This window comes from Anarhichas minor, unplaced genomic scaffold (genome assembly GCF_050575085.1).
Source record: "Anarhichas minor isolate MPS153535 unplaced genomic scaffold, ASM5057508v1 ptg000002l, whole genome shotgun sequence".
NCBI lineage: Eukaryota > Metazoa > Chordata > Actinopteri > Perciformes > Anarhichadidae > Anarhichas > Anarhichas minor.
In genome coordinates, this window is record NW_027466448.1 from 9,487,408 (window position 1) to 9,631,586 (window position 144,179).

General features: G+C 41.3%; 7 protein-coding genes and 1 long non-coding RNA gene across 9 annotated transcripts; 4 read left to right on the forward strand and 4 right to left on the reverse strand.

Annotated features, from left to right (window-relative positions):
- The first annotated feature begins 11,398 nt into the window (after window positions 1–11,398).
- Window positions 11,399–12,515, forward strand: rnf208 (ring finger protein 208). Its single transcript, XM_076104350.1, has one exon. It carries the CDS (start codon window positions 11,399–11,401, stop codon window positions 12,173–12,175), a length of 777 nt encoding a protein of 258 aa, XP_075960465.1. The 3' UTR covers window positions 12,176–12,515.
- Window positions 12,516–19,477: 6,962 nt separating this feature from the next.
- Window positions 19,478–22,360, forward strand: cimip2b (ciliary microtubule inner protein 2B). Its single transcript, XM_076105313.1, has 6 exons — window positions 19,478–19,542; window positions 19,946–20,151; window positions 20,748–20,902; window positions 21,212–21,338; window positions 22,020–22,232; window positions 22,353–22,360. The coding sequence occupies exons 1-6, from the start codon at window positions 19,478–19,480 to the stop codon at window positions 22,358–22,360; spliced, it is 774 nt and encodes a 257-aa protein (XP_075961428.1).
- Window positions 22,361–24,164: 1,804 nt separating this feature from the next.
- Window positions 24,165–31,177, reverse strand: LOC142964210 (AP-4 complex accessory subunit RUSC2). The gene is made up of 9 exons (XM_076104469.1): window positions 29,776–31,177; window positions 29,188–29,467; window positions 28,067–29,080; window positions 26,905–26,981; window positions 26,582–26,756; window positions 26,361–26,466; window positions 26,207–26,253; window positions 24,934–25,597; window positions 24,165–24,777 (listed from the first exon to the last, which is right to left on the reverse strand). The coding sequence occupies exons 1-9, from the start codon at window positions 31,117–31,119 to the stop codon at window positions 24,666–24,668; spliced, it is 3,819 nt and encodes a 1,272-aa protein (XP_075960584.1). The 5' UTR covers window positions 31,120–31,177; the 3' UTR covers window positions 24,165–24,665.
- A 5,840-nt stretch (window positions 31,178–37,017) lies between these two features.
- On the reverse strand, window positions 37,018–37,820 carry LOC142964291 (liver-expressed antimicrobial peptide 2). The gene is made up of 3 exons (XM_076104590.1): window positions 37,755–37,820; window positions 37,444–37,583; window positions 37,018–37,051 (listed from the first exon to the last, which is right to left on the reverse strand). The coding sequence occupies exons 1-3, from the start codon at window positions 37,818–37,820 to the stop codon at window positions 37,018–37,020; spliced, it is 240 nt and encodes a 79-aa protein (XP_075960705.1).
- Window positions 37,821–39,176: 1,356 nt separating this feature from the next.
- scarb2c (scavenger receptor class B, member 2c) lies at window positions 39,177–48,711 on the reverse strand. Its single transcript, XM_076089612.1, has 12 exons — window positions 48,410–48,711; window positions 47,792–47,949; window positions 46,680–46,824; window positions 45,789–45,980; window positions 45,557–45,648; window positions 44,887–45,006; window positions 43,556–43,734; window positions 43,267–43,385; window positions 41,837–41,910; window positions 41,315–41,366; window positions 41,029–41,181; window positions 39,177–40,487 (listed from the first exon to the last, which is right to left on the reverse strand). The coding sequence occupies exons 1-12, from the start codon at window positions 48,530–48,532 to the stop codon at window positions 40,449–40,451; spliced, it is 1,446 nt and encodes a 481-aa protein (XP_075945727.1). The 5' UTR covers window positions 48,533–48,711; the 3' UTR covers window positions 39,177–40,448.
- Window positions 48,712–50,082: 1,371 nt separating this feature from the next.
- On the forward strand, window positions 50,083–84,955 carry rai14 (retinoic acid induced 14). Of its 2 annotated transcripts, XM_076089633.1 has the most exons (21): window positions 50,083–50,322; window positions 51,793–51,874; window positions 67,826–67,956; window positions 69,389–69,477; window positions 69,728–69,792; window positions 70,204–70,261; window positions 71,053–71,123; window positions 74,890–74,996; window positions 75,560–75,744; window positions 76,225–76,250; window positions 76,659–76,745; window positions 77,602–77,691; window positions 78,250–78,384; window positions 78,883–78,984; window positions 79,747–80,451; window positions 80,776–81,248; window positions 81,607–81,775; window positions 81,869–82,036; window positions 82,253–82,423; window positions 82,557–82,622; window positions 82,979–84,955. In XM_076089633.1, the coding sequence occupies exons 2-21, from the start codon at window positions 51,839–51,841 to the stop codon at window positions 83,063–83,065; spliced, it is 3,021 nt and encodes a 1,006-aa protein (XP_075945748.1). In that variant the 5' UTR covers window positions 50,083–50,322; window positions 51,793–51,838; the 3' UTR covers window positions 83,066–84,955. The 2 variants fall into 2 exon arrangements, with proteins under 2 accessions (XP_075945748.1, XP_075945756.1); XM_076089641.1 differs by lacking the exon at window positions 76,659–76,745.
- On the reverse strand, window positions 57,004–62,621 carry LOC142947791 (uncharacterized). Its single transcript, XR_012953426.1, has 2 exons — window positions 62,436–62,621; window positions 57,004–59,052 (listed from the first exon to the last, which is right to left on the reverse strand). It is a non-coding gene; the product is annotated as an uncharacterized LOC142947791 (long non-coding RNA).
- Window positions 84,956–113,746: 28,791 nt separating the features above from the next.
- Window positions 113,747–128,243, forward strand: fgf10a (fibroblast growth factor 10a). The gene is made up of 3 exons (XM_076104708.1): window positions 113,747–114,194; window positions 126,065–126,168; window positions 128,043–128,243. The coding sequence occupies exons 1-3, from the start codon at window positions 113,747–113,749 to the stop codon at window positions 128,241–128,243; spliced, it is 753 nt and encodes a 250-aa protein (XP_075960823.1).
- Window positions 128,244–144,179: the final 15,936 nt, after the last annotated feature.

The following is a 144,179-nucleotide window of genomic DNA, read 5'->3' on the forward strand; positions in this document are numbered from 1 at the left end:
TTTGATATCTGATAACAGCCCTTGTTCACATGAACTTAATTGATATAATAATCAGACTGCTTTTAGCTATCGCAATAATGTGTTTAAAATGTGATAATAATGGCCATAGTGTCAACTCAACTAGTATTTACTCTTACTCAAAACTGGAAAAATAAATGCTCCTTTATCGTCTCCTGGATTTTGTAGTTTACATGTAATTGACAAGAAAGTGAATTGACCTAAGTTCATTTGTATGTGTTTTTGAGATTACATGTTAAAGAAAAATGCCTCTTTAACCCGTAATACATAACAGATGCGGGTTTGGACAAGATTGAGAATTTGTAAAAATTCCCGGTAATTACTGTTTTTGCTACCTCGGTCTACATAACCCTTTTCCCCCTCATTGTATGTGCTCAAAGTCCACAAGTGCTGCCCCTTCTTCAACACCAAGAATCTCACTGTGTGTTGTTTTTAGGTGTTAATGAATAAAAACATCTCAGGGAAGTAGGTTTGTGAATTACACAGAATACAGTTTGACTCTCTTTGCTTCCCTCTGGTGGTTCACTGCTGAACTTGTAAGACACTGGCTTTCTGTATATTTTATTGCACATTCAATTTCTGGTGAAATCTGCTCTTACCGAGGTCAATTTAGTCTTTTACGTACTTGGTAAAGAAATGCCGAAACCAGACATGACCACTTTTGAATGTACTGTAAGTCATTCCCATTGTGACACACTGGTTATCTGGCTCTTATCACTAACTGTGGTTAATGTGCACTAATGTAGGCCTTGAATATGTGCACCACTGTTGAATGATTTATGATTTATGCCTTGGATTAGCTTTTACCCCTGCCTAATTTTCCAGAAGCCACATATGACTTTGTATGTGTTTGAATCACATGCCTGGCAGTGATTATGCTGGTGTGGTGACTAAGTGCAACGAGCCAGTCAAAGGTCAACATAGAGACTTCTCTGGTTGGAGTGTTTGTGCTAGTAGCCAAACCCCATCTGCTGGCCGTCGCTATGTTTTGAATTATTGTAAAACTTCAAACAAAGATTAAGTCAATTATAATAGCTAGCAGAAGGGCCTAAATAAAATGAACCTGTTGACATTTTAAAATGATAATTAAGTCATCTTAGACATTTTTCGATGAAGAAATACATATTTCTTTATGCCTTTTATGGGTTCCACTTGACCCAGTCTGAGAAAGAGGTTAAGCTGTCTCACTCCAGAGGGGCCTAAGTTGCCATTTCAGGTGACAATTCTCAAAATGTAACATCGTTCAAAATATGGCCCCCAAAGCATTTCAGAATGTCCTCCTGTGGTAATGTAAAGCATTGATATCCTTGATATTTGTTGTTCAGTCCTGCCCTGAGTTAAGTCTATCTCATCACAGTGCCATGTTTATATCCAAATAATTATAAAGACGACTCCACAAACTACATGTGATCCAAACTATTACCAAACAGGGTCTGTATCACATGTGAAAAAAACAATAAGCTTCGCAAAGGTCATATTTAGGGATTAGTGTGTTAGATTCCATGAAACCATGTAAAGAAATGTATGATATTGTGTTAACCGTGAACAGTGAGTTAATGAGCGTGAAATAGTGAAATAATAATTGTTCTATCTGAATACAAACACTTTAAAGAAATAATCACAATTGTGGTTACAACACATGCAACATTTGAATCTCTAAAAAAAGTAAAACACAAGGACACAGAGCAAGATAAACTGGCTTGAACAAAGTGGCCTCCTTGTGGCACAAGAGCCTCATTACAAAGGACAATTTACTGCACAGCTCCATGCCGGACACCGAGTTAAACCCTTCCACTGTAGAAGCTATTAAAGCTGTGCCTAGTCGAGCTTTAAAGTAACTTATCAGCAAGCAAGCAATTTTCAGGTCCAATTGTCCAGAAATAATATTCTAGCTATATATCTGTGTTAACGTCATGCTCCCAAAACTCATATGCAGTAGTGTTTTGCAAATACAGTATCTAATTTATGCATTTGGAAATGAATGTGCACAATTAAGATTACATTAAAACTTCTCACTGCACACAGTAAATATAGAAGTAAATGTGCATGTCGTTCTATTTGCAAAAAACAAAACATACAGAATGACAGGCAGGTATTTAATTGTGGAACATGTGATAGTCGTACTCTATAACAGCAACATATAAAATGTACAGCTCAAATAAGTGCAGCCAAAAAACGATTCCACCCGAAATAAATACCAGACATACCTAAAATAATCCATTTTCTTTGATGACAGAAAGTGATTTATTTTCCTCTTTAGCCCGTCCCTCCGCTGACAACTGGCTCACAAGTGAAGTAGAAATAAGGCCTTGTTGATATGAACACATCCTGGGCTCAGTGTCTCATTGTCCCTGCAGCTATGTCTTCAGTTACAGAACTGCATGTCACCTCTTACGACAGCGGTGGGAAAATTCTTCAAGGAGAAAATAAATCACACTCAAAAGACCTTGACTTCGCCGTAAAACCTTAGTTCATGGCCAATTGAGTCCCCCACAAACACATTTTTGTGATGTTTTGGTGCACTGATATTTACAAAATGTAATGATAACAGCTTTCTTGGTTTAGTCGTACACAACAATTTTCCCTGCGGCAAATCCTTTTCATATATCTTACACTGTGAAACATGTGTCAGCCATGACTTTAAGTTTAGTGGTAGAAAAATGTCTTGGTTTTGGAGTTTTCTTTTATTTACTGTTGCTTCACCATTTTGGGTTATTTCACATGGGAGACTTTCTGTATTTGTGTTCTTCTGACTGGTTGTTGGGACCCATGATGTCACATATTATGTAGTTCAGAGCACCAAGCAAGCTCACAGCTGTGGAGTTGTTTGTTCTGAGGAAGCAGATTAGCTGCCTTTATAATTGTAATGAATGCTAGCTTCACCTTGATGCTTTATTCATTCATTACACAAATTAGAAATCAAATTACTCTTATAACTAAAAAAGCAGGCCTAATTAATACTTTACCAATTACTCAACTGCACAGTAGTATTACTCGTTACTTTGTACACAGGTGGACGTTGAGGTTCAACAAGCAGCAAGCCTCATTGGAGGTGTAAACTGACCAGCAACGGCTAACTTACTTTAGCCTTTGCTGGAACAACAGGATTATGAACACACAGCCAGTTGCCTAAAAGGCTGCGGTATTAAAATAAAAAGAGAGAGATAGAGTATGAGAAAACTGCACGCCAAATGTTTGAGGAACTTGTATTGCATCAATGATGTGTTGAGCAAATACTCTGAATCTTCCTGAAACTTCTAAGAAGAGCAAGTTTACACAGCGCTGGCTGCTAAAAGCCCTTCAAACACAAGCTATTTGCTGTTCAGATTATCTCTCATTGCATTATGCTTCCCATGTTATATAAGCACAACCCTCTTACCTTAATTGGAAAATCGCGTCATGTTTTTTTTTTCCACTTTGATCTGAGGATTATTTATTGGTCAGCATGAAGCATGAAGACTCGAGCAGATACAACATTTATAATATAAAATCCTCGTTATGCAACATCACTGACTGAGCAGATCTGTGTTGGGGGCTTTTAAGAATTATTTTTGAATTTATAGAAACTCAACCGTGTCACATTTAGCAGTCACATCTTTTTTTTTTGGGATTCAAAGTGTCAAGGAAGAATGAGTACACATGACACCCCTCTGTTTGGTTATTAACATTTATGCTTTGAGGCCGTGTTTGTGGGTTTCTGTAAACATGAGTGAGCTGCATGAGCTCAGTGTTGAATATGATGGATCTGTTTTTCCAAAAATCATCCAGTCAGCAGCCTGAAGAAAATTCATTTGTGAGTGAATTAATGCTCTTTTTTGTCAGATTTGCTGCACTCCTTTCGATGAGATCTATTTGCACCAGCGTCCTGTACTTCCTGTTTGCCTGGCTGTCGACTAAACCATATGTGAGTGTGTTTTAATGTTGTACATTAGGTATGATTCATCACTAAGGTGCAGGGTTTATACACAAACACTGCACACAAACATGCTCTTATCTCAGATGGCGGTGTGCATGCTTGTGTATAAATGAGCATGTGTGTTTTATGTGTGTGTGTGTGCATATTTGTGTTTTGATGTGGGGGGTGGGGGAGGGGATTAGCGTCTCTAACGTTTCTCATTGGCTGAAATATTTTCTCTGGCAACTAGAAAAACGTGATCCTGGCTGCAGAGGCACTGCAGTGTGTGCTGCAGAAGCGGGAGAGCAAACGAGAGAGAAAGAGAGGGAGTGTGTGTGTGAGGAGAGAGAGAGAGAGAGAGAGAGAGAGAGAGAGAGAGAGAAAGAGAGAGAGGTGGGGGTGGGCAGGCAAAACAAGCCACATGCATAAGGAGGGAGCCAGAGGCACAGAGAGGGAGTGTGTGTGAGTGTGCATGTATGTGTGAAAACACTGCGCATGTGTGACTGTGAGGCGCACTGACTGGAGGAGGAGAAGAAAAGGAGTAATGAACGGCAGCTGAGCCGAGAGGAGAGATAACAGCGGAGGAGAGGGAAGGAGCGAGACGAGAGGTTTACCTGAAGACCAGAAGAAAGAGACGGGCAGAGAGACAGGAAGGAAGAGAAGAGGGACGTGCATGCAGAGAAAAAGCGGCGCAGAAGCTCAGGTCGCTGCCCAGAATAAGCTGAATACATTTGGGCTTGGGGGAGAGGGATGGAGAAAGAGAGACCGGAGGGAGACGCTCAGCCACAGCTCGGCGGAAAAGAATCACGGGTGGGAGAGTGAAGGACAAAGGTACCACGGAGGAGAGGAGAAGGGGAACGAGGGATGCGGAGCTCAACGACACCAAGCCTGGACATAACGCATCCACCTTGTAACAGCTTCCTCCATCTTACATCCCCTCCATGTTTGCCTCCCTCCACTGCTGCCGCTCGTTGTTCATCCTTCTAGAATCGTATGGACAGGAGAGAGAGCATCCTTCCCCCTGGTGAGACATCCCACTGAACAAAAAGACTGAGCGGTTTATCTTCTCAATACAACATCAACAACATCGACAGCAAGAACTGGAACAGGAATCGAGGAGGCAAGGAAAGGACTGGAACAAGACAAGTGCGTATACAGGTGAGGATGAGAGATGGCTTTGCATCTGTTTCACAGAGAAGATACAGAGGTTTTCCTCCGTGTTCATCTTCATACTCCGCATCTGTTTCACATCTGTGAGGTGTGGCTCCTCTGTGTGGCTTTCACACTAATGTTCTTTTTCTTTCCGGCTGTCTTTTGTGCATGACAGAGGTGCTCTGTGCCTTTTGTTACGTTAAGCATGGGCTTTGCATGGTGGTTGCATCATTTTGCAGACACACACATGGCTGCATGAACGGAGGGGAACCTGCTCACCGACTTATCTGCACGGAGCACAAACAGTGGTTAGATGTGTGAGTTTGGGTGTAGATGGTGTCTTCAGGGGTCACGTCTCCAGCTGGTTATGACATTTGACAGACCTCTGCACAGACAGAGAGTAGGGGCCGGAGGAAGGGGTGGGTGGGGGTGAAAGGGACGGGGCAGGAACTGCCTGTTCTGTAGCTGTCAGCAGCACTAAGGTATCTCCATATTGGCAATACATTGGCGCTGCAGTGAGAGTGCTGGGTACACCATGCTGCGATTGCATAACTGCTGCTCCCGAACACACCCCTCCCACATGCTAAAGCCGCTCCATCTCACACGGTCCAAACATTTTGGCCACCTCGCCTCTGTCACACAGTCCCTTCCTGAGCCTGAGCTCACGCGGCACCAAACAATGCCGTCCACCTTTAAACCGGCGCTGAGACAGCCTCCTTAAGAGAAACATCAATCGCCTTAATCAATCAAGCCACTGTTGTTATTGAAGAGCTGGACATTCGCTGAACCTTTCCCCCCATAACTCCTCTATGGAGTCTGTGTCAGGCAGAGCGATGAGTGTTATTGCCTTTTAGTTTTCTGCCTGTGTGCAGCTCTGCCATGTTGCCGTGGGAGAAACATAGACGGGAACGAAGAGCACTTGACTGTAATGAATTGCGAGGCAAAATGGCCGATGTCTGCCATGAATGACAGCGAGCTGAGTTATTAAAAACAACACCTCCCCACACACTCACTAAGCACTTTCTGCCACACTGCCATCATACAGCAGCCTATGGCATAATTGCATGTAATCACAGCTCCATGGATTGACCGTAAATATTATGAATAGAGCCAAACATCATGTCCTGATCTGTTTTTAAATATTGGCATTTGAATTATAATTGATATCAACCTACTGTATGTTATATGTGAAGGGAATCGATTGCTTTATTCAGAGAACGATTGTAAGCAAAAGCCTATTGAGAAAAGCAAGCAAGACACTGAGATGCATCTGTCATCTGCAGTACAACTCTTAAATACTCATGTAAACAATGTACTTTTAAAATTGTAAAACATGCCACAGAAGCAAATCTTCCTGTGCTTGAATCGGTCCCAGTATTTCACTGAATCCCTGTCGGCGCTACGGTTTCCTGAGAGGATCTGCAGCCACCAAAACATACAGTAAATCTGGGGATTTGTCCTCACATCACATTAAGGTCATAGCACATTATGTAATCAAAATACAAGCATAATATCCCACGCAGGTCAGAGTAGAGATGCGCAGCGATGCTTTTTTACCAGCCGAGGCATGAACGTGGATGCACATCTCAACATAGCTGGCATACCCGACGTAGTGCCGGTATGTGGTGTACGGGCACAGAGACCCACACCGTCTGTTCTGTTCTGTCCGGGCCAACACACTGCTCACATGATAAGACAGATGGGTGGATGGATGGGAGAGATGGATCATAGGCTGTATAGAGATGGGTGGATAGAGACAGATTTTCATTGAGAGAAAAGAGAAAGAGAGAGAGAGATACATGCTGATGGGCAGGGTCTGCATGACTCATTCAGAACATGGTGCCCTTCTGGCATTCTCCGATCTGCACAGGAAGAATTTATCCAGTGTGATCATGAGGACCTGAGCGTGTGTGTGTGTGTGTGTGTGTGTGTGTGTGTGTGTGTGTGAGGGAGACCAAGCAGCACAGCGGGAGTGGGAGAGGATAGGAATTTTCTTGGCGTGTGGCGCCATGTGTGTTTTTTCTCCCTCTTCAGGTGTCTGTGTCAGCTTAATCAGTAGCATGACTGATAGTGGGCACATCCAGAAATATGCCTTTTAGAGGCTTTTATCGGTTTGTTATCTGTCAGCTTGTGTGTCCAGTGGAATGTATAAGGGTGGTGCCGAGTACGATGATGGGGAGTCGTCCAAGGGTGAGACTTTCAATGTGTGTGTGTGTGTGTGTGTGTGACTCTATAACTGTCTATGCTGCTCTGTGTGTGTTTAATGCTGTGAGGAATTTGCTGCGAGACGAACTCCTCTGACATCTCTGTGGTCAGCTCTTCTCTTCCTCCTCTTGCTTGTGATGACGAGGTCAAATGCCTGCCATGATTTCATTAGTGTAATAATTCCTCTGCAGGGAGAGGATCCAGAGCTATGTATGCACACACATACACACACACGCACGCACGCAAACACTCAATGTCAAGACTGTGGGAGAGCTGAAGCACTCTGTTAATATGGTGACTGGGTAGGAGATGAGCTCCTTACATAACCGGAGAGAGGGCTCCGTCGATTAGGAAGAGGCTGCGCCAAAGCTGGGCCATCAGCGGGCAGGCGGCTTCAGTTATCGGCCCTTTTCATAGCACTGTCACCAAATTAGAGGGTAATTTTAGCTGCTTCGTCTCCCCCAGGCTCAAAGGCTCCGCGTGCAGCCTGGATGCTTTACCAACTCGACCCCTGCCCACCGCGAGGCAGACATATACTCTCACGAGCTGTTTATATCCACACAGTGTGTCTAAACGTATAATATGTTGTCAGAAGTGGAGATGATTAGTTGAATTTCAAACAATAGCCTAACGGATTTTAGAGGCCAATATTGGCTGATTGTGGGTTTCTAAACATAGAATGAACAGACTTTTGGATCCCTTTTTCAGTAGTCTGCAGTAGATGCAAGGGCAAAACTATATCTAAACTACATGCATATTACATACATTATATCTAAGTTGTTTTTTGGCATTTCTGCAGTCATATGGGCAGATTTATAGGTATAGCTGTAATTTAAACCATCAGGTGATATAGCCAAATTCAATCCAGGCCTAAATTCCCACTATTGCAGTTATATAACGTGTATATAATGCATAAAGCTGTGGAACATCCATGTGATATAGTATAGTATCATGTAGTATCATTTAAAATAGTTTGATGCTGATATTAAAATGTTACATTTTTGATATGTTACTAACAAAATAAAATGTTTTTCTACATAAAACTTTTTTTAACAAAAGTCCAAAATGTCATGTTAACTGTTGTCAAGCAGAACTTTGCACAAATTAAACAATCCAAAAGAGGCAAAATAATTATTCAAACCAGTCTGTATCCGATCATAGAATAGGTAAACATGACTAAGAATCTGATCAGGAATCAATGGCAACATCTGTACACATTGTGTCACAGACAATTTCATATCAATAATCAAACATTGATCATAACATTGTGTTGTCTTTTCATTCAATTTTATGTTCATTACCTTTTTTTGAACAAATTTTCTTTGATAATGTTATCAATATCTAATCTTATCTATAATCAATACCTGCATTTGTAAGGCCATCATATACACATTCTTGATGATTGTTTCTCTTATAAAAACCACCAAACATTGCCCCTGAAATATATCACTATCTTTGTGTGTGAATGAATACTTTGTGTGAAAGAGGATGAAAAAGAAACAGAGGCTATTTTGGGAGAAGTGTTGAAACACATTTGGTGAGACTGTCGGTGTTTCAGTCTAACAGCTCTGTGTGTTTGAGTGTGAGCTGTACAAATCTGTCAACAGATTCATTGAGAGAGGACAAAGGGGAGAATCAAATGTCTGCCTGCTTGCCCAGTATGGCTCGCTGCATCGCGTGGAGGTAATGGGCTCAAGCACTTCCGCCTGTTAGGTACATCTCTCTTCTTCAGTGTGAATCTTCAGCAGGGGGTTGGGGGCAGGAAACCACTGAGAAGTGCATAGATAAACAAACCATAAATAGAAACCTGGACCAGCACTGAGCTCCCTCTCCTCCCTTTTCTTTCTCTCTCTTTCTCTCTCTTTTTTCTTCTTCGCCATGTAGGTCACCTCCTCTGCAAAGCTTTTTTATTCTCTCTAATGAATCATCAGCCAGTGAAAAGAATGAATGTGTCATCCTCCCGCCTCTCCTGACTGGCAGCTATTGTTTTGGTCAAGCTGAAAAGCTTCATGCATACTCTTGTTCTTTTTCTTAAACCCACACACAGTATGACACAAAAACCCCTCCGTGCAGAGTATAACCTGTTCCCACGCGGTCCAGCTGACGCAACTCACAAGATGTGACAGTGCTGACAGGAAGCAGGAAGCATGACAAGAGCAGGGCCGCAACATGTGTCACAAGCGCCGTCTGACCGGACAGTGTGGCAGGCTTCGGCTTTAAATTACCTGTCAGTTGCATTTACGTTTTGTGTCCGCAGCATTGTTTACCTGCTATTACTGCTGTAAACACGTTTTTGTATATGTTTTAAATGTGACTTCTTTGTGGGAATGGAGGAGGGGCACTTGTACTAATGGGCTCAGTATTTCTAAAATCCTGCTTGATGCACAGACTTTAGTGTACAATATGTCCTTTCTACAATGTTGTCAGACACTTATAATAACAATCGGAGGCTGTCGGTAGCAAAAACTTTTAGAGGACGTAAATTGATGGTGCAGAATTTCAAAGAAAATTGTTGTCCCGATTAGTCGCTTGGACACAAAAACATGGGGTGAAAAAGGTTGAGGTTGAAAAATACTAAATGACCCTAAATGACCCTTTAAAATGCTCAGTAGCTGTGCTGTGCGTGTCGTTCTAAAGCCTAAGCACTCATACCACATCAACATAATCCTCCGACTTTGTAGCACATTGTGTGTAGTCAAAACAGAGGCGTACGTACTGGTACATTTGGCATCATGATAATTATCTCTTAAGTAATACACCTGGGCCGAGGCCAACATGCAAAGTTGACAGCCTCCGTCATCCGATAAACACAAAGAAACTGATCTTGATACAGCTACAGTGGATTCTTTCCAAGTTAAAAACAATTCCCAACACGGAAAGATCTCACAGCTATGATCTTTCCCACAAACAATGAAAATAGCGTACACCTACAGACCTTTCTCAGAATAATAGAACTTGTTTTATATATTTATGAAAAGCTGACCCATCCCCCTACATATCTCATTAATATTCCATGTTACATGTCATTCAAATTCACTAAATCTTGCAATGTTTTTATCAGAGCAGAAATTCATGTATTTTTATAAATCTCTTCTGTTTTCACAGGTAGATGGACCAAAGGAAACGTTACGAGTCACTGAAAAAAAGTGGAGACAAGCACAGAGGCATCCCTCAGACTGTTATCACTTCTTCTGCTCAGCTGGGAGGACTGTCTGAACGTTAAACCCTTCACTCCCACCTCTGAGGAATTCAGGAGCCTTGGAGCTTGAAGGAGTCATTCCATCAGCTTTCCAGAGCATTATGGGACACCCCTGTTTGTTATCGATAAGCCACTGAGAGGGTCACACAGGGTCACCTGACCAAACAGGACCAAGAGCAGAGAGAAAGACTGGAGGTTGTTCTTTCTTTCTCACGCACTCGAGTCGATGTGTAACACCTCCGCAGCCAAAAAAACAGGAAGTTAAGCTAAGCGAGAACCATGTGTAAAGGCTAGTTTGAGAAGACAAGAGTTTCCTTGGCAGGCCACAGGATATATTTTAAGACAATACCTTTTGGACCTTTCTGAACTGCCTGAACTCAATCCACCCCCCCCCTCATAGTGTGAATGCAGAAATCCATCAACCTGTACTGTATGTATATATGTGAGCATCTGTGTGCATATGAGATTATTTATCGGTGTCATCCCTGAGTGAGAACATATCTTTGTGCTAAAGTACTAACTGTCCTTGTATGTGAATATACGTTTCTGCAAATAGCCATCAGAGACAGCACAGGAACATCAGCAGCAACAACAAAAAACTACCTTTAAGTAGTCAGCACTGGTCAGACACTGTAAGCTGGACTGTTAAATCATCCATACATATCAACAGAATAAGAGCTGCAGAGTGCGGTGCTCTGGCTGAGCTCTTCCATCTGTCTTCCCTTCACAAAGATACAGGCTGACAGTAGCGCCCGCCAGGGGGGATCTCTGAGGGAAACATGGAGGCAACCATCCGTCCCCATGTCCCCTCGAATGGCTGACTCCAGAGAAAGAGCCTAATCTTTTTCCCCTTGCCCAGAACCAGGCAGGGGTGTCCAGCGCTGATTGGAGCCACAGCCCCTCTCTCTTCCACCTCCAGAAACGTGCGAATGTCCTGCCTCAGGCGCCAGCCTGTCACCATCCCCATGGACACCGTCAAGATCATCCAGTCGGAGAAGTTCCCCCGAGAGTGCCCTGTTCCCGTCACCCAGCCTCGCTATGCCCCGCCCCCCAGAGTGGCATGGGACGGCGGAGGTGAAGGCGAAATCATCGTCAACCAGGCCTGCAGCGACCTGACCCTGGACATTACAGGGTCTCCCCGGCAGATGGTTTCCCCCTCGGCCCCCGTGACGCGCCGGGAGCAGAGCTTCCTGGCGCAGCGCAAAACCAGTGTCAACGAAATCTGCTACCACCAGTTCCACTACAAGATGGAAGACGTCATAGTCAACCAGTACGTGCTGCGCTCCTCCTCCACCACCTCCTCCACCTCCTCCTCCTCCTCCTCGGGACCCGTCATGCCCTGCGAGCCCCTGGACTGCCCCACCTGCGGTCACACCTACAACTTTGCAGGCAAGCGGCCGCGCATCCTCTCCTGCCTGCACTCGGTGTGTGAGGAGTGCCTGCAGATCCTCTACGAGTCCTGTCCCAAGTACAAGTTCATCTCGTGTCCCACGTGCAGGCGCGAGACAGTGCTGTTCACTGACTATGGCCTGGCTGCTCTGGCCATCAACACCAGCATCCTGAGCCGCTTGCCCTCTGACCCCAACGGGCCCGTGCAGTGGGGCGGGGACGCCGACCGCAGCTGCTACCAGACTGTGCGCCAATACTGCCAGTCGGCCTGCACCTGCCAGATCGCCAACCCCTTGTCCTCCTGTGGCATCATGTAGACAAGGGGGGACAATGCAGGCACGACTGCACCCGACCCCCCCCTCCCCCCCACCACCACTCTTTTCGTCTATAAGCTCTACCCTTTCTGCCAACCCCCTCTCTCACACACACATACAGTAAATAAATCCCTCCACAGATGTTATCTCTATATATTTACTAGCACAGATGGATGCTATGTGGGACTAATGGATGCCGATGGTTCAATAAATAGTAAATAAATGTATTTTATGTATGGACTGGAATCCTATTCACCCTCTCTCGTTTGGTTGGACGTGTTTGTCATTGACATCTCTTTACATGGGAATGCCAGGGGAGGTCTATCCCCCCCAACCTAGGTGAATAAAGATATAATAAATGATAAAAGTAACTCTGTGTGGCCTGCACTTGTGATCTGTCAAGCTACAGAAAGGATTTGAATGCAGAATTGTGGCTTTCCTTTCCTTTTTTTTGCCTTAAATCAAGGGATAGTTAATGGATTGTGGTATTCTAATAGGTTTTCTGCATGGTTTAAGGGGATTTAAATAGTTTTTTAAAAGCTCCTTAAAATGTCCTAACAAACATGAAGGCCATCCCTTAATTTACATCCTATGTTTTGCAATTAATATGAAAATTCAGAAATGGTTTTGTTATTTCAAAAATTGAAGCTTATTTTCTACAAAGTCAGGGATTTCTTTTATGGTATTTGGTATTTTACCGCTCACAAAACCTTTTTGTAAGGGTTCCTCAGGTAGATTTACAAGTATATCACTAAAGTGATTATATTTGGGTTTTGAACTGTTGGTCTGACAAAACAAGCTAATTGCAGACTTCACCATGGCCTCTGGAAGCTTGTGACAGGCATTTTTTTTTTTTACATTTCCCAGACCAAATAATGAATAATCTGTTCATAGAAAGCCTATGTGGTGCAGTCATATCCGATTGTTCTTTCATACTGTCCTGTATGTAGACACACAGCATTTGATGGATATGAGGCATGTTTCTTTTATGTTGCAGAAGTAAAAATGAATGCATAACAGCTTCAAAGAGAAATATTCACATTAATGATTTTATACTGTACAGTGCATACCAATATTCTTCACCAATTTGCAGCTTATTACAGACACAAGTTTGATGTTTGCAAAAAAAGAAGCTTTGACTAAATTCATTCCCACTCTCAGTTTAATATGAAAACATTATTTCAGTATAAAAAATAAAGGCAAGTATACAGCAGACAATAAATAAACATGGCAGATTGCTTCATCTCATGGGCTGCATAGGAAGTCAGTTTGAAAGCAGTTACAGTGCTCAGTCCTTTAAAGAGAAGCTTCCTCCTCTTCAGAACTGAAACCAAAAATGTCCAAAAATCATGACGGAGACACTGTGGTCCATTTACTCAAGCGGAGTTTTCTTCCTCCTGAACATCTGGCTCAGCCGTCGTCGGGGCGAGTTTCTCTCAGATGAATGCGTCTTTTGGCTGTGCAGATAAAAAATTCATTAAACAGAGCTAAAGCAAGCCAGCATGTAGGCTAAGTTTCATGGAAAAGGGACAAAATGTTCAGGAGGAACAGAAGCACAGACTGAAAATGAACTCCAACCAAAAGCCTCTGCATCGACTGTGCATTAGCTCTGGACCACTGCGTCAGTGTGGCCTGCTGCCATGTTGGAGCAGCACAAACATTTCCTCAAAGCATCATGCATCATATGAGATTAATGATACTGCCCCCTTACAGGTTACAGTTGTAAATGCAATTGCTCACCCATTTGTATCTCTCACTGCATACTCCGCTTTTGTCGAAGACCCAAATTTCATTCTCCAGTTCCTTTTTTTATTCGTCTCTTCTTTATCAGAACCCTGAAAATACACAAAATATATTTGTGGACAGAAATAAGAGAATATTATTGGGGGAAAAAAATAACATATTTCTTAAAAAACTCACCATAACACAATGCAAATGACATGATGTATTCACTCTTTAGCCGTGTTTATTTACGTACAAATTACATGTTGTATTTAACTGTATTTTACCTGATTTTCATGGTCTTCCTCATCCTTCTCCGGCAGGTCATGTGTACTCAGATGCTGCCCTCTGTAGTCTGCATTTAATTTTTATGCACCAATGAGACACACACACACACACACACACACACACACACACACACACACAATAACATAGCTGCGATACACACAGGACTCGCAAAATATCTCCTTATTAGAATACATTGAATGTACAAAATCACAGAAGGTGAAAATGGAAAGCAGTAGGTGGACTTTGACTCACTTATGTGCAGTGTTGAAATATTTGTGTCAGAAGCAGATCTCTGCCGAAAATGTCTGTAAGGATAATCTCTCCGCGGTTGGGGTTCACTGGGCTCTGCACTTTCTGTATTTTCAAGACTCTCACAAAAAGAGACATCCTCCTCAGCAGCTTTCGAGTCAGTCTGACAAGTGTTGAGAGTCTGAAAGAGTCAAGTGATGTGGCACACATTGTTATCATGGTTTAATTCATATGGACCCAAGGCTGCAGGAGGACATCTTGTCATAACCAGCTTGACAAGCTCATGTCAGGTTTGTGACAACTTCTTAATTGCTGTGCGAAGATGTGCTACAATGATTGTCTTCACCTGGTTCACCTCTATGTTTTGATGTTCCCGCAGGGCGTCCGTCTCCATCTGTAGCGCTCGGCTGTGCATCTGTTGTCTGGCAACTTCTTCTAACATTTGGCACACCTGCTCCAAGTAGCAGAGCCCAGGACTCAGTCGTGTCCCCTCCTGCTCACCAAGGTCCTGCACAGATCATTACGCAAGAAAAGCTTTACCTTGTAGGATACAACGACATTACAATACAAGTTTAGTCGGCATAAAGGTTTTCCAGACTACCAGACGGATTGACATGAACTTTTGTACATATATTCATGGTGCCCAGACGATGAATTCTTATGACTTTGCTGATCCCCTGACTTTTACTCCAGCGCCATCAGCAGGTCAATATTTGTGGTTTTGAGTGAAATTTCTCAACAACTATTGGCTGGATTGACGTGAAATGTGATACAAACGTTCATCCCTCCCCCAAGGATGAATTGCAATAATTTGGGTGATTGTGCTTTGTGCAAATTAGTAAATGTTAGCATGGTGATGATCAACATGGTAAACACTGCGATCATGTCAGCATGCTGAAGATAGCATTTAGCTAACAGCACCGATATACAGTTGACTCTTTGTCTTAATGAATAGAATTAGGTCTGGAATTCAATGAATCTGTTCATTATTTTTTTTATTAATTGTTCTTTCTACAAATGTCAGAAAATTACGAAAAGATATCCATCACTGTCCAAGTTTTTAAATTGAATGTACTGTCAAAAGTATTACATTTATAAATACAACCAATTAATATAAGCACTATCTAGAGTAGAGAAGAAAATATAGAACAGTAACGGAGATAAGACATATTTCTAGATCATTTTATAATATAACATAATTTAATTAAAAAATATATCCCAACAATAGATATTGTATGAGAATTTAGTATTTAATATCAGGATATGAACTTAAGACATGTAATTAAGTTTTTCTCTTTCACAAACATTGGAAATCTTCGGCCTGTTAAGTCAGAACATCCATCTTCGTCTGACTCACTGATTGCTTCTCATTTTCGATTGCATGAACTATTTCAACAGAACAATGAAAGTGTAATTATATTTAATTACAAAAGTAGCTGGGCAATTATGTCCGCATTATACAACTTCTCAGTGTCATCAAAGCTTTTTACCGCTGGCGCTCACGCAAGGACACAAACACACACACACCCAGAGACTAAAAGAACATTGAGGACCTAATTAGATACAAATGGTACAATTAATCCTGTTGTTTCAACACCTCTGTGTGCAGTCAACATGAATGGATTCAAGCACTGAGCTCACTAACTCATAGCAAATGTAAATAGGAACATATCCAATGTTCTTTGCATTTCTTCCATTATCCAGTTATCAACGTGTCTGCCATGTTCAACAAAAAACTCCACAGACTGCTGAGCTTCCTCTGCACGACTCCGTCCATTCCTCCCGTGCCTGTGGGGTAAAGGCACCTGGGCAGACTGGTTTGTGATCCTCAAACCGCAGACGGATATGTGACAGGTTGCGAGCATGAAAGAGAGTCTGTGTGAGTAATGACATGCCTGTCCTACTTTAAATTTGAGAGCAGCTTGGTGAATTTAAATTAGACACAGTGTTGCACTTCTGCGACTTCCTTTCAGGTTTTTCTTTCATATTTGCATACCTGTGCAGTTCAAGACGATACATGTTACTGTGAAACTTGTGTAATCCCGAAACTACTCTTCTGTTTTTTTTTTTAAAAGAAAAAAATTGGAACACAGTTTAGTTTGCGACATGAACATTATCTCACCTCTGCTCTTGTCTGAGCTGGCTGCTTGTCACAACTCGTGGACATTGGCCGGCTCCACATTACCGACATCTGCCTCGGGTGCACCGATGGCTCGACTGTCTTCTTTAAGGCGACACTCTGTGACCTTTGACCTCTCACGAACGCTGATGCGTGCTGTTTGGGTTCAAAAGATGATCGAGGATGTCGCCTGAGCATCTCATCCACCGTAAGGGGCTCTCGGTTGTTCTTTAGATGCTTCGAGTCAGTCTTCTGTAATGCTCGCTCCACTTTTAAGTGCAAGGCTGCGGAGCCCACCTGAGCTTTGCTGGGAAGGAAGTGCGGAGAGGAAGAAGAGGAAGGCTCGGGAGAAGAGAGGACGGGAGACTGTGATGTTGAGGCAGGAGTGAGTCCGTCGCCTTCTCTTTCTGGTGGAAATATGTCTATTTCTGCGATACCTGTTGAGACAGAGGAGGGTGTAGCAGGGAAGGACATAACAGAGCTGGCTGTCTCCACTCCAGAGTCCACTGATTCTGAGCGCAGATTTGTCCCGGCGTCAGAGGAAGGTGTAGGAAGGTCTTCATCATTATTTCCAAGCCATGCTGTGTCCGAAATCTGGCCTTCTTCAGCTACCCAAGCCTCCATAAGGTTTCCAAAGCTCTTGTATAGATTCATCTTCCCTCTGTCCCTCACACCTATGCTTCCGAACTGAAGAATGAACGAGACACCAGTTCACACAGCCCACGCAGTCGTTAGCCGAGGTGAACTGGTGAAGTCAAATTCAAAACATTCCCTCTGATCCGCCTCTGCTCCTTCACCACGCCTCTCCCCATCACCTGTCATGTTTCAGCGCTGAGCTGCATGTTCATACCCGTTCCTTCCTGTCACTAAATTCTGGGGAAAAAAAGTGACTCATCTGTTATTCGAATTGTTTGATTTGTCCCCACAGCTGTAAGACATCCAAGACATAATAATAACAAGTCATGACATGATGATAGATGTTAACCTGTGTATTTACAGACAGTACTTAGATTGAATTAAGATATACACTTCAGTTTTATATTGCTTTTCAGAAACAGAGATGCTGCAAAGGGAGTAAAAATAAAGGAATACTGATCACAAATGCCATTAAAATGATTCCAACAACCTGAGATGGAAACAAAACTCACTTCTATAACCTACACGCCTTTAACATACCTGACCCATTCATTCATAAGGGTGAGTACGGTATATGAGAAGCGTAACATAATATGTTAAAATTCCTTAGTGGATAAATAGCATTATGGTATGTGTGTGAAGCTGAAACAGTAAATGCCGTTTCGTCATTTCAACAAACCCAGATTTATCTGCGAGTGCAGGAATGTGTAGAGTGGACACTCCTGTCTGCAGATATGATCTACATTCCCCATGTGAACAGTGGCAGCATCTGATCCAACGCACTGGATCATTCACAATCCTGGCAACACAAAACAGTTATTTTTCAGTCACAGTTACATCTATTGTTGTCCTGATGACAGTTAACCGTGGTTGAACTATTCCTCCATTTTATTTATTGACTTACTTACTTTTTTCTGTAATTTTTCATAAGCAGATCTACTCATCCATGCTCAAACATAAACATATTCGTACCCATATCAAATGATTTGTTAGCCATGATACATATACTTTTCTTCTACTTGTGATACACACTTTATCATATCATGTATGTTAGAAATGTTCACAAGAGTGTGTGCACACAATATCTTATCCCCAGGTATTTTCTTTTTTTAAAAGACTCCTTCACCGACTTAATAACTAATCCTCATGTTTGTTGTGGTCTTGATCAACATCTATGTTAGATAAACATAGATAGGATGGGTTCAGATGTTTTTAAGTCTCTTACAAACATACTAAAATGTAGGAAATGTAGGTCACTGTTAGTGTTCTACAGTTAAAATAAATAAGTCATATATAGTTGATAATTTATGGACTTTTTAGACAGAATCTTACTCTTAAACCCAAAAATAGATAAATAAGTATTTCCACACAGATTTGTATTCCTTGTTGGGTGGAGACGACTGTGAAACAGTGTCCTTTCAGTATATTGTGGTGGGGAAACGATTTAATAGTACTGAGTGAGTCCTATGATACTGAAATGCGCAGAGAAGGTTCAGTCGTCATACAGAATGCAATGTGGTCTGAACGAGGAAGGAACCCAGAGTGTTGGTTGTGTACGACTTATAAAGGCCCTTGAGCACATGGTGGGGAAGGAGGAGTCATCACTAGGACATCTGGACAACAGCGACCATTCATTGGTCAACCATTAAATGGTTAACCACTGAATGGTCCACTGATCGCATCCCCATTCAGCCCCGTAGCTAAGCTGATAACATCATGCCCTGAAGACACACACACAATATTACTCAATCACTGATCAAAGGGGTAAGGGGACCCACACACCCAAATATTAATGAATTAATTCTTCTTTTAACTAATTTGTTTTTGTTTCCCAATATTCTTAAATAATTTGTTTCTAAACTACTTATTTTAAATCCCCATATGTACATTGTCTGTAAACATTCCTCCTCCTCATACTATTAGAAAATATCCCGCAGGAAGTTGCTGGGCGTCGTTAAGCATTAACTGCAGGAAACACATCAACAAAGCTGTAAGTCCGAGTGGTAATAGAGCCGCCTGCAATAATTGACACAGAGGACATCAAGATGGACTAACAATTAGCGGAAGAGACGACAGCAGGACTGTTACTGATATGTTCCAATAATAATTCCTATCTATCAGTAGGCCTACTATAGAAAACAATAGTATTGTTGTCCTTGCAGAAAGAGTGTCGGTGCACGTGTCAGTTTAATGACATTGAGCTCCATCAGTGTGTTTGTATTTGATTCTCTAGCAACCAGCAAACACTGCGCTCAGGAGGGCGACCTGCTTCAGCCTTAAACGGGACCAACATGGAGAAATACGCCCATACATTCAGCAAAGCTCTGCTGACACCTGATCCACATTATGTACCGGGGTAAGTACATGTCTCCTGTCACGGGATACGGCAAGAAATAAATATACCTTTGTATACTGAAGATACTGCGCAGGGTTGTAATGTCTGTGTGGGCTTCTTATTTCAGTTATAATAAAGTTATCTAATTTATCCATTTCATTAAAATTGTGTCAGAGTAGAGTTAAATCTATGCAGCCTTATTTGCTGGTGTTATTGTATATTTGTATAATATTGTATATTTGAGTACGGTGTTCCTGTTAATTTGTCCACTCCATACATCCTACTGTTTTTCTCAAAATTTGTGTTAACTCTGTTTAATTGATACTATCAATGTCTCTAAATTCTATCTTATTGTTTCCAAGTGAAAAGCTGCTACCGAGACTGCTGGAGTTTGTGTTTACCTCAGACTCCCTATTGTGCTCAGGTACACGGGGTATTGCCCGCAGCTCAAGTACAATGTGGGGAAGTCTTATGGCCGGCTCACAGCCGAGCTGCTCACCAGTCCTCATGTGCAACACTCCAATTGTCTGGTCCTCCACACGGGTCACCTCCCCTCCACGGAGTCGGACGTTGGTCTGACACTGAGAAGCATCCCTGAATGTAACTTGAAGAGGATACCAGGATACACAGGTTGGTATCACACACCAACACACCGGGTCAACAAAGTAACCGAACACCTCGTGGAAAATGATTTCATGTTGGGGACAAAATTCACTAAAATTTAAATGGAGAAGCTTTTAACGACCTCGTAATGATGTAAAATACACTGGCGATCAGCAGTATGTGCCAGTTATAAGTCAAATCTAGCAATGTGCTTTTAAATAGTTTTCACAGCACAACAACATGAGACCTTGAGAACATGAGAATAATCTGTGTCCAACTGCTAAATTATTAAACGACCAGTTAAGTGGAACAGTGTTGAAAATCAAGATAACATACACCACACAGCCATATTTGTAGCCATGTTTGAAGTGGTGATTTCAAAGTTCAAGTCCCTTTTTTCTTGTGTTTACTTTGCTTGTGCACACACGTACACACATTCTTGTAGATCATTTTAAAGGGTCAGTTCATCCAAATTACAAAAACAAAAAACGTGGCCAGTCAGATAGCTTTAGCTTTATTTGCTCAGCCAATCAATCTCAAAACCTGAGTCAATAAAACCGAATGTTTCTTCATGACGAGACAGCACAATAATTTTAGCAGAACATCATTTCTTGCTCTTTTAGGCTTCATTCCAAAAAGTCAGAACTACTTTGCCTGCAGCTATTCTGAAACATGTCGTAAAGCGCTGTCTGAGTTTTACCAGGACAGGCGTGGGAAGATCCAACGGCAATCAACAGACCTGCCAGCTGTTGTAAACTACAACAACCAACAGTTTGAAGTAACTCTCTCTCTCTTTCTCACACTCTATTGCACACACACACACACACACACACACACACACACACACACACACACACACACACACACACACACACAAACATATTGACATGGCACCTCTGAATAGGTTCACTCTTGTTTAATTATCTATAGTGGAACCTCCGACCACAGATTCAATCAATTATGTCTCTGAGATTCACATAAATAATTATTCAAATCAATTTCTTGTGGCAAAAAAATGTATATATATTTAAATATCAAATGATCTCTAAATCATGTTCTAATGGTTCTCTGTTATCGTTTGGCTCAGAGACCAAGTCCCCACTTGACAGCAATCTCCAACAAAATGATTACCTACAGGCCCTTGAAGTCCTTCACCCTCACTGGAAAACCATACCTCATGGATGATGATAGCCCGCACAAGTACTTTATCTCAGGTACAACAGAGAATTTTAACAAGTGTTTCCATTAAAGAGAATTAGGTCTTAAACCTGCAATAACAAACTATTTTTGGCCACTTGGAGGCAATGTAAATGAGCTGTGAACACAACATATCAACTTCTATATGTCGATAAGGCAAACTTGTTAGCAAACAGATTTCTATTTACACATCCAGCATTATGTAAAATACTAAAATCATAATTCAGTCAGAATCATGTTTCACTCTGCTTTCAGCTCTTGTTTGGGCTCCACCTTCTCCTGGGAGAAATATCTGACTCCACTGTTCAGCTTGTTTATGATTTCATATTCTGACGTTGATGCTGATCAGATAGTGTACAGTTGGTTTTTAGAGCTTCTCTGGACACTTGGCAAATACAGTATATTCACATGCCTCCTGAGAAGAAATGTTGGGTCTTTAGCAACTACATATTCGACTTTACTCTCCAGGTATTGTGAACCTTTTCTGTTGACTATTTGGTGCTGAGCAGTCAGCGTAGGTTTTAGAGCATTTTTGTTGAAAACTGCTGCTTGCTTTGGCTGGAAATGCAACCATGCGGACTGTAAACATATACAAGCTATACTGGCTTTTATAGTTTGTTTCACTTGCATATCATGACCCGGTACAGCATGCATTCCTACAATACTCCAGCAGCTCACTGAGGGATGTCTTTTTACAGGTTCTACAGGGCATGTGCCAAAATCTCGCTTCCTAATTGGCAAAGGTTACCCAATCACTACCAACCAGGCACTGATCCAGTTAGGAAAGCAGCAGCGGACTGACCCCACGTCTCAAGGCATCCCAGGGAGGAAGGATAGTACAATAACTCCCGTGCCCACTATCCATCCATCAAACAGGGGTGTGGTGCCGTCATTCACCGGACACATCCCAGGTCGGTGTCTGTGTTAGCAACACATTTGCCTTGCGAACCATTTTATAAAGGTTACTGAAGTGAAAATAATCAGTTAACATCAAGTTTCAAGCATGTCTTACTCTACACACCATCCTGCAGGATACTAGTTTATGTATGGACAAACCTTTGGCCAACTTTCCAAGAATGCACTGGAAAAGAGCGGCATCAAGAGGGTGATTCAGGCACAGTAAATAACAATCATATACTTCAATAAAAATGACCATTATAACATGACTCAAATCTGAGAACGTATCAATAAGTCCTCACATTAACATGAAACCCATAAATAAAGATGTTTACTGTTCACTGTTACTGTTCACTGTTGTCATGGCATACAAGAAGAAGTCTTTATTGACAGACTTTGATTGTCACTGGGCATTAGAAGAAGCATTCAGACGTTGAGAAACAATGATGTTGGGGGAAATAATTTCACATACTTCACATTATTGCCGTACATTAAAAATTCAGAATGAACACATTTACAGTTTTTTTCCATCCTCTTATCTAACCACCAGTCTATCTAAATATACCTGACTCACACTTAAATACCTGAAGCTGCCACAAGATGGCTTGTAACTGTGCAACTCAATTGACTTCACTGGAAGACATTCTACTGTATATACCAAACAATTCCACACATTTAAAAAACATTAACAGGAAGTTAAGAGATGTAGGAAGTATTAAAGCACCTCATTTATGTGTGTTAACTCATGCAGCTAAAGTAAATCCATGCAGGGATTTGCTCAAAAAAGCAAGTTACTGGAAACAAAACATCACTGAACATCCACAAGGCTGGTGTCTAGCATATTTGGCACTAGTAAGAATGCATTGCTTTCTTTCTTTCTTTTTTTCATCTGTAAATGAAAGGTACAGCTATGGAGAGAAGGACCACAAGAATGTCAAACAGTCTAAAGCAGGTCAATATTCACATTTAATGATTTATTTCTGCCTACAGAAAACATGAAGGAGATTTACTCCAGAGTGCAATTGCATATGGTGGACTTGGCCCTCATTCATCAAGCAGTTTTGTGGAAAACAGCTCAGAATCTACTGAGGAAATGATCCAGCCTCTTCTGACCACAATCATAGAGATTCATCTCGCAACTAATTTGAGCACAAATGACGAAAGAACACCTATAAAACAACAACCAAGGGACCTTTTAAGATTAGGAGCCAGTCCCAGCAGCCGTGCCAAAGTTAAACCCAGTTATAATCTAGGTGTTTACTAAATGGAGATTTGTGTATCACTAGATTGAATGCAACAACTCAGTAACTTCCAGTTGTAACTGTAGCGTTTGCTAACCAACTGAAAAAACGAACTGTAGCTTGCTGATATATGACCCGTTTAGATTGAAAAGTAAGAGATACTATGAAATAGGGTCGATATATCTGAAGGCTGTTTAATAGTGACGTAAACTTGAAAGATCGTAAACTACCTTTCATAAACATAACAGAAAACCTAAAATTGCAAAAAGTTATCCTAGTCAAACAAAATGACTAGCTAAAAAGCCTATAAACTACATAATTACAACTAACTCTAAACACATATGTCTCCATATAAATAATAAAACAAAGTAATACCAACATTTGTAAAGGATTACAAATTAGATATATAGACTTTAAATTGTTATTTTTGGCAGTTATGCTCAGTTTGCTACAGTGTTTGCTACAGCGACTTGTATAAATAGTTGTTTGGACAGCGTTATGGATGTTTCCTTCCACATTGTAAAAGTGTATACAAATGAAGACAGTCCTTTAGTTTAAATGGTGCTGCAACCTGATTTATTTTGTAACTAGAGACCATCTTGTGATGGGATCAAACCAGCCACAATGCCAAATCTGGCCAGGGGCGTAAAGTGGGGGTGCCATTGATCCCTTCGCCCCCCCCCCCCCCCCCCCCCCCCCCTTGCTCAGACGACAGCCATCTTCAAACTTGACCTTCATTGTGATCTCAACTACACAGCTGTAACGTTTCGTGACTGCATCTTGGTTGTGCAAGATGATGTGATACTGTGATAGAAAATCAGTCCACAAACAAACACCTGGCAAAGTACTGAAAACCTCCTCTGTGGTAGTTAGCTACAGTAAGTGTCTCTTGGACCACTTGTTGCCTTGATGACACACACACACACACACACACACACACAGAATTACATGGTGAAAACAATACCAGCCACATACTGTTTCAGCTGGTAACTAGCTGCTACTAAGATCTTAGAAAGGACACACATACTTGAATAAGTGGTGCAACGAAAAGCTTGATGAATAAGGGCCATTGCCAAAGCTTGTTATGCTATGTGCTTGCTGATCAGTTCAGCACTGTGTATGTGTTATCATGCAGTTACAGTAAAACATTTTGTTACTACAGTAAATAGGCTCCACTCTGTCCTCCACCCACAGAGCGTTTGGTTTTCAGCAGTCCTTGTTCGTCTGAGCTCCTCCTAGCTTCATTGACCTGATGGATTGAGCCAACAGTCCAAGCTGTGATCTGTCGAAATTCAGCCACTGTGATGGTCGCCTGTACCTATGAAAGCAATGATATAGAGGTATTAGTTATGAGTAGGGAGAGTGGCAGTCAGTCAAGACCGTAAATCAACCAAAGAACAGATTAAAGTTGTAAGAAAATCAAACCTACAAAGCAGAAGGCTACTTGCTGTCATTGCTCACTGCCGGTTCTTACCTTCTGGTTTGTGCTACACTCTGAGAAACGGTCTCTATCCTGGTGGAAGTATCAGCTGCTCCAAACAGTCTGGCCCAGCGCAGCCCACCCTGACACGGACTCTCAGCCTGGAAACAAGTGGAAGCAATCGGTGTCTCATTGTCTTTCTCTCCCGTCTTCTCTTCTTGCCTGCTGTCCATACTTATTTGAGACCAAGTATCTGCATAATTCTGGCTACAGTCCTCCCCTTCAACCACACCGTCCATAAGGTAAGACTCCTTCGACCACCTCTCTGGAATAGGAGCTAACAATGGACTCCTGTTGGTCCCTCCACAATCCGGCCTGATGCAATTCTGAGAATGGAGAGACTCTTGGTGATTCAGACCGGTCTGGTGTGAAATCTTAGTTTGCTGACTGCTGTCGCTGCTGTCTACCTTTTTGTCAGCTTGCAGTAGTGGCCAGCTGGTCACTAGGAGGGCTGAGCACGGCTGAGGCGGAGAAACTCCCTGCTCCTCAGAACACAGCTGTCTGTTACGTAACAGTCGGGGCTCTAGGAGCAAGTTGAGGTCAAAGGGCAACACAGAGAGCGGCTGCAGCAGAAGCAGCAGCTCCTGAAACAAGGGCTGACATTGACCCAGTGCCATGGACAGGAACCCCCAAGAATGGTAGTATGTTGTCACCACTTCTGCAGAGACAGTAACACATGTGAACACACAAAGATGCAATAATATGCAATAATAATCTGTTTTTGAGCTTAATACTAACATCGGCCTGCAATAATAATCTGCTACTGAGCTTAATACTAACATCGGCACGCTAACACGGTCGCAATGACAATAGGTTAACATGTCTGGCAACAACAAGGATCGTATCTCAAGGTCCTCATTTTTCAGACCTTTTTAACCACATCTCACAGTGTTCCTCAGCAGAACACCTGACCTGCAATTAATGACCACTGAGATAAGATTTTCTTTGTCAAATGAACAGGCTGGTGTTAAGCAGTTTTTGTTTATTGTGTTCATCATCTCAGTTTAGCATGTTTGCATGCTAACATTTGCTAACTAGCACTAAACACAAAGTTCATCAACGACTGTATTGCACAAATGTGAATTTGACCCGATACAGGAGTGAACTGAAAAGTCAGGAAATCACCAAAGTTATATCAATTAATTCTATGGGGAACATAAATATTAGTACAACAAAATCATGACAGTCCTTTCAATAGTTGTTGAGATATTTGGACCATTTTACATTTTGCAATGCTGCTAGTATAGTAAATTTACTGTGCGCTCACCTTTTAGACTCTGAAGGTGACTGAGCCAGAATTCCAAAGCTCTCAAGCTGAAAGAGAGAAAATAAACAACAGAAGATTAATGCTTGTATGTGCAGTAATTTCATCAACATTCTTTAGCATTTTTAGTGTGCGCAATGGTAATTTCAGTACTCACTTAAGCAGGCCCATAATGAAGGCTCTCAGTCTCATGCAGGGGGTGGTGAGCTGGGGATATTGTCTAATTTTGCAGACCAGGCTGTGAAGGACCCTGGTGGATGGACCTGTTGCAGACAGTGATAAAAAATACTTGAGCACACAACAGACAGTGTATCACAAACAAAGCTGCTCCACCGGTAAATTAAGCTATGATATTCATGACACTCCAGTTACATTTACCGATCCTAGTAGAGACCTCCACCACACTCCAGGAGTTGTTGCGTCGCTGCCCGATAACGAGATCCAGTTTGTGATCCCTGAGACCGTCCTCTAAAATATTCTGGATCGCTGGACACAAATGTTCCAGAACTAGACCGGCTATCGTGGGACTGCGAGAGCTGTTACCCAGACGCATCTGTGACAGGAGGAAAGAAATATGATACAGTATATTTCCTGCTGACACAAGTGATTTGACTCCAGTCCTAAAATGTAAGTAATATCAGTAAGGTGCTATTCCATTGTGATAGATCTTTGAAGCTGCTTTAGCTGTGCCAAATTCACACCTTTTCTTCAGGGTTTCTGCTGCTTCCAAAATGAGCCATGATCAAATCCATCGCCCTGCTCACAGACCTCAGCAAACCTAGAGACATTGGACGAGGTGAGAGGTTAGACAAGCTGAAGTAGTAATTAATGCTTCATACATTGTTTGGCCATAAGCAAAACATTGATATATTACTATATACAAAACGTTACATTGGAAATACCCATCTTATGACATTTCAGTGTGTTATATTCATCAAATAAGGGAATCTAACTAACCTGTTTCTAGTACAAATTAAATTGTTTCTTGAATTTTTAACTCTAGTGCAGCAATTTCCCTTGTTCTGTCTATCTTGTGATCTCAAGAAAATTCTTTAAACATGGTGATTTGTATTGGAGGCAGGTTGAAATTATTTTTCTGCACTGTCAGACGTTTTACTTCTTCAAAGAAAAATAACACTCAAAAATGAACTTCCTCAATAAGATTTTCACCTTCCTAACTGGGTCAGTGCATAGAAATATGAGAGATTAATTTCAGGGTTCATTATCATATTGCGGGAATGCAAATATTAATGTGAACTGTGAAGATGAAAGAGTCGATTTTAGCAGCAGTCCTCATTGACTTGCTTTCCCCTGCCTGCCTTTCTTCATCTCATACTGGCTAGCCTCTGCAAATGCCATGGTAACTTCTTCATGCATTGATGCTGCACCACACTGATTGTTCACCACAATGTCTGCATCGTTGATTACCCATCGCAAAAAGGCCCACATATATAAAATCAAATTAGCACCAAGTGACTCATGTGGTACAACAAAATGGTTAGGTGTGTTCATAAATCTTTAGCAACTGCATCATTCTCCTCTCTCTCATCCTCTCTTGGAGCTCGCAGTCGCACACACATAGGCTACAGAGCTGAAGGCTCAGCCAATCCTGTGCAGGGAGAGTTAAAAATAGGTCATGTTTGAGAGGAATCCCCTCCAGGGTATTGAAGGCACTGCTACAGCACAGCCAGTTTTTATTGCTGCTCTTTACAGCTCATGACTGGATCGACAATCCAATCAAGGAGGAATCCAGTCATTGCTGTTACTAGGTCACTATTTTACTCCATTCAGATTTCAATGTATGGCATATACTGTATTTAACATGTTTTGCACAAACTGATGTGAGTCATTCATTGGCCTCACCTCTCCTCTGAAGATGGCTGATTGACATGGACTCATAAGATGTATCGGGTGAGAGGCAGAACTCTGTGGGCGGCCTGTCACTCATGATCAGAGATTCACTGTATTGACTCTGACTCTGCTTCCCTTTGAGCCCGGCAGAGTCCTGGAGTTGCAGTCCAGAAGCAGCCAAGGAAAGCAGGCAACTCAAAGAGGAGAGAGGAGCTACCGAGGAAAGGGCAGAGGTAAAGCTACCATGAAAAAAGCCAGAGTTAGGTGCAGGTGCAGCCCGGTACTGAGGGAACTTCTTTTCTGGTTGTACGGTGTTGGGAGGACACATGGACCCCTGCAGGTTTGGGTGATGGGCGTCAGTGGTTAGGAGTAAAGTAGGTGGTGTATGACTATGAGAGAGTATTGGATCATTGGAGGTATGGGTCTGGGACTGATAGGGACTTTTGGGCTCCGTTTTGGCATGGCTCTCCTCAGGAGTAAGGTCAATAAGGGTCTGGTAGGTAGGAATTTGAACTAGGTTTGTCTGATTTGGGGTTGAAAACAGATTAGAAAAAGTATTTAGAGTTTTGCCTGAGTATGGGCTTGTTTTATCTTGAACCATTCTTGGCTTTGGGCTGCTGTGAGATGGATCCAGGCTGTCTTTTGATGCACATGGACTTGGGCATCCTTGGCCTCTGCTGGACTGGCTCCATGTGCGTCGGTGGCTGGCTGAACACTCTGGACTCGGCGTGCAAGTGGAGCAGGTGTCAGAGCTCGAAGGAGCCTCCAGGAAGATGGGGCAGTGGTTGGCCATTAGGGATGACTGAAGGTTAGAAAAGCATTGACTTCTTTTGACCTTGGACTTGAAGCCTGGTTGGGAGTTACCAGACTTGCTGCTCTTCTGATTTATGTACTGCTCCAGAAGACAGCCCAAGTGCTGGGTCTGGGGTTTGCCTGCGGGGACTAGAACAAAGGGCTGGATGGGCAGCGAGGTTGGTCTCTGGGCCTTACTGTAGCGCACCACTGCATTTTCCAGTGAACATGCTCCTGAGATGGAGGTAGAGGATAAGAAAAATAGTTAGAACAGATGTTGGATTCACTTAATACCTAACCAAAATGATGATTGTTTTGAAACAAAACACTCTTTGACTTACCCTTCTCACTAGCATCGGTATCACAGTGCTCCTGGTGCTGATTCACAGATGGCTGTGTGGACGCAGCGCTTGTGCCTTGGCTTTTACTGCTATGTGGGCTACACTTGCTGGGACACAGTGAACAGGGTGTGGGGGAGAGGTTTTGGATGCTGTCTGTATGTTTCTTCTTGCAGAGGGTTTTCTCAGTGGAGGTGGTGGCAACTTGATAATCATAGGTCTGACACTGAGAGCAGTCAAACCCGGCGCTGCATTGGGCGGAGGAGAACCTCTTTTCCTTCTCCTGATGGTGGTACAGAAGAGAAAGAACTGCTTGTATATAAACAGCCAAATCACAAATGAATTTTTACACAAGATAAGATAAGATAAAATAAGAATCATTATAGAATATTTGATTCAATTGTGTTCTTTTTTTTCAGTTAAACCCCTGTATCTACAAAACACTGCCTATTTACAGATTTAAAGTTTTTAATAAAAAATGAAATATCACCACATTTGGAGATACATGGTTGCCATTGAAGAGTGGCAACTTTATTATTGAAATAGTAAGCATACCCATATCATCTAGGAGCTGTTTTATTGTGACATTACCTTCTTGACTTCTTTGTCTTGTCCTTTTTTCTTATGATCAACAAAGAGGTGCTCAGAGGGAGGGAAGGGGCTACTTCTGCTCTGACCATCGGGGCAGCTGGTGAGGCTCGACCAGGCTGGACTGGGCGACTGGGAGGAGAGGTCACAAGTCACAAGCTTGTAGTACTTCTGGTTGGTCTCCATGGCCAGTGTGGCCTGGCTTTGGAGACAAGCGGCCAGGTCTGACACCTCCAGCGAGGAGAGACCCGGGGGCAGCGGCTCCAGGGAATAAAGATTGCAGTTAGAGTCGAGGCCCTGTGGAGACCAGCAGGAAGCAGGGGGCGTCATGTCAACCTCCTCTTTAGAGGGAGAGTTAACTGCCATGTCGTCATGTTGGAGGTTCTCAACAGGAGTCTGAGGAACGGGTTGGAGGTTGAGGAACACAGATCCCTCCGATGACTGATAGGGGTGAACTGCAGGACTGCTAAGGTCATTAGGCGTGGCAGGGTTGTTGCTCCTGTTATAAATAGTGCAGAAGTTAACCAAGACGCCATCAGAGCTGTTGCAGGAAGAGTCGCTGACATACTCCGTGTGACTGTTGGAAAACTCTGGGGAACATTTGTGTTGGCTGTGGATGCCGCAGGACATGATATCCTTCAGTCTGTCTGAGTCCTGCTCTCCATAAGCCATCGATGTGATGCCAGATCTGCTCACATGAATGCACTGGCGTTCAGTCTGCAGAGAGTCCGGCACGCGAGGCTGGTTAGAGAGCCAATCTTGGTCACTCTCCAGACCCAACACGGTCCCTTCATTGCCCCATTCACTGTCCATGTTTCCTTGGGACATTGTATGATTTCTGGCACCATTACTTCGAGGCCAGTTGGAATTCCCATGCAAGACAAAAGAGGAGTCCTCGTGATACCTGTGTAGGTTATCTCCATCACTATCTTCATCTTCCTCATCCTCATCTAGCTCTGTATTAGCGAGGAATGAGTTGTGTGACCGCAGACTGTCCCTAGCTCCAGAGCTTTCCTTCTTCAGATGGGAACTCGACTCTTCCGGCGATGAGTTGGAGTCGTACTTCCCGCTGCTGTCACTGCCGCCCTCCTCCTCCGCTCGGTCCTCATTGAGACTACCGTAGCTGCTGGAAAAATGTCTTCGGCCACCGGCGAAGGAATGCTCTTGGTTGTGCGAGTCCCGCTCCGGGAGGGACACGGCTCGGGTCAGGCCTACTGAGCACAGCCGGCCGGGTCTCTTGGCCGAACTGCACAGGGCTTGGACATTAAGTTGCCAAGTGGGAAGCTGGACCACAGGGAAGTGGCACGCTATCAGGGTGTCTCCTGAGAGACTGGATGCTGCAATCATACTGCAGGATCAGGCTGAACCATGGAAACTGTCTCCATGTTCCTAAAATTAAATCCTGAAAGAAAAAAAATAGAATAGCAGCTCTTATAAGAATAATTAGATTTTAATGAGTTATCAGTGGTGCAGAAACATATTCATAACTATGCAAGAGGAAGTGTACAAGACTACAATATATGTGTGAACACACAAAATACATGAAACAATCAATTACTACCACTGCAACACAGTAGTAATTGAAAAATGCATTGAACACGAGATTATCCTAATGAGAATTTAAAAATGCATGAAATAAGTCACAAGTATTTGGTTCCGCAACGCGTTTCCTTTTTAGACAACATGAGCTCTTCATGGAATCATACAGTTCAACAGAGAAGTATTAGACTTCATGTTGAGCATTTTTGTTGCATCTATACATTAAATATTAATCATAATTATTAGCAATTCTGTATGGAAAGACAGTTAAGACTTCTCTAAGGTCTGGCCATAAGAGCAGAGATACCATTATGGACCATCTGAATTTTAGATGAAATGTTTTCAGTTTCGCACAGTTGGACCATGGAGACACGGTTTAATGTTGCATGTAAATGTAATCAGGATACATTGGTATGTTTGTTGGTGGTGTCTACATATAAAGCGTTTATGTTTATCTCCCTCTGGATCTGGTTCTTGATTCTTGGACTCAATGACCCTCCGAGCTGTAATGCTGTGACAGACCTGACCTCATTTAATTCTGGAGTAAAAGCAACCCAAAAGAATATAAAAAGATAGAAAACATGAAGTATAACGGCAGGCTAGTGCTGTTAGAGACTGCTCCCTCACTTTATACCACTGGTCCTACAGTCAAAGTCCTACCGTGTTGTCTGCCTTTGGCCCTCAGCCCAGCCTACCCTCCATAATTCAGTCAACCATTAACAAACTCCTCCTCCCGCTGCCTGGGCCAACCACAGTCTCTCACAGTTACTCAGCTGCTCTGTAACTAGGGCAGCTGCACTGCAGAGATGCTCGTCTGGCGCTGCTAAGATTAAATACACTTTCACGTCAGTTTAGTTAATTCAATGTGCTCCACTTCATACACATTGCTCCGGATTTTACAGACCTACACATACGCAGCATAATGATCATCATCCCTTCATATAACACACACTATAAGGACTATTGTTAAGTAGAAAAAGCACATGAAACATTTAAACACTGATGACATTCATTCTTGAAATAATCCTTTTAAGTTATCAGTAATAATTGATGTTGCTAGGATACACCCACACACCATTTGCTGATATCTGCCGTCAGCAGTGTTACTTAGTCTTGGTGCTATGTTGTGAATTTAAACAAGACGAAAAATCATGTTCAGAAATTCAAGATATTAGCTGCAACATCGACTGTCTTATGACATTGTTAGGGGCTTTATGTCACACATCAAGCCGCCATCAGTTCATAGACTTAACATTGCTGTGTGTGTGACTGCAGCATAATGTGTGTAAACAAACAACATCTGTTCCAGACGAGGTAATCCTCTTTATCGTCACATTTCTACAATAAACAACATCCATACCATGGCAACAAATAGTAAACACATCAAAATATGCTCATAGGCAGAAATATCAGTCTGATCAACATAAAAAGTGGACGTGGCTTTGCTGTGGGACTTGGTGAACCTTTCTTCAGCAAAAAAGTTAAAAAGAATATGATCATTTTATATACTGTATACTGTAACTCTGTTACAACACCAGAGCCAGGCTTCTATTTTGGCAAACACATATATTTCATATTTACTATTTCTAGTCTATCTAGTCTAGATATGATCTAATTACATTACATTATTTTATATTTAAATGTGGCTAACCATTAAGTCATTTTTTTTTTTTTAAACACACGCTATTGCACCTCGTTGCGTAGCTCCACATCAAAGCAGGAGGCTTGTAGGCCTTTCATCATGGGGTGAGTGTCTTGTCCTTAAGCAATACACTCAATCCCCAACTGCTCCCAGTGTAACTCTACATGTTTGTCTGATTTTTACTTTCATCCAGAGAGACTTTATACACAACATAACACACATTTCTGTGGAGTCCTGCTGAACACTTTTGACAAAATCATTTGACATCAATATGCTGTAGTTTGATTACTAAGAGCAATGTCTCTGCTAATGTAGCCTACAGGGGTAATATAATACTTGAGGGAGCCGCATTGCGTTGAATCTTGATTTATCCTGTCAACGTCTATTTTCAACAGTTCAATAGTTCAGTACCACACAAGTAGGCCAGTATGACTGACTGTCTGCAGAGGAGTAACAATGTCCCTGCAAAGCAGATACCACTCTTGCATAGGCCATCACAGGGCTGGAGGTCCCCGAACTAGCAGCTCTGTCCTCTGGGCCCTGGAGCACGCTGAGATGGCTGTGATTAACTGAAGCATTTCACTGGAAATGTCTGTCAGGTCAAGTCAGCCATCTCACATGTGGGATGGGACTGTGTGGTTCTACGGAAGCAAAGAGTCTGAGGTCCACTGTTGTTGTTGTTGTGCTTGGAAATAGAATCGGATGGTGAGGCTGATTATTATCAGTAATGTCTCTCTGATAATAGGACATCATTACAGCTCATATTGGTCTGTATCGATGTGAGGAAAAGTTTCAGTATGAACTCAATTACATGCAGTTAAACATGATCTGATGTGATGTTCGACCTACATCTACAGAGTAAAACATACAGTGTATTATGGACAGAGAGAAGAGGAAGTTCACAGATGGGGAATGCACCACGGCAATGTACCTGTGTTTATGTATGTGTTGTTTTTTTATGATGAGAAGGACATATTCAAAGTGACTGAAGTAGGACGACATGTTAGACAACAAGAGATGAATGCCAAAAGAACACCCCATCTTCCTCTCTTCCACACACGCTATCACACAAAGACAGACTTAACTAAATAAAGTAGACAAAAGATTAAAATCAGGACAAGACAGAAATTGACTTCAAGGCAAAGTATGCATGAAGACAAGCGCTCGTGCATTTGCGCCATCACCAGCAGATCTCCTAATATCTTTTAATAGTGTCACCTACTTGATAACAGCATTCAATCAAAAGCGATGTCTATCCTCTTCCTCCATGTGATTAGAATATGTTAGATCCAAAATTATGCAACCAAACAAATCTTTTTTTTTTTAAATCACGCGAGTGCTCGACGCTCCTCTGACGTTAAAGATGCATAAGAAAGCTAATATTTTCCGCTCTATTACCTGATATCCGTGATTTAAAAAAAAAAAATCCGTGGTTTACACCGGGAACGTATAACTATATTATAGCGTAATATGAAATCGGTCCGACATTGAGGTCCGCACAGAGACAGCAGACCCCACGTCGCCGCTTCAGCACCGCTCGGCTCATCGGAGACGTTCCGTCACGGAGGCCTTAACCAATGAAGAGGGAGAAGTGTCTGCCACTCAAAGTATCCAAGACACTATAGGGAAAGAGTTCACTAACGACTGTCATTTATATTGTTTAAAACTAGTGATAGTACAGTGCCTGGAAATACGTTTTAGTTTATAATGATGAGTCACAAATATGAGCTGTTAAGTAATGATTTTGACACATAGGACAGAAACACATTACATTTAATCATAGCAAATTAACATAATGTCCATTGTATTACATATCTCATTCTTACCTTCTCATCGTTTTGTTATCTACAATTAGATAACCATCTACATCGAAAAAAATAATGTAGCAGGAATAATTATTCTCCACATCAGTAACATATAATTTGAGCATGCTTGTAGAACTATTCTTGTGTGAATGTCTTACCAATAGAGCCATAAGGCGGAAAGTCACAGTGTAACCCCTAACAAAGCAATTACAGAATTTTAAACAATGAGTGTTGTGGTGTTTTTTAAAAATAATAATACAGTTTGATGGTCGAATCGATAGGCGAAATCACAAAGGTGCAAAGGTGGCATGCATCTTGCTAAACCAACCTGCCTTAGCCTGCCCTCTAGTGGCGACAATTAGTAGTCAGAGTTAAGATATTGATGCAACTATTTTCAAGGACGGTTGTTCAATATGTGTCAGATGCATAGGTTACAGTAGGGACATCCCGCTCAACATGGTCTTACTAAGAAGACCATGTTGGAACCCTTCACTTTTAACACTCTGAAAACTAACGTTTTAAAAAGAAGACGAAGAAATTGCTTGCACTAGGACCACGCGGAAACAGCTCCCAGCTTGGGGTGGAGCATAGGGGGTGGAGACAACTGTGACTCGTGCCCCTTCAACATCTGTATCTTGACAGATGTTGCAGCTGCTAACGTTAGCTGAGCTGTGGCTCTGGACAATTGTGATTATTCCGTGACAAAAAAATGTTAAAGTTTTACAAAGGCATCATTTTGCTATAACCACAGACATGTACCTATGTGTATTTGCAAGTGATGACTGTTGTTGTGGTTAGCCATTAGCTGAAACCTACTGAGGGGAAGATGTATACCATGATGAATTTGGTCAAGTCTGTCAACCAATCACAGGCTGACTGGGCATGTGTGCATAACAGTGCTGATCTCAGAGGCAAGCACAATGCAATAATGTAACATACACCCCATCCTAGTATCATGTTGATCTGTGCTGTTTGAGCAGCAACCGGAATAATGAGTAGAAATTCGTGAGTGTAATAAATATGCCGAGAAGAAATATTTCAAAAGCCAGAAGTCTTCTTCCCTGTTGTGTTATGTGTAATTTGGATATATTTCTGACATTCAATTCCCATTTTTGCTTTTCTTTTGTATTTTTGTTGATATAACACATTGAAGTGACATCACTGTAGCGTACATATTCTGATATCCCAGTTTGTCCTGACATGTAAATAACGTGATAACATTTTTTATGGAAGTTGGAATATGTTTTGTATCTTATTGAAATATATATTTATTTATCATACTTCTTATCTGATAAGTTGTAGAATTAGAGTATGGAACTGAAATTAACTTTGTATTTTTGATTTATCTCCAAAAGTATAAAAGCAATAAAAATAATTAGTTTACATACAAAATACATTTACTCTTCCCTTTCTATATTTTGCTTTATTGCACCTTTATGTGTTTTCCGAAGAGTTTCTTGTCAATGTGATGGGCTGAACTGTACCAACATAACATCATATATTACCTTAAGTAAAACTAAGTAACTTTCTTTCAAATAGATGTCTGTTTGAAATTTCCGCCAATGACAACTTTTGATATTCATGTTGCTTTGAGGACAGATATCAGGGCACTATTACTGCAAATTGGAACTGAATCCAAGCATCACCACCTTGTGGCACATGTTCTTGGATGAAAAAATACAAGAATATTTTTTATTTCAATAAAAGAAAAATCCCGGTCATTCTTTTTTTTTTTTTAACCAACCAACATCAAAGTTTTCATCTTCTTCTATTGCATTAACAGAGTAGAAGGAAGTGTGAGGAATATTTTAATTTTTTCTGAGCTTGTTGACAAAAAAAATGTGGGCAACACAAAGTATATTTGAATATCTACATTGTTTACAATATGTACAAATAAATATATGATAATAACATGAACCAATAAACTCAGAGCATCTCACAAACTTTGCATGAATATTTATATTTTCATATTAAAACACTAAATACAGCCCGGTGTCCTGCAAGTGTTTTAAATTCAAATTATAAAAATGAATTTGTTTGTTTATCTAAATGCAGCATTTACAGATTTGTTTTGCTGCAGTGCAAGAACAGATTACTTTAAGTGAATGCACAATTCAGTCCATTTAAGTGCTGACAGGTCTTGAATTCAAGCCAGAATATCTTTATACAGGGTTCAATTTGAGACAGGTCACTTTGGTCCATAAGGTACTGTAGATTAATGTTTTGTCATCCTGATGGCATTTTGTTTGTGTATCCTGTTCAGGTGGAGATCCAGAAGGAGCACACATTTTTCCTGGAAAGATAAGGAGCAACTTTATTGCCGTGTCATTACTTTATGACTTTGTCCACGCCATGCAAAATGCACGTGGACAAAACTTCACACACTACACAAACACAGTACAGAGATAGTATTGCATAGAGTCTTTGAAAACCACGCAGAGGAAAATTATGTTCATTTAATATCATGAGGTGCCATTCGAAAAAGCAACATATCTTGTTTTACACTAATGATGAAACATTTTTAAAAAATACAGAAATGAATATAAAAAGCCCCTGCAGTAATTAATTAAATTGATGAGAAACACATACTTCTTGTATCTGTGAATGTAGGCTGGAAATGTTTCCTAAATGTGTGAAATGTCAGCTTACATAGGTTTCAACATGTCTGAGAAGCTCAGCTGTTACCTGCAGTAGCCTGTGGCACACTCTAGCTGATCCCTGCAGCTGGCCCCCACAGGCTTCATGCTGTTCCAGCGCCACAGGAGTGACCGTTTGGTCCGCTGGATCAAACCACTCCATTCTGCAGGAACTGGCAGGGAATCGACCTGTTGAGGCAAATACAAGATTCCCTTAAGAACGGTGATCACCCTCAAGATGTATGGTGATAAAAAAACAAATTCCAATAAAAATCAAATGATGTTATGTTCTCTGTTAGCACAAACAAGACAAAGCTAACTCTCAGGACATGTACAGTAACGGAAGGGTTATTAACTCACCTGAATGACACAGGTCAGAGTCAGAAAAACTGATAGAACGATGATTTTTTCCTGAAGAGTCTTCATGTTTGCAGATCAAGTTCAAGAGAGTAGTGGAGCTGCTGCGTTATCCCATCGCCACTTGTATTAAAGGCTTTAATTGGGTTGGGGAGGAGTTAGCCTTTCACTGATATGAAAGATTAATTCTCCAATTTGCTACTTTAATGATTGAGGCTGAGGTTTGGCAGAGAAGCTGATCTCAAGTCAGAACCAACATTGCAAACTGCTACTTATCAGTTTTATAATGGCAGCCGAAGTCAGAGTTTATCTGCAGGGAGTCAAAGTACACTTTAACCCTGTAATTGAGGACAATTCCACGTCGGAGGTATCTAACTGAAACCTTAACATGTATCATGGACTGTAGAAATGTATCCATGCACCAATTTACATCACCCCTGCAGTCTCCAATTCATCTGAGCTGCATGGTTTTGGATTGTGGGAGGAAAGTGAAGGAAATTATGTGGAACCTGAGGATTCCACATAATGTGACTGCTTATCACTAATCTTATAGATGCAACCTCTTGTGGGCTGGCAGTCCTCGGTTGGTTTGGAACCTGAGAATGGCTGAGGTATTTTGGCAGATGAAAGTGAGCAAAGTTTGCCAAAATAAGTTAAATGTTTTGAATGCGATGCTGTGAAAGAGCGAACATCCTTAAAGGAAATATGCTTATTTGCTTTCTTGCCAAGACTGATACCAGACAGGTAGCTTAGCTCAGCATAAAGACTTCCTCTGTCCAAAGTAAAAAAATACACCGAACCCCAATGTCTAAAGCTCGCTAATGAACGTGATATTTCTATGAAAACACAAATTGTTATTTTATGTGGAGTTACTGCTGGAAATATGTCTTGGCGTGGAGTTAGTAAGAGTTGAGCCCGCTCCTCTGCTTGAGGCTAGCAGCTACTAGCATGACACATATCATACATTATAAAGAATGATTACCAACCAGTTGGCGGTAGACTTGCATTGTGGGTAATGTACGCAGCAGGTGTTGACATGGAAGGAGAACACATGGAACGAAAAAGTAAAATGAGTGTGTGCAACGCTAAATTGTTGGAGTAGGCTCCAGTAAGAGTTATAATTTCACAGAGGAACATTTTATGGTAATTGAGTTTCAAACGCTACCACCCTTAAAAAGTGTTAACAAAAAGTAATTATTTACATATCAGGTTAATAGATGTATGACTGTACAACTATTAGTTATAATGATTAATCTGTTGACACACACCTATGTGTGTGTGTGTGTGTCGTTTTTGTCGGACCAGCCCCTGCAGTTAGTCATAAGGCGATTCATGCTTTACTGGTGGACTTTATACAAACTATTCAACCCTTTATCAAAACATTTGGCAATTTGTGAAGGAGGAAATAGAAAACACACCCTCAGATAATGTGAAGCACACCAAGTTTATTAAAGTTGTAGCAAGTGGCAAGACAATGTGCAAATTGTTATATGTGACCTATTGAGAGTACGTAAACAGTAGTTACATATTGATTTTACTGTGTAGGAGTAGTATTGTAAACAATAATCTCTGTTGCACATTAACAAAGACCAAAACAAAGGGAACACAAGGCGACCTGTCAGTGAGGAGTGTGAAATAGTGGTTTGTAGTCACACTCTATGTAGTTCTGGACAACACAATCTATTTCATTTTAATCTAATCAGCAATGATGGAAATTAGAAAAAAAAACTTACAACAAAGTTACAATAATCGGATACAAGGCTGTTAAGCAGTGCAGCATTTAACCATACAAATCATGGACAATTCCTAGTGGTTAAAAGCAAAAACAACATTTTCTGTTTGTCAACATATTTGACAACAGTAGTGTCACTAACATGAGACTGTTCATACGTGGATTTCAGGATAATATTAATAGAAAAACTCTAAATCACACATTTATGGCAAAGTATTGGAATTAGGGAAAAGAAGATATTGTACAGTGCACTAAATAAAACCTTTATCTTTATACTGATATTGTTTAATACTTTTGGATGTGATTCCATATTATGCCCTTTATATGTTGTGGATTATGCAGTTGTTTTGCACAGCTTACACTTTGCTCGTGTTTTGCGAACAATACAAAAATGTGAAATGTTGACGTGAAAAGGGAAAGGATATTTCTCTTGCATTGAACAGCTGTATAAACTTTCTCCTTGTTGATGCATCAACAATCTCACCAGACCGTGCTAAAAACTGATTACTGGCCCATTTAAAAAAAACACGCTGAAAATATTCCTTCGTCACTATTTCAGTTCTATAGCCATCTTGTGGTCACACACACACACACACACACACACGCACACGCACACACACACACACACACAGACATGCAGATTTAATCTACTCAATTCACGTTTCAATCCAAAATCCAATAAATTATAAAAAATATATATTTAAGATTTAATTTTAAAAAGGGGGTATTTTCATGATCATTACAACTGTATTGTAAGGAAAACATTAACCCCATCCCTGTAACAAACCTTCACTTTGTTTCCTAAAACCGCTGGATTAAAATACCAGATTAAAATGTGGAATTGTGAATGGGAACTATAATGGGAACTATTACTATGGCAAAAATGGCCGATCCACTGAACCCATTAAATGTGAAATTCTACTGCAAATATGGCAACCCTCCTTCTTTTTACATGCTGCTGGCTACTATGACGAGAGCAGGGGCTCTCGCTCTGCTGCAGTGCTCTGAAAAATGAAACCAGACACAAACATGTTCATTTAGGAGATTGTGGAAAAACATATACAGTATATTAATTAACATACTGTACATACAGATATCTAACATATTTAATGTACAATAATACATATGTAACATTGACCATTTCCACTATAACATTATCTAATTATAATTTAAAGAAATGTTTTACATTTTTAATGCTTTTTTTCTACATGCCCACTAGAGCTAAAATTATTATTTTATTGAATCGATTAATCATCGGAATATCAACAGTTAATTAACAACAATTCTGAAAACGGGCTTATCTTTACGGTACTCTAATCGAGCAGAAGCAAATAGTTTTCCTGTGTTTTATATTTTTAAACTTCAATATCTTTGGGTTTTGTACTGTTAGTCAAGACAAAGCAATTTGTTTTGACGTTCCATGGACTAAAGAATTAATCTCTTCAAGAGACAAATAATCAACAGATTGATCGATAATGAAAGTAACTGTTAGTTTGCAGCTCTAACGACCTCACAAACCCATCGATGTCCATCTGAAACACTCACCACGGGGACCTTCTGTCGACACATCAGGAACATGAAGACTCCTCCCAGAATGATGCCGAGACCGATGAACATGAACGGAATGTTCACCACGACGTTCTGCTCGACAAGAATCTTCTGCAGCTTCATGGCCGACGCGTCGTCGATGACGACGCTCTAAGAAGATCACAGGAGGGCGAGAGTAGAGGTTCAGCACAAGTGCCAGTGGTAGATACACATACAGTACTTTGATATTCTGCCATTTCATGTATATAATTTATGACTGAATGACAAATTGGCGTGTTTGTACCTCATTGAGATAAACCACAGGAAAAGTCACTGTCCCCACATTTCCTGTTTGACTGAAAGAAAAAGAAAATTATTGTATCACAATGTTTTACCCACTATCTTCATTTTGCATGCGTTATCTGTATTAATAATCAGAAAAATCATTCAATGTATAAATGGCAAAGAGACATTCAGACAACTGTTAACGTCCTCCAACGACTACATTTCTGGGCATGCGGTTCACGTGAAGCTTACGTTTAACTTGTCTGCATAAAGTTTGACAACATGTTCATCGGTTACGTCCGATCTCAAGATTATATCGAGATCGTTTGCTCCTTCGGATGCCAAGTAGACGAACAACAAGTGAGCCACGACTGTCCAAAAGTCCACTCGTATGGGTGATGGTGGCATGATTGCTTTACAGTCACCTCGTTGGCAACCCTTCCTAGACTAAGACAGTTTAATTAAAGCCAACATGCCGACAGTGGGGTTGATGCCAACAGGTGCAGTAACAAGAGACGTGTGAAGGGAATGAGCCAAGTACCTGAAGGTGGGGATCTTCTCGACAAACACGTTGACCTGGAGCCGCTTTGCTGCCTGTAGGATGATTCCTGTTAGCTGCAAAAACAGAATGAAACTTTGTTTGAGGGAAAAACTTAACAGCACTGATCTGTGTGCAGATTTATACACCGTGACGTGTGAACATGCTTCAGAGCATATTTTGCACCAATACCACATGTTGCCAAGACAGTGTGTATTATGTTCAAAATCTCTGCGCAGTAAATGTATTTTATGAGCGTAGTTGGCAGAAATGATGCGAGAGCTACTTCACTAACCTACACATCGTGTAACAGAGATGTATCTGCTTACATCTGAATTCTAGGTGGCCCAAAATAAAAATCAGAGCCCTGACTGCTGGCAGCGGAGGTGGTTTGCTCTACCCATGAGGTAACAGAACAGTCCGAACAGAAGCTTCTTCACTGGGTTCAAAGACTTTTAACTTACGATGCCTCCACCGTAGCAAAGTGTACATGAACAATTGCATGCTGGATGAGGCAAAGTGACTAATTGTTCTTCTTCACATATTTTCGTCAACAACCTTTGACTTAAATATTTCACGGTCATAATCATAATTCATAACCGTGCATCACAATCCATTTTTTTTCCGACTTTTTTACGTCTTAGCAGTCTGTTTGCTTCCCTGCAGGAGTCCAACTGGTGTCATATTGACAGAAAATATTAACTATTAACAGAAAAAAGTTGTTAATCACTATGACCAATTTATTAACCATAAAAACCCATTCTTTGACATAATACTCAATTACTGTACATCTTTCATTGTTTTCATCTTGGATTGTATTCGATTGTATTTCAAAAACACTGTAAGACAACATATAAATGTTGCACTAAGGTATGTGATGCATCACATTATACGGCTCTGTATTTCTTAACTCAAACATACTACATCATGATGGCAGTTTATATCTCTGCAGGGTTGCTCTTCAAATACTAACCTCACTTCCATATATTCAAAGGATTAAAACACTTCCAGCACTCCTGGAAGTGTTTTTTTTTTTAGTCTGCTTCTCTATATTGTATATTTACCACAGGCTCAATTCAATTATTACAGTATTACGCATGATAAGAGCTGTTGGAGCTTATCTTTGGTGACAGCTCCGTTCCATGTCTGCTTTAATCTTTAACTACTGTTTACCACTGCTTCTTATTAAGGTCACCGTGGGCTCGCAGGCACAAAGCTGAGCTAGTTCCCCATCTAGTGGGAAACATGAATGTCACTGTCTTTGTAAGTTTGAGCTGTACATATCAGATTCTCCATGGAACATGACGGTATAAAGTAAAGAAAGGCTCAAAACAAGGTGTACACAAATTACATCACATTACATTATTATTCCAAAAATACTTTTATATGTCTTGAAACATGTATTTTTTAAGCATTAAAGTTGAAAGTCCTACCGGATTGATATCAATCGCAGTCTGATGCTCCTCCTTCTGAGGCCTCATGCCGAATACACCCTGAATGTATCTCTCATCTGCCTGGTAGAAGTGTGGCGAAGACATGATGATGGGAGCTCCTGAACACACAAAAGATTCAGTTAGAAAACCCATTGTGAAGGATGCTGAGCAGAGCCCATTCAGGACAACAACGTGATGAAACAGCGTTCTAAAGAACAGGTCCCTGAGTGACGCGACGAAACGTTCTTCTGGCTTTTCATACAGAACAGCTGCTCAATGCACTTCCTACCTTGTTTACATGGGCTGACATTCAGCACGCCAGAGCCCAGGCAATTGTCAGCGGGGACACAGAAGCCTGCGTTGGCCGGGTTCACGGTCTTATTGGCGAAAATCTCGCTTGGGGGACTGAAGCGATACCCGGGGATCCCCTTTACCGTCACGTCCTCCTCATACAGAGTGTACATAGACCTTGCAAACAGAGGCAGATGCTGGTTAATCTTTGCAGGCACAAATAAGTTCTGTAAGGCTGGAAGTGCAACAAAGGAGAGGGGTTTTTTGTACGCATTTTGTACACGAGCTATGTATTAAGCTGATTTACTGAAAACCCGCACAGCACAAAGAGGTTTTACCAAAGAGTTTGTTGTGCTGGTCTAACATGTTACCACCTTATAAACCTTGGCTGTCTGTCAGTTAGTTTACCTGCATGTGATGGACTCTCAGTTCTGATGAGAGAAGCTGATATTAGTTGTTTTTTAAGCAGCACTAAATAAATAGTTCGCCAACAGTGACCTCATTAAAGAGGCCAACACTGATCAGCCATGCAACCAGCCCGGCTGAATTGGTAATCCCATACCCAGACATGAATAATGCTGAGGGAAAGGCTTAGGAAGACTGATGGGGGAGCCATTACACAAGCCAACTCAAGCCAGGCAGATAAGACCAGAAAAAGAGGATGCAGAACATCACATCTAATTTAAATCTTTTATAAAGCACCTAAAGCTGAAAAGGTCAGCTGTGCTCATAGGTAACCAAACAAAATGAACGGGCCCTCGTCGGAGGTTCTGGCGGGACGCCGAGAGAATTTCTGTGACCATCGGACAGCGTGGAGTGTGTGACGCTGGGAAATTTTGTACTGCAAATATTCCACCAGTTCTTGTATCCACTGTGCGGTGCAAACATGCATTATGTTGCTCTATATCAAGTGTAAACCACATCATGTACACGGCATGTAAATCGGATGCCGTTTGTTACAAAACGCGGATTTCCTTTGGCCAATAGGTGGAAATGAGTGAAAATCAGCTTGTTGACATCCTCAGACCGTGACTTTTATCAAGCATGGCAAGGTTGGGACGGATTTGAGCAAGTCCAGTGGAGTAACATCAGCTTGTTGTTTAACGGGGAGTCACGTAAATCAATTGGCTGCCACGCCGTTCCATCAAACGTAAAGCTTTTGATAACTGGCCACTGGCTTGCCTTTCCAACTTTTGGGGGGCGCTAGCGAGCAATTATGTCATACTCGAGCATGGGACCCATAAAATATCAAATTTTTCACCAGTCCTGATATGCATGCCAAATTTTTGGAGTTTTGGGATATGATTTTCTAGCAGCCAGTCTACTCACCTGCACAGGTCAGAGGCGAACATGTAGAGAGTCTCATTCTTGGTGATGACTGGATGGAAAGAGGCTCCATTGGTTCCATTGATCATATTGCACTCATCAGACGTCCACCAACTCATCGTGCTGCACGCATACACACAAAAAACAATATTACGTTTTGTATCATTCATTCCGTTTCATTGAAGGACTACGAACCAAATAGTTAGAAAAGTTTAAAAGTATTTTTAAATGTTTTAAACAGATGATAAACGCTTTGTATTCAACTGACAGATAAGAGAGTGGCATTGATCCTGTCATCCAAATCTTTGCAAGAGAGAGAATAATGGAAGATCATTGTGACACCTCACTGACAGACGCAACACTTTTCTTTCACTTTTAAAACAAAGACAAAAGTGAAAGAAAAGTGTAAAAGAGAGGATTAACATTGGTGTAGCTTTTTGAACTCATTAACTCTGATGAAAGACACACATGGACTGTGATATGACAATGGCAGGAAAAAAAACCTTAATTTTATCAAACAAGCATTGATCACATGCCTTTGTGGTACTGATACAATCGCTCATCCATCTAAACACGTAGTCAATGTTTCTCACTGATTGGCTTTACAGAGCCAGAGATAATTCTCATTCATTCACTGTCATTTCTTTTGCTGCAGGTGAGTGGAGACAATTACCTTTCACCGTTCCACGTATCCACTCTGGCAAAGTCCTTGTAGTCTTGCTGACCGGTGAAGAAGACGTATTCACCATCGTTGGAAGCATTGCTCTGTACGGGGGGGGGGGGGGTGAACAGCTGTTCAACAAACTCACATGCAAGAAACGTGAAGTTTTATTCTAAGTCTTTATGAATAAACACTCCAGTCTGAAGAAAATGTATTATGATGTATTCATATGCTTGAATAAAACCTTATAGAAGAGTCCGAAAACATCATCCAGGTCAGGTTGTATAGTTTTGAGAGTTTTGAGCAGGCCGTCTTCATATCCCCACAGTAGCTCTCCCACTGTGTGGGTGGTGAACAGGCCTACACCGGTGCCCGACATGTAGGCGGATATAATATTGGCCATGAACGCATGGTCCTTGAATTTCTCCATCACCGTCTACCAGGAAAAAGAAAGGGAAGACAACCTGTTGTGTAAAAAGCTAAGTTGCATAAGTTCCTTGAAGACGACTATGTGATGGAATAAATCATTTACTTAAATAAAATGTTTTTAATCTTTACGAGAGTTCACATTACAGTAGCACAACATTGCATATTATCAGTCTCAGTGGTACAATGAATCATTCGCTATATTTTTCTAACTGTAAAAGAAAAATCACATCTATTAACGCAAAAATAAATGTTAAAGCTGGAGGGAACAAAATAAGATCTTATTATAAATCTTATGAATTATACACATCATAAACATAATAACAGTTTTGAACAAAATGTTTACTCTTTTGTGGCTGCAAAAATAATCCCGTAAGATTTTGGGCCTTAGAGTCAGTGATTTATTGTATATTATGCAATAAATAGCTTTAACCTGCGACTGTGTCGTTACTCCACTGCGTAAAGTATTTATTAATTGTTTCAAAAGTAGTGTTACTCCTTTTAGTTACATGGAAGACATATTTATCTATTGATCTTTCATATCTTACCTTAAAATATTATGAAATACTAAATACTATGAATACAACACAACTTCCTTGTTTGTGTGTTGCTGCCAATAAAATCAATAAACTAGAAAATAATACTACTGTGACACAATAATAAAGTATTATCAAACAACTCCAGTAGTTGATAGATTCCTGTGGCTCACCATTGCGGGGATGTTGACCGTCCTGATGAGTTCACTCTCCGGACCTCGGGACATGTTGCGCTGAAATATGTAGGTCTTCATGTTGACAGCGGCGACTTTGGTGCCGTTATCCTGGAAGTCCACTTGCTCCATGGGCCGGTACTCTCTGTGCAGGAAAATATAACAACTGTGTTAGTGTGGAAATAACATTAACATTCTACAGGTGTGCAAAAAGATCTCAGGGTTATTTTGGGTAATGGATGGGCAAATAATACTGTTACCATGATGTTAAAGAATTGCCTTTTTGGCACAGTAAGACGCTTTTTGGCAGAAAAGAAGGAAAGGAAATGATAAATATCTCGGTGATGCAACTCTTATTTCTCAGCTGGACAATTTGACATCTGTACAAAGCTACCGTGTCTGTCCGTGACGAGAGGCGAACGAGCTGCCTCCAGCTCGCCACAGACGAGGCTGCACAAATATCTTTCTGCTTCTGTCACCGCCATTTCTGACGACAATGGCAGAAGTTATATTTTGTCACGTATTTACAGTACGGACTTTGTCTTACTGAAAGCACAAACTGTCGGAGTGAAAGGGAGGATTTCCCAAATGATGCACTGTAGTCAGTCACACCAATTATGTAAATCTAAATTTACCATCGTAAATAAAACGTCTTGCTGTAATTCATTCGACACCTTCAGGGTGTGGCCATCATTCATTCAAGTCAAGAATTATTCAAATAGTTTGATGTTGAATGGTATTCAGGAAATGTTTGCTTTGCTTTGTAGACTTACTGTATATACTTACACTTTGTATTATAGTATATAATGTATTGCTAATGTATGTTTGGCCGTCATGTTCAACACTGCCGTGTATCTTTGGCTCCTTTCTTCTGTGTTCCAGTTAATCTCATCATCAGCTATTTGGCCCCTTTGTCCCTTGAAAGATGACAGACTTTGTTTCCATTGTATGATCTATAATCATTTGGTAAGTTGGTTTTGAAATGTTTTACTGAATTGACTTGGCTTCTGCTGTTTAACTACAGTCATGTATGATAGTTTAGGAGGCATCTTGATTGCAACGGTGTTTGCATCCCCGTCTTTCAGGAGGCCTTTATCCTTTCCCTCACTCACCTGTAAGTGTATGGACCAATCTCCACCACAGCAGGCCTATCCCCATCCAGCACCTCCAGGGGGTTGGTCAGATTAAAGAAGTAAAACTGCATGTAAATAGGTGCCGGCGGATTCTCCCAGGCCTCGAACGCCTCCGTGCCATTCTTCAAAACGACTTCCTACGGAGGACAAAGCAGTGAGTTACTTTTACTGCGAGAAAGATGTGCAACTTCAGACAAATAGTTTCCTGCTGACTAAGCTGTCCTCACATCATATGACAAACGCCGCTGCAAGTGGTGACATCACCATTTGGATGATAGAGCATTTAATTCACATTAAATGAGGCCAAAGAGGTGATGATGCCACAAAGCGGGAATAGACTATAACAACTTGCCAAGTACACACAAGGGTTAACGTCAGATTTGAATATGTAAAACCTTATAGTAATGATGTGAATGCTAGTGAAAATACAAAATAATCATCAGATCAGATACATTTTTAAGTTTAAACCAAACTGATATGATACTACTCCGACCACTACTCCCATTGTGAAACTCGAAATCGAAACTAAGCGGCCTGTGTTTGATGTTTATGCGATCATCTAACGTTATAAACCGTGATCCAGAATCAGTTGTTTACCTTTTCAACCACCGACTGCAGGAGACGTGGAAACACGTTAGACAAGACCAAAGAAATCCCCGAGATGAGAAGAAGAACAGCAACAACTCCGACGCTGTAGATGCAACATGATTTCAGTAGCATGGTGACACAGCAGACTGATATCTGCTGGCAGTAGCTCTCAGTGACTCCAGCTACCGCCTGTATGTGACTCCTGTTTTTGTTTTGATGGCCCAGCAGCTTTCTCAGTGGAGCAAAGGACACCACATCCGCAATGAAATACCTCCCTATCACCACTTCCGCTTTCTTCGACAGTCGACGGCTCCCTGGAGCACGCAGCCGTGACGAATGCACTTCGGTGATTTTTTTTTTTAGAAATGCCAATTTAACGCAAATTGTCTTTGAAAATGTTAAAGTGAGACCGTGCATGAACATCCATAAGATGGGAGACTCAATTGTTCCCCCGCCCACATTAGCGGGTTGTTGAAGGCCGACTGTGGGGGAAAGATCTATCTTGCCGATAAATACTCTTTGTTTTTAATCGCATGACAATGACGTCTTTCATTAAATCTCAGTATTTTCTTGGTCATTTTGATAGATGTTGATACATTGTGATACATGTATATATGTATATATATAAAGGCCTGTGAAAATAGCCTTTGTTTGTGCGGCTTGTGTGACACTTTTAACGTTCACTTTATTATTATTCATAATACAGAACAACAATGTAGTAAATAGATTCTCCACTAGATGCCACTGCCCTGACATGTCTACTAAAACTTCATGCCACTGCAAACATTCTTTGTTGGTCTATAAACTGGAGTCATACCTGTTGAGTCAAAATTGTGTATAAAGGGGGCCACACCTTGGTTTAGCAGACTAACCTTAGAGCTAATTATTTTTCGTTTCTCTGATTATTTAAACAGAAATATCAAAATTACATAATTTCAAATTACTGTTCATACTTATTTAGGAAATATATTCAGATAGGACAACCCGAATAGACCACCACAGACAGTTAATACATGATATATACTGAAGTAGACATTGGCTGTAAATCAAAACATTTGAATACTTGCTTTGAATATTTTTTGTTTATTATACCAGACACACAGACAGAAGGGATAGACCAGGTAGCATTAACCCGAACATCAACAGCACAACCATACAGCCCAGACACGTCCTTACCTGCTTTAATAAGTTGCATTGCTGTTGCGACATATCATCAAATCGACTTGTTTCTCAACCTTAGAGATAATGCACACAGATCTTACACGTAAAGACTAGTTCACACACTGTGTGTAGGCTGCTACATAGCCAGTAAAAACAAAAGCTGAACCCTCTATGGATCCACAGGAGAGCTGCATTATGGGACATATATGATCCAACGTTTGGGAGCTTAATAAGTTTGATGTTAGTCGGTCATGGGAGTTCAGGGGTCTGGTTAACAATCTGAAAAAATATGCACTGTGGTTAATAAACAAAAAAGTTATGTCAGCAAAAGAACAAGACGTGTTTTATTATATTCACCTTCACTGTATTCTAGCTGTGTGAGCTGTGTGGGAAATACCTTCCCCCTTAACCAGAACGTGAATGGGGCACAATGGAGAGAAGAAGAGTGCTCGTTCGCTCGCTCGCCGCGGTCACGAGAGCACTGGGTGACGTCACTTTCCTTAAACCGGGCAACAGCTTTTTTGAGTAGAGTCCCGAGCGAGCGAGAGACAGGCAGGAGTAAGTGCACAACTGTTAATGTATGCGGGCCGATCCGGGCCAGTGTGTCGGAGCGCACTGTTTTCTACTCCTTTATGCATCCGCCTGCTCGACAACAACGGCTCGTTCATTTCTCACCGGTTCCGTAGCTACTCTGTTTTTGGCACAAAACAGTTTTTTTTTTTTTTTTATGTGTGTCCAGCCCTCCTGCGACTCATAACTGGGTAAGTGTGTCCAGTGATTTCATATCGTTTAAGTAACATTTACTTGTTGGTCGAACCGATGATCGTTTTTTTTTAAAAGCCTCGCAACTAAACTGATTGTAAATCTCGGTTGTAAATTAAACGCGTAAAGCTCCTGTTACGAAGTGCCCAATCCGATTGTTTGTGCACAATGATGCACGTCGCGCGCATTTGATACTTTTTGTGCTGAACGAGTTGCAGCCTCATACCCATGTTTCTGCATGCAATCACATAACTTCCATTGTTTGAGGCGCAGTATGCAAATATGCGCAAGAAAGCTACTTGATAAACTGTGCTGATAAAGTTTTTAATTCGTGGTCCAGTAGAACGTTTAACAATCGATTCAGTAGTTAACTTGAGTTTGCATTCTAACCGTGAGACAACACATTTGTTTGACATCTTGACTTGTTTGACATAGAATACGTTCGCAATCCACCACCACTTCTTAATTGCTGCTTTCAGCCCATTCGCCATTAGTGGGCTGCTGGTATTTTACACAACATGAAGATTTGCATGCAGTAGGCAAAGGTATGTTAATCTCGTTGGCTTGAATGCTGCCAGAGGAGCCGAGACGTGGCTGTCCTCGATGCACCCACCTACAACAAAACCAAAGAACACAGTGTCTGCCCATCTAAAGACTCTTTGACATCGGAATAACTCTTTCTAACGTATGCTTTTTGTCTGCAAAAAACATTTATAAATGCAGACATTTAAAAAAAAAATATTATTCCTTTAGGACCTAACTGCCAGCTTTCATTGCAAAGAGGCTCACGTCACTTGCATGGTTCTCTTTAGTTGAAATACAAGCAGACACAGAGGGACCTGGAAATAATAATAATATCAATGAAGTGAGTGAGTAGACTAATCTTGCCTGGAATGCTCTTTTGATATTTTGGGAGTAAATCACTGCCAAGTTCATTTCAGGCATGAAACATTGGAAATTTTAAGGCAGTTAAGGCGCAAAAATACAGTCACCAGACATCCCCAAGGGGTTTGTGGTGATTTAAAACATCCTTATAGGAAACAATACAGAGCCGGATATAATTTCCAACAACAGGTTTAAATTAGAATTGCATGTGTTGCGCAAAGTCTATTCCCTGAAACTACCCATTGATGGGAAAGGAATCGTTGAATGTAAAAGTGCTTCAGATTCGTTACAGATCGAATACAGAGGGCTGTGACCATCAAATTCATTATGAAAACGTTGTACACATTTGCTTTTGACAGTGTCAAACTGTTGTGATTTATTAAGGCTGGAGACGACTGCCACGGTAAATCTCTGCTGCTGCGCTGCACATTTGCACCTCATATTGAGTGTAACTTGTGTGGATATAGTGTCACATAAATCATGTAGTTTAGTCTTCCAGAAACACAAAAATCCCATGTAGAATGGAGGTAAGCATCACTGAGGTTGAGTTTAAACATCTGCCTTTTTTTTTTTCTTCTTCACAGCCTTGACTGAGTGATTGAGCGTGTGACTGCATGGACCGGACTGAACATGAAGAGCCTCAAAGCAAAGTTTAGAAAAACCGATGTAAGTACTGCAACACTTGTTCATGCAACCATGTGTGCACATGTGTGTGTCTGCATGGCTGAGTCAGTGTCTGTGTATTTATGCCTTGAGCAGTTGCGGATGATTTATGGCAGATTTCCTCAACCTCGGGTCAGCAGCAACCCTTTACTGCTTGCTGATATTTTGTTATGAAAAAATAAATAAGCTGGAAAAAAATAGAAGAAATAGATTTTAATCACAACGTCTGTGTAATCCATTTAGAGCTTCCTCCGGGCTCTTGTAAACAGAAAAAAAGTATGCCTTGCTCAATTAAACACGACAACTTGTCAGCTCTGATTGCGGGTGTCATGAGAATTTTAGGACCTAAAAACGGGACCATGAGCATGAGAAACCATGATCAATGGTGTCTGCGACATAACACAGACCTTCATACAGACGCGTTGAGTCACTCTGGAAGGTGATCCACATGTGACGCAATCTTTCCTACAAAGACCACAAATATCCCGAGATACTTTGACTCTGCAATGCTCCAGATGAGGAGTTGATCCTGCGGACTATGAATCAGTCTTTAGGGAGGACTTTCTCAGTGTTGGTGCAGTCATTCATTCGCTCACAGTCTCAGATACTCTACGCTCACAGGAAGTGAGGCGTCTCCACGGCGTCTGACTCATCTGTTGTCACAGTGACCGTAATGACACAGAGCCAAACGCCAGACAGGAAGAAGCTGGAGGGTTGGTGATGAATGGGACGCGTTTTATGGGATGAGGGAGTGTCAGAAGTAGAGAAGTTGGCGAACGGAGAGAAGAATGCCAGCTAAATGAGATAGTTGGTTTATGTGGGCAGCTTCCATGAGATTAGGAGTGTGTGGCAGGGCAGGAGGGTGAGCTCTGTTGAGAGAGATGCCGTCCAACAGAGGAAGAATTAGGTGGACTACATCCCTGCTTTTACTCAATTATAGCCACAATATACTGCAATGCATAACTTAGTGCATGGATGTGTGGAGAGCAATACCTCTGCTTTTGAAGAGATCATCACGAGGAACATTCAAATGTAGATTTAAAACTCTATATAAGGAATACAGACGCAAATAAGTGTCTGATTTAATCTTTAACAGCCTGCCATTTTACATGGATCTGCTATATTAGTAAGTTATTGCAAATTCAGTCGGCTATGTGGGGGAGTACAATAGTGTCCATTGTTCTAGAAAATGTTGAGTCCAGAATTGGGCAGCAAGGTCACAGTAGTCCCCCGTCCCCCCCCCCCCCCCCCCCCCCGTCCCCCCTCAGTGCGTAACATGCCTCACCTTTACCGGGTGTTTAGCAGTTGAAACCAGTGTTGTTCCAGTAAGGGTTGTAAACGGTGTGAGATAGATGCTGTTGGAGTGGAATGCTCGTCGTCACTGAAATAGCCCCGTCGTAGGCGGCATGAGAGAAGAAAGGGAAGAGCAGTGGATGTGCACGTTGCTTAGAAACACGACCGACGCCATTTTGCAGACCTCACACCCACACACATTGTCGCACTTTGACGTCTAATTATTTTTCGGTTCATCTATGAATTTTAATAAATCCCTGTTTTTGTATTTGTGCATTGATACGATTGAGGAAAGTAAACATTTTGAGCTGTTGAACTGTACCAGTCATGTTCGAACACTAAGGACTGTTTTGATTGATGTACCAGCTCTCTTGCAAAAAAAAAGATCCATAGATATATACTTTTAAAAACTATCAGTGAAGTACACATTCACTTTTGATGCAGAGGAAACCTGGGTAAAACCGTGTCGGTACTGTAGTGCACACATAATAATTAAAATGAATGGTCATGATTAAGATATGCAGAAAAATGTTTCACAGGCCAGCAAGTTTATCCTCTGAGCCAATAATCATTCCATTGCTTTTTATAGAAACCCTGAACAACCATAATAGAAAGCAAATATGTCTGTGGTTCTATTTCAGGCTGTGTTTCAGTGACTGATTTCTCAGGAATGTTCACCCCCAAAAACCCAAAACAGGCCCTTTTCTTTTTTTTCTTTTTTTTTAACAACAAAATAACAGAAACTTAATCCCTTGGTAAATAGCTCTACTATGAGGTAAAGACATTTCCAGATAATGTGTAATGGAGACTGTGCTTGAATGTCAAATCTTTACTAAATGCTTCACTTTGGGGATCCACCTCCAGCCCAGTGAACTGAATGCATTAGGCAGCCAAACCTTTACTCAAGCTCCTTCTGTGCAACATGAGGCCTGACTAATGATAATAAAAGAAGAAGTGCTATTCCTTCTCTTTGATACAGGCGGTAGAAGGACTAACTGTTGAGCTGCATTATATGGCCTGATAATAAAAGCTTTATTATGTAAGTTTCAAATTCATCGATGGTTCAAGATTTAAAAAGCTTCTGAATTTGAACACCGAGCTGAAAATATGTAACTGATTCATGCAAAACACATCTAGAAGTTTCAATTTGATGCAGTGGTAGAGCCATAAATGATATCTTAGGGTTTGAATATTAAACTCGATATAGAGTCGGGATGATAGTTAAGAGAGAGATGTATAAGCATATGTGTAGAACACCAGATTGTCCTTAATACCACTAGCTAATGAATGATGCAACCTCTTATAAACACTATTTTATTCCATTCAGATGGAAGTTTTTTTCTGTCTGGTGGTCTTATTTGAGTTCTTTGTTATGTTTATACTTTCATATTTATGATAGTTTTCTAGGTTATTGCTTTATTTCTTCTTTGATCTTGTGTGTGTGTATGCTTTTTATGCCTTGTGATTGCGTTTAATGCCGGGCTGCATGCCAATATCCTCCAGGATAAAAAGTTAAACGTTTTTCTTACGGTTCTTTACTTTGTCATATTCACCACCGTGGCTTTAATAACTTGTCGTTGGGCGGCTTAAAATTCATCTCCTCTTTTAAATATATTGAATATATATTGAATATATAAAATATATTACATTTATTTAATATATTTGTAATCATTTTTTGGTCTTCCAGTATATTTGATTGTTACACAAATCTATGTTTGGCAGCAGAAAAACCATGTAAACTAGCTTACAACTGTACAGACATGCAGACTCAGCAGAATGTGTCACCAGGTTGATGAGATCGGCTTTCTCAAACGCTGCACTGTCAGGCTAAGTAGTGTGAAAACGCCGCCTACGCTTAAGGTGCGCATGCGTTTCAAACTTCAATATTAAACGGCTTTATTGCCGCACAAAAACAGATTAACTGAATGGACGATTTTCCCACAGATTATACAGCAATAGTATCTGCACTGGGATCATCATGGCTGTGATGTGGTGTGACTTTTTCCACATTCAATTTGTTCAAAATTCTGTGCATGCCAGTACCTACAGTAACACCAGCGTTGCTTTATCAGCAGGTTTGTAGTTATGCAAGGTAAAGTGAATCAGAGAAATTCTTTTGTGTGTGTGTGTGTGTGTGTGTGTGTGTCCGTCTGCTAGACTCTGTGTCTGCGTTCGAGTGCTGTTTCTGTTTGTCTCTGTGTGCCTGAATATGTATTAGGAATACATCACTGACATTTTAGGATTCTTTTGTGGATCATTTCAGCTAAGCCTATTTGGCCAAACAGTCTGTATAATGAGTGAGTGTGTGTGTGTGTGTGTATAGTGTTTAAGACAAGCAGACGTTGTAATCTGGTTTCTGGGAATGGGGTTGGCGATCAGCCACAGAGGCATTTTGCTTCAGCCATGTTTGAACATTCAGCTGTCAGAGATGATTTTGCTATGACCGGCAACAATAATGTTAATAAGAATGTTTCTCTCTGTTGTGTTCAAACTAGGCCTCATTTATTTAATGTGAGGTTGGAATACAAGAAGACAAAGATTTAGCGCGTTGACTGTGGTTTGGTTGGTAGTGAGTTTTAAGACTGAAGTCAAAATGCTTACTTTGTGATATTTACTTTAAATATCAAGTTCTCATATGTTCAGCTGTACAATAATGTTGCCAGTCAAAAGCCAACATTTTGATTTAAATCAGGAACTCTCTGTTCAAAGAATAAGTTGATAAGACTACAAATCTGAACATCCAGTTCTAGCGTTTGGTACTTTTCAATACTTTTTGGTTGAGAACCAAAGGACAGAAAGTTATTGTGGTTTGATAAGCAGCCCTAAATAGTACTCTCTGTAACACTTCACATAAAGTACTGTCAAACAACGGAAAGCCCATTTTATAACGTAGAAAATCACTCTACCAGTAAAAAGCAGTCATGTGTAATTAGTTTGAGAGATCTTAATTAAATCTTGTAATGTGCGTCGACCCTTTGAGACCACATTAACGACAGTGTCCCTGCTGTTTGAGCAGAGCTGCTCTAAATTAGTTCATTTGTTTACACTGTTATCTTACACTCAGCCCCTTACGACCATCCCCCAAGCACATTGCTTACTGGCTGTGCTGTTGTGCCACACATGCACACACACCGACACAATTTGGGTTTGTGGGTACGTGTGCATTTTATTGTTCACAGGGGTTCTTGTATTAAACCCTCACCCAGCCCATCATATACTGTCACACTACTTAAACCTGCTCCCCCAGCTGCCAGACTAAGCAGGATTACTCAAGGCACACACACGCACACACACACGCACACACACACACACACTTTCACATCCATGTGCATAGACCGGTATCCACAGCATATGCGCAGACACAGACACACACACACACACACACCCTTCCCTTCACATCCAGTCTCTCTGTCTAATTGAAGTGTGGATTATGCTGTCTCCTCTCAGTCAACACAGCTGTTTTATGGCTTCAATTCATCTGAGCGACACGACACTGGAGACTAAACTGCTCATTTACTCATTGTTTACATGGTTGGCACTTATTAAAATGAATATAATCTAAACGTAGCAAGGTAAATACTGGAGGAATGAAGTCCTTATAATGACGAGTTATGAAATGTGCCTGCTGTGGTAACTCGAGCAAGATCACATGCTGATCATCTGAAGGCATTCCAAAAAGGTTTCACTTGTGTGGTTGAAAACATTAAACCATATTTCCCCTCATTCTCAGCACATTGAGGACAAAATGGTACACCCTAGTTTTTCTATGAAAGTTGAAACCATACTGTCACAAAATAAACATAATTCTATAGCAGCACAATAACGCAGCAGCCTTTCAGTTATAGATTGATGATAATACACTTTATTTGTGAAGCGCTTTTCAAAACAAAGTTACAAAGTGCTTTACATGGCTGAACCAAGATTAAAACATTTCAGGACAAGAAGGGTAGATGGTGTCTTTTTAACTGAAGCCCAGCTACTTGGCTTTGTTTGATTTGGCCCGGTCTGACTTGGTTTGGCACGGAATGGTTGGGTGTAGTGAAACAACGGTATTAGCGCTGGTAGTGACAGAAAAACCTCAGGGACAGCCCAGCATTAATCTGGGAGGGGAGGGGAGGTGGAGGAAGGGTGTGTGTCTGTGTCCAAGTCCAAGGGATAACTATGGCCCCGTTCACACATGTTTTATAATGGCTTTATTCATGATTATCAGGGGGATGGCGACCAACCAGCCAAAACACACACATGTTACGCCGTGACTCAAGCTGAAACTATTTGCCAATTAATCGGAAAGTCGATCAACAAAAAAACTGTTTTGATGATTGATTGTTAAAGTCAAGTTTTAAGCAAAACAGACTAAATTTCTCTCGACGGTTGGTTGGGGAAAACAAAACATTTAAGGATCTGATTTAAAAAAAAAAAAAAAAAAAAAAAAAAAAAAAAAAGAAAAAACTGGGATTGAAAATTGATTCAATATTCAAATCTCGAGTACAAATACAAGGCTGTGAAAGCGATCTACGTTTTGTAGTCTCATTTAACCACTTGTAAACAACTGCCTTTCTAAGACACATTAAAGCTTCAGAACCTCCAGAGGGGTATCTACTGACATATGTTATATAGTAGAACAAAATGTTGAATTCTCTTAAGCTTGTGTTAACCAAAGACCTTATTTAATCATCTCAGCACTTTTTTTTGCCATTACATGATTGCTAATTCTTAAGCTTCTCCACTGCTTTACGTGGCATGTTCAAAGGTATTAGAGCAGTTGTTGTCATGAGTGCAATATGTCAATCTTGACATAAGTAGAAAATAAATGTCATCTTGCCAAATGTTATTTTTGACTCCTCCTTAGAACATGGATAGTGTTTCGCTGAAGAGTCCGGCCTCTATGATTAAACTAGTTTTGCTTGCAGTAGCTTACTGTATGTAGTGTAGATGACCAGTCAACCCACTGATATGCTCGCCACGTTGAGTTGTTGACAGCACTAGCAACTGTGGGCGTTATCCTAAATTTTCACTGTGGATTTTGATCCCAAGGGTTTCTAAATCAATGTTAAAAAAAACACTTAAAGTAGTTTAAATTAATCCTAGAAAAGGCTGAGGAAAATGGCTTGGAGCCTGTTTAAACACGGATCTAATTAAAGCATGGGATGTCTTTATTCCTTATCATCTGTGTACATGAACTACAGAAACACAGTCAGGAAACCTGCTCGTCAGCAAATGCATGAAGCACCGAGCATGGTAAAAGCAGATGGGTGAGATCCTGCTGCTGTCTGTGCTCGTATGCTCATTTGTGTGTGGGCGTGTGTGTGTTTGTGCATGGACTTGTTTGTTTACTGGTGTGGGTGTGAGGACACGATGCAAGGTGCTCGTCTGCCGCTTTATGTATATGTTAACGATGATATGTTTGTGAAGATATATTTATCAGCGTGAGTTTAAAGTTCTTAAGAACAACTGCGCCTGTACACCCGGTGTACCGTGACTCACAAGACTGTCCGTTGACATGGCTCAGAATTACATGTAGATGAAGTAATGGTGTGAGACGTAACTAATCGCTGATAACGCTGACGGCACCAGAGAGAGACAAAAGCAGATAAGGTGGACGAGGGGAGTTGAGTTGAAAGGTTGTAAAGGTTGGAGGGAGGAGTTGTGAAGAATAATAACAAAAGAGAGACAGAGATAAAGGAATAATGAGGAACAAGAACCAGATAAATAAGCAGAGAGTTGGGAACAAAGTGAGCTGGAGAGAAACCCTATATGAGCGTGAAGGTCAGTCCGGCTCCCCGCCCCACAGTCGGGTTCAGGCGGGTTGTTTAGCTTGGCCTGCGACGAACAACTGGAACAATATTCATGCTAGGAGATGGATGGAGCGAGGGTTAGACTCGGTTCACCTGGAAAAAAAAATAAAAATCCATGAGAACTTTCCTTCACGAGAGACCATTGCACTTCTTGATTTGTAGTGTACTTCCAAGAGTTGTCTCTCCTCGCAAACGTTTGTGTGTTTTTTAGTTCTGTCCGATGATTTTAAGTCATGGTAGAGTGAATGAACTGAATACAACTTTAAAGTAGAGTAGCCAGACAGACACTGTTTTCCTGTTTCGCAAAACTTTGTCCCCGGAGCTCAACAGAATGGTCAGTGAAACTAATACGTATGTTTTATTTGACTCTACTTCGACTCTTTGTACACTGACGCGTGCATGACCTACCCCTATCCTGGTTCCCGACTGAAGTGAGGGTTACAGTATATTTTTGCCCTACTCCACTGACTTTATGAGCAGACCTCCAGCGTAATGAGGCTGGTTGCTTTCCAAGTCCAGCAGTGTTTATTTATAGGGCAGGAAAGGCTATTTGTGTCAGGAGGAAGTGTTGCGTGAGGGCTATTTTTTTTTTTACTGGAGGTCTGCTTGCCCCCATAAATGCCGGACACCCGCATCAATTTGATTCAATGAAAAGAGCTGTGTCAAAATGTGTATGTAAAGAGTTCTAGCAGTAAGATAGTGCAAACAAGCCCTACTACATGTACACTAAGTGAATGTGCTTTTATCGTCACAACCCAGCTCCTAGAGTCATGGTGGCCTCATGGTATTCCTGTAACTACACCAGTTGTTTATGAGAGGGGCACAAGTAAAAGCAGTCAAATAAGAGGTCAAAGGGAAATGTCCACTAATGGGAGTTTTTCAAGCTGTGACACTGAAGTGAATTGAAGAGGGCCAGGGGGGCCATCGATGGATGACATGCTGACAGTTTTGTTTTCCTTTCTGTTAAGTCTTAGTGTTGATGCCAAGTCATCAGTGGTACGACTGAGAGACGGAAAGACAGAGACTTTTAAAACAATAACAAGTATCTTTAGTTTATCAGTTAAAAGATATATACAATGGTATCACAATGCAGTTTTTCCACTTTAGGACAGAACAGTCTAATTCTTGAATAGTGAGAAGCATAAACACAGTGCTTCTTTGGTTTCATAGTACTTGCATCTGAGAGTCTTAACTACATTGCATTAAGCATTTACTTAATGGAGGAAAGTAAAGAAATAACTGAATTAAGGACCTAAATGATGTATAATCGTATAATATTTCCTCTATTTGCATGTCATTTGCAAACTAATGGGCACATTTATTCTCCTTGGCAGTCTCGGATGTTGGCAAAATTGGTGCAAAGAAGCACTCTTGGCAGACTGTGAGTGTTAACAGGGGTGCTATTCAACCTGGCTGTCAATAGTGTTTCTAAAGGGAAACTCTCTATCTATTTTTAGAAGTCTTTTTAAAGATCTTTGAGAGTACAACATCATGTGAAAAATGTCCTATAAAGGCTACATTAGCTGCTACTAGCACAACACACCCGAATCTCCTCTCGCGACTGTTGATTGTTGAGTTGCATTGTTGGTAATGTAGGTGCCTGGTTTTGAGAAGGAAGAATAAATAAATAAGTAAAAATATCTCAAAATAACAATATAGGTATATGGACAATATATCAACTGTACCAACGTTCACCCGTTTTGAGCGTAAAATACATTTTGTGGGGAGGTGGGGGTTCCAGTAAATTTGCAGTTAATTCAAAACGAGGTTGCCAAATAAGAAAAAAAAACAATCTCATGATGTAAATTTATTTCATTACGTGTTGTCCAGGTCGGGCAGTATTGTGAAATACATGGCAGAAACTTTCATCATGAGAGCAACCATCTGGTCTTTGTTTAACAGTTCTGTCGACTAACTCTCTTATTGTGTGTGCGTGCGTGCGTGCGTGCGTGCGTGCGTGCGTGCGCTACAGAGGGCAGTAAGCGGTTTCAGCTGTGGCCCGAGAGAAAGGATGTATTGTTTGAGGACATTTGAGCATCTGCTTTGTTGCCGATAAGGGGTTTGAACAGCCACTGCTGATCGAAGGGCAGAGATATTGTACATGTGTCAATCTTTCCTTCACTGTTTCTTTTCCTTTTTGTTTTGTACATTGTTCCCTCTCCTCTACTTCCTGTCTGTACTGCGCTTAACTGTCTCTCAAACAAAGAATATTCTTGTAACTTGTACATATGTTATCCCCCTCCGGAGTTGAGTCTGTATGTCGCTTGTTCATCTTACCTCCCAGCTAACCTACTTTCTCTTTGCATGTTTTCTTTCTCCATGTTTAAGCGTTTTAGTAAATCAGTCTCTATGTGTATTTTCTTTAGAAATAATACTTCCTCACTGGGTCACTTCTGCTTTATTTCCCCATCTGCTTCTCGTATCTTCTTTCTTTATATCAAAGTTTTTGTTTTTTATTGCCCCACCAAGCCTAGTTGGTTAGTCTGTCCGTCCCACACTTCAGTCCAGAGCACTGAAGTTTCCTTACAATTACTGCCCAGATCCCCATGAAAATTGTCACGGTTATTTTTCATCTCATCAGTACCAGTGATGTTGGTGCCACCGTCGGATCAAATTACCCTGAAACGACATCACTAGTCCTGGTTTTGCCTTTCACACACTTTTCAAATCTTTAGATTTCCTGGGAAAGGATTTTTTCATTTTTCAGTGTCACCTGAGTTCAGATGCAGTTTATTGGCAAATAATAATAAAGGGCCTCCTGTGCCCTTTGCTTATCATGTCTGACTTAACTTAGTTTAAAATGAGTTTGTACCACTTTATATGTGGATGTGAAGCAGCTGCATTGACATAACCTGTATGCTCAACGTAGTGAAGGCAAAAGGGACGATACCCAGAAAATCAAAGAGGACTAAACACCTTTTATCTGTAGATCAATAAACATGTTATTTTGTCTGTTTTGGAAGGAAATACAAAAGCTTTGCTAAAGTAAACGGGTTTTTTTTCAGTTAAACTCCACTTGCTCCTATGCTGAACTGTACAAACATCCAGAATGTGATGTAGGGATAACTGTTTCCCCATCTTAGTTTGTTTTTCCTCCAGAGAACCGAGGAAGTTCAGAGAAGCAGAAAAAACCACTCTGAGCATGTTTAGGCAAAAACCATTAGGTTAACAAACACAGACTTGATGGGCATCTGTTTTCTTTGCAATTCATTCTAAAACTCAAGTAACGACGGGATGTTTGAAGTTCTGATTCCATCATTTTCTTTCCAAGACTTTTCAAATGGAGAGAAATGAACACATGTGAGACATGTGAGGAGATGAGGGGACAAAAGGACAATGACTCATGACAATAAAGCTGCAAAGCAACACACGGAACATAAACCGTAATGATGATTTACACCAATCCAATGTTTCTGTTTCTTTTTGCCTCTCAGCGCGTCTCTACCAATGCATTAATTGCTTTCTCCTTTCCTCACCTCTTCAGCTTTCTTGCTGCTTGTTCTCTTGTCCTTGCCCTTGCAGACAGCCTCATGCCTGGACAAACAGGAAACACTTAGTGTTATCAGCGGACTCTTTGTGTGTTTTAATGACTGTCGGGCTAAAGACAGAGAGACGACACACACTACCGTCCGCACCCTGATCCCACTGTAAACACACTTATCACAGCGCCAAGAAACAGAAAGAGAGGGAGAACCTGAAAGAGAGGAGGGCAGTCGGGGAAACAGAACTGAAAGCGAGGGAGGAAGTGAGATCCTTTTTCACTTCCTGGTGGTACACAGAACAACGGTGGTCTTACTTGTGCATAATCACAGGATTAGTGACCCATGACTTATTGCTGGTGCAAACCAATGTGGGCTAAACCCATGCTGTCCAGTGCGAGGCAATGTAGGCTAAGCCAACAGTACAAGCAGATCATGTCCAAACAAAGTAATTCAGAGTGAATGTGTTGAACACTGGTTTAGATGTTTTTGAACGTGTGATGTTGTACAGTATTTGACACTCTTTGCTGTGTTGTGTCCAGATTAAACATCATGAGGGACTGCAACTAACCATTGTTTTCACGAAAGTGGCTAAAATCAATATGTTATAATAACACTGTATGTGCTCCTAGTGATGAACTTACAGAGAATTATCATCTGCATCTGACCCGCTCTCTGCTTTATAGTGAGTCTCAGCTCATTAGCTGTTCCCACAGTACACGACCTGCTGAGTAGCAGACCGATGCAGTTAGATAGTGGCCAGTAAACACAGTGGAGCATTTAGCAGTGAAGGAGACAGATATTTCCCTCAGGAGTTAGTGGAGACCAAAAACAGAGTTGAAAGAGAGTGAATATTGGACTAACATCTGGTGATCAGAAACACGACTCCAGATGAATGCTAGTGTTGCTAACGATCCAAAACCCTCAGATATTCAACCAACAATCAAAGACAAAGAAAGGCAGCATAGTCTCACAACGGAGAAGCTGGAAGTAGTGTTTGACTTTTTTCTTTTGCTTGAAAAATGAATGAATAATTGTTTAAATTGTTGCAGCAAACTTAAGGACATAAAGATTCTCTAAAAACAGGCAAGTATTTCTGCATTAAGCAGCTTTTCGGTTAAGAAAACCCTTGAATACACTTTGTTCAATCACTTTTACGTTGGAGCCGAGGCCCGTGCTGATTTTGCGCCCTCTCTGCCAGCACATGATTATTTCGTCAGCCTCCCTGCGATGACACTACTTGTGTATGGGACCGAACTGGAGCAGTGCATTCCGCTCCACTTAAACCTGTCCATTACGATGTCCTGCAGTCTAATGCTATCGATGTCATGCTGCTCTGTCGTGGGTAGCCCTTCACTTTTTTGTTCAGGCTTTTAAAATCACAGAAGCCATTAGGCAAGGATCATGTGATGCAGTACATCAGTGTTTCCCCTGTCATTATTTCTGTTAGTGCTGGTTGGTAGGGGGTCAAAGACCATTCCAGTTGTTCCTCACACATGCAGTTCTTGTTAATGAAACCACGATGGGAGCATTCACTGCAAATATCAGCTGTATACTTGTCAGCTTTTGGATAGAGGTGTTTCTTTTACCGTAATATAGTGATTAAGAATCAAAATAAGAGCGACCCACAAACCATTTACAGCTGAATTACAGACTGAATATTTTAAGTCGATCACAGAAAATGTATTTGAGCGTGACCAGCGGTATGCTTCAGGGTGCAAAGAGGAAGCCCTGCTCAATATGAAACAACTGAACTTAATCATGAACACAGGAGAACGTGCACTTCTGAGACACAGATGTGTGAAACATTTAAAGTAAACAATGTTGTAGACGGTGGAGGTTCAGAGTAGGTTTTTGTGAAGACTGTTTGTGTGTGAGATTATGCTCGAAGCTTTCTAATAGCTGAGAAACGTTTGGTAGTCGTTGGAAGACAAAGGGTAGTGGGCTGCAGTTTCTTGATTCAAAGCAACTGACAACCAAGCACAGCATGAACAAATCGTTACTGAGGCGAATATACAGAGAACTGGCTGTCTAGTGTTACTGGCAGTGTTTTTAATGACAGCAGAAAGCCCTGAACCAAGAGAATATACACTACAGACCCCGGGACCTAAGTTCATAAAAACGCTGCATTAGCCAATACCTTTTTTTTCCTGCTTTTCTGTCTCTGTGAATCACACTCTAACTTACTAATTGCCATGTTACTCCTCTCACTGCCCTCTTAGGTTGGACAGGTTTGTGTGGTTGACCATCTTTCATGGCAACTCTCCCCTGTCCCCTCTGGGTTTTTCTGTAAATTAGGGGTTGTTGCATTTTAAGGATAAACGCTGGTAGTAGTTTCATGCCATGCTGCATTTAAAAGCCTGTGTCTTCGCTCTGTGAGACATTTTCCCATGCAGCATACTTCTGTGTTTAAAATGAATACACTTCCACTTAGGCATTGCACAAGTATTTAGACTTTTCAATAGCATTCTTTGTTATGTGTGACATGCCACTCTGGTTAAGCAACTCTGTAAAATAATTTCATACTCGGGGTGGGGGGTGGGGTGGGGGTACTAATTCTTGTGTTTAGAAAATGTCCCAGAGATCAGCATGGTCAGTTCTTCCTACAGACCGCACAATACAGCCTGGAATAGGTAGGAGTGGGTTTGTTTTGCTGCTGTTTCCGGATCATGAAGGCACTCAATTACAGCAGCAGGTTCCGCCCTTCCTCATGTCCACACAACATGATAAGAAGATAACTACTTTGTAACTTGTTGAATTATATTAACAAACAATTCTCCAAGTTCCTTTTACATTTTCTTGGAGGATTTTGTTAAAACTCGGACAGCAGAAAAAGGAGTACATTCATATGTCGATGCATATTTCTTTCCGTTTTCTTCAGTTATGCCTCAGTTTTGTATTTGCGTCTTTCTCCATCTCTAAAGTATACCTATTTTTGTAGTATTTGCTTGCTTCAGTGCCACATGACTGGCTGTATGAAAATCATGAGACTTTTGAAACCAGCATGCTGGGAGGAAAATCAGCTCACCTCTGTGAAAACGAGGAATCCTAAACACTACACCATGTGGGATATGTCCTCTTTATAGCTTTAGTTATCTCCCGCTGTGTCATGTTCCACTTCACATCAATCATAGCTACAGAGAGAGGCATGTTCTCTGACTTCTCTGTTCCACTTTGACTTACTCCCATAGTACCTTTTTATTACAGGATTTGCTCCGCACCACAAGGTTTTCCCATTAATAATAGTTTAGCAGCGGCGGAGAGACATGCCTGTATGCACATTTTTTGTGTTTATTTTATTTAAGAATAAAAGTACAGTGTCTGAAAAGTGCGCTGTGTTTCCTTGTAAACAAACATTTAGGGTTTCTCACCAAAACGTTTGTGTATCCTTGAACCTTAACAAACGTGTTAAATGCATATTTTTCGTCCATACAACTTTTGGAAAGCCAATTTTTTTAAATATTTATATGTTTGCGTGCTGGCTTCTTCTTTGTTGGCGCATTGCTACGCTTAGACATCACTGCCAGCCATCAACTGTCAATCAGTTGATTAGCGTGAAACCGGCTGCACATTGCCTGCTGCACATGTGCATGCCTCCTTTGTGCGTGTGCATGATACAAACAAAACTGAGACTCACTAGGGAACACATTGTTCCACAGCGCTGCTTGTGGTCAAAAACTCCACAGGGTATAGGCCTACTTCCCAACGAAACATAAGCAAATAGACAAAACCCCAGCAAATGCAGAAATGCTGTAAGCCAACAGTTTCTGGGGTATACTGTCGAGCATGCTAGTAAAAAGTGAAGGGCTACTGCTAGGTGTATTTCCAGTATCTTCAATAAAACAGGAATTATGCAATCAGACTGTTAAAATTCACACATTAACTCAAATCTCGCAGTGTGTTGCTGACATTCTTACCACTGTTGCATGTGCTCCACAGCAACGTTTTCCCTGATCTTGCATTTATTTTGGAGTAACTCTAAACTGGTATTGGATATTTTTGGAAATACTTGGTGAAGTACGCTCATCACAGACACGGAGAGGCACCTGGCCGATTCATATATCTTTTTCACATGTCTGTGTCGGTGCTCTGGGTGTTTTTTTTATATCCAATCTGTTATTTCCAGTCTGTCGGAGAACTTTCTCGTCTTACACCACCTCCTAAATAGTATCGCCTCCCGCTTTAGTGCTTTGAAGAGTTGGATCACAAAGAGTGTGTGTAGGTTTACAACAATCTTCCAGTGCTCCTTGCCAAAAAAGCGATAATATTTCTCTGCTCTGTCAACATTTTTTATAAAATTTTTAGTTTAAAAAACACCAACAATTTAGTATTTTTAATTGACTCACTGGTCCACAGTAAGGCATCTGTGGCTCTTTCAGCTCAGTGGTCATCCTAGCTGTTTCAATGACAGAAGGGATTTTTATAGCCCAGCAATTTTCCACCAGCTGTGCAAAATGTATTGCAGTGATTGCATTTGGGTGTTTGCCACAGAGGCTATTTACACCATGTATCGCTATGTCGGCGTATTGCTCTCTCTGAAAATAGAGTACAGTTTGCCGAAGTTTGAAGTATTTCTGGAGTCAGAGAGTTCACCGCTCTTCTCACGGTTGGGTCAGTAGGCTATCGGGTCAAATCTAATACTGTGCTGCATCCTAATATGCACAGATGCTTGCAGGGAGAGCTGACTGATGAGCTTGTGCTGCCAAAATGTTTGCGGGGTGCACAGGTTTTGTTCTGCCCCCTTACTCCGTTATCAAGTTAAGGAAATAAATTTACAACATGCTCTTTTAACAACCATTTCTTTAAACACATTTTCCTTGAAATGAGTAGCTACTTCTTTCCTAATTTGATATTCCTGATTGTGGTTTAATATAATTTGCGTCCACTGTCCTTTTTACATGGTTATTGTAAATGTCTTTTAATAATGTAATTTTTTTTCTTCTCTCAGAGGTAAATGTTGTGGACAGCTCTCAACGCTTACTGTTGTGTTTTGTGGAATCTCTCTGTATGAGGATAATGATTGAAGCTTTCCAATAGCTGATATCTCTCTGTGTGTGTGTGTGTGTGTGTGTGTTCTCACATATGGAGACAAATGCTTTCTTTTGTGTGGGCTATAGCAGAGCCAAAAAAACATTCTCTCCCTCTGAGAATCATTACTCACATTAAGGTCATCTCGGGCATTTTGGCTGCAGAGTAAAATGTCTTAATGTCTGGCGGTGATCATTGTTGGGAAGGTATACATTATTATTATTAGTTATAAAATAAATGACTATTACATTCTTTCTTAGAATTAAAACCATGGATACATACATAACACCAATGTCTCGATGATAATGATGTTTTCTTTTGTCTTTCTCTCCATTTTTTTTACAAATCGTCCCTTTTAGGTCAATGAGTGGAACAAAAACGACGAGCGCCTGCTTGCTGCGGTGGAGCATGGCGAGGTGGAGAAGGTGGCATCACTTCTTGCCAAGAAAGGTGCCAGCGCTGTGAAACTGGACGGCGAGGGCAAATCAGCGTAAGCATTCTTACTGTTATCTACAAAAGAACAAAGGAAAATGTGGTACAGATGTGGCAATCAAGGAAATTAACTTTGTTAGCACAGAGACAATAGTCTGCTGTGGCTTTTGTAGGACGCGGACTGTACGAGCATGAGGGAAGCAGCTTCAATCAAAAATGAAAGGCAATTTGATTCAGATCTGCTACACAAACATCAGTGTGGAATGAAATGTCCAGTCTCTCCAGCTTACAGCCTGGTTTAGTAATATCTGACAATAAGTGCAGGTTTTCAGGTGCAATCTGGGACTTAGCTCACGCTTTAATAACAAATGTGTGATAAGAAATAGTGTGATTGTGGTCAAATAAAAATGGGCGTATTCAATTTTAGGCAAACGCTACCAGTCTTGGTGATTTCTGTGTTTTCCTTTTAAGTTTTAGGATTGCATATGACTCCAGCCGATGCTGAAAATCTCAAGTCTTGGGCTTATGTAACTACTTTTCCGTTTCACAACACTATGTTAAAAATTAATGGCCAATCTAAAAATACAGCGTTTTTTCTTAGTTCCTGAAAGGTTGACATTTTCAAACATTAATTCAGCCTCCCGGACATTCAGTGTTTTTGCGAGCCAGTTCATTTCTGTCGAGATTGTTGATAACCACATTGGCTCAGCGTTAATATTTTACCTCTTTTCTTTTTCTGAAACACAACACCCGCTGACCTCAATGTGTTGAGTTACTCATGCGGTGCCAGGAACACCAAAACACAAGAACAAATGCAAGAAGAAACGAATGTGCAGATTCTTACATGCTGAAACACACAGGTTTTATTTTTGTCCCATCAGTAGTTCACATCCTTGACCTTTTCTCTGTTTGTGTGTGTGTGTGTGTGACTAGAACGCAGAAACACACATACAGATGCATCCTCACAGCCTTTGCAAATCACGATGAATGCGGTAGTTTGGGATCTCAACGCTCTGATCTTTTCAGGACGCACAAAGCAGGAGTCTACAGTATCTCTATAGTGATAACACCTGATAGAAAGGCATGTGGGTGCAGTTGTGTGAGAGTGTAAGAGTGTGTGAGTGTGTATCAAGTACACACAAACACCAAAAGGAAAGCTGGGCATGTGTAGTGTTTTTTTCATTCTGCTCGCTGAGCTGGAAAGGGCTTGTATTGATTGCCTACTGCACACAAAAGCACAAACGGACAATAAGGTGTAAGAATTAAGAGCTGTGGTTTTACAGTCTGCTGTATGAGCATGTAGATGCCACCATTTTGCAAGGGAGCAGTTTTCAAGTTAAAGTTCCCACGTCATGAGATATTTAATGTTACTCTGAAGCTTGCAAATATGTAAAATGGCTGTCGTATATAAAAAATCTCTGCTGTCATAAATGTTATGACTGGTAGTTACTGCGATTCCAAGTTGTTCTCTGCTTGGGGTTTGTCTCCAGTCTTCATGCGGCAGCTGGACGAGGACAGACAGACTGCCTATCTGTCATCCTGGCCCATGGAGCTGACCTGTCAATCACTGATGCTGCAGGTATGTACTGTAGTTTTATTCAGTATTGATAGAACATATGGGGGGATTGATTAGAATCTGGATTTCTGGACAAATGCAATCATTTTTTTCAATAAATCCTGTAAATAGAAAAGTTGTGTCCACATACTTTTTAGCGCCACTTCTAAGATTCATTCCTGAGGTCGTCTTCTTTTTAATTGTATCCAATTTGTCACAAAAGTCTTTGGCCTAATGAAGTTCTTAACTTTGGTCTTTCTTGATTTCTGGTCAGGTTTCAATCCGTTACACCTGGCAGCCAAAAACAATCACACCGAGTGCTGCAAAAAGCTCATTCAGGTAAGGAGGCTTAAAATTGCAATGTCATAATGAGTGCCCTGAAAATAATGCGACAATTTGCTGCCATCTATCAAGCCATTATATTTTACACACAAAATGCTTCCACAGTGATAAGATACTACGTGTTTTTTTTATTTATTTAATATATTTACCACTTCCAATAAATAATGCTATTTTTCCAAAAACCTGTAGCGGGTCAACAATGGAGAAAGAAGAACAAAAACATGTAAATACAATATGAAATGCAGCCATGTGATATTTTGAGGGTTGGGAATTACCTGGACAGATTTCATGTTTTAGAAAGTCATTCAGGGAAACTGTATGGATTTAATAATCAAACTTTTCTTTCACAGTCATTCATACGTCATGTGCATTTACACGTCTAATACTATCTTTCTGTTTGCCCTCCAGAGTAAATGTCCCATCGATGCTGTAGACGGTTCAGGAAAGGCTGCTCTGCATCACGCTGGTAAGTGTCTCAGTGCCCCAAGGGTTAATCAAACCGAAGTGCTTTTATTGAAGATTAGTCTGCTTAGACAAGGACGTGGGAAAATGTCTTGTGAGATTAAGTTAAAGCTCTTGATATTATTCGGATGAAATTTGCTGCCATATTTGGAATTGGGTGATTAAATGTGATTCCAGCCCAGTTAGTTTCAATCAAAATTTCCCATAATACTCTTGCAGGTTTTTATTCAAACACTGTGTTAGTGATGGGAAGATTCTCACAGACCTCATCATTTCTTCATGAAGCTGCAACTTTCTGTGTCTAAAAACAAACACTTGGAGAGTATGACAGATCTCTTTTCAGTTTACAGATTGTTGACAACTGTTGAAATCAATAATTGGATTGGTTTGTCAATGTTGCACTTTTAATTGGCTTTCGAGTGTCATGTGTTGCAACAGTACAACTACCATAAACCAATCATGTTTGTTCTTTTGGAAATCAGAGAGGGGAGCAGATGAGATACATTTCTCCCTAAACTAAATCCTAGACCTAACTAATCTAGACCACACTGCTATCTCTGAACACCTTTGTCCTTTTTTTGTGATCAACTTTTTTTATTTAATTTGTCACATAAACATCGTTGCACACGAGGTACCATAGACAAGGATGCCTGCACATACAAACTAATTAACACAAACTATATACTTATCACCCTTGCCTTGCAAAATAAATAAATAACATTAAAAGATATATAAAAATGTAAATTTAAAAGAAAGTGCTTCTTCATTTCTGACTTTTTTTAATTTGATCTTCAGCTGCCAGTGGGAACATCCAGACCGTCCAACTGCTGTGTGAACTCAAAAGTCCCATCAACCTGAAAGATGCCGTATGTACTTGGATTATTACTTCCACTTTCTTTCTTTCTCAGAATTTATTTTCCTGGCAGGGTAGTATTCAGTCTCATTCATATCATTTTTATTCTGTGTAATTTCCAGAGAAGAATTTGCTCTCGGAAGGTTGATCACTGTTTGGATTTTCGTAAATATTTACCTGTCTTATTGGTCCTGTGGTTGCAATAGGATGCTTTTTTTATTTTCTGTCCCAACATTTCATCTCCCCAGCTGGAGTTTGGTCTGCGTCCCTTTATGTGCTTATTAATGTGTGTCAAGAGAGCAGAGGTAAAACAACATTGTTTTGAATTGGCTTCAGCTGTCTCTCACAGCTGTTCATCTATAATATGAAGGATCCTTGTTTGTCCTTCTCCGTTTAATGATTGATTAATGTACATTGTGTGTGCATGTATGGATGTGTGTGAGGTAGGGGGTCAGTTTACTGTGGGAACTCTGCTCTCAAGCCGCAGACATGTGGTCTCCATTGCAGTGACGCTCCATGCCTGTGGTTTTTACCCAACTGTTGTGTAATATGTTGTGTGTGTGTAATAGAAAAAGAGGGAAAAGAAATGGAGAACAGAATGTGTTGCCCATTTATTTCCCTTTTTTATTATCATGCCACAGCTGGCCTGTTGGACATAAACACGCACAGAGTGGTCTCTTAGCCGACTAAAAGACGTTATGTTTATTTCTCATTAAGATCCCCATGTATTTCCTCAAGTTGTATGTTGTGACTTTTAAACATTGTCCATGCTCTCACTTTATACCCCTGGCTGTAACGGTTTTAAAGTGTAGTGTTTATGAAATTCTGTTACAATTAGAGCACTTTAAATATTACTTGTTAAGCAAAATGCTGCATTGCGTGTACCATTAGGAAACCCTAACCTGCATGATCAAATGACGCATTCCACTCAAAATGTGTCATCAAAGCGTACGTTCATGTGTTCTTACGCAGACGACAAACCACGTTTTGTAAGACGGTGCTTTAGAGCGGTTTTCCGATGACAGGAAGACAAAATGTGATCATTTACTTCTCCAGCCATCAACATCTGTGAGATGTGAGCGGCTCTGTTTGCTGTTAGAGGACATAAAGACTGAGGACCACAAAGTCGTCTGGAACATATTGCTGTTTCTGTTCTGAGCAGAACATGCCAGCTAGCTTCAGGCATACGTCATGGCTGTAACGAACGCCTTTACCTGATCTATATTTGATTTAAATAAACAAGCAAGATATGGAAAGAAACGGAGGAACATCTGCCAGGTCTCTCATATGTCGGACATAGAATGTTTATAGAAAATCAAGTAAATGTAAACTTAAATTCTGTTCTGAGACAGTGGTACGATGTAGTATAAATGCTTCCTCGTGTTTTCAGTTGGAAAGAAATCTATTTCTCTGTTACTTTTAAAGAAAGTCGGCCTTGACACAATTCACAGACGTGGCCTGGTAATTGTTTGGCATCGATGCGTTTGGTTTGAGTGGGTCAAAGAATCTTGGAAGACTACAAAAGGAACATTAGTTATGTAGCTGATGATATACAGAGATGGATAGATGGATAGATCTAGAGCAGAGTATAGTCATCACAATACTTGATGTTTGAGGCTGATACTGATATCGATATTTGGGAGTTTACAAAATCCCATAAAGATATGTCTACCAATAGTAATGGCTGTTAAATGTATACAATAAACACAACATAAGCATGTTCATATCTGCAATAAGCTAATATTGGCCGATTTTATTGGCCTGGACAATATCCGTGTAGCTCTACTAAAGAGTGTTGAATGTATATGACCGAATTGAAGAAGTCCGAATATGAAACCATCTATGAATTCACATGATATACCTTCATCACATTTTAGTGTACAGTGAAAGCACTAATCAAAATGTTAGCGATCATGTTAGCTCAGCAGTTCATGTCATGTAGCTCAGACAGAACATCGTAATAAAAGTAAAGCTCAGTAGGAGTTGCTTTCATTGTTTATGTTAATAACAGTTTGCAGTGTTCTGTAGTCAGATTGTGAATCATAGCCTTCAGACTTCTACAAGACAAAATGACAGTCTGCATGTATATTCTAGGTTGTATGTGGACATCCACATACCAGGAAGTTGTTTGGTGAGTGATTCATTACTTTCCCCCAGTACTGAAACACAAGTTTATTCGGATGGAACTTTTAGCAATGATTCCCAACCTAGGAGTGAGGACCTTGTACAGCGTTGCGAGACAGGATAGGAAATTATACGCAAAATTATAAATTATTTATGTTTTTTTTCCCCCCAATCTTTCGTTTTTTATGGATAGTATTATCGCTTCAGGCCTCTGTAATTATTGAAATGAATCTGATCACTTTTTGTTTCAACAGTTCACAGCTCACGGACATGAGCAACATGAGGAGGGGTCACAAATAGACATTGCTTCTATTTGCAGGGTTGCGTGCTAAAAAGGTTGGGTTCATAGTATCCCTCAGCCTATTCCTCATTCGGCAGCACATAAAGTGACAGGGCTAGCACAACGACCACTTTCATTTCCACTCTTACGTCCTTTTTCATGAGTCGGAGGTGGTATGAAAGAAATGCCCTTTCTAAAGTAGTCTGTCACATGTTCACCACAGAGAGTTGTGTTTATTATGAAGGCGTGTATTAAGCTTTAAACAGGGGCATGTCTGTGTGCCTTTTCTTTGATTGACAGGCCTCTCAAATTATCACACTTAGCCACGGCTGCAGCTCTACGTCAGCTCCACTAAGTCTTTACCTTGTTGCCCATATTTGGTATCCTGGCTTTAAACTGACAATATGGCAACAAGTTGTAAACATAACTCAAGTGTAGACAAACATTTACACACCTGTGTTCTCACATTCATCCACACAGACCCTGAATCTATTACCCTGCGGTGAAAAACATATTTCTGTGTTTTTTTCGATTCCAAAAAAAGAAACCGTTCAGTAGAAACACAGACTGAGCAGAGCAGACACGGGGCTGTTAAAGTCTTTAGCAGAGCTCAGAGGAACCCACAACATAGTTTTGTTCTCTGTGGTGTGTCGAAGCAGCAGCCTTGTAATATAAAACACAAAGCTAGGCTGACACACTTTACCGTTTCTTCACAGTCTTCTGCTTTTTTCCAGTTGGACATGACTTCGGATTTTTTTTCCCCTTCGTTTAATATAAATGAACTGTGGGAATTTATATTTATACAGTTAAACATTGAGTTCTAATGTCATCTCAGTGGAGATGATGTGGCAGCAGCTCCTTCCAGGCTGTACTCTGCCCTCCACCAGCCCAGCCAATCAAATGTTTCGGTTAGATTTAGGTCATAGATGGTTAGGTTAAATGTCATGCTTGGGGTTTAGGATCCGTCAATCCTGGTGACAAATATGGGATTGCGTTGCATAAAATACTGCCTCAGTTTCCCAACACAAGGTAATAAACTCTGCTGAGTCAGCCCCTTCAGTTAGAACTGTAAATATATAATTTTCGGGATTTTCCCAAAAAATCTACGCCTTCTCCAGAAACTGGAACAACTTTGGCTTTGTTTATCTGCTGGGAAATTCATTTAGGAAACATCCACTCCCTTTTTCACATGGATCTGAGATTTATCTCACCCCACAGACACTTGCCATACTTCATGTCCAGGCCCACGAACTGATGTCACAAGAGATAAGTTATGTAGGTGTGTGTGTGTGTGTGTGTGTTATGGTGGTTTGTGGTCCCTCCACAGGATGATTTCAGTCTTATCTAATGTGTATGCTGTCTGTTTGTTCCAAAGGACGGACTCACCCCTTTGCTGTTGTCAGCCAAACACGCTCATGCTGAGGTGTGCAGCGCTTTGCTGGACTGCGGTGCTGAAATCAACACTTCTGACAACAGTGGCAGGTACAAAGTCAAGACGCACGGAAAATTCAGAAATGATGTGCGACAGTAGTGATGACTAATTAAAGTTGATAAATTTGACATTCAGAGCATTAATATAGCAGCAAATGGCTACTTGCAATGTAAAGATACGGTGGAGTAATGTCTACCTAATCAGAGAATTAAGTCACTCTTCCTTTGTGTGTGTTGTAATCAGAGCTTCTGTGCATTGTTAAAGTAGCCGGTCCAGCCACTCGTGCATTTTGAGCCCCAGCGTGTGTGTGAACCACTGGCTAGCTAATTGCAGCTGCTCTGCACTGAGCTTATACGGTGGTTACCGCTGATAACCGCGACCCACGCCATTGTCCCGGAAGCATATCACCCACCCTCGGGTTCTTCCTCTGGTTTACTCTGTCAGCACTGTTTTCTTTGTTTGCACTGTCCGCGCCGTTCGCACCGTTAGCTGCTAGCCGCTGGCTCAGCTTAAAATTGAGAGCCGTGTGGAAGCAATCCCTCAATCATAGATATGCTCTGAATTTTGAATTGAGCACTTTAAAGACACGTTTTGGATGTATTCTGTGTTGCAGGACAGCCTTGATGCTGGCTGGCGAGTCAAACGCCGTTTCTGTTGTTGAAGTCTTGGTTCAGCGAGGAGCAGATCTGTCGGCTGTAGATTCACAAGGCCATGACGTCGAACACTACACCAAGCTGCTGGGCAACTCTGAGGTCAAAACCGCCCTCAATGCTGCCGTAAACAGACAACCGGCCTCTGGTAAGAGCGTGGAGGCAGCAGAAGCAAATATTGATGTGTATTTACATTATTGTGACAATCTTTTGCCTTATACACACACACACTTTTGGAGTTATTGTATTCAGGTTGAGGAAAAGAACACCAGGTAACAGCCTTACCATGTGGTTATGAAACAGTAAATGAAGTTGTCTGGTGAAATCTGGGAGGGACTTCTCTTATCAGGTAGACATTTAATGGTTGAACTTGTGAGGACCACAAAATGCATCAGGTCTGGGTGGTAGAGCTTTGTGCTGCTCTGGTTTCAATGTCAACACCGCCATCTGGAGGAGATCTCTCAGTAATGTTTTTCTTTTTTTTGTATATGTTTGGTGTTTCTCTATGAAAGCAATGTCACACGTAGTAGAAAATGTATCCAAAGAAAAAGCTATAATTACCACTTCTATTTGATTCTGCTTTTTTTTTTTTTTTTTTTTATGTTCTTCTTGTCATTTTTTTTAACAGATACAAAGTCTCCTAGAAGTCCTCAGGTAACACACGCTTTATTAAAAATACTTTTCTTTAGAGCTTCTCACAAACAGGCAATCGCAGTTACTAAAACATCTGAATTTAAAACATCCATAAACTAGCAATAGTCTAAATTAAGTTTTAGTACTATTATGTGATTCATAATGAAAAAGAGCTGAAGCCAAATTGTATCTAATTTCTGTTGTGTAGCTACAACTCATAGATTGTAGTTTAGTATCAGCTTTTCTTATGTGTCGATATTACTTATTTCTCAGCTTGTAGAAAATCTCTTACTTGCTATTTCGGGAAAACAAAACTGAAGTTTTACTGTAGCTCTCGTCGATTGACCCTCCTCTTACTAACCAGCACTGAATCCCTCCTTTTTCTCTTTCCTTTGCCTTTCTTCTCTTTTCTCTTTGCTGGCTCCTCAGCATGATCAAGTAGCTAAACTAAGTGATGAACGGATCACAACTCCCAAAAAACGAAAAGCACCTCCACCTCCTATTAGCCCACTGAAGGTAAAAGCATGTCTCTCTTTGTATCTGTCTGCTTGTATCAGTATGCCACTCTTTATATTAATGCATGTCTGCAGTATATTCACAGAATGAGTAGTCAGACCTGTATGTGTCTGGTCTGTAGACCCGTCACAATTATTAGCTCACTGGCTTATTGTACGATATTATTGCAGGTCGTTTTTGCATGAATGTCACCGAGATTTTAGCAAACGTGATGCCAGAATATTCTGCAGGGTTTTTCCCTTCCATTATAAGATTTGGGCATTACGCAGACATTGCACATTTTTTGTGGACAGAGCCCGAGAGTCCAAATTATTTATGGTTTGGTTGTGTGGTTTTATTTTTTATGTTTTATTTATTTAGGACATTTTTAAATTTGTACATGCATTATTATGCTATATAATTATTATATTAGTGGCATAAAATTATCTTAAAATTACAAAAATCTATTTTACTGCAATTATTTCTGGGACAATATATCCAAAAAAAGAGTTACAGGCCTACTCGTCTATCATAGTATCTGTTATGTTACTGTTCAGTCAGTCTCTCATTAGTTTATGGTTTGCCAAAGGATAACACAGTTTTTATAACATGTATGATCATTTAATTTATGTACTAATCTGCCTGTTTTCGAAAGTTTAGGATTTAAAGCTGTTCTTCATACAAACATCTAGGGCACCTCATTGTTTTAATGGGACACTGACATTTGAATCGTATTCCTTGGGTTTCTGGACTAACAGATTACAAACACGTTGCACTCATTTGTTTTCCATGCTGCTCAAGAACAAATCTTGACTTTTGAATCAAACCAAATCCTAACAAAATTTTACAAAAACTAATCAACCTCACTCATCTTCAGAGCTCTGGGCCTTCTACTCCTTCAGTCCTCACCTCCGCTGGGACCCCTGGATCCGACAAAAGTGACACTCCAAAAAGATTCAACTACAAGGTAAAACAAAGTATATACTGTGTATATATATAACCAATATAATAACCTCAATAAGAAGCATGGCAGACTTTATTCCATAAGATGTTTCATCAACAACATGGTTTCTTTAGCTTAAGAGTCTTATACAAATTATTTTATATAATTATTAAAATATTCTATAAGCCCCAAACTTGCAGCAAATGCCATTGACCGTGTATCAGTAGTGATCAGTAGTAGGAATAAGGAGACTCGCAGTATCCATAGAAAAAATACAGCATATTATCTAGTAACTTAAATTTATATGAAAAGAAAAATATATATATTAAAAAGGTGCAAAGATGACAAATATGCAACATTCTTAAATATCAACTCCAGAGGGTGACATTTTGTTGATAATTGTCTTGTGATTTATATTACAGTTGAAGCTCATGTGCGAATTAGCTAAATACTTGCCTTCAACCTTCATCCCCTTTTCCCTCCTTCTCTCACCTTCTACTCTCTTTCCTTGACCATGTTTTTCCTTTGGTCTCCTCCCACTCCTCTTTCCCGCCACTCCTCCTTTTCCCCTCATTTCAAAAGGACGATGAGGTTAAAGGAACGACAATGAGAGAGGAGGTCGAAAAGCTCCATGAGGAGAGAAACATGTTGCTGGAGACAATCGAAGACCTGAAGCATTCCGTGGAGACGGTGACGGGTCCCGAACTGGAAACAAAGGTGACTATATTTATATTACAGATGAGCAGATTTAAAAAACGGTAAAAAGTAAATGATGTCAGACTTTTAGTTTGAAAAGTAGAGCACATGCGTTGAATATAATTATTGGTGAATAAACCTTTCGTATCTTTTACCCGAACCAACTAAAATGTCTTTTTATTTTGATTAAGAGAATTGAAAAAACTTTTGGGCTAGATATAGATATTTTTCTTGGTGGCTATTTTGATACATTCTTAGCTTTTTGTCCACTAAAAGTCTTTCTGGTAGTTAAACCTTGAATCAACATTGCTTTTGTGAGCGTAATACTATACTCTGACAACAGACAGCTGTATACTGCTGAACCTTTTCACTTTGGGCATTCTTGGAGGAGGTCTAACCTAAGCTTTAGACGTGTCAAAACTCGTTTTTGTTTTTCAGTAGGTAGCTAGTGGTCCTTAACGTTGCTTTTCCGTCTCTGTGTGCCTCTACATGTGAATGTATGTGTGTACGTGTTGACAGGTCGAGCACGGTTTTACAGCATCTGCAACTCTGGTTTGTGCTCTGAAAGCCAAGATTACTGCTCTAACTGTGGAGAATCAGCAACTTGCAGGCAAACTTAAGGTATGTAACTTCTTCAGTCACGCTCATGACTTGACCATAAACCAATGAATGAACACACTCGAGGTAAGGGCAGTACGCTGAATATAAGAACCTAAACTATAGCAAACCGTTCACACAATACAAAAAGTTCTGTTTTATCTGGAATATAACAAGGCAATGTAAAAAAAATACAAGCAAAACAAATTAGGTACACATGTTTTCAAGTCTCTCTCACTTAGAACAATACTCGCATGTTCATATGTACATTTACAGACTTATTGGTCATCCCTCATGTCCACACTGGCTTTGAAGAGAAAATCAACAGTCCTCCTGGAGAAAAATAGAATTAAAGTTTAAAATATAAACTAAAGTTAATGAGGCTTCAGTAGTGTGAGTTAGCCACATTGATGGGGTACAAAACGTAAACTTTATTTTCTTGATTAATCACCTATAAAATGTCAGAAAATAGTGGAAAAAGTTGAATATTTCCCACAACCCAAAGGGATCTATTCAGATGGCTTGTTTTATTCAACATGTTCTGTTTAATATCATATCCTTTTCTCATTTATATTTGAAATACAGGAAATTACTTTTTAATAGTCCTATTTTGATTATCGATTAATGATTCAAATCATTAATTTGAGCAGAAATGTCAATCTGAATGTGAGCATTTGCTGCTTTTCTTGGTCTCGGTTCCCCTCCATGTAATGACAGGCATACAACTGTAACTCATACTGCGCTTTATTTGTGAGATTTAAATGTTTTCAATCCCTCACCTCACAGAAACAGCCGTCCGTCCAAGTAAGCGAAGACCTGAAGGACGACAGTCGTCCAAACAGCATGGCTTCCAACTCCTCCTTCCACTCCACCCAGGATGAGTTTGATCTACTGCCACAAGTGGGACGGGAAGACGGTTCAGGCGGTGTTTCTGTCAGACGAGAGGAAGAAGAGAGTGAAGGAGGGAGAGGAGGGAGCAAAGAGGAGATCAGACTGTTGAGACTGGCGCTAGAGAGCATTCAAGTGAAACTACTAGAAACCAGGAAGGAGAACCGCTCGCTTCATGCCCAGCTGAAACCTGAGCGAGGCAGAGAAAGAGAAGAGGATGAAAGCGTGACGGAGAAAGGAAGAGAGGAAGAGTTGATGGAGAGTCTCGCGGAGCTTCAGGCAAAGCTGACTGACGCTCAAGAGAGATACCACCAAGCTGTGGAGGAGGTGGAGGATTTGAGGGTGCAGATGGAAAGGGGAGGAGGTGAGCCAGTGGAGAAACAGGACTTGAACATGACACTTGAACATGAAGTAAAGCAGCTGAGGGCCCTGCTCGTCCAATCGGGATCTGAGCAGGAGGACGCAGCTCAACGCATCCGACAGCTGGAGGAAGCCCTGAGGAGGGTGGAGGAGGAAAGATGGAGCGCAAAGGAGAAGGAACAGAGGGCTGCTCAGATCGAGGAGCTGTACGAGGAGGCACAAGAGGAGATTAGGATGCTCCAGGTGAATATGGGCCTCTTTTTCCTCTCTGAACTTCTGTCTGACTGAAAAGGGGAACTCCATCGATTTTGTACCTCAAAGTCCGTTTACGGATCTCGGGGAATACTACTGAAAAAGTAGCAATAAAGTTTTACAAAGTCCATACTGTCCATTGTGAGTGCACCACTAAATTGGTGGAGTACTCTTTGAATGTATAAAAAAGCCCAGATGATATTGCTTAAACATTGATTTATCTCTATTCATTATCTTTCAATTATTTATTGTATTCTACTTGATGTGCATCGCTTACTTTTTGAAATCAATAACGTGTTTCCTTTTGTTGTTTAGGAGGCTCTGAGGGGCACGGTGCCAGTTGAAGCAGCAGCCAAAGACTTTGAAGAACTGAAGGCCGAGCTAAATGAGGTCATCGCTGGGCTGCAGCGCCGCTTGCTGGAACTCTCGCACTCCTTCAGCGAAACCAAAAGTCAGCTAAGTGCTGCACAGAAACAGCTGGCTGAGAGCAGTGCAGCCTCATCTCCCTCCTCGGAACAACAGCAGCAGGTCCAGGTGCTGAACAGCAAGGTGGAGGAGCTGCACACGTTGCTCGCTGAGACGGGGAAGAAGCACTCGGCCGCTCAGGAGGAGATTTCACTGCTGAAGCAGGAAGCAGAAGCTCAGGCACAGAGCTCCGTGGCCCTCGCCGACCACACGCAGGTGATGTCATCGCTGGGAAACGCCATCAAAGAGTTGGAAAGCCAGTCGGAGACGCTGAAAGAGCAGCTACACCAGAAAATCTTGCAGGTGGAGGCTCTTCAGAACAGGTGAGGAAGAAAACTTACGTCACATGTTGATATATCTTTTTACGCTTATACTTGAGACTACAGCTTGAAGTGGAGGTGGGGCTTATGAAATGGTATATGAGCAATCAAAAAAGAAGTGGAGGGATGTAACTAAGTACATTTAGTTTTAACACTCTACAATTTTGAGATACTTGAGTATTTGCATTTTATGCTACATTATACCTCTCCACTACATTTCAGAGGAAAATATTGTACTTTATACTCCATAACTAGTTCACAATCCAGTGTGTGGGGGCTAAAAGGTGATTTATATGAAGATTGTCTCTCCTACTGGAGTGATCAGGGTCACCATGACTTACTCGTGTCTGTTTCACAAAAGGCTGACAGCAGAGAAAGATGTTACCCCCGATGATTCTGTCTCCCGCGCTGAGCACGAGAACACTCAAGAGCAGCTGGAGGGCAAGGTGAACCACCTGACGCAGCTCCTCCAGGGGGCCCTCAGAAAGCAGGACGAGATGGCTCTGGAGGCTGCTGATGCATGGCAGAAGGTGAGAAGTAAAAAAATAAAAACGTGGATGGATTATTATCTTTCCATACCATGTATTTATTAAAACATACCTATCCACACTCGTACCCATCAGGCACGGGATAATCGTGCAGAGTGGGAGGCTCTGCAGGAGCTGGTGATGTCGAGGGAGAAGGAGAACCAGACGCTGACCACCAGGCTGGCAGAGTCCCAGGATGCCGTGTGTCAGCTCAAACAGCTGGTGGAGAACCACGTTGCCTCAGAGAGAGAAAAAAACAAGAGGGTAGGTGCTGCTGCAGAGGTACCATCACTATTGCACCACTTGACATTTCAGTAGCGTCTGTCCAGCACTGTACTATAGAAACACGATTTCGAAATTGGTGAGTCGACCTAAACTTGGGACAGTCTTCTCAGGACCTTGTTTTTTTCCCCGTGACCACAAACATTCTACAAAGTTCATTGTTTCATTAACCGCATGCTTTATGTTTTTCCCTATCAGATAGATGACCTGTCGCGGGAGGTGGGGAAGCTGAAGGATGCCTTAAACAGCCTATCACAGCTCTCCTACAGCTCCGGTTCCCCCTCCAAGAGACAGCAGCAAAACCAGCAGCTAAGCCAGCAGCTGGAGACGACGCAGCAACAGATCAAACAACTACAGTACCAGCTAGCTGTAAGATTTGGTCAACATATAGTTTAGATAGAACACACAGTAATCACCATTTTTGAAAGAGCGCACTGGAAGTTTGAATTCTGAAATGTACCGGTGACAAATGTGTGTATTTACCTGATGTTTTTCTTTGCAGGAGTCAAAGAAGCAGCACAATGATATAGTGTCAGTCTACAGGATGCACCTCCTCTATGCTGTCCAGGTATATCCATCCGTTCGTTTTTAACTCCAATTTTTAAAGGAATGGTTCACCTTTCTATAAGCTCATATGCAACACGTCATCTCCATCCTCTTGTATCACATCGGAGATAACCACATGGTTATGTGGAGTGTAAATATATATATTATTTCTCACTTACCAGTTGTGGTATTTAGCCATGGACATAGTTTTGGTTTAATTAACCATGGTTTTGAAATAAAACGCCTGCCTCCATCCCAATACGATGACTACACTCACAAGAGAGAGATTTTTCTTTGTATTAAATCCCTTCGTAATTTGAGTTTTACTTATGGTGTATTTATCAGTTAGTTAACTGAACCGGCGCTTTGTGCTTTCAGGGTCAGATGGACGAGGATGTCCAGAAAGCCTTGAAGCAGATCCTGATGATGTGCAAGATGCCAAGCCAAGCCAAGGAGGCCTGCTAAGACACGCTGGGCCTGGCTTCCCGAAAGCACGTTGTGGACGAAAGTGAAGTGAACTGCTACACCGTCACCACATGTCCTCCCGTCCGAATGCACACGTTGCTTGTGCTGATTGCAAGACAGGCCAACACATGGTGCCTCTGGATAAACCTTGAGTATTTGTTACTGGGGAACAGGTTTACAACCATATTCATTGCCTTCGCAAATGTCTTTTTTGACCGACTAATATCATCAATCTTATGATGGGGAAACCCCAGCCCAGCATAAAGATACTGTACATCAGCCTATTGACCATTCAAGTGAATGAGAGAACCAAGTGGTTTCAGCCAAACGTTTAATCTCAGTATGTGCATGTTAACACTACACTGTCCATGTGCAGTAACCTTAAGTCACATGCAGTTGGATAAGCGCGATAATGCAAACATGTGTGTACTCTGACATAAAACATACATATACCGTGTATGTGCGTACTAATCAGTCCACTGAAAACAGTAAGTTTCATGTGGTTTGTTTTTGTTACAATGTGCGCTTAGAGGAATAAAAGACTCACTTGGCACTGCTGTTGGTAGTATCCGTTTTATGATACAACAGTGTTAGTATTATTTGACTTGTTGTCTAAAGGTTTCATGGTTGTCAACATTTTCCTGATGCAGTGTAAATTATTTGTGCCCTCTTAATGCATGTGACTTTGCTCAACGCCAGCCCAAAAATCACAAAGAAATGTTATTTTTTGGCCGCACTTCGATGAAGAAAAAGCATGATACCGTTTGTATTGCTATTTTCGTATTAGCACAAAATTTATAAAAATGTACTTTACTGAAATGTATTACATGCCATGTTTTCTAAAATACTGTACTGTATTGAGGCGGTTCGATGGCTGTATTTTTGATGGCCTTTGTTTTGTGTGAATGAAATTAATTTTCCTTGAGTATAACAACGCACTATTTTGTCTAGTGACACCTGAATTAGTCTATTTTCCTGTTTTCATTCATATTTTACATATAACGGGTTGAACATGATTGTCAACTGTAATCAGAAAACATTTAGTAACAAATGTCCAACAGTAGGGGCAAACTTTTTTTGTCTTTTTGACTGAAAGGGAGAGTTCCTCTCTTGTCTAATCTTACACTTTGGCCTTTTGTTCAGCAATTCCTTACTTGAAAATCATGCAAAATGTGTTGGCTGACAGCAAATGGTTGAGTCAGCTGTGGAATCAGACAAGCATTTTTCTGGCTCTGCAGTAATTTCAACTGACAATTACCTTAAATATCAGTAATTCTCAATTGTGATAGATGCCAATTTCACCAGGCTTCCTTATTAATTTATTAACATTTACCAGGAATGTTTTCCGTCTTCCTATTTGTGAGACTCCCATCTCTTTCAGTGTTTCTTTGTAGGTACGGATTCACACTGTACAGAATACGTTTCAAATGCATTTCTTTGAACGTGGCTTCTGAACTGTTTTCACATCACACTCCTTTGCCTCAGTACTGTACTGAGAGCCATACGCAGTTGGAGATCATCCTTCTTCTGAACAGTGTGTAAGACTATTGAGAACACACTCTCGACACTAACGCTGTTCAACTTTAGTCACATTAAATTCTTTTGTGTATGACTGACTGAAACTCACAGCCTCGTTTCTCACTCAGGAACCTTTTTTCTTTTTTTTCATGGAGGTGATTTACACCTGACAGATTTCTTAGACCCCGAGTAGAGCTTTTCCTTCATTTCATAGGTTGTTGAATATCATAAACTACGTAACTCTTTCTCTCTAGGCCTTAAAAGGGAAAATAAATAAACTTCTTTGTTGGTTGTTTTTGAATTGACATGAAAAAAATGACTTGTTTGCCAACTGCTTTGTTGCCCACATTAATACATTTGCAAGAACCTGTACCAGTGTGTCCGTTTTGTTTCCCATCTCTTATATATCAAGACGTGTAAAAAATAACTCATTTTTAAGAGAGCTAACTACTTAATTTAAAACATTTATAGCATTTTATCATACCCTGGTTGAAATGAAAACGTTCTGTCATTGTCATGCATACAACTACAGTCCGTCCAGCACACATGCGTTAACGAGCCGCCACAGATTAACAAATCAGGTTCAGAATGCCACACACACGCCTTCCTGATTCCTTCTCTTTGCATCAACTGTTTTAGATCTTCAAAGATTGAATATAAGACACAGACAACCTGAATAAACACAAAATATTATTTTTTAAAGATTTCAATTATTAAAAGGAAGAAAAGTAACCCAACACCTATCTCACCCATGTGAAAAAGTAATTTCCCCCTAAACTTAACTGGTTGTACCACCTTAAGCAGCAACAACTGCAACCAAACTCTTCCATTAACCAGAGATCCGTCTTTCACATGGCTGTGGAGGAATTTTGGCAAACTTTTCTTTGCAGAATTGCTTTAATTCAGCCCCATTAGAGGGTTTTCATGCATGAAGCGCCCGTTTAAGTTCCTGCCACAGCATCTCGGCTGGTTTCAAGTTTTGATAGGGCCACTCCAACCTTCACTTTGTTTATTTTGAGCCATGCAGAGGTGGACTTGCGCTTGTGTTTCCGTCAATTATGGCAGGTTGACCAGGTCCTGAAGCAGCAAAGCATCCCCACACCATCGCAAGGCCTGCAGCTCCTGAATTGTTTTGCCTGGGTTCTTTTGTGACTTCCTGTCGTCAATGTACTCCTAGATAATTTATTTTTGTGGGCCGGCCACTCCTGGGAAGATTCACCACCGTTCTAATTTTTCTCCATTTCTAGATAATGACTCTCATTGTGGTTCACTGGAGTCCCACAGCCTTGGAAATTGCTTTGTAACCCTTTCCAGACCGATATATTTCTTTTGATCGTGTCATAGTGTGCTGCACGCTTAGATCTTTTAGCTAGCTTCCCACTGCTGGATAGGATCTATATAAGTGATGTTTAGATGCAACAAGGTCGGCAGTATTGGCGTGTTTTCAATTTAATTTAATCCATTGGTTGAATGAGTAACGAAGAGGACAATTACTTTCTTACAGGAGGTGTTGGATTACTTTTAGAAACTGTATTTTGTGTTTACTCAGGTTGTCTTTGTATGATAATCAATTCTGTGGAAAAATCTGAAACAGTTCAGTGTGTCACATATGCAAAAATAGAAGAAATCAGGGAGGGGACAAAGACTTTTGTATACATTTTCAAACAACGCACACTGCCTTCTTTTCCAAGCTTCTGACACAAAGTCATCCAATTGAAACACATCCAAACTAAGCAGCTATTAAGCTTGTATCATAAATGTATGTCCGTCTAACAAAAAATAAAATGGGACACACTTCTCCCAAATCACACAGCTCACAACCCATTTCTTCCTGAATATGTTTTAATATGCCACACTCAATGACCACAGGCCCAATACCAGTTCTCAGCTCGGCAACTATAAAGACCTTTGGCTTCTAGATAAAGAGATACAACAAATGATTCAGTGCTTCAGTCAGATGGAGATGTTGGGCCCATTACATGTTCGGTTTCATTAAACCGTTGCTAATAAAGACAGAAGCTGTTACTCAATTAGCCCGAAATGCGCCACAATGTTTCCTTGTTCATTATAGAGTCAAATCAGAAACTTATATGTGGCAAGTGTTTGGTGAAGTGCAAGGACACTGTAAGACTGAACAGGTGGTATATGACCACTAGATGGCAGCCTTTGCCAAATTTGGATCGCTTATCTCATATTTATTGTCACAATATCAGAGAAGGTGTTGCCACTGAAAATCTGAGCTAACAGGCTGCCAATGCTCATTGTATATAAAAAATTAAATCACACAAGTGTGAATACAATATGTATATATACACACACACACACATATAAAATAGATAGCCTCACACACTTCACAGGTGGGTGACAAATTGTAGGAAAAAGCTGAATAAACGACATGAAATTAAATGATTTGAGTATGAAAATGATGTGAATGGGGCCTTCATATTCACCAGATCTCAACTGAACTCCTATGAGATATTTAAGACGGACAGATTCGACAGACTCACCACCACCATCATCAAATGCCAAATGAGGAAATATCTTTTATAACAATGGTGTTTTATCCCTCAAGTAGAGTTACAGAGACATGTAGGATTAATGCAAAGGAAGCATTTGAAGCTGTTCTAGTGGCTCGTGGTGGTCCAACACCTTACTAAGTCGTGTTTTAATTGTTTACTTTAATCCATTCCCATATAGCCGACATACTTTACTTACAAACAAATGGTACCTAATGTGCAGATCCTGTTATTTTTCTCTAAGCGCATGCATTTACTCTAACCTCCTCCAGAATCAGAGTAACAAATATAGACCGAGTTTAAAATACTGGGTAAATTAAAAACAAATTTGATGCATTTTTTTATCTTCCTGTTTGGTTTGGCACACCATCCTCCATGTCAACACTCTGTCCTCCCTAAATGTCCACTCAGCTTTTGCCCTCAGAAGTCCTGCCAGCCTGACTCTGGGTAATTTATCTGTCGTTCTGCTTCCTCTAACCGGTGGCACAACCACTTTGTTTCCTGTCCTGGCCCTGTGTTCTGCCCGCTGGGCAAACACACACATACGCATATATACACGCAATAAACTACCCACATTCATACAAACACACACACACACACCTCTGCCTTTACACAACAACTTCCTGTTAATCCTGCTTTCCCACACGTTCTGCCCTCAGGCCTCGGGGGTTAGTGGAGAGAGATCTAGTGCTGTGATCATAATTCAGCTAGGACCCATATTTGTCAAGCGTCCCAGTCTCTGAGTGGCAGGATGAACTCTGCTTGGCCAAACTAAAAATATTTAATTTGAAGTTATAAAAAGAAAAACTTTAGCTTTATATCACACATTTGTTCTTTATCTGCTTGTTCTAAAGTAAAGCTAAAACAATTAGCCAATCAACCAATTATTCTCTGGTTGAAACTACAATTGTAAAATATTTTAATATATTTGTGTTTTGGACAGTTGGTCAGACAAAACAAGTAATTTAATTAATTGAATTGTTATTGTTGGCTCTGGGAAAATGTCATAAAAATTCTATCTACATGAGATCTCGCAGATGAATCTGTGAAGCAATATTATTTTGATTTAAATAATCAAATCAGATGTGATTAGTATGAACGCACAACTGTTGAATTGTAAAAATGTTGCATGTAATTTGACATTTCCCTGTAATCCAGCATGATGTTTGAACACCTGCTGACCTGGACTACAATTTAAAATAGAGCCTTTGTAATGATGAGTCAGTGAAGTTCAAGGGGACGATAGATTTAGCACACAGACCGCCAAAAGACAGCGAGAATGCCAAATGACAGCAAATGCTTAGGGTACCCAGAGATGAACCCTGAGGAACCCCAGAGCACGGATACTGTATTTTGTGATGGACACACTTTCCAAAAAGGATTAAAAAAAAGAAAATTTACAATATGTTAATGCAAAAAAGTAAGTTCATTGATTCGGGGTAATTCTGTGTTGAGAAATGAAGAGTTGAGAGTTTAGATAATGTCAGGAAGGTCAAAGCCTTGGAGAGGAAGACTGTCTGAAGGAGCCCATTCAGGGGAAAATGAGAAAAGGTTGTGGCCAAGAAAAAAAACATGGAGAGGCAAGAGCAGCAGATCAGGAGAGAGGGACAAGTGTATATATTGAATCACTGGAAGGATGACTAATCGGCCACTAAGAGACTCCTCTGAAGTGGCGTACAAACCTGTATAAGATGCCAAAAACTTGAAGGGAAGAGGAAGTTGCCGATGAAGAGGTAAGTTTTCTACTTGGACAACCATGACTCACTGGTGATTAAGCACGGCGGCAATAAAGTAGCGCGGTTTCAGCTGCCAAGTTGCCACTTTTACGATGTTTTTTTTTTATTTCTATCCGTGTCTTCGCGAACAATTTGTTTATACAGTGTGTTTCCTATCAATCAAGGTTTGCGGGCTTAGTAAATACTGTTTTCACTAATGTGCGTCATAGGCCGTATGCTTGGTCTCAGTAAGCAGGTCTGCGTTATCTGCTGAAGTGCTGGTACTTGTATCTGCCACTATGTGTTGTTTCTGCCATTTCTTTAATGAAGTGTTTCCACATTATTTGACTGCTATTAAAGACATCTGAACCAAGAATCATTCAGCTAACTATGACACATAAATTTTTATTAACGCACATTTTTAATGAGTCTGTTACAATTTGTGAGACAGAGCTCATGAATAACCAGCTGCTGTAACAACATGTGAAGCCTTCAAAGCCAAGAGGTTCCTCTACCTGGTGACAACCGTCGACATATCTGTGCTGCAGCTGAACTCTGATCTCTCTCTGCTACACATCTCTGATCAAACTGTGGTTAGTTGTAAAAAACAAAAGTATTATCAAACAGATTGCTAAAGAGCATCGCTCCACTGTGGTTTACATTTTCCACCCACCGAGGGAAATATACTAATAGTCATCTGTGCATACATAGATGTGCACACACCAACACGCGTCACACTGCTAAAACGTTTTGTGATTTTACAGGACTCAAAAGATTTTCCAGTGAATGAATCTAACATTATGATTAAGTGTGCGCAGCATATCATTGTACACATCATGGACGATGTCAACATACCGATTGGTAATGTGTAATGTATTCAGATTCCCAAAGATTAGCATGCTCAGGCATTTAAGACCAGACCTGTATGGCCAAAAGTATGCAGACAGCCCTTTCTGTATTTTATGTGCTTTTGGTCTGGCGCTGGTTTTCTGAAGAACTGGACTGGACTATAAGGAGCCCAGACCTCAACACCATCAAACACCTTAGGGGGGAATTCTAAAATTGCAATCGCACCTCCCAATTGCTATAATAACCTGCAGTCGGATCAGCTTGGAGAGTTCATGTTGCTCACAATACGGCATGCAAGATGTATTTAAACAGTAAACTGTTCATTAACTTTCCAAAGTTGACTGTTGTCTATTTGTGCATTATTCTGCTCTCTGTCACCACCTGAGTCCCATCTACGATCCGAATGCTGGATATGTTTTTATAATGTTTAAGTGTTGTAGTGGCATTTGGGTGTTGGTGAAACAAAGTGCTGCTAAACACGCTCCACTTTTCTGCTTTTCTGGGAAGGCTTTCCACAAGATTGTGAGGTTAGGCACTGATGTTGGGCAATGAGGACAGGCTCCATAGGCGCCAGAGATTTTCTTCTTGCTGAAACAATTAGTGGGCCTAATCGTAACAATCACATGAGTGCGTAATCTTCAGGTGTCCGAATAGTTTTGGCCATGTAATGAAGTTCATGGTGCATCAATGAGTGTAAAGAATCTGCTAATCAATAACCACTCACATCAAAGAATGTCAAATATAAAATGTATAATAAATATATTAAAATAGAATCTCTTGCAACTGCCTTCATGGCCAGTGTGGATCTATCTACAAAGCCACATAGAGGTGGCACTGGCCTTTTCCGTAAACTAATTGTTTACATAAACGATATTTATGTGCGTCTACAGCTACAAGAGATTTTTTGTTTGTTGACAATCTGTTGAACTACGGTGCAAAATAATTATACTGTGACATTTAGCTGTGCTTAGTGCCTCTTAGCCACGCTGAGGACAGTTGGCTTTTGGCATCCAGGCTCCTATAAACATGGGGAGGTTTCGGAATGTCAGTAATCCCTGCCGTGATAACTACTTGCGTGGTTGCAGTCATGTTGTCATCAGGGAACTTTTAAGTATCACTGATCCGCGGCTCTCTCCTTGGCAGAACATTGTGTGTTTACATATGCATTTGTTATGGGAGGTCTGACGGTATTGAACCCGGGAAATAAAACAGGTTTGACACATTTCTAAATTCACCTTTTCATTCCTGGTAACTATTTTACAGCAACTGTCGACACATTACAGCCATCACATAATATCTCACTTCTTTTTTTATCTCCTTCACTGTTTCTTTGGCCTTGCTTCTTCCTCCTCCTCCTCCTCCTCCTCTTCTTTCTTTTCATCTCGTCCTTCGGCTGCACATCTCTATGGTTTGTCAACATGCTTCCATTCCATCTAACACGACCACATTTTATTGTCAAGTAATTAACTGATGTGTGCAACATGCTGTTGCTGTGTTCAACCATTAAGCCACCAGCCACCAAGCCGTCAAATGCCCTCAGTTTGTCTAATGCAGACTGGCCTTGAAACAAGACCCTGCAGTAGACGAATGGAGGGGCGTAAGAGACGCATGCAGCTTAATTGCTGCAAGATGTAACCTCGCCTGCAGCCTACTGTGGCCCACAAACACACTCGCACACATTCGCACACATGAAAGCATGCGCATACAAATACAAAAAGCTCACACACCATCAAACATGTGTACACATAGTATATGCAGTAAAGAAAACACAAATTGCTTTAAGTGTTTGACTAAATTACAACATGGCTGGATTTATTTCTTCGCGTCATGGGCCCAATCTTCTCAGACACACTTTTTTTTGTTTGCTGGTGAAAAACAAGTACGAGAGTATCCTCTGACGGAGAACATTCAAAAGTATTTCTCTCTGAAGCAAACCAAATGGAATCAAACCAAATCGAAATGATTGAGAATCTACGGGTTTCCTTAAGGCGTTTGCAGACGGTCTTTGAACCAAAGTCTAATGGATAAAAGATGATATTAATGCAAAGATGCTTTCCTGAGTAATCTACATTTGGCTCTTTGTAGAATCCATGAAGCATTACTGAATAGGAATGATGAGAGGGGTCAGAAGGTAGAGAGACAGGAAAGAAGCTCTGGCCTGATATGATCTCATACATGAGGACCTGAACCCACAAAGGGAGCTCCTCTGAATTACGCCATTACAATATAATATTTCTAAGATCGCTGGATCCATATACTATGGAAACAGTTAATGCAGTCAGAAACCATAAAGAATCTGTGACCAGTGCACAGGTCCAAAGAGAATCAATTGGAAAAGTTGGAAAAGGTGACTGTAACAGTACGCTGGGACATTTCCTCTGGGAAAACTTACATTTTATGACTCAAATCTAACATCGGCGAAAGTTCGCAAAACAAATTCGATCTCATCTTGATTCTCGCTCCGGGCGGCACACCAGGATGACATCACAGATTAAAGCCTCGGCTCTCCGGTTTCTCGCTATTGGGTTCCCCTAAAACAAAAAATTGATTTGCCGGTGCTACAACGTGATGATGGCAGATGCAGGCTGATTTCCTAAATTGAGTGGTATTCCCCTACGACCACTGCACCATCTCCGGGCATGCTGGTGCATTCCCTGACATCACCGAGCTGACTGCAGATCTGCTGGCAGCAGTAACCCAGGTCACTGAGATACAGTTACACTCACAACTGTGGAAGACCACAACACAGCGAACCACAGAGAGGTTCACCGGGAAAGCCCTGCATACAAACACCGCAAGCAGAGCATTGTGAATAGCAGGAAGAGCCATGGTTATGATCACATAAGTGTTTACACTACCCTTCTCGTTTTTTAAACATGATTCAGAGCAACAGTTTTTACGAACCGCTGTCTTCTTTCTTCAGAGTCTACAAACCTCCAACGGTTGCATGTGTATTCATGACTTTCAATGGTACATACATGCATGTGCTGCATCCCAGATCAGAAGTGCTCTTTCCCTCTGTCTAGATGTGGGATAGTTGGATGCGATCCCTGTTCTGAGAGAGTTTTGACTACAGATCCAAAACCCCAGAGATGTTTATTTCTGCATCTGGTTTAGCACAGCATGATTGCAGCAATACTGTCTGGAGGTGGGGTAATAGCAATGGGCAGAACAAGCTCTTTGATCGCGCTATTTTCTTGTTTGCGTTTTACATTATGGCATCTTACAAATATGTTAATAGGGATGTCAACTTACTTGTGTCCCAGGGCACCCATACTTTACTTTGTTAACCAATCATATGAGATAATCTAATTGTATGATCACTTGTATGTTGTGAAAAAAATATGTGCATGTAGACATTTGGCAGGGAGCCATGAAACTAAAGCATCTGGGAGGGAAACGGGTTTGTCAAGTGTGTCAATGTTAGATCATGTGAAAGAGTTTCACGAAAAACATCGTTATTCGACTATTTATTGTTCAAGCTGGATAATAGCAGTTTGCAGCACACACTATCTTTCCCAAGAGTCCCTCTTATTGCAAGCAGACTTTTCGAGTTTTCATATATCACTGAAGTGTACCTGGGCAATTGAAATAGTGGAGACCCTGTGATTTAATTACCTCGCCCTGTGCCGCTGTTCCCACTCTAGGCCAGGCTTCCCAGTCTCTGTCCCTCGCGTTCACTCCGGCCTCCCCACATCAGGTTCTGATGAGCCTAACTGGAAACACGTGGTCCACGCTTGCTCCCCCGACAGATGGGACAATATCATATTATTAATGACAGAAAGAGAGAGACAGAGGGAGGGAGAGAGTGAAGTGGGGAAGGAAAACCCTCCCTCCTCAAAGGACTTGCTGGTCTTAAATAGCTCAACACTGAGCTGCCGTCGCTTCTGAGGAAGTTATTATAGGAAGGCAGCACGTCTGTGTTTGCATATGGAATATCCTCTCAATCTAACTCAATACTCAACAGGATTAGACCCATGTCACTCCTCCTGAAGCCGCTGAACTCTGGACCCTCAAGCACACTCATGAAAAGATCCTCAAAAGTTGACATCCCTTTCGTGTGCTCTTGGTCTGGGGCTGATTTTCAGTTTAGTGTAGCTCTGATTAAGGAAAATCTTAATATTACAGCTACAATTGATATTTATGAAAAATATTGTACTCACAATTTGGCTGCAGGTTGGAGAAGGCTCTCTGCTATTAAAACATGACTTCTGACTTGGAGTGAACAGAGCTCAGTGTTTTGATGCAATTGCTCAATCAGCCATGTTTAGTTTAATTAAGTCTTAATTTACCCAGAATTCACAGCAAATCACTGTAGTTCTACTTAAGATCGTCAAGAACAACATATATCCTCGTGCGAAAGTTGAAATTAGAGGTTTATCTGAGGCCTGATAATTAGTTCGATCTAATCCAAAGTCAAAATGTATCTTTCTAAAAGCCGCTCTTAACATTCATCATTTCACTATGTCGACTGCTATCAGGCAATATTCATGAGCCCTCTGACCATGGATTACAAGGAAAACATCCTTGTGCTACAGGGTGAGTCACAAAGGCCTGATTCCTCTGCACCGAATTACTCCTGAGGCCATGTATCCCGCCAGTGCAGGAAACCCTGAGCATTTAAAGATCGTGGAGGTATGGGGGGGGGGGGCGGGAGAATTGCGGGAACATGAACACGACCTCTTCCCTTTTAAAATGGCAAGTTTAACTCGTGCGGCTGAATAACAGCAAAATCTTAATAGCAACGTAATAAAGACTACGGTTTTGGAATAAGGCTTGGGAGTCCATACACTTTTGTGTGTGTTGGTGCAATAACCAGACAACTAATTCCTCCTAAACTGAACTGCGCAGGTATTGAGAGCACACGCTGAGCGACAGTAGGTGGTCTACAGCTTTAATGGCTTTTTTTACCCCCAGTCACCACTGATTCACTTTGTATCAAAGTACCGGAAACTACATTAACACTGAGTCAAACCACCAGAAAACACCTCTGTCTGTCTCTTTCTTTTGCCCTCACACACACACACACACACACACACAGTACATTGCCACAGCATACATGAAGGGGTCTCTGAGTTCGCAGCCAAGTGACAAAGAATTTACAGGCATGTTAGTAACTGCAGATCTAAGAGTGCATGTGAGTGTGTGACAGAGTGTGTGTGAGAGAAAGAAAAAAAAAAGGTCCGCCACTTGTCTACGAGTGTCTTATTAAAAAGGTGAGAAGTGAGTGCAGTGTCTGGAGGAGGGGGTTAATTGTACTCTTAAAAGAGAACTTCAAAGGGAGGCTGGTGTCAGGGCTGAGGGGCATAGGAGCGAGAGAGGATGAAGAGGAAGAGGAGGAGGAAGAAAAGATACTGATGTTGGAGGCTCATGGGAAAAGCTGGGAAGGGGCATAAACTCGGCTCACGGGACGGTAGTGTTGTTATATCAATGACTTTGAGATGCTCTGTGGAGGAAGAAAGGAAACAAGGAGGGCGATCGATTGAGAGAAGGTGTTTTTGTCTCGGCATGAAGGTAAGAAAGGTCGGCATGCCATTTTGGTCAGACTGAAAATATTACATGGATTGCTATGACATTTGGTACAAACATCCATGGTGCCCACACTGTAGGTTGAGTCTTTGAGACTTTGCCAATCCCCTAATTTTTCATCTGAAACCACCAACAGGTTATTGTTTTAATGTATCCAGTCACTGTACAGACATTCATGGTTACCAGATGATGTGTCATCATGACCTTAGTGATGCTCGAACTTAAGCCTCTTTCACACATAGTTCCTGGTAAATTACTGGGATAACCTTTCAGGCATTTAATTGTGTGTCGATCAGCTTACTGATTTAAAACTACTTATAATGTTAGTTTAGACTTCATTTGTCTTGCTAGATACTTGAACGGCCTCAAACGTGTCATGTGATGATAATTATGACCAAATCCTGCTCTCTATGATTACAAACGATACGTTGCTGTTGATTATAAGGTCAACATTAGTGACCAAAATGTAGCAAACATTAACCAATGATTTACTTGATTCTTTGACAAAGACAGTTCCTCTCATGTGCTTTCAGCCCTCGTGCTCCCTGACCTCCTGATTAGTTGTGTTAGATGTTAGCTTAATGTAGCATAGATGATTGGACGTTATCATTGTTCTAATAAGCCCCTCTAATAGGCAGCTGTAAAGCAGATGGTGGTGTGCAGCTCTCAGACTAAACACTCCGGAGCCAGAGGAGACGGATTCTCATTATCTGATATCTCTGCTGTCGGGTGAAAACCTCACATCTCGAATACCGAGACAGTTTAGTTTAGTTCGTTTTTTTGGCCTGATGACTGTATGATGCATTTTTCTGTTTATCCCACAGGTTTGTGGACAGAGCCCATCACAGATAATATGAGATACAAGATTTTATGCTCAGCAGAGTTGATAATAATGTTTTTTCTAAGTCACCACAGCAGAAGGACTCACTGCAGCCTGAGGAACAACTACAGTACAATTTGATATTACATAGTTTGCACCTTCCAAACATGCATTTGTTTAATTTTTCAGAAGTTCTTAGCTTCCTTCCATTTGAGAAAAACTGCTGATGCAAGACATTTTGAATACAGGACTCTTTGTATTGTTACTTTCACGTATTCCTTTTAAATTTCTGCTCACCTTAGTGTACCTTTTGTGAAATCTTACCAGATAAATTAGCAGCTCATCCTCATCAGGTGAGGGACTACCCTGTACAGTTTACTTCTGTTGAGTTTTTCATTGTGTACAGAGATATTACAGTGAAGTCAATTACATTGGAGTGTAAAGATAATATGGGGACAAAAGAACAGCTCTGTATTCTGTAAACCAATGTTGAAGACTGCTTTGCTCAAAACAGCATATTTGTAACAGAATTTAAACTCTATAGCGTAGTGAACAAATCGAGTCCCCACAAAGCACTCAAATCACAACCATTTGAAACCACACAAGCAATACAAAAAAATAAATAAGCACAGTTGTAAATGTATTGTTGAAATAACAGATATAATCCATGTCCATTATCAAAATGTGAAACACTTTTATGCTAATGCAAACCACCTTGCGCTCCCTGGGAGGGAGAAAACATTGGCTTAAATAACTGCGGGTGTCAGACCTTTAAATTGTTTCGCTCTATTGCAGACAGCACACAGTGGCAGGTCACAGCAGCGAGAACGGCACGGTTAAAAAACAGAACACTTTCTCAGAGCTGACTTCAAGGCTCCCACAAGAGCTGTGCAAAGGATTGCTTAAAGATTTCCAGTGAGGATTTTTTATCAACATTAGAGCTTTTCCAGTGATTCATGGTCCATCCATGTTATTTCACCTGACACTGATTACCCTCCTCTCGGACAGATGGTTTTGCAGCAGTTGCATGGAGGGATTTTACTCAACCGCAGCACCAAGAAATTTAAATGAAAATATAATTTGTAGCTGAATCAACTTGGCCCTGCGGCACTTGCGTGTCCTTTTCCATCTTTGGAAAAGTATTCTGTTTAAACCATTTGTCTTCTGTAGTGACATGTTAGCAGGTATGCCATCAAATATCAAGAGACCTTCTTGGAGCACAGAGCAGTATATTATTAGGATAATTACTGTTCAGATGAGTTCATAATGTTCTGTATTTATTATTTTCTTGTCACCTGCATCTAGAGCTTCCCTGATTGAATTGCTTTTCTTTATACTGTACAACACACACACACGCACAGCTTTAAAACGAAGGCAATGCCTGTGCTTACGTGACACTATGTTGGCCTCTGAGGTATTCCCTCCAAGCACCCGTCTGACAATAATTACAATGATTCATTTAGTTTTATTACAGAACAGACATCTCTCTTTGTGTGTGTCTTGGCCTGGGGAGACCCAAGTGTCTCTAATTGACGTGGTCTTTAATTACAAGCACAAACAAACGACACCACGTACATATGTTCTGGTTTACTGTAATGAGGGAGAGAGACATCAGCATGAAAATAATGTTGTCATCGCACAAAGGATTACTGAGAAAGAGATATTAAATTCTCTTTTTTTTTTAAATCTCCCCGTGCCTCTTTCTCCATACCTCGCTGTAAAAAGCAATCATCGACAGTAAATTCAGAAATCCAATCTGCTGATAGTGCTTTGATCCATTGCTGTGGCTGAGGCAATTAATCTACATGTATTTACAGTAATGAATTAGATCTGGAGTATCAGGCCCTTAGATTCACTTCTCATCGGGGCCTTACAGCAGTTTAACCATGTGTTTCTGCTCAGTGAAATTAATCACCGTTTATCTTGGTGAGGTTAATAACTCACTGCGACAAAAAAACAAAACAAACACCAGCTTTTTTCGTCCATGTCATGCTCTCCGTCTCTGTCACTTGCTGAAGTTTTGCTTGTCATAGGTTCAGAGGAGAGAGGGGTTGAATTACAAACCAAACTTGGCCTGCGAGCTTCAGTCAGGTAACAGGCCAAAGGAGCCTGAGAGCGGTATGCGCACATGTACAAGCTCCAAGTGGTGTTTTTGTGCATGAGGGTATGCATGTTTTTTCTGTACATGTGTGCACGTCTGTGTGTGTGTGTGTGTGTGTGTGTCAGACTATGACCAGAAACACCAGGCGGTGTGAGTAATGCCTTAGCCTTTGGATGTCTCGCATATGAAGAGACGTCAGAGCCTGTTAGCAAATTATTAATCAACAACGTTATTTGGGCTAATGCTGTCCGATAGCATTTTTCAAGGGAGCTCTGGAATTCGTCTTCACAGCTGGATTCTTACAAGATCTCTCTGTTCTGCGAGGGAGTGACAAAGGAAGAAATGGAGGAGCGCTGCAGTGTTGCAACAGTTTAGAAACTTTGTGGCCAGTAAACATTTGCTGATACATAATATATCAAAGACTGAGGACATTGTTTAATCTCAGCTCCCAAACGCTGCAACAACACTGGATGGCAACTATCATTCATTTTTGCTAGTTAGATAGATAGAATTATTTTTTCATGAAGCATCACAAGCACACAAGTTTTTCTGTCTCAACTGAAATCACACTAATAGTGGCTCCAGGTCATTTTTATAATGCATCTTACTGGTGGTATATTTCACTCTGTCTCTCTCTCTCTATCTTTCTTAGATAACAACTTCACCACTCTTTATCTCCTGGACAAATTGTTCTCGTGACATCATTGCTTTCATACATATATCACAGGCCACCCACTCTTCTCAATACTCCCCCTTCCAACACACATCCCTAAAAGCTTTGGCTCATTTGCTTGGTTTATCACTAGCCATCAACTTCACAAAGTTTTCTTCCATCACAAGCTGAGTATTTCGTATCCCATGGCAACCTTTTTTTAACCTCCCAACATCGAGAAGACTCCTCTTGATTTCACGCTAGTGGCTGGATATGCTAGACGTGAGGGACAGACGTATATAAGGTCAGACAAACTGACAGATTTACCAGCGCAAAGATCACTGCATCTGCTGGATCGTCAGTGGAACAGATGAGCATGCTGGGAAGTGGAGTTGTGGATTGATTTAAGTTCATGATCTGAAAGATTTTAGGAAACAATTTTAGGAAATTAAGATTGTTGTAACTTTTCAGGAACCTGACAAAAATGTCACGGTTATGTGGTTGTGTGTATGCTCGTCCGTTTGTGTTTGCGTGTGCATGAACGAGAAAAATAACCAAAAAAGACAAGGAGGTGGGCAGACACAGGCAAAAAAAACAACAAAATGCAGGCAATGAGAGAGACAGACAGAATGTGGGTCACCCTTTCCTACTGAGCTCACTGGGCCGGCAGGACCCACTGCTGGAGGTCCCTACATGCTGACTGTTAGATGGCTTTAATAGGCTCCACACAGGCCAAAGAAACTGTTATGCTGTTATTAATCTAAATTAAAAAAAATATGTTAATCCGTACAATTGGATATATAAAGGCATTCATTTAGCCGCCACTTTAAAAAGTTGGCTTTATTCGCAAACTATTATTAGAGAAGACTACTTTCAAATGATGAGAATAATGTCGAATTTTCTCAACAAAACAGAGAAGATGAAGCTAGATTTATGATACCCACAAAAACATCATCAAAGACAAAGAAATCGCTGGTGGAGAAATCAGACTTGTTTGAATGAAAACGTATCCATTGTGCAACTCAAGCCATAAACTACGAGATCAGGCATATCAGCATTCGCAAGGATCTGAAACTGCTAGTTTTAAGATTTGGTGGACTTATTTACAACTGTAATGTCAAAACTCCTGACAGAGCAAATAATTATACGATTGCTAGAGGGCGACAAGAAGGACCGGACTCAACAATGTTTGATGACTGAAAGTTTCCAGACGTGTTTTCATTACTGGCACTCTAGTTTCAGTATTGAACCTTTCAGCCCCTGCTGTGAGAATGTCATTGCACCCGAAGCGAACATTAAGGCGGAAACTATGGTCAAGTGCAGTGAGACATCATGTAAGTGCATAACGATTTATGTTGGGCAACATCCTGTGCACCATTTGAAATGTTTGTGTCGTTTCAAGCTATAATAAACAGAAGTCCGGAAAGATTTCTTCTCAGCCACTGCCTCCACGTTTCTGCTTTAGCTACCTTCATGAATGCCTGATTTACCAATGTTACACTTGGGTTCACTGCAAAACCTCTAGGCATCAGTCGTCGGGCTCAATTTACAGTTACATAGTGTTTGGTCTAAATGTGGTAAAACAGTGCGATTATTTTAGAATTTCATGTGTTCTCGGTAAAAATGCGATATGCTAATAAATTCAGTCAGTAGCATTGCGGTCTATCACCATGATGGGTGACAGACGGCTGAATTGGAGCACAAAGTTTCAGTGGATCATTATTCAGGTTCCTCCAGTTGAGTGAGCCGATGTCTTGTCTCGGTCCAGTGAACCAGTCGATGTCAGGTTCAGGATTAAATCCATAATCAGACAAGATATAATGCGGTTTCAAACCAGCAACCCACTGGGACAAAGTACCATAATCCCCACCAATGAAAGGTTGAGTAGTCATCGTATCACGCGTGTTTGATTTAGGCTCAGCGGGAAATGCCTGAGGGTTCCAATAATGTTATTTCTCAGATTAGTTAGTTGTGAAAATGTAAAGCCTCCAGGCAGCAGGATTACAAGTGTTTCTGTTGAGTCAGCTGAGCTGCAGGAAAATTACAGAACCAAAAGTTACGAAGAGAAGGAAACCACTTCTGCTTCGCTTGTTGTTGAAGAAAGGACTTACAAGGTTAACATGTCTCCAATTACACCGTTTTATTTTGTACCATGCTCATCTGTCTCAGTCTGTCAGTCCACATGGTTAATAAAGATGCTAAGCTAATGCTAGCTTGTTAGTCTGCCCATGCCTTACTTGAACCAGATGCTTGACAGATCACATCAAAGATACACTGCTGACTGCGTCCAATCTGCTTTGTTTTATTGTTATCCTGCCACATCTTACTAAAATGTGTTGAGCTGACGTAGGAGACTGAGGCAACAGAATGGCATTTCTCCATTATCTGTGTCAGAGGCTGCTTTTCTGAGGTCTAGACTCAGGATGCCATGTATTCAAAGGCTTATCAGATGCCAAGCATTGTAATACTCAAACAGGATTTCTGGTGTTTTCATGGCTGCAACTATTTAACCTTTCATCACTATGATCACGAGGTAAACGAGAGACTTGAGAGAGCTCAAGTCTGTTTGAACGCCAAATCTTGTATTTAGAAATAAAATGTGTTTTAAAAAGCATTTAAATAAATATCAACTTGGCATATCAATTAATGTAACTACACTAGTGGGTGTCTGCAGCGCAGTTTTAGAGCAAAAATAACGGAATAATGTGTTAAGACGAACAAGGATTGTGAGGGTATTAGTGGAAGATTATACTGTATAAGAACCCCTGTTGCCTAACAAGGATTTCAGTACTCTATGTACTTTTGTTGCCTTAAAATGAGTTACAGGTGTAAGGTAATGTATCACTGGTTTTAGTAAGTAGGCCGTAGCTCAGCGGTGATGTAACACACAGATGCGAGCTCTGCTGTACAAACACTGTGGTTTTTCTCACTGGAAGCTCCCATGTTGCCTCATCACTCATCAATATTTCAGACAAGACCAACAATCAAAACCAGTGTGCAAACCAGTGTGACATGAAATGATTTCTTTGTTGTGAATAAAGTTCATGACCTGTATTGTGGCTATGCTTGTTAATCCTTTTCTGTTCCATGAGCTAATAATCGTCTATCTGGGAAACATGTGGACTCAGTTGGGTCTGCATCCAAAACATCAAAGATTCTGGTGTGTTGTTGAACTCAATATGAGGAAGTTGGCCAAAAGCAGACACTTGTTTTACTTTATTTTACGACAAAAGGGTATCGTAGTGTCAGTTTGTGCGTGTGTGTGTGTATTAATCCAGAAAAGAAAGTGTGGAAGAGGCAGTCGACCCCAGAGAGAGGTCAATAGCGTTTGTTTTGTTGCCTCCATATGAGTAACTTGGCTGAAGTTGACACATACTGATAGCGATGACATAGTAGTCAACACGCCAGTTGCACTGGCCACCATATGAAAAAGACCCTTTGAAAATTCACAAAGAAATGTCAGAGCTCCAAATACTGTATGTCACTGTCATATCTGCAATAGAATGTGCAGATCTGAATTTGAATACATTGCTCACTGTGCTCTGTGGAAAAGCAAGCCACAGTCTTTTCACAGGCATCTTTCAAGCCTACAGGGGGGGGGGGGTGAGACGCATATTCGAGGAGTCTCACTTTATAGGATAAGGCCGGTGATATTTACCAGCCGTGACAGCGACGCTCGAATCTTTGTGTGTGTCATCATGGCAAAATGTGGTCCTGAAGACCCCGACTGTAGCGAACTACCACAGTGGAGGTTTTCAGTACTTTGCTAGGTATATGATATGTCTGTCTGTCCGTGGACATATTTTTTTAGAGGAATGATCTAGTTAATCACAAAATAACAGCAAAAATTAGATGCAAGCCTGAAATTTCTTTTGGAGTAGCACGAATATGTTTCTTGAGATTTGTCAGACTGGTCCTGTGGTCCCTTGTGGGAGTCCTGATCCCCATGCAGGTTGAGAACCACTGAGATGGGGTACAGCGGGATTTACCTTCAGTCAGGATATGTGAGGGACAACCGCCTGTGGGAACCAATGAGTCAAGACATCAGCAGCTAGACGAGGGGAAGCCCGGCCTCACTGTCCTCATTACAGGCAACAGACCGTTGTGATGATGAAGCGCGATGACTCCTTTTATGTGAGACCGAGTCTCAAGTCTAATGGCCCTATCATTACTGGAGAGTGTAAACATGAGAAAACACTACATACAGACATGGGATTAGTCCTGGAGTAACTGTTGTGGTTTCGGAAACCACAGATCCATGTGTGTGTTATGTGTGTCTGTGCAAGTGTGTTCCATCCCTGCTAGCAGCGCCTCTTCTAACACTGTATATGCTGTGAATGTGTTGTTGTGAGCTCCAGCGTGGAATCAAAGTGAGTTAGAGCATGTGATCGCTGGCCTTGTAAAAGCTTGCGACCCAGTTATATAGACAAATGAAGACTTACAGCAGCAATCATCCATTACAAAACACATGAAGACTGAAGGGAGAAAACCCGATGGGTGGAAATGACATTATTAAAGTGCATCGCTTCCCAACAAAAGACAGCAATGTTTTTTGGGCTGTAGAGGTACATGTAGACGTACTCACAGCTTACACACTGTGCTACATCACCACGGTGGAACTTGAGAAAGAAAGCAAAAGGATTTACAAATGCATTAAAGAAATATACCACTTAAATCTCAACGTCTTGCAGCTTGTAACCTTGGAAGGTGGCTTTCAAGAGAATATAACTTGCTCTCTTGAGGAGAAAGTCAGCTCAAAATCCAATCACAGAAAAAAAAAAAAAAAAAAAAGAACTTGTTAAACCCAATGACCCGATCTCTGTGATCCGTATGTGCCGTAGGTTCCAAACTAATTTTTTTTACGAGTGGGGCAGTTTGTGACCGTCGGTTCAATCCCCCGGACCGGCAGGAATTTGGGTGGAAAGTGAAAAGCAACGCCTACCCCTCCCTCATTACCACTACTGAGGTGCCCTTAAGCAAGGCCCTTAATTAATCTCCAATGCTCAGCGGAGCTGCTCAGTGACCAGCAGACTGGTTGTACCGTATATGTGTGAATGTGATCAAGGCGCTCTTGAAAAAAAACAGCATGGCTTTAAATTTGAATCTTTTTTGCATAAGACATCAGGCTTATAGTGCTGTACACTGCATGGGACATATAGGCACTGCTAATGTAACGTATAAAGACAGACAATACAAAAGTTTTCCAGACTTGAACACCATCTGTTTGTCGGCCTTCAGACGACATGGCTGCCTCGCTCTTGTCACGCCTTCTAACGAACCAGCTTCTGATTGGCTCTGGCGCTCATCCCACCTTTTAATGACGACCACTGATCGGTCACAGGCCTACTCTACTTCAAACTCCCTACGTGGTGAAAAAAAAACAAGAAAGCCACAAGAATCAAGACTGTTATCTCTCTCTTTTCCCATCTTCCTCTTCCTCAGTCACCCCAAAACCTCCCCTCTTCTCACCCATGTTTCAGACCTCTTTCTTAGTCTCTCCTTGACTACACACATATATCTGGACTGTGACAGATGTGCAAGACTATTCTGAATGTCAAACTTCATTATGGTCACGTAAAAGGTGCTCACTAAGGTAACTTGGGGGCGGAGTTTTGTTCAAAATAAACATGTCTTGAAAATCCACTTTGTGCTTTGAGTCTGCTTTGTATCTTAGGAAAACAAGAGCATGCTTCAAATACCTGCTGAAAACTTACAGAACCCTGTCAAAGAATCGTTCTTGATTCATCTTCAAAGTGGAGTACCCACTACAGAGACAAGTGCTTAACAGGTTAAATCAAGTGCATTTCAAGCGCTTCAAAGTACTTTCAAAGCTTTTTTGTTGTCGTCTCACTTCCTAACAAATGTCTTCAGCTTCTCTGTATGAAATCTTTCTGCTTTGCTTTGCTCGCATGTCTAGACAGAATGCATTTCGTGGGGCTTTGAGTTGGCTGTCTATTGTCTACCTGTGTACCTGGGGATGGTTGGATGACTTCACCACATCACAGGGCTTTGTCTGCCCGAGTTTGTTCTCTCATCAGAGACCAGACATAATTGCCTTTCAACTCCCTTCGCCCTCTCTGCTCCCCACTAATGTGTCATGCGGGGGAGCTGGAACGTCTCTACCTGCCGTGTTTATGGATAAAGCCACGCCGGTCACCTGCTAACTGAGCGTGTGCAGAGAGGTTAGGAAAGGGGAGGGAGGGGGTCATTGGCCCACTTAAACCCGATACCTGAAATTCAACCTTAGGACATGGAACAGGACAGGTGTCTGGTTCCAACTGTGGCCAAAGTAATGGCTGTGAGTGTTGGTGTGTGTGTGTGTGTGTGTGTGTGTGCGCGCGCGCGCGTTTGGGCCTTGCAGGTTACAAAACCCTTGCTAACATTAGAGCAGATGGAACTTCCAATGTCTTAATCTTTCCCCTGGCTCCTCACCCTTATGTGACCTTTATGCAAATGTGTGTGTGTGTGTGTGTGTGTGTGTGTGTGTGTCAGCGAATGTGTGAGGTTGGAGGTGCGTGCATTTGTGGCAGCGTCAAGGTCAAGAGAGCACTGAAAGCTGTCTTTAAAACTAAGCAGACTGCTGCATTGTGATGTCTAAAGCAGGATGCTCTCCGTGCTTGAAAGGTCTGGGAGCATTTTGGTCAAAAAACCCTCGAGCCTCCGTTCACACACACACACACACACACACACACACACACACCTGGCCTCCATTTTATCTCCTGCCTGACGCAATTCTGCACGTCATGGCAGCCGCTCCATAGACGTATCCCCTACAAGAGAACTTACTAAGCATGGGGGCAAATATCAGGGCACTGGATCTAAAGCTGCAACAATTATGCGATTAATCTGCAACTATTTTGATAATCGATTAATCGTTTTGGGATTTTTTTTTTTAAACTCCTCTCAGATACAGACAACATAACATGTCTGCCTCACACTTGTCCCGCCTTCTAATGAGCCGGGATCCGACTGGTTTTGGCACTCCTCCCACCTTTAATGACGACCACTGATTGGTCTCAGGCCCACTCCGCTTTCAACCTCCTGCCTGGTGAAATAAACAAGAAAGCCACGAGCAACATCAGTCATCAAAGACAATTATCTCTCTTTCCCCCTCATTCCCTCTTTTTTCTCCCTCTCCCCCTTCCCCAGTCCCCTTTTCTGACTCATGCTGTATACCTTAATTTAGTCTCTCTTTAGCTATGTAGATGTCTGGCATGTGACGGATGTGCCAGTTTATACTGAATGTCAAACTTCATTAAGGTCATGTAAAAGGTGCTCACTTAAGTCTGTTACATGTAATGTAGCAAATCATTGCTGGGTCTAGGACTACAATAGATTTAAATGTACATTTACAATCACAAAAACACTCAGACACACATGTTAGTTATGTGATGTTTGAGTGAGTAGGTGAACGTAAATTTGTGTGAACAATTTCCTCTTTTTGCCTGTAATTATTTAGATGGAAGGAGCTATAATCATTAATTTATCCCTCCGCTCGCTTTCTCTGAAACCAGAACTAATCCACCTGCTGCATTATTGACTCGGAACCAACACTCCCAGTCCCCACATCAATATTTCAGTGAAGACCATGCACCTCCACTGGGCAGCATGGTGAGATAGTTGTTGATGTTGGTTGGTGGACAAAATGAACAAGGTGGAGACCGGTAGGTTTTTGTTTTGCTTCATTCTTTACGCCCAAAGACGGCAACACTTTGCGTTCCCCTATTTAGCATTTAGTAATAGCAGCATACAAACATTTAATACATTCTATACAACAAACTATAATGTGCCTTTTAGGGCTATATTTTTTAAATGTTTAAATACAAGTTGAGATGGGATCACATCTACTGCAGCGCCTCTATTCGGCTGAACCGGTGACTTTTTTTTCTTTCCATTATTCTCTGAGGCAAGTCTCAAAGAAGACTACAAATTGATAATATGAGGATCATTCACATCTGAAAGCAGCTCTTCGGGTCAGTGAGTTCATTCCGTCGACAGGTGGCTGCCAGTATAAGTTAACAGCCAGCCAGAGGATGAAAATGATCATTGCTTTGGTGACATGTAATTTGTTATCCTGGGAAATGTATCAGAAGAATTAGCATTCCAGTGGCAGTTGTGTTTAGTATTTCAGCTTTTTAAGTCTCCGGCAACACAGTAATTACTTCCATGTTGTTATTAAAGTATGGAAGCTATCTCAGATTGTAGAAGCACCAATATGAAAAGCTGTCAGCAGAGCATCGGGCGACATTTCTAAACTTTAGGTTTACATTTCAAAATGTAAACTCAGAGGTAGAACCATGTGATATGGAGAAATGCAGTTTGTAATTCAAGTCAGTAGTTGACAAATTAAGCATGAAACTGCAGATGGATCCGATGAGGTTTTGTGAGAGACTTTAAACTGGTCCGAGAACATTCTGTGCTTCTCCACTTGTGCCATTAAAAAAAAAAAAAACAGGACCAGTTTCATCCATTTAAACTGTAGGACTGGCTTGTTGGCACTGTGTTTCGACTGAGAGAAATTATTTATCCTAAACCACATCCAGCATTAGTGATGATCTTAGTTCATACACTGAGCTTACAGAGCCACCGCACAAAACAAGAAACAAATACTTCCAATCGAGGAGGTCCACAGACATTAATAAAATCAACACCTGCTGCACACACTTCCTATGGGCTCTGTAAAGTCTATATGTTTCTGACTGATTGTTTGACTAAATAGCTCATTGTGGCATCAGTGCTGTTGGTGGATGGATATATCTGTAAGGCAGATGTCTGAGGGTTATGTCTGTTTCACAGACGCAACATTTGGTGTCTAAAAAACAGAATATGGCAGCACTTTCCTTCAAATGTATAATTAGCTCCGTTATGACTTCATATTGAGTCATCATTTTCATGGCCCTAAGAAATAATCTATTCCTTCTCACTGTCGATTTTAGAGGACGGTTGTGGATGAAGAAGAACAACAGGCCCTGCATCAGATCGCTCTCTGTGTTGGTTGTTTCCATTGGTAATGACCCTTTAGTCCTCTGACCTAAACAGGTACATGGGATGGATCAGATAGAGTCCACTTCAAGAATTATCTTGTTGTGATATCTTTATCCAATAATCATCTGGATCAGCCCTGAAAGAAGAGAAGATACACACGTGTGGCTCATTTGATGCTGCGTGATTTCCAAACAACAAAACGTTCCTGTGAATGACAGAAACCAGATCGCCAAGTCTCTAATATGTGACGACAGTTCTGCCTTTATGTGTCATTTGTAACTTTCGGAGAGACATGTTCGTGATTAGAACATTTTTATTTTATTTTTTTTTAAATCAGCATGAGGAGACCATCAGAATTACTGCGGTGTCTAAATCATAAAATACCCTTAAACCAAAGCGCCAGACTTATTGCTTTAATACACTGTCTCAGGACATCTTTGTTTATGCGATGTGAAGGTCGAGTCTCTTCATTTAGGAGTCTGGCATACCTTCTGAGGCTGACTGAGAGAGGTGTTTACTCCTGTTTCTCTTATTGCTGCGGTTAACACGCTGATCCGAGTTTCTTTCCATTTCAAGCGCATGTAATACATTCCAATGGAATGACAAAAACAATGCATTCAGTGGGAGGGACGACAACACAGAGCTTTAAAAGGACATCCCCGACATTGAATCGAAAAGCCTCTCCAAAACAGATCATATTCAAAGCGCATTATTAAGATTGTCACTGATGTTTTGCATTCACTGAGAATTATCTGTTCAGCTGCTCGACCGTAACTGTAATGCATCTGTACGTTATCGCAAGACCCCTTTTTAGTCTGCAAGTGCTTGAATGTGTCTGTAATTTAAGTTAACTGCCAGGGACATTTCTGCAGTGCTGGTTTGAGGACCGTAATACGTTCAAAGCCACCAGTTCAACCGCAATGAAACAATTAGAATCACTGAGCCGATCTGCTGGTCCCTAATGGCATTCTCCTCCTAGGCATGAGCAATCAAGACTTTTCCAAGTCATGACCAGCGGAGCCAGAGGGGACCCTGTGTCAGCTCGTCTGGGCTGGAATCCGCAAAGCCGCTCATTTACTGATCTAAAATCCACGCAGCTCTTTGGGAATAAATTAGACCATAGCCATTTGGTTTGGCTGCTGACACCGGATCAGCACTTCCACTCTGTTTGACTTTGAAGTTTGGCCTCGGATTGCAATGGCAGTTTAAGCCAAAGACACCAGACAGTGAGATTGACTCATTTCTTTTCTACTTGGGGGAAAAAATGATTTTGAGAAATATGGCCACATCTAAAAAAAAAAAAAAAAAAAAGATAAATTCATCATTAAAGAGGTACTGCTTCTGCGTTGTGACCCAAGTGTCCGAGACTTACTGTAGTTATGTAGGCCTATTATTAGCATCGAAATTATAGTAAGTCCTATTTTTTGTACATTTTAGTTAAAAATGACAGTCTATTATGTAATATTTATAATTCAATTGTTTGAAAATAAGCTGTTCAGCTGTGTGTAACTTATTTTAAAGCAAACAACATTTGAATTAGAATCTTTTCCAGAGAGGGAAGCCCCTACAGCCATTTTAAGAAGTTCAGGGGGGAAAAGACGAATATGCGGGGCTTCACTGCATCCAACAAATTGTTTTCTGTTGTGACGAAACATTTCTTTCCCTCACGGACGACTGACTTCCAACATCTGAGACTTGTTAGGACTGTTACACAGAACAACAAGACTGCGGGGCGAGGCAATGCAGAGATCAGTCAGTAAATGATCGGCAACTGATAATTAGTTCAATAGTGAATCGTGCTTTCTATTACAACACAGCAATTATTAAACGGCTTGAAAATGGAAGAGAAAGGCTTAGAGACATACTGCGTGAATTTGTTTTTGTGTTTGTCCGTGTGTATTGGTGCGTGTTTTGTGTGTACAGAGTAGCTTCATAGCTACTGACTAAATGTTTGTTCTCACTTTTACTTTATCTCTTGGCATTTCTCTGTCTCTTCTTCTCACTCCTTTGTTCTTTCCCTGGGAGTTTCCATTTGTATTGCTTCACAAGTTCCCATTAATTTATAAATAGTTCTGCCTTCATGACGACAGTTATGCACTTCTGGAAACACGTCATTGGCCCACTGATGAAAGTATTGCAATATTTATACATTTGCATTATGAACTGGGTGTCTGTGTGACTTTCCTGGAAAAAGTGCTGTATTAAAATTATTCTCTATTGTATAAACACAAAAAAGGAAACTCTGCACACAATTCTGAAAACTTGAAACTCATGTATCAACAAGACTCCACACTGCTAAACGATCAGTTTTTACTCATTTAATTCTAAATCAACCAGGACTGAAATCTTAAGAATTTACATTTTAAGGGCTGCACTTAATGAGTATTTCCATTATTGCTTAATCCGTTGATTATTGAAAACTATTAGTTGATTATCTAAATAGTTGTTGGTCTATGGACTTGATTTATCAACTGTACCAGTTCTTAGAGACTTACAATGAATAAAAGAATGTTTTCCATATAAATGCAATACATTTAGATGATCTGACACGGATCAGCATGAATGAAATATGGATGTGGAAGAGAAATCTATATCACACCCAAAATGCAGCGTCGCTGCATGGGGGCTGTTCTATCTACCGGTGTCACAGTGTAAAAACACTTTGCAGTCAATCCTAAAAAGATACTGCGGAACATTTACGAGGATCTTCAATTACATACGGCATGGTGAAGAAGTACATCGTAAAGTGCTGTCCGTGGTGCTGAATTTTGTCTGCAGGTGTTGACATATAACATGGTTCTCTGGTCCCTGAATAAGTATAGCACGGATTTTCTCCGTTAATAATTTGCTTTATAAAACATTAGAAAATAGTAAAGCCTATAGATGGTACTAAATAGCTTGCTTTGTAAAACAACAGTATAAAGATATTCAGTTTATTAGCACATATGAGAGAAAAACAACAAATCCTCACAATTTAGAAGCTAGAAAATTCTTGTTATCAGTGGACGTGAATGATTTTTCTTTTTTATTGTTGTCATGTTGGCGCATCCCCAGAAGGAATTACTTGGGAATCCTGAAGTACTAATACAGAACGAGTTGACACTGAGGGTCTAAATGAAGGAAGAACGCAGCAGAACGTGATAAACCCAAACATGTCTGCTGCATTCCTCGGACAGGAGTCAGATGTTCCAGTAATAACTGAGAACGTATGAGAAGAAAGAAAAGAGAAGAGAAGGCACGGCTGGAAATATGGCTGTTGTCTGACAATGTGAAAAGGAAATTAAACGATACTGAAACCAGACAGTAGACCTGGATTCTTGAAAGGCAAAACACAGCAACACACGTAAGGTACAGCTTCTTTTATCCAAACACAGAGCGATGTTTATCTTAAGATTAAGTACAAGTCAAAACAGCTGAGGGGGTCTTGACTCGGTTTGTGCAAAGTTCTCAGAGAGGAAACTTTTGGACACTATCAGGCAAAGGCAACCATGTGTCATGGAGGGTGGAGGACTTTTTAACATCGTCACAGACACCACAGGAGGTAATCTTACTAATGAGTAGTCCTTAAACTGGAGAATAAGACGTAATCAGGACACACTCATGTCGATGAACTCAGCATTTACGGCAAACGGCTACAAAGTCATATTTGGCAGAAAAGGCTTTGCCCTTTGATGGAGCAACAATTCTGCTGAATGAAGGTTGGAGCGGTGGGGGGAGTAATAGTGTGAGGTGTCAAGTTAAGAATGGCTGAACACCTGCACGAATGGGATTTGATGTACGAGTCCGCTGGTAGCCGCAGAGCTGTGAATGAGCCAGTGATTGTGAAGCATGAATGAAGCAGCCGACGCTACGCTTAATCTTTTATTTATATTTGGACTTTGAACTACTGTCATTTATTTAGGTAACGTCCTGCAGGAATTAATATGAACCGAAAACTAGCGGAGACGAAATGCAAATTAAATCAACTTTATTTGAATGTAATTAAACTATTATTGTCACACATGTACACAGCGAAAATAATTGTCAGCATCTAACCCATTAGAAGCAGTGGGTAGCTACTATACAGCGCCCGGTGAGTAGTTTGGGGTCCTGGTGCCTTGCTCAAGGGCACTTGGCAGTGCCAATGAGGCAAACTAGTGCCTCTCCAGCTACTTGAACCGTGACCATCCGTTCCTGACGGACTGAGCTACTGCCGCCCTGCTGCAGACAACGATATGCAACTTATAATAAAGTTCAATATTGTTTTGGTATTGACCAAAATATGTCCTGGCACGGCCTAGAGAGCAAAGAAAACTGTCTGAAGGTGTCACTGAATGGATGCTCACAGTCAGAATCTTCTCAGATAGTTCCTGATTTTAAATTACATTTTTGCCAATTTCAGACTATTGTATTTAGGCAACAATCTTGTTACACACATTTATCATTTCACAAATCTGGCTTCATATGTTTTAAAAAACAAAAAAAAGGTGTTTTGTAGAGAAACATGTTCATATTTCGCAATTTAGTGAGTGCTATTTTAGTATTGCAACACCCAAAACTCATATCTTATCAGCATTAGCACTGAAAAATTTAAAACAACACCAATAATAACAATACTAATCGAGAGGACCGAAATATTAGAAAGAAAGCTCTGCAAAAGTATGTAGAATAGTTTTCTTTCGGACTTGCTCTGCTAAACTGGTTGTCTGGAAAAGGGGAGAAGACAGAAAAAAGAGGGAAAGGGAGGGAGAGAGAAAACGGGCTGGGACCCCCCCCCCCCGCACACACACAAACACACATGTACATGTGCAGACAGACATGCACACACACAGCTCTTCGAAGCCAAGTGGCTTTTATAGACATCCAATTACACTAAGAGATGACATCTGGGGAACTGCAGCAGATAAATAAGGTGAAAGGAAAGACGAGATTCGGTCACCTCAGAGAAACTCCAGATAACCAGAGAGCGCACCGCTGATAGAGATAGGCGAGAGGGAGAGGCATAGGAAAGAGGGAGGGGGCCAAAGGAGAGAGAGAGAGAGAGAGCCACACACAGGAGGAAAGAGGAGAGGCAGCACACCGCTCCAGCGCTCAGACTCCAAGAGGACAGAGGAGAGATAGGGAGCTCAGCTCACTGACAAGACGCACGACAAGAGAGGGGAGAAAGACGAGAGCTCCCGGGATCAGTTACACACTCAAGTAACTTCAGACAAACCCAGAGAAACAAAGAGAAGAAAAGAACAAAGTCTGGATTCTGTGACCCTTTTTGTTGTGGCCCGCCTTGCGTGGAATTCTCGGGACATTTTATGAGAAGCAGCACTAATCCTTTCTTTTTTTTTTTGAACTTTTATTCAATTTGTATTGAGCAGTTTGGCATCTTTTATCCAGACCTCCTCCGCCTTCCTGTTATCCACCTCCCTGGACTGGAGAAGAGAAGTGGTTTGGGACACGTGTGTGTGGAGTAGACTTTTTAGCAGTGTATATGAATGAACTGGGTGTGTTTGTCTTTGGATGTGAGAGTGTAGGTGTACATTGAAACTTTAAAAAGGGATTTTGAGTGACTGTGTGTGTGTGTGTGTGAGAGAGAGAGAGCAACCAGGGGCAAAAAGCGGCAGTCTTTGGGAGGAGAGGGAGGAGGTGGTGAGAGGTCTTTGAGGCGAACCCCCAGTTGTTCCTGTTGCGAGGTGATCTGAGTTATGGATGTTGACACATTCCTGCGGCACCGCTGAGGAATAAACAGCACCGGGGACTACAGCAGAGTCGGCCACAACACTGCGGGCTCCACCGCCGCAAGCAGCTGCATCATCACCATCATCATTATTGATAACGCTACATCACGTTTACCGCAGCCAGCCATTCTAACACCTACGGTCCCAGTGAGGTTGTGGGCCCCCAGACGGAGAAGGTGTAGTCGGTCAGTCAGGGGGAGTTTCTCCCGCTCTCGCTCCCTCTCCCTGCACTCAGCTCAGCATGCCCCAGCCCCTGAGCACCTCCACAGCTCTCCCAGCTCCACTACCATGTGTAGATGGACAGTGACACAAGGTGCACCGGTCGCCTGGTTCTCCACCTGCCCCTGCTACAGACCTCCTTCACTCCTCCTCTCCCTCATCTTCCTCGTCCTGCTTCTCCTGCTCGGACCCTCCTCATCCTCGCCCGTGTCCGCTTCCTCACCAGACTCTGAGAAGAACCACAATGCACCGCGAGGGACTCCCCCTCACGTCTTCGTCTCGCACCCGCCGCCTCGCTCGTCACCCGCACCGCTGCACGCGTCCTCTGCGAGGTTGCCACGGGCGACCAACGTGTCATGGTCCTCTGCGACGGTCGTCGGGCGCCACGTGCGGAGCAGCTACAACCATCTGCAAGGAGACGTGCGCAGGAGGAAACTGTTCTCCTACCAGAAATTCTTCCTTCGCATTGACAAGAAAGGAAAAGTTAATGGCACCAAAAGTGAGGATGATCCATACAGTAAGTCGACTTTGTTTCATTTCTGAATGGGTTTTATTGGTTCTTATCATTTTAAGATTTTTTTTGAAGCTTTTACTGAATATTTAGCCATTCAATTTCCTCTTTTTTGTTGCACTAAAAATCAATAGAAGAGCGCAAAGGGAAGTCTACGTTAGGATGTTTGCTATTAAACATTTCTATGCTCTTATCTGTCAAAGAGAACACTATGGACACATTATGGGCTGGTTTTCTCTTACTGCATCTTGTGTGTTTATCTGGGAAGAGAGATGTTTCTGGTTTTCCACCCTGGGCAACCGCGCACATTGAGACAGGTGACTGGGCAAAGGAACAAATAACAGAGCTGCGTGCTTTCCAGCCTTTTCCCCATGAGGCAGGCCAGAGAGAAAGGGAAGGGGGAGCATGAGAGTGGGAAAGGGAAAAAAAACGAAACGAGTAAGCAAGGAAGATAAAAAAAAAAAAAAAGAGAGATGATCCACTGGAACCAATTAGAAACTGCCCAGAGAAAGTTTTTCTTCTTTTGGGGAAATATCTAAAACTCAGCGATTACCAAACCCCTGGGGAGAATGACAAGTACACTGACTGCAGCTATAATAGTGGTGGGCATATGCTAAGTATGAGGTTATATGGACTCAGATGTAAAGTATTAACTATGCAATTCCTGATCCTTTTTATAGTTGTACGGTTTGAGGGCTGTGAAATATGATTGTAACCTTTATGTGTCCTGAGAAGGGTCACTGAGCACACATGCTCTTTTGTCAGCACCACTCAGTCTCACATTCACAGTTACAGTTCCTCTCTTTCACACTGGGGTAGACTCCAAGCTCTTAGTCCTCCACTGTGGGGCACTGAGAAGCTCCACTGGTACCTCCAACGCACCTTGAGATAACTTAACTTTAGTTTTTGAGAGTGTGATTGCATGATGAAGGCAAAATGCAACATTTTGTGGAATCGAATCTATACACTAGCAAATATAAATCTACTTTTAACAACTTGAAAGGGTGTCAGGGCCCTCATAATCATTTACGACTGATCCAGAACAGAAAATCAGCTGTTATCATTCTGTGGTCCGCAACTTCATCTTCTAGTTCAACACATCTGGAAGTTCTCCAGGACTGCCACAGTCTTCTGGTCTCTGCGCAGCTCAGAATAGCTGCATGGCCTCAGGGCACATTGACAGTAGTTGTTGAGGGAGAACAGAACATTACTCCCACATTTACCTGCCCAGAGTTTCCCTGCCAGCTCACCGAATTAGATGCACCAGGCTCAAGTGTGTGTGTGTGCGTGTGTGACTGTAATCTTTATAAATGGATCTTTATCGCTTCATACACATGTCATAGGTTTGTATGCATCTGTCTGTGGGTCCGTGGTGCTGTACAAGCCTCTCCTGCTAAGAGCACACACACTTGAGCACAGAGAGGCCAGTCTTGCACATGGCCTCCATATGGCAAAGCCCACTTTTATTAGGGCCAGGGCCAGTGTGAATATGTGTGTGCATGTGTGTGTGTGTGTGTGTGTGTGTGCCACTCAGACACCAAGGCTCTGCCAGACATGGCTGAAGGAATTTCAATTAGCGTCTCTTCCTCCCTCCCCTTGCCTGCAGTCCTCTATGACACACGCATGCACATGTGCACACACATGCACATAAAGTGCTCGACCATTAGGGTGCAACGTGTCACATTAACTATAATGGCATCGGGTCATGGCATTAGAAGCACCATCCATCACTTTCAACAGCTCTCGCCACTTGATTGTGGTGGGAAGTAGGTAAGAACTTTCTAAAGGAAAGGGACAATCTTAAACATGAGGACTTGGCCGTGGAGGCCGAACCTTTCAGGTCACATTTTGTCTTGGTAGTATATTTAGTGGATAGTTTACCAAGTTTCAAGTGCAGATGTTTAACGTGTTTCAAATTAAAAGATGAGAGGAAATTTGGAGATAAACTGAGGAGATTTGGCTGTTATGAAATAATGATTAAATAATCAGTGTGTCTGCACGATACGTTTTATGTTTAGGTGCTTGCGCATTGATAGTATTTGCATCTGTGCACAAGCTTGCAGGTTGAGCAGTTTGTATGCTTATGTGCCACCTCCTGCTACTTTGCATGTGCTCCAACATCCGCAGAGGACAAATTGTACCTTTCAAACTAAACCAAACAGAACAGAATACAATGTTCCTCCCCTAACTGCAAACATGGACTCTATACATCATGTTTTTGCATGACCATTCCTCCTCAAAAGTTTCAATGCATTTTTTCCGCGTATGTGTATGTTACAGATTATAACATTTATACATTATGGTGAGTTTTAGAGTCGAACCAAAAACAAATGCTTCAAAGCTGCTCACAGACTTTTAGACAAATTAGGTCTTTAATGCAGTTTCCTGGTTTCATGTGCTCCTTAAACACACATGGCTCTTTTTAGAAAAATCCACTACATATAACATACTATATCATATAATGTAACCGTGTACAAAAAATTGCTCCAATGTTTCACAGCAAACCCAGGTGTTGCACAACTATAAGTTCACCCAAGATCTTATTTGTCAAAAATGGACTACTCCCTTAGGAAAGCGTCAAATTGAACGCTGGCGAGGGGGCAGTTGTTAGTGTTGTTAACATGGTCTAGTAGTCTGGTAATGTTCAGGAGGTCAGATTGCAAATGAGTGTCATTAGATGGTGTCAGAGGTGAGGAAGAAGTTTCGGCTCCAGCTCCGGGGTCGGGGCTCTCCTCCACAGCCGAGCCTTGTCTAATCATCTGGTCAAAGCTCAGGGCAGTACATCATTCAGGGTTTAGTGCCTGTATTGTGAATGTGTGCTCGCTGGTGCATGTCACTGTTTGTCTATTTCTACTCATGTGATCAATGCCATTTTATCCATCTCACCCCGTAAGGCCTTCAAAATAAGGCGCTCCTAGTCCGAATACGGAAATCCTGTGCGGCCGTCACGTATTTAGCATCGATTCTGCCACTGAACATGAGCAACAAAACTGTCCTTGTTTCCTTCTCTCTATGTCGTCCACAGACCGTCACATCTTGTTTACAAAAAAAAACGCATAAAGCAATGAAACAAATGGACATGTGTTTGCAGTTGGACCTCGAGCGCAACCGCGAGAGTTGCGGTCGTGCACAGCTCAATTAGTACTGACTGGATGGTGCCAACTTGACTAAAGTTGTAGCTTTGATTCTCACTGCGGCCATCAGGATTGTAAAAGCTGCCACACATACTGTACTTATTGTTAACGCTAAACAGAGAAGACGCATTACCCACGGACATGAAAGAATCAAAAGCACCATGATTTATGGAGAGGATCATACACTGAACACTACTCGGATTTAGTGCGTGTTTTGCATGTCCAGGCTAATTACACAGATTTGCCCGCCTCTGGTTTGACCTGACCCAAGTCAGGAAGCTTTGTTAATAATAAGGTCAACGGTACACATAGCGCATCCCGTTTGGCCTTTGTGTCACTCTGCCACTGTTTGTCATGTGGCGTATAGCTGGGGGATGCAAATTCCACATTCCGTGTGCAAGACTATGATCCATTTTTATTTCCAATTATAGCTGAAGATCTAAATTGTGCTGGAGGAAACATATTTTCTTGCAGCGCATGTTCTCCATCATACAAAGACATTTTGTCTGTAATTGAGCATAAAAAGTTGTATCTCCTTCATATAATATATGTTAAGAAGTGCTTAGTCAGTAACAAGACAAAATAAGGTAGATCACTGCACAAGAATGTAGGAAAACTACACTTGATTCTAGAAACATTTAAAAAAAAGTCGATTTGCATTGGAAATGTTAAAATTATTTCACCACACTGGCAGATTTTTCCACTTGTTTTGATTAAATGTGATTATTAGGGACTCAATAAAAATCACTTTGTGAGATGGAGATTTTTACAGTTACGGTCAACGTCACAAAAAAAAGGCACCAAGAGAGTTTATGATTCTGTGCGTCTCTTTCTATTTTAAAACATGCGGAATGTAAATTTGTCTCCTCTGGTCTACTAAACCACAAGCACTTCTTAATATTTCTCCTCCGCATCCATACACCTCCAATGACTCAGAAAGATGAATGCGAAACAAAGATGCATCAAGTGCTTGCCCTTCCTGACCCCCTTGAAATGAGTCCCAGCCTCGTCCCCTTTCTCAGTTTCTGTACGTCTTCATTCGGCCGCCTTCACCGTGTCCCCCTGCTCTCTGCTGGATGAGCGTGTTTAGGGTTGTCATGGGAAAAGGTAACAGTGTGGCCCATAAAAGAGAGTTATGAGGAGGTCCTGGATGCACCAGAGTTTAGTGTCAGCATTGCTTTTCATTCAAAGTTACTTTGACATCTTCATGGACTCTTCTTTTCCAACAGCCGTAAATAAAAGTGGTGCCAAACGTCGCCGCACAAGCTTGTTCTGGAAACACTGAGCCCATCATCGAGTCCTCCGTGTTTGACATCAACAATTCACTTCAGCTGTGCTCTGAAAACTTACAATAAACATATACTGCATGCGCAAGCCCTCTGATCCTCCACTACTCCAACGTTCATTGTGCTTATGGCTGAAACAAATAGTAGGCGCTCCTGATGGGTTGTAAACAAAAGCCATTCAAGGTAACGAGTGAAATTAGCCTCTTATACTCAGAGGCTAACAACATCTTTTGAGCAGCAATCATCAATTGATTTTCACATGCCATTCTTCATGATGATGTTTTGTTAATATCTAGAATACAGCCAGAGTCTGGATCGAATCATGTCAGTTTTGATTCATGACTCCTTTTACTGGAATCTACGGAGCAAACGCTGTCAGTCCTGCAGAAGCATTACATAACATTGATTCAATATGATATAATAGCAATGCTATTTTACTATAATGAAACCAAGCCAATGCACCGATAACATTGTTGTAGACTTTTGAGAAAGACGGATTAACAAGCCGTTAACAAAGTATTGCATAATCTGTGACTCCTGGAGTCGGAATGGTTCAGTTTGGGACAAAACTTAATCAAAGTCCCAGAAATCAGGCCGTCAATATCTAAACAGCCAAGACTCCTTTCACTGAGAAAACCTGCATGTGCAGGTTGCACTGTAAAACAGAGGCTGTGAGGGACTACGCATTGCTGAATTGACCTGCTTTAGAAATGTACAACTTGTGGGCTTTTAATAAATACTAAGCATAGTATGAGACTTTCAAAGGCTCCATTATGAGTTGTTACGCAAGAAATTCTCTGATCTGTAGATTCTCATTTTATTGTGAATCTACAATAAATGACTATTGTTTTTAAAAAAGTCTTTTCCCATTCATGGCTAAGAGAAGATAAGAAAAAACAATTACCATCAACAAAGCACCATTTTCCATCTCCCACACGGGGGGTGAATGTGAAGGTGCAGAGATCCAGATGTACGAGTGCCTTTTGACCCTGTAACCCAACCACCCCAACGAGGTCATTTACGAAGCACGTGTGTGTCGATGCTTTGGATGTCTTTGAAAGAAACACGCAGTGCTGAAAATGATCAGAACAACTCTTAAATAAAAGTTTCCGATTGAGATGTCGGTCAAGATATTTCTACACTGTTGCAGTCCCGTTGTTATACTTTTGAAAGCACGCGTTTCTTTTCCCGGAGCAGCTGAGGACAATAACAGGATCCGTCTCATTTTTCCATCACTGTTTACATTTTTCCCCATCATCGCTGCTCGATATTTTCCCATCAATTCGCTGCCCTGTCCATTAATAATGTGTCAGCTACGACAAAACTGAAATAAGAGCCAGCTTTCTGTAGGCAGACCAAGGCGGCGCTGCCACAAACCCCACCAGTCAGGCACCACCTTCAACAAACGTCTTTCAGCAGCAAATCATGTTTCTGTAAGATCTTCTGCCGCTTTGGAGCGCTTCGGCTCCCCGAAGAGAAAATAGCTCCCGACTTCGAGAGCCGATTGCTACCCGCAAAGAATCTCAAATTGGACATCTTTGTTTTAATGGACGGCCTTTTTTATTGTTTATGTTATGTGGAGGATTCTTGCAGAGCACAATACATAAATATCTTTGAGAGAGGAAGAGAATGAACGAGGAAGAGGGGGAGATACTATGACTTACAACTAGTTCTCTCAGTAATGAATCAACCAGACGTCTAAACATCTATCAGGATTTAGTGTGAACCATCACTTCCATGTAGCTGGTATGTATCTTTACAAATACGCGTATCTGGAAGTTGTGTGGAAGTGTTGGACGCATCTGAGAGTAGAGTGATGTCCTTGAAGTTGTACATGTAATCCACTGGGTCCATGTTATCTATATGGAGAGGCACTTGCTGTATAAATGCAAACATATTGCAATATGACAAACAACGATGGGAGCTTTATTAGCATTATTTCAAGGTAAAAAACAGAATTTGCAGTATTTGCCGCATCAGCAACTCTTTCCTCCATGGCTTAATGTTGTAACGTGTAATCTCAGCAAATTTGGAGCCGGTACTACTTTGTTCTAGAAAGGATTTTTATTGTGAAGAAAAAGAAGGGATAAATGAATAAATTACAGTTTGCAGTGGAAACATTGTGTTGTTTAATTACTTAATCTGCAGCATAATCAGAGGTCCATGACCCTTAATACTGTAGAACAGTGACCTCTTGTAGCAGGAAACAGAACAACTCTCCGACTCTTGTGAACTTAATAAAGTAATCTAGTCCTTTTTAGATCTGAAACCATTAGCAGATTAATCGTTCGAGTGTTCGACAGAAATTAATCAAAAACTATTTTACTGAAACTGTCATTTTGGTGTTTGCCTGCAGAATTCATGGCCAGTGAAGCAGCGGGAGGTGAAGAATAGCACCTGTGACAGAAAACATCCAGGGCTGCTGCCATATAGACACCATATGTGCCCCCCCCCCCCCCCCCCCCCCCCCCCACACACACACACACACACACACGCTGCATGAAAGTGAGGCTCGTAATAGAGTCATCAAAGGTAGAGCTGAGTCCAGAGGGGCATCTGGACAGCCTGGCCGTTTGAACAGAGCAGTCAGGAATGCCAGCTAATTACCCTGTGTGTGTGTGTGTGTGTGTGTGTGTGTGTGTGTGTGTGTGTGTGTGTGTGTGTGTGTGTGTGTGTGTGTGTACTGTATGAACACATATGCATGTGAGAGGAGAGACAAAGACAGTATGAACAATACAGAGACAGAAAGTGACAAACTGAATTATATTTTTGCATGCCCGTGTATTATATCTGTGGTGTAAAATAACCAAGATTCCTAAAGCTGAAAGTCCAACGCCATCAACTCCAACCACAACAGTTGGGCAACATCTCACTGGCAGCTGAACTGTAAATGTTAAATGTGTGAAATGCAGATGACCCGTCACAGCACTCTGCCTGAAAACATAACTCCTGCCGTGTCAGGCCTGTGAAATGATTCGACAGTAACTGGCAGCTTTGGCACGTTACAAAGTCAACTGTGTTAAAGGAATCACAATATCTCAGGTGGTTATGTTTTTGTTTTGTTCTCCTCTCCATCAAATCACCATTAACATCACTGCCAAGTTCGTTTGGTTTCCTCCCAGCTGCTCTTAAACGTGTGTGACATAACTTGCTGCTGTTGCGCTGCGCCGGGTAAAGTGATCTCAAATTATGCGGCGCTGGAATGATGAGCAGCGCAGACGAGAAACTTAACGCTATCTGTTGGCTGGGCCTCTGGTATATTAAACTGAGGGTTTACGCTCAGGTGATCCGGTTTGCTTGATTTGTGAATAACATGGGTTTGTTTTTCTTGTGGTTCCCCGGCCAGTTTTGAAATCACATACAGCTTGAAGAACGGTGTGTGGTTTCAGCTATTTCTGTCCAACAAGAAAGACAGCGATGTGAGTGTTTCTGGCGGGAGAGGAAATAAAACCATCATGGGGGCAAGAATAAGCTAAATGACACAGTGAGTGCAGGTTAAATCAAACCATCCTGCTAATGAAAAAAATACCTTGAACCCCATTCAACGTAGTGCACAATATTGGTTTAATGCAATTTATAACCCAGAAACGTAGTACGAGCCAAACTAATTTTGAAAACAAGTCTAAAAAAATTGGGTCCATATTTATACCGATAAAAATCAGAAACAGGCCTCTGTTTTCTCAGCTTTGGTCATAACCGTCGGCCAGGCTCTGATGTGGCCACTTAGCGCAGGATGATACTGTTGTCAACCACATCAGTCTAAACCAGGGGTGTCAAACTCATTTTCACTCTGGGCCACATCAGCATCACGGTCGCCCTCAAAGGGCCGGTTGTAAATGTAAGACTGTAAATGTAACTACTCCGAACATATTGTTAAATAACTGTCTCTGCATTTGATTATTGTTTATTCAAGTGTAAAGATATTGTACATGCAGTTATATAAATGTAAAAATAAATGTCAGCACATTTCTGTTATTACAACTTAAATCCTTTTAATTTAGGGTTTCTATATTTATTTATTTATTTAGACTTTCTATCTCACAGCCGAGGCCAAGAAGGCTCTTTTCATGCCTTTTGCTCTTTGTTTTTCTGTATCTATGAGACAAATACAGCAGACTAGTTCAATATTAGTAACTGATAACTTATTTGGTGGTACATTGATTTCTTTTCTGAATTTCTTTATTCTTCTATTGTATTTTTCATGTTTTTACTGGCAGTGCAATGGATTTTCTGTTCGTTTCAGTGTTTAACGGTTGCACGGATGTAAAATCATGTCACAATGAATACGAGACATCATTAGTCCCTCTGCTGCTGGAGTTTATTAAGAGAAGAATGATCTTAAGACCTCAAATAATGCAAATCAGATATTAACAAACAGTACATGGACCACGTTTGCGTCATGACATTTTTGTCATTCCTTGGATGACCCATTTATAATTCACATCTAAAAGAAGAGTGAGATAACAAGTTGCTGCAGAAAAACACAGGAAGGTCAGGGAATCATCCAACATATCAGAGTATTGGACCCAGGATAAAAATTCTTTGTCGCTGAGGGAGTTCATAACAGAAACTAGTCAGATTCTTCACAATACAGAGTGAGACCACTCAGGACTGCAGACTCACAGCTGGTCACCATGTCGAGGTCAAATTGTGAACAACGGCAGTATAATCTTCAAAAAAGTCCCTGGATAAACAGTGGGATCATTTTCATAACCTCCCTTAACCTTTAGGTTCAGCTGGAGTCTCAACGACAGTGTTTCTGATGGGGGGCAAGGGTCGACAGGAGCTCTGCAGTATGTGTGTGTGTGTGTGTGTGTTCCTGTTTGTGTATGTACGTGGATCTGTGACCATGTTATGTACGAGAGTTTTGCTGTTCGGAGGAGTAAATGCACGAATGTTACCTGGCAAGTGAAGGTTACTCTTGACTTTATTTTCGTTAACAGAGCACTAGAATATATTGTTCAAGTACAAATATTAAATATTAATATTAAATATTAAGTGTATTAATGAGGTTTACTGGGAAAGAGTGATGAAGCGGAGCGCTATGGTGAAGACAGAAATTATGGAATATAGAAGGTGAAGGTTAGGAAGTCTGAGAGAACCAGACCAATACATTGAAATGTGGATTTAACATCACAAACAGTCATAATCTGCTGGTGTCATAACTCTCCTATGAGCAATAAAATAAATAAAAACATCTTTTGTTTGTCTGTTTTGCATTATAAAGTAAGATTTCCATTGATGTTAATGGTTTTGACAGGGTCCCATTAGAGTTAAACATCCCCAATTAAACATGGTGATCTTCATGAAGTGGTTAATGAACAGTTTCTTACCGTCAGAAGGCCAGGTTGTGTTTATTTGTACTCGTAGCTCCGTCAGCGTTACAGTTTGGGTTTGGCTGGCAAAGACCCCTTTTGGCTTGTGTTTATGAAAGTTGTTGCGTTGCCCTGTTACACACAGGTGTTTGTCGTTGGTAGATTATTTAAATAAATGTTGATAGCGGAACATGTCCATGCCTTTTATATTAACTGAACCCTGTACTGTTTGTACTTTCAGTGATGGGCTATAAAACATTTTGTCTCTATACTTAGAAACATAAATTCATGATTAAGATGGGCTGATCTCCAGTAGTTACAGAGAGGGAGAAGTCTAGCACCAGAGCTCGAAACATTCAGTGTGTGTGTGTGTGTGTGTGTGTAAATGTGGCGAGATGGAACATTTTGAGCCCGATAGATAAGTGTTGTGTTGTGGAACTCGTCTGTGAGTAATGGGCTTAACATAACGAGCCAACATGATGCACTGTGCGCTTCGAAAATCGACTTGAAGCTTAGAGGTTTAGCGAGCCTTTATTGACCAAATAAAGGAACCGTGGGGATGGATTGATGCCAAAGATTACATTTAACAAAAAGAAACAAGGCCAAGAGCAATTTGCAACAACAGCAACACGTATACAAGAGAAAATTGCCTGTAACTGCAAAAACGTCAAGTTCATCTTTATGCCATTTCTTTTATTGTTCCAACCGCAAAACGGTCTCCCAGTGATCTCTCATCGCTTTTGCAAAGCAATATGAGACAACGGTTGCACAGTTAAGTAGCAATAGATAAATGCATTAAGAGAAAAAGAAAAGACATCTCCAGGGTAAGAAGACATGTGAGAGACATTAACTTCATCTTAACCCTTCATATCATTCTATATTTATTGTTATTTGCTTCTTCGGGTCAAAGAAAGAAATCGTCAAAACAACAATTAAACATTCACAATTTTTGCCTGAAGCTGAGTCCATCTTCAGTCTTTTATATTAACCTTACTACTACTACTGTATATCCAGACAGATTCAACAGATTTTTGGCAAACCAGCTTGGCATAGGTTTGTCCATAACACATAACTCGAACAAGAAGCTGCCTACTGTCACTTTAAAACCTGAAGAATGACAATAATACACCTCTATAGAGACGCTCTATAGACTGTCCCCGTTTCTCACTTCATCCTTGCAACTATTCCTGCAACCACGCTCCACTTCCTACTGGCCCCTTTAGCTAATCCTCTCAAACCCCTGATAGTTTTACGGCTTGGTGTAACTGGCTTTAGGATGAGAGAAGAAAGGGCCGGCGACCACAGCTTAAACCAGTAATTGTTTCAGGCTTGAAAACCGATATGGACGCCTTGACCTCTCGCCAGTCTGGCAGCCAGAAGCCTCTCTCCGTCCTGTCCGTGTGCCTGCCTGCCTGCCTTAGCTCCCCTGGTCAGAAAAACAAACATAGGACGGAGAAATGTTTTTTTCCTGGCTTACACCTCGGTCCCAGGGCATGCAGCCCACAAGCTAACCAGCAAGGGGGCAAGAGGGCCGGTCTGACTGTCACATAGTGAAGAAAAAAGAAAAAAAAAGAGAGGGGGAGACGAGACTGGGGTTCACTTGTGCGAAAGAAACCGAGATGATTCAGGTTTCTCCTGCGGTATTTTGCAGAATTATAGAACCTAATTAAGAGTGATGCATGTTGACCTGAAACCAAAATGCCCTGTTAACATTATAAACTGATGCTAATACAGTCAAATACCTATTTCAGATCCCTTAATCTCGCCAATGAATATTCAGATCTGTAACATTACTGACACTTGCAAGAAGCGGTAAAGCCATAAACTGCAGCACTAGTGCCCAAGGGTTCAGCCGATTGATGGAATAGTTGACAGACAGAAAACAATATTTGACATCACTTTTGACAGTGGATTCATTGGATAACTCATTTCTAAAGCTAAATTTGACGTTTCTTAGCCTCTCAAAAGTTAAGATTGTTTGGTTAATATCACTATCATCACCAATATTAATATCAATACAAGCAAAATGTGAAACCAGCAGAACAAAAAGAAAACCACAACGTACAAGAATGCGACAATATCTGAGGGACCAAGCCGCACAAAGTTTTGAAACGTTTGTCTCTCTATCCCCACTGCACCAGGTATGTTGGAGATCAAGTCAGTGGATGTGGGAGTCGTGGCCATCAGGGGCCTCAGCAGTAACTACTACCTGGCAATCAGCAAGAAGGGAGAGCTATACGGAGCGGTGAGTAGCTGTTTCAGTAATGTTTTGATCTGCCCATTTTAATGTAGGATATCCATTACTTATTACGTTTAGTGTCCGATACTTATGCAGTCTGATGAATGTTCATTTTTACTGCTGATACGGTGTAAAATATGTGTGAATTTGATTGAAACAAGATAAGATACCTTAAACTGGTGACCCTGCAGCTTTGACTTTTCTTGAAAGCTTTTTAAAACAATGGACAAGACTCTCTATTCCAGAAACAGGAACCACAGTTAGTCAATGAGAGCTCTCCTCCCTGCTACCTACCTCTCCTCTCCTCTCCACTCCATTCAGAAAAAGGAAACACAATCCTACAGCTTCTCAGTTCTGCTTCAGTCCCTGTGGGGAGGGCATGCCCTTGTTTTCATCCGTTTTCTCCCTCTCCCTCCTTTTCTTTATCTCATTCTCTCCCTCCTTTTCTTTTTTCTCTTTCGGTTACTTTGAAAGGCCCAACTTTCAGCGCGTCTCTCTGGGAGCCACGCCACAGATGAAATGACACACGGTAGAAAGAGACAGAGAGGCATTCTGTTGCATGGCCTGAAACTGAATTCCCATGACGTCTTCTGCTCGGTGCAACACAAGCCATAGTAGCACGGTGGTGAAGGGTCGGCGCTCGATTACACTTGATGGGTTTACACAGTGACTTCTTTATCCGGTGGTAATCAAATGAAATCATTGTTTCATTACGACGGCAGATCAATACACGCAAGGGACACAAAGGATTATGATTGCCTTTAGGTTTTCATCAAGAAAACTAACGATGAAGGATGGATCAATTCACTGTGTGGTCTCTGCAAAATGAATCGTGTTCAGCAGTCATTTCTCTATTAAATGTAGAGACTTTTTAAGATCTGGCCAGTGAGTGAAACAGGACAGATATTATCATTTTTCACAATTTATTACCCTCATTTAATGTCACTTATGATTACAGTTTCATTTTTTTTAATCCGCTTTTACAATCCTTTTGATTCAAAAGGCAGCCAGCACGCACGCGCACACACACAAACACACACACACACACACACACACACACACACACACACACAGCTTGGTCGTACTGAGCACCAGCATATACATATAAAAGCTGCACAGTGTATGTACAATATTCTCTTATTGCTTTGTGAACATTCATTTACTTTTACTTCTGGAACCAATTTAAACAGCTGTGGGCAGCTACAGAGAGAGAGACGGAGTTATATTGTGCATGTGTGTGTGTGTGTGTGACGCTCTTTGAGACGCTCTTTGAGACGCTCTTTGAGACGTCACATGGCACGCTAACCTCTCTCCCCCTGTGCCCTACCACACATGCCCTACTCCCATCATCCACTGACACACAAACATCACCTACAACAATCTGCGTTTCATGTCCAATGTTCATGTTAATAATGAAACTGAAAGATTAAGAAGAGGAATTGAGGACACGATGTGGATAAGGAGAATCACGATGTGGATAAGGAGAATACAAATTGGATGGGCGGAAGATCATGATTAAGTGAAGACTATAGGCTCCATTAAATTGTGGGGTTAATAAATGATACAGCAACCACAGCTGTTATAATCTGATCTGATTTGGGATAAGTTAAATAAATAAGATCGTGCAAAATCCACTAATCTAACGCAGCAAGTTCTGAAATTGACGCATTTTCACAACATGAATCTGCTCTGAAAAGCATTAGGCTGCAACAAATGCTTATTTAGAATTACTCATTGCTCTGACTTCTATGAAATAGCGACAGTCCAAAACCCCAAAGATATTAAGTTTACTGTCGTTCAAGACAAATAAAAAGCAGACTAGAAACTGGACTTTCAGGTCTTACAATCTGACATTTACACTCCTTGTCTCTCCACTTCAGAGGGACTTTGGTCCGGACTGCCGTCTGATTGAACGCATCGAGGAGAACAAGTACAACACCTACGCTTCAGCAGAGTGGCGCAACAAGAAAAAGCACATGTTTGTGGGACTGAACGCCAACGGCAAGCCAATGAGGGGGAAGAAGACACGTAGGAAAAACACTGCCACTCACTTCCTGCCCATTGTGGTACAACCACGATGATTGGACATATCAGCCACGAGAGAGCTCTGCACAATGCAGGGTATTGGACTTTTTTGGAGTTACGGCGATGGCTACATTGGACAGATCTGAATCAGATCTGAATGATGCACTGAGGAGGAACGGAATGGAAACCTATATGACATTGTTATCTCTGTTGGATAAAGACATTTCTATTTTTAAAAGAAAGAAATAAGATATATTGCCTTACAATGTGTATTGTATTTTCTGTTTTAAGTTATCAAGTACATTGGCACAGTAGAAAATATGAAAAACAAATGACTTCTGTGCCAAAATGTGATTAGTAACTCACATTTCTAGATTTGTGTACATGTAAAGCGCTTGACAGGGAAGAAATAAAATGAGAGAATATGTAAGAGAGGAAAAGAAAAAGAGGAGAAGAGGAAGTATGGATAGAAAGCCGACTGATCGAAAAGGAGGAGAAAAGACAAGAAAAGCAGGAAAGGAAAAGGATGAGAAAGAGTTAAGAGTCAAGAAGCACCATCACAACAGCAAGTCTAACACTATCATATGTTTTCTTTAAATTTATTTATTTTCTGTAATATTTAACGAAAACGAACAAAAACACAAAAAGGACGAATCTTGTCTTTTTTTTACCATTTATGCTTGTCTTATTGAATACTTATCATTTAAACCTGAATAAATATAAAAAATATATTTGTCTTCAAGTTGTTTGACTGACTTATTTTCACCTTTCAATTATTGGTTGTTCATATTGTAAATACACAGTAAAGAGATAGAAACAAAACACATAAATAAACTAAACATTCAAGGAAATGCCTCAATCAGTGGACCCCGTAATTGATCCACTGTATTCCTTTTATATTACCATGAGAAGAATTAAAAGATAGGAGACAAAAGATAATGTGACAATGCTATACTATTGTATTCTTCATCTGCTGGTGAAGACCATGAGATTAGAGTTGAAAAGCTGATTGTTGACCTTCGAAATAGCAGGGTTGAAAAAAGAATCCTAGTTTTTGGTCCACTTACGAGCTTTTTCTGAAGCTATCAAACGCATCTCATGGTCTTCATTGGTCGATGGACCTTTACTCAGTTTGGCTGGATGGAGCAACCACTTTTCAATGATGTGTACTGTGTGGTTGACAGCTTCAGAGCTAGTAAGTAGGTCATTTATTACCATTTCATAAGGTCAAGAATTATCTAATATTATCTGATTATAATCATCTATATCTAAGAGATCAGAGTCTAAAACTAACTGAGTAAGTCGGTGGAGTACTTTTACAACCCAGACGTGAATCAGGAATCTGTAAGAAATTAGATTTTTTTTTTAAAGAATCCCAGCAGACAACCTGGTTGATGAGTTCACTTTCCATTTTCTCGCCGCAAAAAACCCTCTCTTCCTACAAGTACACATGGCAAACATGGCTTCCTGGAGGATAAACACTGTCTTTTATGTGACAACAACAAAGACAAAACAGGCTTTAGAAATGGCCGACACACACGCAGGCTCTCTCACACACACACACACACACACACACACACACACACACACACACACACACACACACACACACACACAGAGACACAGACAGACTGAGGCGGCTGGGTAAAGTGGTGTGTGCATCAGTGTGGTCCAGCAGCTGGGAAAAGCCTCCTCCTTGACCTTACTTGTCTGAAACCTGTTGCGGTGCCCCCCCAGAGACAGAAAGACACATGGAACAGGGCATATGGTGTAACGTAAATATCACTCCCTTGTTTATCACCTGATTCTAATTAACTATGATGTCATGTTTTCTTTATTCCTCTCTCGCTTTCCCTCTTCTTTTCTTAAACTCCCTCTCTGCTGTCTGGGTCCTGCTGTTTCCCCCAGCGCTGCATTCACTTCCCCCCCCCCCCCCCCTTGTTTTTCAAACTTTTGTCATGTCTTGGTAAAGTTCAGATAGATTCCAGCATTTAGAGGGATCAGACCTAGAGCAAGGTTATCGCACAAACACACACACACACACACACACACACACACACACACACTGCATCTGCCCAGGGCTGCAGCAATTGTAATGTGTTCATTGCATCCATCACCTTCAACTTTCTGCCATCTGTTTCTGTGTGTGTGTGTGTGTGTGTGTGTGTGTGTGTGTGTGTGTGTGTGTGTGTGTGTGTGTGTGTGTGTGTGTGTGTATAAGGTATTTCCTGAGTATGATGGAGTCCACCAGAGTCGGTCGATCCCAATGTGTTTATTACAGGAAAAGGTCCTAGATCCTCTTTTTGTGTTCAGGAGTCCTCAGTGCCTAGCACTCATGTCAAAAACGTGAGTAAGTATGATGCATCAGAGGGAGATTCAAATTTCCTTTCATCCTCCCAGGGCATCTAGTCCTTTGTTTATATGATTACTTGGGTGTTCTGTAAACGACATATCATGTACAATTACTCTGAAATGTTTTCAAGACACTGATTCCCCCCCGCACACACCCCCCCTCCCCCAACCCTCAACCCCCACCCCAATCTCCCTCCCTCATAAAGTTCAAGGGCTGGCATTCCTAAGCCAAGATTTCATTATTATTTGGGGGTACAACTTCAGAGACCTACATATGTTAAGCTTCTCGTTTAAGTCCGTTTTAGAACATAGGAATCTTGAGCAGATATTTGAGACAAATTTGTCTACTTGTTCATTCAGGGGAACTTGGAATCAAGACTCCATATATGTCATGTGTAGACCTCTTGGAATAACTTGATGTTTTTTGTTTTTATTGCAACTTTGACATGACTTAATGTAAGGCTTGCCTTTTACACGTAATGCATAACAAGGCCAGACTTTAAAAGCAGGGCGTTTATCCAAGACAGATGTTTCACACTGATTATCTACCCCAATGACATCTGAGTCAGTCTGTTCAGCGGCACCCAAGCCACGCATCATTTCTCCCATTTCTGCAGTGTGCCTAACATGTTACTAAAAACTGTTTGCCAATGCCATTTTTTTAGTGTTGTGCTTGGGTATGTTTGGTTAGTGTTTGGTTTGTTGAGGCATGTGGCGAGGCTCAGTATGTGGTTTCTGTTTTGACTACATCAGGATCTATCGGACCTGTGTCGGACCTCAAATGAAACGTACACCATCGGCTTCACACGTTCACAGCTCCTCTGTTTGCTCAGAGAGTTCTGTGGCCGTGCGACCTGACCGCAGCAGCAGCTGTGAATATTTTACTTCCCGGGGAGAGAGAGAGAGTTTGCAAGCTCTGAATTGGAGAAAGACGTGTGGGTTTGGAGGAGAGGTGAATAACTGAAAGGACCACAGTCCTGGGGGCATTTACGGCAGTTGACGGGGGCGGGGGGCTAGAAAGAAAGGGAGGAGGGGAGTTGTTTGCTGAAAGGGCAGCAGTTTGGACGGGATGCCGAAGGGTGAAAGGAGGGGGTGAGCGGCTGAGAGGAAGAAGGGGTGATGGGGGCGATTAAAGGAGTTGCCAGAAAATTTGGGGTTGGAGGGTCGGGGGGTGGTTTCGAAGGGGTATTTGCAGAAGTAAAGAGGGTTGGGGGGGGCAAAGGGGCTTGGAGGTAATCATTGGAAGCAGACCAAGGGAGTTCCTGGAACCGAGGAGGTGAACCTGGAGTCCTCCTCCTCCTCGCATGTTCAGCTCCTTTTACTTAATTTCTTTTTTTTGTTTTTATCATTTAGTCCTTCATAGCTAAACTTTTTGACATTGTCTCTCTCGTCAATAGCACATTTACCCCTTGCATGCAACATAATCAATAAGTTGCATTCAAACGATGAATTACACGAACATGTAAAGTAAATGGAATTGCCTGTACTGACAAACCCACATAGACTTAAGCTCCAAACTGCTTTTCAGCCTTACATATTTCACTGTTTTGGTTCTACAGCCAGAAGGTTAATTCAGATCCTGCTGCTCTAATCAACACTGTTACAGACAGAAGCAAGCAGCCATTTCCAGCAACAAAAAAATCTGATTAACTGATGTCTCTGTCAGCTTCAGCAACAGATCAAGTCAGCGACTAGCTGTTGAAGGAAGACATCTCGCTGCTATAGAGCTAGCTATCTTTCTCAGGTGTTGGTGGAGACCAAAACAGAGCTATGAGAGTCATTCATGAGATAGCTGGAAAATTAATTCCAACAGATGACAATCCTGATCTGCATACCCGCCCTGTGAATAGGCAACTGTTTGCCAAAAAGTTAGCCATAACGGCATATTAATGGAGTTTGGAGTTTGCCCCTATTGGCCAAGAATGGTAACTGAATTATTTATCATGCTAAAGTAAAGTTTGTTTGTAGTAATACACTTCTACTTACAAGTAATTACTTACTATTCAATTATAGAATAAAACATTAGTAGTCACAACACTTGAGCATACAGTATGTTTGCATTTGGTTTGAGCTTGTCGGCTGAAATGCTTTAGCTACTGTTACAAGAGTTTATAGAGTGATGCTACAGTACACACAGCATACAGATGTTAACTCTACCTGATACAGGGAACCTGTATGATGACTTAGACTTACACTAGATAGCTGAAAAGGTTTAGCTACCTAGTCATTTTCTGGTACACCAGCTAAACACACAGTCCTCTCATTTCACCACTATGATGGCAGGCAGGCAGGCAGGCAGGCAGACACACACACACACACACACACACACACACACACGCACACACACACACACACACAGGGCCAATGGTTGCCCTGAACGTAAATGAACACATCCATCTCATTATTATATAAGTACAAGGAAAACTGGAAAGGTTTCTTGGCGGGAAATTGGGAATAGATAATTAAACTTCAGCCAAAGAAAATAAGAAAACTAAGGAGAATAAAATGAGTAAAAGGAGAGATAAACAAAAGTGAAATACATGTTTATCTACAATCATAATAATAAATCAAAAGCTTAATGACCAAATATGTATTTAAAAGAAAGAATTCTGCGATTATTTATTTTTCTTTTCAGTGAAGCATCAGCCGACAAGCACCTTGAAGTTTAAATTTAGAAATAAGGATCGTTGCATCTCATTTGTAAATGTGCTTTTACACACACACACACACACACACACACACACACACACACACACACACACACACACACACACACACACACACACACACACACACCAAGTAGTTCACCCCCTGCCTGCGCGTTGACACACACACACACACACACACACACCTCTGCGTTTTCCGTCGCCCTTTCTGGTTGAGGGGCGACCTGTACCTGGAGCGCAGCCTGAGCTCCAGCTCCATCCTCACATCTCCTGAGGGCTTCAAGTTTCCTGCAACAGGTGGCTCAAACATTTGCCTTGGCCTGCACTGAGGTGAGGCCTCTGTTTATCGATTCAGAAAGGAGAGTTAGGAGAGGGAGGGAAAGACAGAAATAAAACGAAAGAGGAAGAAAAAAAGATGTTAAAGCCAGTCAGCAGGACAGAGAAATATTCAGGAAAAGTCAAGAAAGAAAAAAAAGAGTCCTAAATGTGAGTCAATCAAGTTGAGTATGGTGCATGTGCATTTGCTACATGGAGATAAAAACAAAAATGTAAGCATGTAATTTGCAATAATATTCCAGGCAGGGCTTTGCTAAACGTTTTCCAGAGCCTGAGTCAGAGCATATATACAAAACCTCAAAATTAGTCTCCTGTCCTCCCGCAGTTTTTTTTTTTTTTATCATCTCATTCCTGCCTCGCTTGATTCATGTCCTTTCTCCTTTCTCTCCTCGGCTCTACCTCTCCTTTGCTTTCCTCACCTTTACTCCCCCACCCTCCTTCCTTCACCCCCTTCTCGCCAGAGGAATATGCCTTCAGCCTAAATGAAAATATATTTGTTGTTTTCGTTGGCCTTCTCTCCTCCAACTCCACTGGCGTGACTTAGCCTTAGACCCATGGCTGCTGGAAGCGGCTACGGCAGCAGAAAGCCTCTATTAGTCCTTGATCACTGGCCGCCTGACAGCAGAGTCAACATGCAGGGCATTAGGGTCTGACATGGGATCAAATAAAGGCTAATTTACTGGGTGTCTGTATACAGTAAAACCACATTAACCATTCCCCTCCCTGGTTTTGTTTTTTAATAATTAAATTAGCTGTCAATTAAATGAACAAGAGGAACGTTTTTCTGGAGCAAAAACACAAAAAAGGAAGTTCTATAATGTATTCTGGTAATGGTTAGAGATGGGCAGCTGATATGATTAAATAGCATATAAAAATAAATCGCATTGGTTCAATTTAAAGGCAACATGAGTGCCAACAAGTTGTCTTTTTCCATTGGAAGGCATTTGCTGATTTGAAAGGGACTTTGGTTGAATGTCTTGTTTACATTGCAGGGTAAAGATCTTGATGCAAAGCACTACAAGCTGTTATGATGAAGAATACCTTTACCATCTGCTGTTGATTCATGTAGAAAAGTGTCATCGTGATTGAGATCAGACTATCCCTCTCCCTGAGGGAACATGCTATTGCACAGACCTCCGAACGTGATGTGAAGGTGTTTGTAGGATGGATTGAAACGCATTTAGACATCACTGCTGTGAGCTGAAATTACCACACAGACTCACACAGTGATAATGCTTATACAAGCTTTTACAAGGTCGCTGTATTCGCCAAACCGTCTCTGTTCTTCGTCATGAACCAAGTACTGCACCACAGTATCAAACAAAAGCAGTGCGATAGGCCAGGTGTGCGGAGGTGAGAAAGCAGGCTGGGTTTCAACTCCTCACTCCAGCTCTCTTTTTTCTCTTCTATACACAACTATTTCTGTCTTTTTGTTTCTACAACCAAGTGCAACTCAACACTTACGTTTGGTGTCTATATACCATTTAATTTATGGCAGAAAAGTGCTGGCAGGGGCGCGTTACACATACAGTGACGACACCCGCGCCTTTCTGAAAAGTTCACATATTAAACTAGAAGCGCTCAGAGCGGTTGCACAAAAAAGTCAGAAGGCTCTGGAAAAAGATGATGTATGGACACCTTACAGCCTTACAGGAGAGGCCGCCGGAAACATGCACCGTCATCTTGATATTTCAACTAGCTTTGCCTTCCAACATGGTCGGACGATCAAGTATCCCTCGACATCCCACGGTTGAGTATCTATTCATGCATGCAGCGGCCTTTTCTCCGAGTTCGACTTCTTCGTAAAATACTTTTTCACCACTCCATCTATTCTTCACCAAATCTGGTCCAAAATGTGTTGTGCCTGTAGGTGGTGATGCAGCAACATGAGGAATTGAAATGTTCGATAATCAATTAGTCACATTCATTTGGACAATTTGTCCTCTTGTATTTCCAGCATGCACGAATATTTCCCTGTGTATTTCGAGCCAGATCCAAATCAATCACTTGTAAATAGGGCTGGCCCCTCTTATTTAATCAGTCAAGCAATCGGGCATTTTGGTCTTAGTCAACTAACATTTCGATAGTCAATAAGTCAATGCTTCTTCATGCTGAATGACTTATTTCCAAGAAACTTATGCGCACATTTCTGTGCTAAACACACAATTTAAAGTGGTGCTTTTGTGTGATTCTTTGTGGAGAAAGTCTGTTTTACAGATATCTGGTGATTAAATCAACTAATCAATTAGTCGAGTGTGAATTTCCTTTTAGCGAGGACAGCCCTTCTTGTCAACATTTCATTCTATAAGATTAGGATTGTGTAGTCTTGGCGGACATGCGTGTTCTCTGAGTGCTTTCTAGTTCTTGATTATCGTCTTACAACACATGTCGTTTTGAGAATTATAGCTATACCCAAACCCTTTTTCTGGTCAGAGCGTTGGTAATATGAGGGGTTGCGGCTGAGGTTGGTGGTTGGTGTGTTATATGTGTGGTGAGAGTGTGTTTTAAAGCAAGAACCGACATGAGGTGAGGTGGCAAAAGGAGCTAAGGGTTTCTTTTTCTGTGGTAGTGTGGGGAGATTGGTGCGGTATAGACCTTCATCAGGGTGGTGGCAGGATCAAGCTATTTTAGGTCTATGCGTGCTGAAGCTCAGAATATATATGGAGATCATTTTACAATTTCTTTTGAAAATGTAAAATGCAAATAAGTATGTGAACTGAGCATGGAGAATAAGAGGAATATTGTAAACATTCTGCATCCATGTTAAGAGTCTCTGGAAGGGCTGTGTCTTTTTTAATGTTTACTCTTCACAAGAATAAAAATCACACCGAGAAAGACAGTGTAGTGAAGTGTCTAGGTCTTGTTGAACCCTATTCAACTACATTTTTCAGTGTCTGACCAAATGGTAAATGTAAACCATTAGCTTCTTTGCTAATAATTACATCATGTTCTTGGGAATCTCCACCACTCACCGATGTCTGCGTGAGTTATTGAAAGTGATTTCTTCTTTCAGTTTGTGCTCGTTTACTCCCCCTCGAGCTAAACTCCCACTGGCTGTTACTACAACTGAGCTCATTCTTGAAAACTCTTGGACTACTTCATGACACACAAGCCAAGAAAATCAAGTGGCGAGTCTCGAAACCTGTCATACATGATCTTTTGCACAGACTGTTGGGCCCAAGTGTCCCTCGATCACCAATTCAGCTCAAAGGTTGGAATGTCATAGTCTGGTTTGGAATCAGCGCAAAAACAGTCGGCTAGTTAAAAAATTGTGTGGCAATAAGCAATATGTGGTTTTGCACTGAGAGGGGTCTGTGTGGGTGCACCACATCAGGGGTTTAGATATCATAGTGAATCCTACAGCTTGTAGAAACATCAGCTTTGGGATGTATGCTCACTGTGGATGGCTGTGTTGTATCACACTGTATGAAATACCGAAGCCGTTTCTCACGAATCAAGTTCAACACAGATTCACAATGAAACCGGATTTACCGTAAATGCAAGGGGTTAACAGCAGTAGATACCCGCAGCATAGTTCTTGTAGTTCAGTGTCAGATCTAACCTGTTTATAGAAAAACATTAGATGGATGCTCGGGCAGGATAATGATTTTATTTCACTCCTCACAATCTACAGATCTGTTGCACGTTCATGCACATCCCCACAGGCCTTTTCATTAGGATGGGGGGGGGGGGACAATGATGTCAGCACTTAGGACGCCTACCGAGCGCACATTTTAATACCATGGACACAGTACCAGTGGACGAAAAATTATGTTTTGTATCCAAAAGATCCAAAACGGTTTACTGGAAAACTGTATAATAACACTAGTACACACGTAAACACAAGGATTGCGTTGGTATGATATTATGAATGATTGTCAGCTATCTTTTAAAACAAAATACAAGGTATTTGTCAGTGTGCATAAACACAGGCTGCCGGCTAAATGGGAAATTAGTCTAAATACAGCATCAACTGAAATGGATATCGATTTATTTTAGATGGTAGTTCACAGGTAATTATACATTTTATTTTACTTGAGTTGTTTTCAATGCTTTGAATACGATGTTTGCTTTATTCAGCTGCAGTTTTTGTTAATCTGGATGTGACAGTCTCAACATAACCTGCTTTGAAACAGACTTGTTGTGCAGTGGCCATGAATAAATTATCTGTTTCAGGATGAAACTCCACTGTAAAACCAACAAGGTCAGGGTCAAGCCGTGAATTAACTTGCTAACCCACTAATCTTAGCCCATGGCCCTAACGAGATAATTCCACCCCTTTCTCTCTCCTTCAGAATAAAACAATGCCTGCTTCATTTCAACCGCGCTTTCTCCTGCTGGGCCTCAAAAAGGGGTAATCATGGAGAAGATGAGTCCTGTGATGGTTTGGTTGTCACGCACGCACGCACACGCACACGCACGCACGTTGGATGTGGACCCAGAGCCCACAGGAACATTGATGAGGTTTTCGGTGATGCACTTTGCCTTTCAGCACGGTGGAAGACGTCCTATTGATGTCCTTTTCTGCAAGTGCTCCATGCAAGTGTATCATCATAACTCAGATGCATTATAATACAGGTTCAAGATACTAAGACAAACAGGGGCACTTAGAGGGCCTTCATAAGAGTCCAAATCAGTAATTCATGAGGAAAGAATGTTTTGGCTACTTTGGGATACTGAACTAGAATTGTTTACACGGATAGTCAAGCTGCAATCAAAAGCAGCCAAAAGACTTTTACTTGATGAATTATAAACAAACCACAGCCATCCTCATGCAGGTGAGCCAGGACTGTAATGCTACACTATAACTCTGTTACAGTTTAGATCTTACTTCTTGCGTATCAACATCTGATCTGCACCAATTCATTACGAGAGAAAGCAGTCATTTAAAACTGTAGCAACAAAAAGGAGATAAATAATAAAGTGCAGCCAATTTAAGACAAGCTTTCGTTTTCACTTCTTAGTTTCAGTATTAGTTTAACTAACAAATGATAACGGCGCAGTGGACGCAGTGTGATCATGTCTTAACGGTAAAAGCACCCTGAGAGTACATATTACAGTAAAAAAAAAAAAGAATTTCCTGGCAAATGTGAAACACATGTTGGCTCCATACGAAAGCAATAAACAGCTTCTGGCCCCATGTCCCCAGTTCCAGCCGTCATACAGGCCGAGCGTAGATAATAGCATTGATGACGGCCCAAAACACATTTATTGCATTTAATTATTTAGTATGGTGCTTTCAAGTCCTCAAGGTTATATGAGACACAGTCATTTGCCATTAATCATGCAGCTTTAAATCCTAATCAATTTCATGTGTGAAAGCTTAGTGTAATCTTAGTAATGAGTTGATTTTTATATTATAGGATTGTCAGAAGTTGTTGATCGTCATACTGCCATTCTTGCTTATAGTAAAATACAATTACATTTTTACAATTGGATTTCTCTCTATATTCTATTATAGATTTCAATAATGTCATGCTCCGCACCAACACAACCATTTGTATTTGATCCTAATAGATTTTCTTTTTTCAAAGCAGTCAGACTTGCACATGAGATCAGCCCTTACTTTACGTATTTTGAGTCCATGCGGGTGACTTGACGATGGCTGGTGTGCTTTCTGCTGCAGTAGCTATATTGTGTCCTTAGCAGACACCGGCAGACTATAGCGCCCCGAGGGTGTCCCCACAGTCTGGCAACCCGATTCTCACACGGACACGCAAATCATCACTGCTACAGCTTTAACAATTTAAATGAAAGACAAGCCCCTTCACAGTACATTCCTGCTCATTTTTTCCTAGACACTGTGGACAATAGCATCAGACGTTAACTTAAGCTTAAAACAAGCGAAAACAACAGGAACAGCCCTTCCTGAAAGATTTGGCTTTATTAGACTGTCAAAAGTGATGGCAGGCTAATAAGAACCGCAGGTCGCTGGAGACTTTGTGGCCTGAGTCTCACAGCCTTACAGTCTTTTTCTTTTACTGGTGGTTACGGCAAAGCCAGACTAGGACGGGCAACCACAATGTCACTCACAAACACTGTGCCCAGACTCTGCGTGGGTGCATGTGTGAGTGTGTGCAAAAAGGCATTTCTGTATGTGTGTGGGTTTTGCCGCTCAACCGTCAGTGGGAGGACTCACCATCCCACCGTTTGATCACTACGGCATAGAGAGTGTGCGAGGACAGAGGTGGTTTGGACTGGCATTCTTCGTCTGTACCCCCAGGTCACCTAAAGATCCAGATGTGAGCTAGCTCGTAACCTACAGCGACTCTGGTGACGTCTGGTGGGGGACCTCCAGCAGTTCAAAGTGCTTTGAGTTTGCAGCTGCTAAATTTGGCGGGAAGTGTTCTTTTTCTGGAATTAGTTAACCTCTGTTGCACTAATGTGTCAAAGTAGAGTTATTTTGGATTGTTTTTGTTACTTGTGTGTGCGTGTTTGTGTTGCGTCCCGTAAAAAGGATGTCAGACTATCTCATAACGGGCTCCTAAACGCTGTGCTGATGCCGGCTGTTTGTTTAGAGAGAAAACAAACCGTATGAGGCAGAGGAAAGAGACTCTTCAATTTCCTTATCTCTGATTCTCTCTGGTTACTGTCCAATATCCTTGGTGTGTGTGTGTGTGTGTGTGTGTGTGTGTGTGTGTGTGTGTGTGTGTGTGTGTGTGTGTCACAAGAGAGAGTACTCAGTCTCCTCCTGCAGAGTCCAGTCTGTGCGACCTGCATTCACAAGCAGCCTCTTTTGCTTTGCTCTCTATAGTAACAATCTCCATATGGCGGGCGTTATGATGTTTTGCTTCTTCTTGGATGAAATGGATCGGATAGAATTGATGACGGCCCAAGCTTTTACACCGCCACACACAAACACAAGCACACATACAGTTATTGATCTGCTTATACCCATACAAATATAGGCAAATGTACAGGATGCAAGAGAGGATACAGACACACATAATTACCAACAAATGTATTGAAACACAGACTTCTCTACACACACACACACACACACACCACCAACCAACGTTTGCTACAGGTTTGGCCTCACCGTGCTCACTTCCATGTGTCTTTCATAAGTCAGACCAACCCCTCACCGTGTCTCACTCCTCCATCCAACCTCCCATGTTTATGATCCAATGACAATCTCCTGTACCACACGGAACTGAGATTAGGACCAGAAGAATTTAAAAGACTAACGTCATAACAACTACATTTTTTGAGAAGAATTCTTAAACAAAAACAGTATAAAAAATATAGACAAAAAAAACAAAAAAAAACTTTGTTATGCATTCTGATACCTCGCCATACTTATTTTTATTTTATTTCACCTATACTCAACCAGGGGAAACTCACTGATGTCAGAAACCCCTTTTGTAAAGTAAACTTGGCCAAGATGGCAGCATAAAAAAAACTATACAAAAAACAACGAAACTAACACTGAAAGGGGACAAAAACAGCTAAACGCACAGAAAGTCAAAATGGATTCACTGACCACAAACTTTAACTTTAACTCTGTCAAAGTCACCAGCGTCCTCAATTTTATTTGCTTGTACAGACAATTTAAAGTAGCAGATTGCAGCATGAACTGTGAGATAAGTTTATGAAGATGAGGGTTATCACGGGAGGATACCCGGTCCTCTCACAGTGCAACGGCGTTCTTTTTTTCCCAAAACTAAACTTATTTTTGTTGGAGACTGTCAATGCTCTCAGAAGTGGGATGCACAATATTAACCCCGTTAGCGCACATTTTTAGTTTTCATTCACTCCTCCATCCTGCCTCCTGCTTCCTTGCTCTCTTTTTAAGCAGCTCCTCTTCTCTGTAGCCTTCTCATCGCTCGCTCACGCTGCTCTGTCTGTAGCCGTCCCCACCCTGACTTCTTACTGGCTCTCTCTCCTCCTTTCTCTCTCTCCCTTTGTTTTACTAGCAGAGCTCTCCCTGCCAGATGTACTCTATAGACCGAGTTTATCTTACCTTGGCTTTAAAACTCGGGTCCTCCACATGAGTAAAAAGAGTCAGGGACTGAGAGCGGACTTCAAAAGAGGGGATGAGGGACCCGCAGGGAGAGAAGGAGAGAGGAACGAGTGTGTAAGGATGACGATTTATTTTCATGTGTGTATTCACTTGCTGCACTTATACTGCGTGCTATCACCGTAGAGAAGAAAAAGTAAATATCCCCTCGTTAATACAGCATAGATGTGAGAAGGACGAGTATTTACAAGAGTATACTCAGCTTCCAGTCCATTAAGTTCACCTAGAAAAACGAATGAAGTCTAATACAACAGTCGGTGATATGTTATGAAACAGGATCAAACACGGAACCAGTCCTGTCTCTGCAACATTAAGATGTTATTCAGTGGCATCCAGTCTGTTTATATCGTCCCGCCACAAACTGTACACAAAATTGTCCATTACATCAGTTCGTATAAGTGTATTCCACTCCCAGAGTTAAAGGAGTGCTAAGAAAATACTCCACAAAACTATTTATGGATCACTGCAGTGATCCATAAATCCACGAAGGAGAGAGAAAAATGGCAGGATCCTGTGATTTACGGTGCGGGAGGTACCCACCGGGGGTTTCCCCCCCTTTGAATTGTTACATGTATGTGGCCACAAACCTTGAGGTGTCTTTGACCTATAACTAAACAAAGGTGGGTGAATAAATGGTCCAAGCTCCGCCGCCACACTGAAACTCCCCACAGGGTTGTGATGTGGTCTTACTCCTGGATTCATGTTTGAGAACACGTTGTTCAGGCAGAACGGAAGCAAAGCTGAACACGGGAGTAATGGAGGAATCCCACGGTGATTGTTGCAGCTTTGTTCATGTGCTCCAGCATGATGGCTCTGCATGCTGCTGTGAGGACTGTTTCAGTATGGACTCAGCTCGGACATTTTCTTTCAATCTTATGCTTCGGGTTGATGAGGCACTGAATATGGCACAGAGCAAAGCGCCTTTACACTACTACATGTCGTTCATCCACTCACACAGCGATGGCACAGTTGGGTTAAGCAATTTGGGTTGAGTGTCTTGCCACACATCGACTGGAGGAGGGGATCAAACTGCTGATCTTCTGAAGGAGGACCCGCTCTACCTCTGAGCCACAGCCGTGAATAATGAGGGCCTGATTGTGAATTTAAAACCCAAATCCTCACTAATGCGCCAAAAAACACAGATGCACTTCGTCTGACTGTAGCAGGAAAACAGAGATGCTTTTTCGTTGAATATGACAGAAGTAATATGCAAACATCTGGCCAGTATCATGTTGGCTGGGGGAAGACGTGAATATTTCTTTTTGCGATAATGATTCCAGTCATGCATCTGTTTTGTATGTGTGTCCAAGTACACCTGCATGTATTCAAATGAAAATGTATACCTGATACCAAGTAATGATACACTCACTCTGTGCATGTGGGGAGACAGGGAATAAAAAGAGGGTTTGGCAACAACACAAGACTCGAGGAAGGGAGAGGGTGATTGAAAATGTTGCAATTCTGGCAATGCTGTTGTGTTTGAGGTACATAAATAATATCAGTTATTACAAAAGAAAATCAAGTATAGAGACAAAGTGTAAACTGATCTGCTCCAAGATCACGACATCTTAAGTCAATGATATGCAGCTGCATATTCAAATGCTGCTTTTTCAACACACAAACAATTGCGGAACAATTTTTTTGTCGATCAACTTATTGAATAATCAACCAACTGTAGCATGTCCTGAGACGCTGAAGTGAACTGGGCAATGGGGGTTGAACTATTTTTCTGGACCTAAGTTCATGAGTCTTCTGGATCTGTTTTTGTTTTTTTCTGTCACAGGTTTGAGTCTGACTTTTCTGGCAGCACTTTTTCAGAAGCTGCTGATAAGTGTTTGCTGCACTGCTTCAGCATTCAGCACAAACAATCAAAAGACACGAGTCGTGCAGACTTCTCTTTAACTGACACGCCTCGAAAATGCAGTGTGCAAAATATTACATACAGCAGTTTGCATGGCTTCATATCATGGCTTCAGCGTGAAATTACATCTTTCATCCATCACACATCGTAGATAGAGAGGACAAAGAGTTGATGACAGGAGACACGAGCCTCTCACAGCGCAACAAGTAGCCTACCACAGACCTCCAAGCAAACAGATCTCAGTATTCTCGCAGTCCCGCTTTTGACATGACACATAAGACAGAAGCGATGCATGGAAAACTACAAAACAACAGCATGTCATCCAAGTGTGAAGCATCTTACAGAACTCAGCCCGGAGCCTTGGACCAACCTGCTCATCAAAGACAGAAGGGGAATTACCCTGGCCTGGTGAACACACACACACCCATATACAAACGCACGCAGACACACACATTCAGACAAACACAGACGCAGGTCTAATGAGTCCCAGCTGTGAATGGTTGCGTGATACAGCAGGACAACAATTAATGTGGAGAGGAGGCAGGCCATGTTGACCTACTAAGCAGAGTGAGACGGAGAGCAGAGCGGATGAGAGGGAGATGGAAAGATGAGGGAAGGTGAGAGAGATGAGGAAAAGGTAGAATTAGGAAGAGGACCAAGAAAGTGCAACCAAGACGTTCGTATACCAAATGACTTGCTGCGGTAGAAAATGACAACCTTGTGTACCCGCTAACAGATTATAGATACTTCACTGTGC

Bases quoted from the DNA above. Each gene is read 5' to 3' on its own strand.
- rnf208 (XM_076104350.1), top strand. From the start codon at position 11,399: ATGTCCTGCCTCAGGCGCCAGCCTGTCACCATCCCCATGGACACCGTC.
- cimip2b (XM_076105313.1), top strand. From the start codon at position 19,478: ATGGAGAAATACGCCCATACATTCAGCAAAGCTCTGCTGACACCTGAT. The intron at 20,152-20,747 runs GTTGGTATCACA...TTGCTCTTTTAG, and splicing joins GAGGATACCAGGATACACAG to GCTTCATTCCAAAAAGTCAG. The intron at 20,903-21,211 runs GTAACTCTCTCT...CGTTTGGCTCAG, and splicing joins ACAACAACCAACAGTTTGAA to AGACCAAGTCCCCACTTGAC.
- LOC142964210 (XM_076104469.1), bottom strand. From the start codon at position 31,119: ATGATTGCAGCATCCAGTCTCTCAGGAGACACCCTGATAGCGTGCCAC. The intron at 29,468-29,775 runs GTAATGTCACAA...TACCACCATCAG, and splicing joins AAGACAAAGAAGTCAAGAAG to GAGAAGGAAAAGAGGTTCTC. The intron at 26,757-26,904 runs GTGTGAATTTGG...CTCCTGTCACAG, and splicing joins GCAGAAACCCTGAAGAAAAG to ATGCGTCTGGGTAACAGCTC.
- LOC142964291 (XM_076104590.1), bottom strand. From the start codon at position 37,820: ATGAAGACTCTTCAGGAAAAAATCATCGTTCTATCAGTTTTTCTGACT. The intron at 37,584-37,754 runs GTGAGTTAATAA...TTGCCTCAACAG, and splicing joins CTCTGACCTGTGTCATTCAG to GTCGATTCCCTGCCAGTTCC. The intron at 37,052-37,443 runs GTAACAGCTGAG...TTATCTTTCCAG, and splicing joins TGTGCCACAGGCTACTGCAG to GAAAAATGTGTGCTCCTTCT.
- scarb2c (XM_076089612.1), bottom strand. From the start codon at position 48,532: ATGCTACTGAAATCATGTTGCATCTACAGCGTCGGAGTTGTTGCTGTT. The intron at 46,825-47,791 runs GTGAGTGAGGGA...TTTCCTGCACAG, and splicing joins ATTGGTCCATACACTTACAG to AGAGTACCGGCCCATGGAGC. The intron at 45,007-45,556 runs GTAATTGTCTCC...GTATGCGTGCAG, and splicing joins GATACGTGGAACGGTGAAAG to CACGATGAGTTGGTGGACGT.
- rai14 (XM_076089633.1), top strand. From the start codon at position 51,839: ATGAAGAGCCTCAAAGCAAAGTTTAGAAAAACCGAT. The intron at 67,957-69,388 runs GTAAGCATTCTT...GTTTGTCTCCAG, and splicing joins GACGGCGAGGGCAAATCAGC to TCTTCATGCGGCAGCTGGAC. The intron at 75,745-76,224 runs GTAAGAGCGTGG...TTTTTTTAACAG, and splicing joins AAACAGACAACCGGCCTCTG to ATACAAAGTCTCCTAGAAGT.
- fgf10a (XM_076104708.1), top strand. From the start codon at position 113,747: ATGTGTAGATGGACAGTGACACAAGGTGCACCGGTCGCCTGGTTCTCC. The intron at 114,195-126,064 runs GTAAGTCGACTT...CCACTGCACCAG, and splicing joins AAGTGAGGATGATCCATACA to GTATGTTGGAGATCAAGTCA. The intron at 126,169-128,042 runs GTGAGTAGCTGT...TCTCCACTTCAG, and splicing joins AGGGAGAGCTATACGGAGCG to AGGGACTTTGGTCCGGACTG.